At 44.5% G+C, this 144,179-nt stretch overlaps 2 protein-coding genes across 4 annotated transcripts; one reads left to right on the top strand and one right to left on the bottom strand.

Annotated features, from left to right (window-relative positions):
• Window positions 1-572: 572 nt before the first annotated feature.
• RAD23B (RAD23 homolog B, nucleotide excision repair protein) lies at window positions 573-56,845 on the top strand. 2 transcript variants are annotated; one of them, XM_073346004.1, is made up of 10 exons: window positions 573-904; window positions 28,364-28,445; window positions 29,942-30,021; window positions 31,375-31,676; window positions 33,583-33,638; window positions 39,388-39,515; window positions 43,865-43,994; window positions 46,943-47,070; window positions 48,382-48,552; window positions 55,519-56,845. In XM_073346004.1, the coding sequence occupies exons 1-10, from the start codon at window positions 839-841 to the stop codon at window positions 55,630-55,632; spliced, it is 1,257 nt and encodes a 418-aa protein (XP_073202105.1). In that variant the 5' UTR covers window positions 573-838; the 3' UTR covers window positions 55,633-56,845. The 2 variants fall into 2 exon arrangements, with proteins under 2 accessions (XP_073202105.1, XP_073202104.1); XM_073346003.1 differs by having other exon boundaries at window positions 46,943-47,069; window positions 48,363-48,552.
• Window positions 56,846-117,242: 60,397 nt separating this feature from the next.
• KLF4 (KLF transcription factor 4) lies at window positions 117,243-121,885 on the bottom strand. 2 transcript variants are annotated; one of them, XM_073346006.1, is made up of 5 exons: window positions 121,563-121,880; window positions 121,350-121,467; window positions 120,231-121,083; window positions 119,970-120,134; window positions 117,247-118,266 (listed from the first exon to the last, which is right to left on the bottom strand). In XM_073346006.1, the coding sequence occupies exons 1-5, from the start codon at window positions 121,565-121,567 to the stop codon at window positions 118,091-118,093; spliced, it is 1,317 nt and encodes a 438-aa protein (XP_073202107.1). In that variant the 5' UTR covers window positions 121,568-121,880; the 3' UTR covers window positions 117,247-118,090. The 2 variants fall into 2 exon arrangements, with proteins under 2 accessions (XP_073202106.1, XP_073202107.1); XM_073346005.1 differs by having other exon boundaries at window positions 117,243-118,266; window positions 119,970-121,083; window positions 121,563-121,885.
• Window positions 121,886-144,179: the final 22,294 nt, after the last annotated feature.

Below are 144,179 nucleotides of genomic sequence, written 5' to 3' on the forward strand. Positions count from 1 at the left end.
CCTTCCCCCCCAGGAGCCTCCTCCCCCAATCCCAGCCCCCCAGAAGCCCTTGCCCCCCAGCAGCCGTAACCCAGCCCCCCAGAAGCCCCTGCCCCCAATCCCAGCCCCCCAGCAGCCCCTGCCCCCCAGCAACCCGAACCCAGCCCTCTGCAGCCCCTTCTCCCCAATCCCAGCCCCCCGCATCCCCTTCCCCCCCAGGAGCCTCCTCCCCCAATCCCAGCCCCCCAGAAGCCCTTGCCCCCCAGCAGCCGTAACCCAGCCCCCCAGAAGCCCCTTCCCCCAATCCCAGCCCCCCAGCAGCCCCTGCCCCCCCAGGAGCCTCCTCCCCCAATCCCAGCCCCCCAGAAGCCCTTGCCCCCCAGCAGCCGTAACCCAGCCCCCCAGAAGCCCCTGCCCCCAATCCCAGCCCCCAGGTGGACCCTGCCCGCCCCAGCCCAATTTAGCCCCTCCCCCTCCTTCAATCCCCTTCCTGCCCAGCAGCTTCTCCCGCCCCAGCCGAAGCCCTCCCGGCACATGCGCAGCGGCCGCCCCCTCCCGCGCCTGCGCACCGAGCGTCCCTGCCCCGCTCCCCTCCCCCTCCTCCTCGCTTGCGCAGGGGGCTGCGGAGGCGAGTCATGATGGCGGCGGCCAGGCTGTGAGCCGCGAGAGACTCCCGCCCGCCCGCCCGCACGCGCGCCCCCGCCCCTCCCCCGACGCCCCCTCCCCTGCCCTCCCCTCCCCTGCCCTGCCCGCGCGCCCAGCGGCGGGAGCGGCCCCCGGGGCCCCGGCGGCGGGAGCGGGTCCGGGAGGCGCAGGCCGCGAGCGCGGGGCGGCCGAGCCCCGGGGCGGCGCCCTCGCCATGCAGATCACCCTGAAAACCCTGCAGCAGCAGACCTTCAAGATCGACATCGACCCCGAGGAGACGGTGCGCGGGGGGGCGGGGAGGCTGGGGGGGGAGTGGCGCGGAGGGAGGTTGGGGGGGCGATAGAGGTGGGGAGGCTGGGGGGGGTTGGGGGAGTGGCGCGGGGGGAGGTTGGGGGGGCGATAGAGGTGGGAAGGCTGTGGGGGGTTGGGGGAGTGGCGCGGAGGGAGGTTGGGGGGGCGATAGAGGTGGGGAGGCTGGGGGGGGTTGGGGGAGTGGCGCGGAGGGAGGTTGGGGGGGCGATAGAGGTGGGGAGGCTGGGGGGGGTTGGGGGAGTGGCGCGGAGGGAGGTTGGGGGGGCGATAGAGGTGGGAAGGCTGTGGGGGGTTGGGGGAGTGGCGCGGGGGGAGGTTGGGGGGGCGATAGAGGTGGGGAGGCTGTGGGGGGTTGGGGGAGTGGCGCGGAGGGAGGTTGGGGGGGCGATAGAGGTGGGGAGGCTGGGGGGGGTTGGGGGAGTGGCGCGGGGGGAGGTTGGGGGGGCGATAGAGGTGGGGAGGCTGTGGGGGGTTGGGGGAGTGGCGCGGAGGGAGGTTGGGGGGGCGATAGAGGTGGGAAGGCTGTGGGGGGTTGGGGGAGTGGCGCGGAGGGAGGTTGGGGGGGCGATAGAGGTGGGGAGGCTGGGGGGGGTTGGGGGAGTGGCGCGGGGGGAGGTTGGGGGGGCGATAGAGGTGGGGAGGCTGTGGGGGGTTGGGGGAGTGGCGCGGAGGGAGGTTGGGGGGCGATAGAGGTGGGGGGAGTGGCGCGGAGGGAGGTTGGGGGGGCGATAGAGGTGGGGGGAGTGGCGCGGAGGGAGGTTGGGGGGGCGATAGAGGTGGGGGGAGTGGCGCGGAGGGAGGTTGGGGGGCGATAGAGGTGGGGGGAGTGGCGCGGAGGGAGGTTGGGGGGCGATAGAGGTGGGGAGGCTGTGGGGGGTTGGGGGAGTGGCGCGGGGGGAGGTTGGGGGGGCGATAGAGGTGGGGAGGCTGGGGGGGGTTGGGGGAGTGGCGCGGAGGGAGGTTGGGGGGGCGATAGAGGTGGGGAGGCTGTGGGGGGTTGGGGGAGTGGCGCGGAGGGAGGTTGGGGGGGCGATAGAGGTGGGGAGGCTGTGGGGGGTTGGGGGAATGGCGCGGGGGGAGGTTGGGGGGCGATAGAGGTGGGGGGAGTGGCGCGGGGGGAGGTTGGGGGGGCGATAGAGGTGGGGGGAGTGGCGCGGGGGGAGGTTGGGGGGGCGATAGAGGTGGGGGGAGTGGCGCGGGGGGAGGTTGGGGGGGCGATAGAGGTGGGGAGGCTGTGGGGGGTTGGGGGAGTGGCGCGGAGGGAGGTTGGGGGGGCGATAGAGGTGGGGAGGCTGTGGGGGGTTGGGGGAGTGGCGCGGGGGGAGGTTGGGGGGCGATAGAGGTGGGGAGGCTGTGGGGGGTTGGGGGAGTGGCGCGGAGGGAGGTTGGGGGGGCGATAGAGGTGGGGAGGCTGTGGGGGGTTGGGGGAGTGGCGCGGAGGGAGGTTGGGGGGGCGATAGAGGTGGGGAGGCTGTGGGGGGTTGGGGGAGTGGCGCGGAGGGAGGTTGGGGGGGCGATAGAGGTGGGGAGGCTGTGGGGGGTTGGGGGAGTGGCGCGGAGGGAGGTTGGGGGGGCGATAGAGGTGGGGAGGCTGTGGGGGGTTGGGGGAGTGGCGCGGAGGGAGGTTGGGGGGGCGATAGAGGTGGGGAGGCTGTGGGGGGTTGGGGGAGTGGCGCGGAGGGAGGTTGGGGGGGCGATAGAGGTGGGGAGGCTGTGGGGGGTTGGGGGAGTGGCGCGGAGGGAGGTTGGGGGGGCGATAGAGGTGGGGAGGCTGTGGGGGGTTGGGGGAGTGGCGCGGGGGGAGGTTGGGGGGCGATAGAGGTGGGGAGGCTGTGGGGGGTTGGGGGAGTGGCGCGGAGGGAGGTTGGGGGGGCGATAGAGGTGGGGAGGCTGTGGGGGGTTGGGGGAGTGGCGCGGAGGGAGGTTGGGGGGGCGATAGAGGTGGGGAGGCTGTGGGGGGTTGGGGGAGTGGCGCGGAGGGAGGTTGGGGGGGCGATAGAGGTGGGGAGGCTGTGGGGGGTTGGGGGAGTGGCGCGGGGGGAGGTTGGGGGGCGATAGAGGTGGGGAGGCTGTGGGGGGTTGGGGGAGTGGCGCGGAGGGAGGTTGGGGGGGCGATAGAGGTGGGGAGGCTGTGGGGGGTTGGGGGAGTGGCGCGGAGGGAGGTTGGGGGGCGATAGAGGTGGGGGGAGTGGCGCGGGGGAGGTTGGGGGGCGATAGAGGTGGGGGGAGTGGCGCGGAGGGAGGTTGGGGGGGCGATAGAGGTGGGGAGGCTGTGGGGGGTTGGGGGAGTGGCGCGGAGGGAGGTTGGGGGGGCGATAGAGGTGGGGAGGCTGTGGGGGGTTGGGGGAGTGGCGCGGGGGGAGGTTGGGGGGGCGATAGAGGTGGGGAGGCTGTGGGGGTTGGGGGAGTGGCGCGGAGGGAGGTTGGGGGGGGTTGGGGGAGTGGCGCGGAGGGAGGTTGGGGGGGCGATAGAGGTGGGGAGGCTGTGGGGGGTTGGGGGAGTGGCGCGGGGGAGGTTGGGGGGGCGATAGAGGTGGGGAGGCTGTGGGGGGTTGGGGGAGTGGCGCGGAGGGAGGTTGGGGGGGCGATAGAGGTGGGGAGGCTGTGGGGGGTTGGGGGAGTGGCGCGGAGGGAGGTTGGGGGGGCGATAGAGGTGGGGAGGCTGGGGGGGGTTGGGGGAGTGGCGCGGAGGGAGGTTGGGGGGGCGATAGAGGTGGGGAGGCTGGGGGGGGTTGGGGGAGTGGCGCGGAGGGAGGTTGGGGGGGCGATAGAGGTGGGGAGGCTGTGGGGGGGTTGGGGGAGTGGCGCGGGGGGAGGTTGGGGGGGCGATAGAGGTGGGGAGGCTGTGGGGGGTTGGGGGAGTGGCGCGGAGGGAGGTTGGGGGGGCGATAGAGGTGGGGAGGCTGGGGGGGGTTGGGGGAGTGGCGCGGGGGGAGGTTGGGGGGGCGATAGAGGTGGGGAGGCTGTGGGGGGTTGGGGGAGTGGCGCGGAGGGAGGTTGGGGGGGCGATAGAGGTGGGAAGGCTGTGGGGGGTTGGGGGAGTGGCGCGGAGGGAGGTTGGGGGGGCGATAGAGGTGGGGAGGCTGTGGGGGGTTGGGGGAGTGGCGCGGAGGGAGGTTGGGGGGGCGATAGAGGTGGGGAGGCTGTGGGGGGTTGGGGGAGTGGCGTGGAGGGAGGTTGGGGGGGCGATAGAGGTGGGGAGGCTGTGGGGGGTGGTTAGCAGCTGTTCCAGTTTGTGAATAGTGGAGACCTGTTTTGCAGGGCATGTGTCTCCTTAGGGCGCGAGGGAGGACTGGTGCGTCTCTGCTGGGTGAGGCCTGTGTGTGTCTGGTGGGGTTGGTGTATGTGGGGAGACTCATGGCCTGGCCTGGGGTGCAGGTTGCTGTGACTGCACTTCTCCTCGGGGAGGGGGGGTGGCTGTGCTGGGTGTGAATTGAGAGACCCCAGAGGCTTTTGTGTGTGTGTTTGGGGGGCGGGATTCTAGTAGTTCCTTTAGAGTTTCGGTTGCAGTGACAGCTCTGTAGTGGGGGTGCATGCGTGGGGTGACTTCACTGGCAGTCCCTGTGAGTGGTTTCAGAGTAGCCGCCCTGTTACTCTGTATCCACAAAAAGAAAAGGAGGACTTGTGGCACCTTAGAGACTAACTCTGCAAGGTGGTGGGGGACGGGTGTTACTGCAAAATATTGATATTGGGGGGGATGGGAGGGGGGGTTGTATGTGTAACTAAAATGAGGGTTAGGTACTTATACCCTGACCAGCTTTGGAAGTTCACTACGGTGCCCTTTAAACTCGGAGAGGAATGTGGGTGCAAACTCTTACAGCTTGTTCCCCCATGTTACACCCATACGTGCTGCCATCTTTTAACACCCCACTGGGATTTCAGTGGATCTTCCCCAGGCCTTGCCCATTAGGGCTCGGCAGTGAAACTATCGAAAGACCTCTGTGCCTCATCGTTTCCCTAGGTTTGATTGTTTAAACACCTCTGCTCTCCTCTTCTCCCCCCACCCCCAAAAAGAAAAGATAATTGAGTGTTGTGAAGGGTAGCTGCAGCTTGCTCACAGGGGTGCTTGGGTCTAGACAAGTTGGCTGAGAGAGACTGTGAATGTTTAATTGAAATGTACACAGCGGAGTCCTTCACAGGCTTAAAACACTAGCCTTTATAATTAATCCCTACCCAGGGAGTCACTTTCTCTCTTTTTATTCCCCTTCTCATCATATTGAGTGAATTGGAGCAGCTCTGAGGTCCTAGGAAACCTCAGCAAAAGGAGGGGATTAAGGGGGGGGTTTGCCCAGCCACACAAGCCATGCATGTGAGACTGCAAAAAGTATTGGCTAGGTCAGGGGTGGGGAACCTTTTTTCTATCAAGGGCACTGACCCACATAAAAAAATCAGTCACAGGCCACACACAGCCCTGCAGGGGCGTGCAGAGGCTCGGGGCTTCCCCTAGGCTCCGGGTTGGGGCCAGATATGAGGGTTTCAGGGTGCGGTACAGGGCTCTAGGCTCTGACAAGGAGTTTGGGTGCGGGAGGGGGTGAGGGCTTTGGCTGGTGGGTGCAGGCTTTGGGGTGTAGGAGAGGGCTCTGAGCTGGGGCCAAGGAGTTTGGAGTGCAGGAGCAAGCTCATTGCTGGGGTAGGGGATTGGGGTGTGGGAGGAGGTTTGGGGTGCGGGCTCAGGGAGGGAGTTTGTGTGTGGGAGGGGGCACAGGGCTGCGGCAGCCAGTTGGGTGGGGGTGCAGGGTCTGGGAGGAGTTAGGGTGTGAGGGAGGGGGTTCTGACTTAGGGCACGGAGTTTGGGGGGTGGGGGGACTCAGAGCTTCTGGCCCACTCCACGGAAAGCTGCCAGCTAAAATGAAGCAGCGGGCTGGATCTGGCCCATGGGCCGTAGGTTCCCCACCCTTGGGCTAGGTGTTGGAGGATGGGGAAGTAGAATGGCTTCTCCAATTAATAAACATTTGATCACTGTGTAGGTGTACCTGAGCAAAGAACTTGCTCCAGTAAATTAGGGGCTTTGCATACACACAATGTTTCAGTAGAATTATGGCTAAAAATATGAGAAGATTTTTTGGGTATCTTATGTCAAATTATATATCATGAAACCATGATCTTGGTAACTCTGCAGCAATAGGGTTGAAGTATTAAACTAGCAAATTCAGGAGAAACTAGTTGGAAAAAGTATGCCAAACATTAGAACAGCTGATGATACAGTTGTAATGCCAGCTTTATAAAAAAACATGCTCATGAGGCCTGTGTTAAAAACCAAAATCAGTTTAAATCACCAAATCCTTTAAAATAGTCTTGTTAATTTAGGTTTCAAAGCTGTTTTATTGGTTGGATGTTCCCTTTCAGTCTAATTTTGAAAATGGCCCTTTATAGTGAAGTGTACTAGTGCCCAAACCAAATGTTAGACTTGTGTTGAATCAAAACGTGTTAACTCCTGGGAGTTTTTGAAACGTTACATTTAGTCAATTCACTGTTTCTATGTGCTCAATGCCAAAGGTAGGTTTGATTACCTGGAGCACTGCCCTGTACTGTGACATGGCCAAAATTATCTAGTTAAGATAGGCTCAGGAAATTTATGTTTTAAACCTCCTACTATTCTAGCAATTTCTGACCACTTCTTTAACTTTCTTTATATAAGTCAAGCTTAAAAGAACAAAGAAATAACTGATCTTGAGTGCAAAGTAAGAAACACTACAGATTGTCATTAGAAGTATTCAACCATCAGAAGTCAGGAAAATATTTAACTATACTTTCCACTAAGAACATGAAAGAACACACTTAATTTTCATTTTATATTAAAATAACCACAAATTTAGTAACAATTTCAGCATTTTGCATAAACTTCTGACTATATCTCCCTTAATCAAAGAACAGGCTCATATAACCAAGTTATTGAATGTTGTTGCTATGGTCCTAAGTTAGATGTTGGTGTTGCTTTTATTTATTTATTTATTTATTTATTTTTTTAAGTACTAGCATGGTCTGAACTTCCCCTTTTTAATTACTAGACTTGAAGCAGGACCCTGTCTTGTGTCCATGGAAGTACCCTTCTAAATTTATCAGGTAGAAACTGTAGAACATGTCATCTGGTATAATACTTGGTTTAAGAAAGTCTTGGCTAAAGGCCTCATGGTTGGAGAAGTTCTGTGGGGTTTGCATTGGGGGGGAAAATACGTGCCACACTTTGTTCTGGCCTCTGAATTTTTGGGCAGTCAACTTTTGGAACAAGTGTGCAGAGATCATATTTACACCCCTCATTCTCAATGGAAAATCGTTTTGCCAGTTGGAGCAGTTGCAGTGTTTTAAGTTTTGCTGGCTGAATACTTGTAATGCATTCTGTTTGGTTCAGGATGAATAAAAGCACCTGTTTATATAATATCAGGGGATAGCCGTGTTAGTCTGTAATCCACAAAAACAAGGAGTCCTGGCATAATAGTTGGTACTCCTGTTTACTGACAATGTTTGATTGAAATGGTGAATGCAGTAGAGGACCACAGGCTGAAATAATTCCCACTACCTGAGACTTTTGCAATAGTGTCTAGCAAAGGAGTTCTTTCCTGTGCTGAAAGACAGTTATGACAATCCAGAGTTGTAGACTTTGAAAGGTGTTATGTTGTTGGGAATGCCTAGACCAAGATGCAGTTGATGTGGCCCAGAAAAAGCATGCTGCTAAATATACAGCAGTGCTGGGTAAAATGTTTTTAAGCTTCCCTAATATGTTGAATACTGATCTCAATAATTCAACCTGGTTAAGTTATGTTTAACTTAAATTTTACGAGGCTATTGAAGTAAATCTCTCTTTCCAAGCTGAGAGAAATGCCAAAAATGTCACTCTTCTTCAAAAGTGTCTAGTTAACATTGCCTGATTTCTCCTGTGCTAGCACTCTTTAGGGAATGCCTGTTTGAGAAATGTCTTTTTTTAAAAAAGTTGTGGAAGCTATTTTAAAAAACAACTTTTGGACAAATTTTGTGTTCATGTTAATTTTAACAGTAAAATATAAATATAACTAGTATGTACACATCAAAAAGCCCTGTTCATAGCAGATATCTGTTGTGGTGATGAAAGTGTCAGCCTCTCAAATTTTAGCATTATGGAATCTGCTTGGAGGGTGGGGGTCTAACAAAAGGAATCCTGGACATGAAGCAGGTTCCATTGAAGCTGCAATGGGAAGAGGAAGGGGGAAAAGCTACAGTGGGGATGGTGGTGTTGCATGTGGCTTCATTGAGTCAGCGTTCTTAGTGCTCCATCAAAACTGATACTCGGGTCTTGGAGGGTGATAGGAAGAAGTGACTACTCTAGCAGGGAAGGTAAGGGAGACTTTGAGGGGTGGGGAGTAAGGCAGCAGGCTTACAATAAAGGATGTGGGTAAAAACCTGTCAGTCAGAGGAGCACAGAGCCTAGGTAAAATCTGACAAATCTGAAATGCTTTTTCTGGTGATGTAATCACAAACATATATGTGGGGGAAATCCCAAAACTTAACTCTGGTTCTTTTCTGTGGTCCTACTTGTAGTGGTAATGTCAAATTTGTGAATCAGATAATGTTACTAAACCAAATAGTCTTTTGGGTGGTTGAAACTTTACAAATGGATTTATATGCGAGTTTGAGACTGAAAGACATATTGGTCCCATCAGTTTCTAATCTCTTCAGTACTTCAGAAGTTTTGCTAAAGACTGTTTAAAAGCTGTTAATGAAGTGGGAAGGCCACAGCGCTTAAAAGCACAATCCTGCCCTAACTGAAGTCAGTGGTAGTTTTGCCATTGAAATCAACAGGAGTGGCATCTAGCCCTAAACACTTGATTTTTGTGGCAGATAGGACTTTGCATTTGGTCAATATTCAAGAATAAAGTGAGTAATAAATACCCCAAAATGATCTGCTTTACTTGTCTAAATTTTAGACTTGCCCTTAGTTTTAATAGATCACCTTGTGAGCAGATCTACAACTACAAGCACTGCAGTGACACAGATCACCACTGTAGTGTAGACCAGGGGTAGGCAACCTATGGCATGCCTGCCAAAGGTGGCACACGAGCTGATTTTCAGTGGCACTCACACTGCCTGGGTCCTGGCCATCGGTCCCGGGGACTCCGCTGCTGGCCTGGGGTACTGGCTGCCGGCCCCCTGCCAGCTGGGTTTTCGTCTGCCAGTCCCCCTCAGCCCTGAGTCTCTGCCACCTGTCTGGGGGCTATGCTGCTAGCCTGGGGTCCTGGCTGCTGGCCCAGGGCTCTGCAGCTGCCCCCAGCTGTGGCCCACTGGCCCCAGCCTGGGGCAGTGAGGGGTGCAGGTAGGGGCAAGATGGGGCACAGCTCAGCACCCCCACCTTAAGAATTGTTCCAGCGCCACCGTACCGGGATATTTTTAAGTCCTGATTTGCTGCTTATATCACTCTCACGCCACGTGGAACAGCGCGCTGCGTCTGACGTTGAGATTAGAATGTATATGCAAGAACTGGAATCAGAATATTCCGACAGATTTCAACAGTTCTAGCGATTTGGCCCAATGCTTTCTTTTGTAATTAAACCTGAAAAGTTTGATGAAAGCAACTTGGATTTGTCTGTATTTTAGTGGATGGGTGTTGAAGATTTCAAAATGCAGCTCATTCAATAAAAAAAAGCTCAGATTTGTGGGCATTGAAGTTTGGAGATCTGCAGAGTGCACTTGAAGCTACGAAGAGAGATCATGGGGCCTCAATTCTGACCTGCTGGAAATCCCTGCCAGTGAAATTTAACTGTTTGAAGAAAACTGCGTTTGCAATGCTTTCAGCATTTGGATCCACATACCTGTGTGAACAGGTATTTTTCACACATGAAATCTGTCCTCTGTCCCTCTCAGAGCCAGTTAACAAATGATCAAGCTGCACACAGGCTTCTCAGTGAAGTATCCAAATACATGCCAGACATTGGAAAACTCAGCAAGGAAAAGCAAAGGCAAGGATTACACCAAATTTATAAGATCTGCATTTTAATTTAATTTTAAATGAAGCTTCTTAAACATTTAAAAAACCTTATTTACTTTACATATGATAGTTTAGTTATATATTATAGACTTATAGAAAGAGACCTTCTAAAAATGTTAAAATGTATTACTGGCATGCGAAACCTTAAATTAGAGGGAATAAATGAAGACTTGGCACACCACTTCTGAAAGGTTGCCGACCTCTGGTGTAGACACTTAGCGACAGAAGGTGTTAGCTAGGTTGATCTAAATTTTAGGTTTAGGCCAAACCTAAGGTTTGGAAGTATCCCTATTCTTCCATTCATCTACTGTAACTTGTCATTAGCTCTTTCCTAAACATTGTCATCAGCTGCCAATGCCATAGTATGCTTTATGCTTGCTAGCGTGGAAGGGCATGCTTCTTGACTCAACAACCAAGTTGTGGTGTTATGATATAAAAGTAAATACTGCAGTTCTGCTACTTTTATTTCCTATGGTGTGGTAGAAAAATCAAGTATTTTCTTTCCAGTCCAATAAATCTTCAAAGGGAAAAGTTGGCAATTTTAAACCAAAAGGGAATATAATGTGGCATGCTGAAGCTGTGCTTCTGAATAGAGCCTCTTATAGAATCTTAGAATCATAAACTTTAAGGTCAGAAGGGACCATTATGATTGTCTAGTCTGACCTCTTGCACAGTGCAGGCAACAGAATCTCACCCACCCACTTCTGTAACAAACCTTTAACCTATGTCTGAGCTACTGAAGTCCTCAAATCGTGGTTTAAAGACTTTGAGGTGCAGCGAATCCTCCAGCAAGTGACTCGTGCCCCACGTTGCAGAGGAAGGCGAAAAACCGCCAGGGCCTCTGCCAATCTGCCCTGGAGGAAAATTCCTTCCCGACCCCATATATGGCCATCAGCTAAACCCTAAGCTTGTGGGCAAAACTCACCAGCCAGACACCCAGGAAAGAATTCTCTGTAGTAACTCAGATCCCACCCCATCTAACATCCCATCACAGGCCATTGGGCATATCTACCGCTAATAGTTAATCAATTAATTGCCAAAATTAGGCTATCCCATCATATCATCCTTTCCATAAACTTATCAAGCTTCGTCTTAAAGCCAGATAGGTCTTTTGCCCCCACTGCTTCCCTTGGAAGGCTGTTCCAGAACTTCACTCCTCTGATGGTTAGAAACCTTCATCTAATTTCAAGTCTAAATTTTCTGATGGCCAGTTTATATCTATTTGTTCTTGTGTCCACATTGGTACTGAGCTTAGATAATTCTCCTCCCTCCGTGATATTTATCCCTCTGATATATTTATAGAGAGCAATCATATCTCCTCTGTCTTCTTTTGGTTAGGCTAAACAAGCCAAGCTCTTTGAGTGTCCTTTCATAAGACAGGTTTTCCATTCCAAGGATCATCCTAGTAGCCCTTCTCTGTACCTGTTCCAGTTTGAATTCATCCTTCTTAAACATGGGAGACCAGAGCCGCACATAATATTCCAGATGAGGTCTCACCAGTGCCTTGTATAACGGTACTAACACCTCCTTATCTCTACTGGAAATACCTTGCCTGATGCATCCCAAGGCTGCATTAGCTTTTTTCACGGCCATATCACATTGGCGATTCGTAATCATCCTGTGATCAACCAGTACTCAAGGTCCTTCTCCTCCTCTGTTACTTCCAAGTGATGTGTCCCCAGTTTATAACAAAAATTCTTGTTGTTAATCCCTAAATGCATGACCTTGCACTTTTCACTATTACATTTAATCCTATTACTGTTACTCCAGTTTACAAGGTCATCCAGATCTTCCTGTATGATATCCCGGTCCTTCTCTGTATTGGCAATACCTCTCAGCTTCGTGTCATCCACAGACTTTATTAGCACACTCCAACTTTTTGTGCCAAGGTCAGTAATAAAAAGATTGGTCCCAAAATCGATCCCTGAGGAACTCCACTAGTAACCTCCTTCCAGCCTGGCAGTTCACCTTTCAGTATGACCTGTTGTTGTCTCCCCTTTAACCAGTTCCTTATCCACCTTTCAGTTTTCATATTGATCCCCATCTTTTTCCAATTTAGCTAATAATTCCCAATGTGGAACCTTATCAGATGCCTTACTGAAATCAAGGTAAATTAGATCCACTAGGTTTCCTTTGTCTAAAAAAATCTGTTACCTTCTCAAAGAAAGAGATCAGGTTGGTTTGACACAATCTACCTTTTGTAAAACCATGTTGTACTTTGTCCCAGTTACCACTATGTCCTTAACTACTTTCTCCTTCAAAATTTTTTCCAAGACCTTGCATGCTACAGATGTCAAACAAACTGGTCTGTAGTTACCCAGATCACATTTTTCCCCCTTTCTTAAAAATAGGAACTGTTAGCGATTCTCCAGTCATACGGTACAACCCCTAAGGTTACAGATTCATTGACATTTTTTGCTAATGGGCTTGCAATTTCATGTGCCAGTTCCTTTAATCTTCTTGGATGAAGATTATCCGGGCCCCCCGATTTAGTCCCATTAAGCTGTTCAAGTTTGGCATCTACCTCGGATGTGGTAATGTCTACCTCCATATCCTAATTCCCATTTGTCGCCCTATCATTATCCCTAAGCTCCTCATTAAAGACTGAAGCAAAGTATTTAGATATTGGGCCATGCGTAGATTTTCCTTAACCTCCACGCCATCCTCCAGTGTTTAGGGGTCCCACTTCTTTTTTCTTTTCTTCTTATTTATATGGCTATAAAACCTTTTACTATCGCTTTTAATTCCCTTTGCAAGGTCCAACTCTACATGGCTTTTGGCCTTTCTCACTTTATCCCTACCTGTCCTGACCTCAATAAGGTAGCTTTCCTTGCTGATCCCTCCCATCTTCTACGCCTTGTAGGCTGTCTGCTTTTTCTTAATCACCTCTCTAAGGTGCTTGCTCATCCAGCTTGGTTTACAACTCCTGCCGAAGAATTTTTTCCCCTTTCTTGGGATGCAGGCTTCTGATAGTTTCTGCAACTTTGACTTGAAGTAATTCCAGGCCTCCTCTGCCTTTAGATCCACAAGTTCTTCAGTCCAGTCAAATCCACTTCCCTAATTAATTTCTTTAATTTTTTAAAGTTAGCCCCTTTGAAATCAAAAACCCTAGTCACAGATCTATTTTTGTTTATCCTTCCATTTAGTTTGAACTGAATTAGCTCATGATCGCTTGAACCAAGGTTGTCCCCTACAACCATTTCTTCTATGAGGTCCTCACTACTCACCAAAACCAAATCTAAAATGGTATCCTCTCTTGTTGGTTCAGCAACTACTTGATGAAGGAATCCATCAGTTATCGCATCCAGGAAAATCTGAGCCCTATTATTATTACTAACATTTATCCTCCAGTCTATATCTGGGAAGTTAGTTTCCCATGATCACACAATTCCCATTAGTATTTACTTCATTAAAAGCATTAAAGAGGTCTCTATCCATATCCAGATCGGATCCTGGCGGTCCATAGCACACCCTGAGCACTATCCCAGAGGAGGCTCTAGTAGCTCTCTTCCCCAAAGTGATTTTTACCCAGATAGACTCTCTTGTCCATTCTATCACTTCTTATTTCTTTGCATTCTACCTCATCATTGATATACAGTGCTACTCCACTACCTTTGCCTTTATTTCTGTCTTTCCTAAACAGCACATACCCTTCATGTAGTCCAGTCATGACTCCTATTCCACCATGTTTCTGTTATCCCCGTAATATCTGATTTCACTTCCTGTACCGGTAGCTCTAGTTCCTCCATTTTGTTACCTAGGCTCCTCGCATTAGTGTACAAACATCTTAATTTTTGCTCTTTGGCCTCACTCACATTCTTTACCCGATTAGGAGCAGACATTCTACCGCCAGTATCACCTATTAGACTGGTATGTACACTACCCTTCCTCCTTATGTCCATTCTCCTACCCACGGCTGCATCCTTTCTTACTTAGTTTTCTTCCCTCTCAATGTTAAACTCCGGCGTGGAGATTACCTGGATATCTCCCAACCATCTCCCCCAGATTCCTAGTTTAAAGCTCTCTTAATCAGTTGTGCCATCCTAGAAGTCTATTTCCTTCCTTACTCAGGTGAAGTCCATTCCGAGAGAACAGTCCTCTGTCCATGAATGCTTCCCAGTGGCCACACATTCCAAAGCCCTCCTTATAGCACAAGTGCCTTTCCATCTGTTGAGCATCATAATCTTGTCACACCTTTGTTGCCCTTCTCTAGGAACAGGCAGAATCCCACTAAAGATCACCTGAGCCTCGATTTCCTTATGCGACCAATCTGATGTAATGCCAATTTTTAAAAAAGACTTAAGAGGCTATCTTGGCAATTACACGGTAAGAAGCCTAACTTCATTACCTGGTAAATTGGTTGAAACCATAGTAGAGAACAAAATTGTCAGGCATCTAGATAAACACAATGCTCTGAGGAAGAGTTAACATGGTATTTGCAAAGAGAAATCATGCCTCACCAATCTGTTAGAATTCTTTGAGGTTATCAACAAGCTTGTGGACAAGGGTTATCTAGTGCATATAGAGTACCTGGACTTTCAGAAAGCCTTTGACAGGGTCCTACACTAAAGACTCTTAAGCAAAGTAAGCAGTCATGGGATAAGAGGGAAGGTCCACTCATGGATCAGTAACAGATTAAAAACATAGTAATCAAAGGGTAGGAATAAATGGTCAGTTTAAACAATGGAGAGAGTTAAATAGCGGAGTCCTCCAAAGGGCTGGACAAGGACCTGTGCTATTCAACAATAATCTTGAGAAGTGGGTAAACAGGTGGCAAACTTTGCAGGTGACACACAATTACTCAAGATAGATCCAGAGCTGTCTGCAGAGAGTTACAAAGGGATTTTACTAAACTGGATGACAAAATGACCGATAAAATTCAATGTTGATATATGCAAAGTTGTGCATATTGGAAAACATAATCCCAACTATATATACAAAATGATGATATCTAAATTGGTGGTTACCACTCAAGAAAGAGATCTTGAAGTCATTGTGGATAGTTCTCTGAAAATATCTGCTCAATATATAATAGCAGTCAAAAAAGATAAGGTTAGAAACCATTAGAAAAGGGATACATAAGACAGAAAATATCACCATGCCACTGTATAAATCCATGGTACGCTTACACCTTGAGTACTGTTTGCAGTTCTGGTCATCTCTCCTCTCAAAAAAGATAATAGAATTGGAAAAGGTACAGAGAAGGGCAATTAAAGTATTTAAGAGTATGGAACAACTTCCATAGGAGAGATTAAAAAGACTGGGACTCTTCAGTTTAGAAAAAAGAGGACTAAGGAGGGAGATGATAGAGGTCTATTCAATCACAAACAGTGTGGAGAAAGTGAATAAGAAAGTTATTGATCCCTTCATATAACACAAGAAGCAGGGTTCACCAATGAAATTAATATGCAGCAAATTTAAAGTACGGAAGTACTACTTCACACATCTGTGGAACTCGTGAAGGCCAAAATTGTAACTGGGTTAAAAAAAAATTAGAAGGGTTCATGGAGGATAGGTCTATCAATGGCTATTAGCCAAGATAGTCAAGGATGGAAGCCCCTGTCCTGAGTGTCCCATGACCTGTGACTCCCGGAAGCTGGAGACAGGGCATGGATCACTCCATAATTTCCCTGTTTTATTTGATTCCCTCTGAAGCATCTGGCACTGGCCACTGTCAGTGGAAGTCGGGATACTGGGCTAGATGGACCATTGGTCTGACCCAGTGTGGCCATTCTTATGTTCTTATCTAAGTGGATCACTACAACTAAGTCTGCAACATACCTTCTAGTTTCAATTACTTAATTTCATTTTCTAATACCAGCAGGAGCCACTAGGCCCTGAGTTACCTAAGTTCTGAATCTTTAGGTAATATAAATTCATATGGGTTGGCAGACTAGTCATTAGTTTTAAGCCATATGTTGTTTTTGACATTACTGCTTTGGGATTTAACCTCAGTGCTTTTTTTGCCTCTGTCTTCACGAACGATTTTTATCAGCCCTGATATGGCAGTTTGTTTCCCCTCTAAAGGCTAGTTACATTTCTCCTTTAACTGCTACTGCACAAATAGTTGGGGAAGCTGTGAAGTATAAGGGCCTGTACTTTGCTTCTTGATACTCAGTGGATGACTCTGTAAAAATAGTAACTTCAAAATTCTATGCTGTCAGAATAAACATTTAGTAGTATGTATGCGCAAAAAGAACAGGCACTGAATTTAGCTGTATGGAGTGGAAATCTATCAACTTCATGAAAAAACTCGTACCCCACTGTATTTTCCACTGAATGCATCCGATGAAGTGAGCTGTAGCTCACGAAAGCTTATGCTCAAATAAATTGGTTAGTCTCTAAGGTGCCACAAGTCCTCCTGTTTTTTGCGAATACAGACTAACACGGCTGCTACTCTGAAAGGAGTACTTGTGGCACCTTTTTTGTTTCATAATTTGTCGTGCGTTCCTCGAAATTAAGATCTGTGGGCAAGGTTAGACGTCCTTTTGAGAAGTTGAACTGGTATTTTTCTGTAAAGCACATTTTGCTCGTCTTTGGAAATTCTGTTTGCATCCAATCTTGTAGCCACAGTTTGAGTTTTTAGGCTAGAGAAGGGTAAAATCCAGTTCTCTTTGGTTTTCTAATCCTCTTCAGTATTCTGTGGCATTTCTTAATATAAATATATTGTATTCTATAAGCCTTCTTTAAGGGAATGCTAAGACTGCATGAAATGTCAGGTGTGCTCACAACTAATTTTGTTCAGATACATTACAGGATGGCCATATAGGATTGATTATTATATCTGAAGTACTGGGGACTCTCAGCTATTTTATAACCATACATGTTTACACCCTCTCTAATAATTTTTGTATACCTACCCTAATTTATTAAACTATCCATGTGGATTTTTTTTAAAAAATTGTATTTTATATTATACTCCTTTCAGTGATCACACCTTTCCTTGGATAGAGTTCAGAGCATGGGCAATTAACTATCAAGCTAACTTTACTAAAGACTTTTGGGGGCTGTGTTAACAGATAACACAGAAATGTTCAATGAATATTTCTGTTCGTTAGTTGGGGAAAAGTCCAGGTGATGATGCTTTCTATTCTAGTAGTAATTCATGAGGATGTTAAAGAGCTGCTACTAAAGTTAGATATTTATAAATCAGCAGGTCGAGATAAATTTTATCCAGGAGTTTAGAAGAGCTGGCTGAGGAGCTTGCTGGCCCATTACTGTTGATTTTTGTTAAGGTGGAACTCTTAGGAATGTAGACCAGTGCTTTGAAAAGTGTACCAGACCTACCTGTGAGAGGTCTAAACTGTCTGTCAGATACGCTCACGGTGTAGCAGTGAGAAATCCAGTTGCATTTGTTTTTTTTCTGTCCTGCTATGCCACTCCTCCAAAAACTTTCAGGTATTGGGAAGGCAAATAGAATCTTGACAGGAATTTTTGTCTCGTGTATCAGCTTTTGACTAGCAGGTGTCTGAAATATCAAATCTACCCCTGGTTCTTTCTGCTGAAATAGAAATCTTACACCCACTGTAGTCTTGACTACTGGGCAAATAGACCTCTGTTCTACCCAATTTCCTGGGTTCTGGTGGTTTTTGAGCCTTTTCTCTCTCAAATAACTCCAGTGCTTGCCTGTACTGCTCAAAGCTTTCTCCAGTCAGCAGCAAAGTGAAGTTGATGTGACTCTTGTGTGGCTTCATTCCTGCCCATAGGGTTTTTGAAAATGAGGATTGAAATTTAACAGTGTTAATCTCCCCTTGATACTGCTTGAGAAATCTACGGACAGCAATATCACTGCAGCTGACTCTCTGCAAACTGTGAGGGGAGAAATGCATTAGTTTAAATTTGGTACACCTGCAAAAGCATAGCTTCACAAACAGAAGTCTAGAAGCTTTTTAAAGAAAACGATTTGGGTTAGTCCCCCTCCCCCCCAATATGCTTATCAGGGACAGAATCCTATTTGCTACTGGCAAATGGACTTTAAAGTCCTGGTATTGTCTCAGTATTAGTGGTATGAGAGCATGGCAGAAACATCAAAACTAACCAATAAAACTAGTGAACCACGTTGGGTTAATCAAACTTTTGTTCTGTCTCACTAAATTGCCCTGTTTGTAATGCAAGTTGCTATTCTACTCCTGGTCCAGAGGAATAATATAAATTGAGGATAAATAAAACCGTGTCCCATGTAAAAGGCCGTACTGTAAAGTAGGCTCATGTCAACCAAGACGGTTTTTGATATTTCTACTAAAAGTTGGAGCTAGGTATCCCCTTATCAGTGAAGTTGTCTTAGGCTATCTTCATGAGAAATGCTGCAGCTGCTCCTCTGTAGTGCTTGTTACAGTGATGAGAGGGGTTCTCCCATTTTTTGTAGTTAACTCACCTCCCCAAGAGGCGGTAGTTAGGTTGTCTGACTAATTCTTCCATTGACCTAATGCTGTCTACACTAGGGGTAAGGTTGGCTTAACTGTGTCTCTCAGGAGCATAGATTTTTCACACCCTTGAGTGATGTAGCTGGATTGACTTAACTTTTTAGCATAGACCTGACCTTACACTAATACACTGATTATTTTAGTGGTCACTGATATGTTGGTCCTTTGTCTCTTAGTAGTATTGGAGGAGGGTGTAGGGGAATAAAACCTGTTATATTGGTCAGTTTACAACTTCAGGCTATCAGTCAGTTTGTTTCTTGATCTAGCAGTGATAGCATGGGCTGACTTTGAACACACACTATATAGCAATCATCACAATGCAAATATCCCTTTCAAAGGCTAGACTGCAATGCTTGAGAACCAAAAAGTGGACGCTAGTCCACTAGTTTGTGTTCAAAGTGAAACACAAAAAAAAGTATAAGATGCTTTGGTTTAAATGTTTTGTAAGCAACCTGTAGAACTTATAAGATGGGTAAGAACTTTGTATATGCTTTGATGAATCCACTAATAGTGTACTTAACAATCCATTTGAACTGGAAGCTGCTGCTTCAGTCATCGTCACAATGTGCCTCAGGTAGTACATGACCAGGATTCACCACCAAATTTGGTTCGCTGGTTGATCATTAGCTGGACCAGGCCAGGTACTGATAGGGAGTGTGTCGTAAACGCCGATCCATCTATCGCTTCCCCTGCTGCAGTAACTGTGGATCAAATGGTAGAAAAAACAAATGAAGTGAATACTCCCCGCGTATGGAATTAAATAAAACCAGACATCCCTTTTAAATAATTTAACATTTGTAATAGCGAGAGTGATGATTACTTCAAAACAGTCTACCATAGAATCATAGAATATCAGGGTTGGAAGGGACCTCAGGAGGTCATCTAGTCCAACCCCCTGCTCAAAGCAGGACCAATTCCCAATTTTTGCCCCCGATCCCTAAATGGTCCCCTCAAGGATTGAACTCACAACCCTGCGTTTAGCAGGCCAATGCTCAAACCACTGAGCTATCCCTCCCCCCAGCCCCACTTAAGAGCTAGAGTCAGACAGGCCATTAATGTAATTTTTGTCCACATTGGGTATCTTGCACTTATTTAGTTGCAAAGTAAAAACTCAGTGTAATCAAAATCTTAGTTTGAAAATAGATGGTTTCCTGGGACTCTTTGTAGCAGCACTGTAAAATGCAATTTTAAAATCAGTAGTTGGCTTATCATTTGTTACCAGATATGCCTGTTACTTTGGGGTATGCTCATTTATTAGGGTTGCTCTTCTGCGGGGGGAGGGGTTCTGTAATTCTATTAATGTAGTGCTTACGTCACTTGTGTGTCCATATGGAGCTCTACTCCTTCCTTCTGCAAGTCCCCTTCCAATGGAGCTATCTTGCAGGACCTACGTTCCCCAGGACTGGGTTCCTCCAGGGCTAGAATTAGATGAACATGCGCGCGCACACACACTAACAGAGCAAGTCTAAGCGGACCGGGTCAAACCTGGAGTTTCAGCTAGCAAGAGATGTTAAGTAACAAGAAGGGTTTCTTCAGGTATGTTAGCATCAAGAAGAAAGTCAAGGAAACTGTGAGCCCCTTACTGAATGAGGGAGGCAACCTAGTGACAGAGGATGTGGAAAAAGCTAATGTACTCAATGCTATTTTTGGCTTTGTCTTCACGAACAAGGTCAGCTTCCATACTACTGCACTGGGCAGCACAGCATGGGAAGGAGGTGACCAGCCCTCTGTGGAGAAAGAAGTGGTTCGGGACTATTTAGAAAAGCTGGACGAGCACAAGTCCATGGGGCCGATGCGCTGCATCTGAGAGCGCTAAAGGAGTTGGCAGATGTGATTGCAGAGCCATTGGCCATTATCTTTGAAAACTCATGGCGATTGTGGGAGGTCCCAGATGACTGCTAAAAGGCTAATGTAGTGCCCATCTTTAAAGAAGGGAAGGAGGAGGATCCTGGGAACTACAGGCCAGTCAGCCTCACCTCAGTCCCTGGAAAAATCATGGAGCAGGTCCTCAAGGAATCAATTTTGAAGCACTTAGAGGAGAGGAAAGTGATCAGGAACAGTCAGCATGCATTCACCAAGGGCAAGTCATGCCTGACTAATCTAATTACCTTCTATGACGAGATAACTGGCTCTGTGGATGAGGGGAAAGCAGTGGACGTGGTGTTCCTTGACTTTAGCAAAGCTTTTGACACGGTCTCCCACAGTATTCTTGCCAGCAAGTTAAAGAAGTACAGACTGGATTCATGGACTATAAGGTGGATAGAAAGCTGGCTAGGTTGTCGGGCTCAATGGGTAGTGATCAATGGCTCCATGTCTAGTTGGCAGCCGGTATCAAGTGGAGTGCCCCAAGGGTCGGTCTTGGGGCCGGTTTTGTTCAATATCTTCATAAATGATCTGGAGGATGGTGTGGATTGCACCCTTCGCAAGTTTGCAGATGACACTAAACTGGGAGGAGTGGTAGATACGCTGGAGGGCAGGGATAGGATACAGAGGGCCCTAGACAAATTAGAGGATTGGGCCAAAAGCAATCTGATGAGGTTCAACAAGGACAAGTGCAGAGTCTTGCACTTAGGACTGAAGAATCCCATGCACTGCTACAGACTAGGGACCGAATGGCTAGGCAGCAGTTCTGCAGAAAAGGACCAAGGGGTTACAGTGGACGAGAGGCTGGATATGAGTCAACAGTGTGCCCTTGTTGCCAAGAAGGTCAATGGCATTTTGGGCTGTATAAGTAGGGGCATTGCCAGCAGATTGAGGGACGTGATCATTCCCTTCTATTCGACATTGGTGAGTCCTCATCTGGAATACTGTGTCCAGTTTTGGGTCCCGCACTACAAGAAGGATGTGGAAAAATTGGGAAGAGTCCAGCGGAGAGCAACAAAAATGATTAGGGGACTGGAACACATAACTTCTGAGGAGAGGCTGAGGGAACTGGGATTGTTTAGTCTGCGGAAGAGAAGAGTGAGGGGGATTTGATAGCTGCTTTCAACTACCTGAAAGGGAGTTCCAAAGAGGATGGCTCTAGACTGTTCTCAGTGGTAGCAGATGACAGAACAAGGAGTAATGGTCTCAAGATGCAGTGGGGGAGGTTTAGGTTGGATATTAAGAAAAACTTTTTCACTAGGAGAGTGGTGAAACACTGGAATGCGTTACATAGGGAGGTGGTGGAATCTTCTTCCTCAGAAGTTTTTAAGGTCAGGCTTGACAAAGCCCTGGCTGGGATGATTTAGTTGGGGATTGGTCCTGCTTTGAGCAGGGGGTTGGACTAGATGACCTCCTGAGGTCCCTTCGAACCCTGATATTCTATGATTCGAATCAACACTCTCAACGGATCCCCTTATATGTCGCTGTACTCACTGGGATGGGTTAAGCAGCACTTTCAAGCTCTCGCCCTTATGTGCCCCTGGTCTAAATAGACTGGGCTGAGCAGCACTTTCAGCTGCCCTACCCTTATCATAGAATCATATTTGAGGTTGGGAAGGAATTTTCCTCCAGGGCAGATTGGAAGAGGCCCTGGAGGTTTTTCGCATTCCTCTGTAGCATGGGGCATGGGTCACTTGCTGTAGGATTCTCTGCTCCTTGAAGTCTTTAAACCACGATTTGAGGACTTCAGTAGCTCAGACATAGGTGAGAGGTTTTTCGCAGGAGTGGGTTGGTGAGATTCTGTGGCCTGCGTTGTGCAGGTCAGACTAGATGATCATAATGGTCCCTTCTGACCTTAGTATCTATGATGCAGTGTGTCCCTGTTTTTCTGGTCCCAGAGTTCAGTGCGGTTCTCTGTTCTTCATTCTTTATGCTAATCCCTGTCCCATCTTTCATGCAGATGAGGCTAGGGGAGTTGTCTCTGTTCTTCATTCTGTATGCTAATGGAGATGTCTTAATCTTGTCACCCTTGTCAGGAGGGGTCTGGGTGTGTCTCCCAAGGCCCTTCACTGCTCTCTGCAAGTTTTTTTTCTCTGATGGGTTTTGGTTTAAGCAGAGGCTGTGGAGCTAATGTGGAGAATCCTTTGCTTACTCTATAATGAAGTCACTAGACCATTAGAGCTGAGGAAAAGCCAGCCATGCACTAAATATAAGATTTGTTGCAAACTATTACAGTGGTAAGCGGGTGAGGCGCTTCTTTCAAAAGCGTCAAAATCCAGTTTCTCAGGATGTTTAAATTTGCTGATTGGAAGAATTCCCATACTATTACTTCATCCCCAGTTGAGGACTTGAAGGATTCAAGGGCTATTACATGCTATAGGTTCTGTCTTAATCAGTGGTATGTGTGAGGGGAACACCCTCAGTCTGCATGACTCTTCTGTCTAATTGTAAGAGCTATCAGCTGTGGAAGAGGCCAATGGCTACCTTGGCACAGTCCCTTTTAAACTTTCCTAGTTGAATGAAATCAGTTAGCTATGATATATAACTTGTGTAAGGCCTGCCCTACACTTAAAAGTTAAGTTGACACAGCTGCTGCATTCATGGATGTGAAAGTCGTGTCCCCCCCCCCCCCAAAGCTGTAGCTGTAGTGAGCTAACCCCCAGTGTAGATGTGGCTAGGTTGGAGAAACACTTCCTAGTCCTCAGAGTTGATAGCTGTATTTGACTGCTAGGTTGGGTGGAGTCAAGCTTTGCTCTTTGAAAAGGGGTTATATAGAATGCTTACTCAGCAGGTTGGATGTCTGCCTGGTTGGTGTGTGCTTTGAGAACAGTGGTCGTAAGGTTATGGATGTTTCTTTAGTTGTCCTTCTGCCTCTTTAACATTGCTTGCTTTTTCAAATGTACAAGTTTTCACTTTGTCCCCTAATCTGGTGGTACTGCTGAGCAACTGGTCTGTTTGTCTCATCTCTACTCAAAGATTTAATTTTGTAGCTCTTAGTGAAACTTGAGTTGCTTAATATTTTTGTGATCAAATGGCTTAATAAAAAATTGAGTCATAAATAATTAAACATTATTATAGAATCAGTGGCAACCATAACACAGGTCTAGCATTACTCATAAACCCTCTGCAGGTGAGGAGATTCTTGGCTGGATAGTCCAAAAGACCAGAGGAGTTTACAGTTGCAGAAACTAATTATAGCTTGAATGTCTTAAATAATTTACTTCTGTTTCTAGTAGCAGAAGTCTGTTGGTATCTGTACTGAATGCATTTTGTGACAGATTACACCAGTACTGACTTGGTAACAGCAGAAAAACTTCTCATTCTGATTATTTTTCTGAGAAACAACCACTTTAAACTTAAGTAAATGTTTCAGAGAAACAGCCAATGAAGAGAGCTGTAGCTCACGAAAGCTTATGCTCAAATAAATTGGTTAATCTCTAAGGTGCCACAAGTACTCCTTTTCTTTTTAAGTAAATGTGTTTCTTTAGGGTGTGATTGAGATTCTTTAGGTTTATCAAAAATAAGTGTATATTTTTAGAAATTGCTGTTTTGGAAGCAACTTGAGTATTGCATAAAACGGTAATAAATTCAGCTGGTCAATAGAAATTCTCTTAATTTATGGCTTAATTTGACCTTCAGTTACAGCCATGCATCCCCATTGACGTCAGTGGAGTTGCACAAGCATGATTGAGGATAATCTGGCCCACAATGTCACAAATGTTCCAAAGAGGATGGATCTAGACTGTTCTCAGTGGTAGCAGACTATCAACAGAATATCAAACCCTGATATTCTATGAAATGAATATGTGCCTTGTTTTTAAACTGATGGACAACTATAGGCTTGTCTACACAGGGGTGTTCTGGAAGATTAATCTGAATTTGAAGGTGTGAATTTAAAGTGGATTAGTTAAATTGCATTAAATAGTTCAGAATTAGTGGCCTTAATTTGTCTTCGGAAGTAAATTCAGCTAAACCAAATTAAGGCCAATTTTATTCTGAATGAGGGTGTTCACATGTATTTAATGCAGATTAACTAATCCACTTCAAATTCGCGCTTCTAGTTAACTTTGATGAACTTCTTCCTAGATTTCCCTGTGTAGACAAGTCCTAAGTTTGAGACCGTTTGGAAGAGCAGATCAAGACTGGTATTGTACTGTAATGACACATCTCTTATAGCTTTTTTCAATTTACCGTCAATTTGCTTCTTATAAACCAGTTGTGGAACACTTCAATTTTATATCTTCTGGCTCAGTCTAGTCAAAAGTATATCAGTGATCTGGTGTAGAAGAGTGTGGTTTGGCCCTGCATCCTATGTGGTTTTGTTAGGTAGGTAGTTTTTTAGGTATCGCCAATATTTTTTTAAACTCCACCTTTTTGAACTCTAGTAGATTATTTTCAATTCAGTATTCTTCAAGTCATTAGCTGAAATCTATTGCTCTTGTTGGTAACCACAGTTAGCACATTGATCTAGGCTTTGCCTACACTTGAACTTCCATTGTTAAAACTTTTGTTGCTCAGGGGTGTGGAAAACCCCCACCCCCACTGAATACAAAAGTTTTAGTGACGGAAAATCGGTGGGTGTGGATAGTGCTTCATCAGCAGGAGCGACTCTCCCTTCAACAAAGCAACCGTCCCTCAGTGGGGGTGGTTTTATTTTGTCACCCAGAGAGCTGTCTCCCAGTGGCAGAGCAACTGCACTGTGCACCTTACAACAGCCGCACCATTTTAGACTTAGCCTTAGTCTTAAGGCCTAGCTACACTTGCAAGTTAGAGTGTATTAAAGCAGTCCCGGGCGCCCTAACGCATGACCCATCCACACTGGCAAGGTGCCTGGACTCTGCAGCTGGAGCGCTCCTGGTAATCCGCCTCCATCAGAAGCATAACACTTGCTGCACCTCGGCTGAAATGTCCCAGTCTGGGTGAACGAGGTGTTGCATTACTGCGCTCTGATCAGCCTCTGGAAACATCCCATAATCCCCTTAAATCAAGTGGCCACTCTTGTCATTGTTTTGTAATCAGCTGTAGGAATGCAGATATGCCCTTTCAAAGCTCCATTTCTGACAGCCGGCTGCTTATCTGCTCTGGGACAAAGCAAACCATTACTGTGGAATGCTGCTGCTGTGAGTGTGAGAGAGGGAGGGGGATCTGCTGCTGTCTGAACTGACAAGACAGATGTGGACACACTGCAGCGCTTTCCCTGCTGCGCTCTCTGAGGGCTGGGTTAACTCTCAGCACTCTACATCTGCAAGTGTAGCCGTGCCCTTGGTCTCCCAGAGGAAGGGAATAAAATCTATAACACCCTTACGAAAGGGTGTTAAACATGTAAGGGCTAGTGTATGCTGGCAGCACTTTAATGTGCCTTGTCTGGTCGTGGCGCAGCGCTGGGAGAGAGCTCTCCCCATGCTCTAAAAAACCCACCTCAAGAAGGGGCGTAGCTCTCGGCGCTGGGAGTGTGGCTCACAGTGCTGAGGCACTGTTTACACTGGCGCTTTACAGTGCCGCAGCTTGCTGCGCTCAGGGGGTGTTCTTTCACCCCCCCAAGTGAGAAAATTGCAGCGCTGTTAATTGTCAGTGTAGACAAGCCCTAAAGATGAAATAGCATGGTCAAATGAGTGCAACTGAATGTGGTGGCTGAGTTTGAGAGTGACAACGATCAGCCAAGTTCTGATTAGTTCAGCTGCTAATGACAGCTTTTAGTCTTAGCCAGTGAAGTCCCTAAAACTTTATCATACTTGCTTACAGATCACATTTACAGGTTTGTTTGTTGTGGTAACAAATGACACAGACTTAAGGTATGACTAAACTGCCCATGTTACAGCATTGCAACGTGGCCATTGTAGTCATGCTTTATGGCCGGGGGAGAGATCTCCCGGAAATAAAAAATAACCACCCCGAACTAGGGGGGCGATAACGCGCTGTCTATACGAAAACTTTTGTCACTTGGGGGTGTGTTTTTCACACCCCTGAATGACTAAAGTTTTAGTGCCAAAAGTGGCAGTATAGACATAGCTTAGACACTGCCTAAGTTAACATTTCAGAAAGCAAGGTGAATGACCTTCAGCCTCAAGAAGTAGTATAGGAAGAATTCACATCTGAACAGTCATAGTTTTGTAGACTCCATGTAAAGTCTTTTTGGAGTAAACACTGGATAAGACTGGCGTTTTATTATTTAAAGTAAATATAATGCATCTTGCCAGCAAGTCAGTAGTATTGTAGGAAAAATTCAGAGGGGAATAGAGTGCCCTTTATAAACAAAGAAAATCCTGTCCATGGTAAAGCCATGTAGAGGTCGTGGAGTTGTAACAGATCCAAACTCAAGAGCCTGGCTAGTTTTCCAATAGAAATACAACTGATTAGCTAGGAGGCTGATATGAGAGAGCTGCTGATAGGTCCCAGGGCAGCATATCTAATGGGAATATCAGCACAGTCTTCTTCCCAGCTGCTGGAAAAGGAAGAAGATGTGATTCCTCATTTGAGTTTCCTTTGGACAGTGGGTTCTCATTTCTAAGCACTGTGGGGAGAGGCTGATGGGAGAAAGTTAAAATACTGTCAGTGTGTAAAATGTATAATGTAGCGGAAAAAAGATGGAAGAAGCAAAGTCGTTAGGTGCGGGGTAGGGAACTGGAGAGGGAGAAGGATGAACTACATAACAGTGATGCCAGGAAAGATATAAGAAATGTGTAAGAGCAAATATTTGACCAATTTCACCAGTGTTAAGTGACATAACTTGACAGCTTTTTGTAATACCCAAGTTAACAAATCTATCAGATATTGAATAGCAAGCATTTGAGTATATTTCTGCTATTGGGCTCACCTTAGTAAGCTGCATTTTAACATTGAACAATATTGATCATGTAGCAGCTACACAGGGCACAAGTAGTATTGACTTACTTGTATCCTAATATCACAATTTATCTTTTGCTTTGGTTAGTAAGTATAGACTTCTGGGTTAAGTGTCTCATGCACTTTTCAACCTCAGTGTCTGTTTTACTGACCATGCATCAGCTTGTGTTGTATACTTTTGAAAAACAGGTATGGAAATCCTCTAGAAGATAGGTTAGTTTGTGGATGCATGCATGTGACTTTCAGATTGTCTGTTTGAAAGCTGTCACGGTTCTTGTGAACTGTCAAGGGATAAATACAACAAATGTAAAATGCTTCCGGTACACTTCATTTGAGTGTTTATATTTAACATTCTAAGTGCATTAGTATAAAAGCATTTCTTTGATTATGTATTCTGAACAGTCTTTAGTGATCCTTTTGCACATTACTACCAGAATATAGTCCCTTTGGATAGCAGTCGTCTAACTTCAGCAGCAAAACTGGACAACTTGGCCCCCACAGTGGTCTAGCACAGCAGTTCCCAAACTGTGGGTCAGGACCCCAAAGTTTGTTGCAACCCCATTTTAATGGGATTGCCAGAGCTGGAGTTAGACTTGCTGGGGCCCAGGGCCCAAGCCTGAACCCTACCATGCTGGGCCAAAGCCCAAGCCCCACTGCCCAGGGCGGTGGTGTTTAGGTTACAGGTCCCCCAACTGGGGCTTAAGCCCTTGGGCTTTGCCTTTGGCCCCCCATCCTGGGCTTGGGTGGGCTCAGGCTTTGGTCCTTCCTCCTGGGGTCATGTAGTAATTTTTGTTGTCAGAAGGGGATTGCGGTGCTGTGAAGTTTGAGAACCTCTGCTCTAGCAGATCACTTGTGACTACAGTGGTTAAAGACTGTGCAACTGAATTTATAGATAGAGATCATGATTCTGTTGGAAAAAAAACTTTTTTTAAAAAAAAATATCTCTTATCTACTCTGCTTGCCCCATATATTCTGAGCAAGTGCTTTAAGGAAGGGCCACTAGACTTGATACCTCATTTCTTTAATGAGCACTTTGTGTCAAATCTCATCTTCACTTTTCACTGAATTCTAGATCCTTATTTCATATTTGTCAGGGGAGTAATTGTAATGTGACACTGAATTGTAACTCATTTGATTTCGTAGAAAATTCCTTGAACAATATTTCTCCAATCGGGGGCTGGAAGGAAAGCTCTTTGGGAGTTTGACTTTTGTGACATAATGTTCCAAATGTGGGATTGAAATACACTTTATTTTGTATCTGCTGTTCTGTTGAAACAAACACAGTGTTAGCGGGATTTGAAGTGTGAATCTATTTTCCTCTAATAAGAATTATGTGTTTTAGGTGAAGGCGCTGAAAGAGAAGATTGAATCAGAAAAAGGGAAGGATGCATTTCCAGTAGCTGGCCAAAAACTAATTTATGCAGGTAACATCTTCTAAAGTAAAGATTACGTCTGAAACTGACAAACTTTCTGCTTTTCATTGATCTCTTAATCAGTATCACCCTATTCCAAGAATTAGGATTTTGTTTAGCCCTTAAGTACTAAAAACCAAAACAAGCTGTCTCATCAGTAGAGGGAGTTCTTGGTATTTTGGGATCGGCTCTCAGTAGTAGTTTTCCGGGTGCATCACAAACAATCCCGTAGAAACAATAAGTATATACCAATGAGAAAGTGGCCATGGCAGATAGACATTAGGGCTTAAAATCATATTCTTAATACTTGATGCCAGAATCGCTTGGTGAAATCCAATGGCTGTGTAACAACCATCTTCTGACCTCTTGCGTAATGGTCCCTTTTGGCTTTAAAATGTCTGAATCCACTCTCCTCGTAGTTTCATTTCTGAGTTCAGAGGACACTTATCTCAAGGACCAAAATATTCCCACAGATTCCTTCTTCCCCCCCAAAAAGCCTTATTGATATCCTTAACATATGGGAAGCAGCTGTCTTGACCTCTCCCCAACACATCAAGGTGGGATTTCTGGAACTCAGAACAACTGTTCTCCTTCAGAGGCAAAAAAAGTCCTTAAATTGGAGTTAAGGCTGAGTACACATGTCAATAACTTAAGAGAAAAAACACAAGTTTAGCATAAATAAAAAAGGAAATAGAAAATTAAGATTAAACTTGGAAACCCCACATTTGAAACAAGTGGAGAGACAGTTAAGGCAGCTATTCTGGATTCTCTTCACATCTCTGGTCCTGGAGGGTTTAAGTCAGGCAGACCAATAACTAAGTCTGGTCACGACTGTTTTTTGTCTTGTCTCTACCTTCATCTTTTTGCAAGACAGGATGGAAAAAAGGTTAAGCCTGTTTCACATAAAGCCAGTATTTGAGTCTCCTAAGTTTAAATTGGCAAAATTGCAGAGTCACAAGCTTGCCTCATGCAGAAACATTTATGCTGATCAGTTGCTGGCTCTGAAAGTCTAACCAAGTCCCAATCATGCAGTAGGGATATAAAGCATGGAGGATATTGAATTTTTTTCCTTTCTCTTAAGCACAATAGGCAAATTTAAATTATTTGATTGAAATTAATGATTGATACACAGAAGTCTTTCTTCTGCTGTTTGAAAAGATGAATTTTGAGAAAGAGTGAACAAAACCTTTTCCTTGAGATGATGATCCTGTTTTCAATATTATGGAGCATATTGACTCTGCTGGTGTTGTGCTGAAAATGTTCTGTCGGAATAGTCAGAACTGGCTTCAAATAACTTGTGCTATAGAAGGACACAGCAGGAAAATTTTATTTGGGAGCTCTGCAGACAGAGCTTAGGGGTAAAACATTCTTCTTTGGCTTATGCATATTCAAGTGTCTGCATAAAGCTATTTTTTAGGTACTTGAAACTGTTTGCACTAGTGGAATATTAAGATGAGCTAACAAACTGTTAAATGACTGCTCGATAACTTTCATATTGAACTTGCTAGGTAAAATCCTTAATGATGATACTGCTCTTAAAGAATACAAAATCGATGAGAAGAACTTTGTGGTGGTTATGGTAACAAAAGTAAGTTGCAATTTTCTCATCAAAATCACATTCATTTTGTAAAGAGTTCTTACTGTGGTTCTCAGTATTACAGAACCACTAAAGTCTATTTAAGTTATCTGAGAGTTATGTTATTCATGAAGAGTGTGTGAGCGCGCGTGAGAGAGATTCAGAGTTGAAACTTCAACTTCAGAGTTGAAACCTTTATCCACTCCACTGTGCGTAAATCCCAATACTAGAATGCAAAAATCTCCAACAAAATTTTGATGGCTCCTGGCTGATACGTGGAGTCTGAATTTTACCGTTCACCCTTTCTTACAATCTCCCCTTGTTTCATTCTGCCTACTTGGATTACATTCTTGTCCTCCTGTTCATGAGTTCATTCACCAAAGAAGGAAGACCAGTATTAAATCCTCAGGTTCAGAACTTCCAAAGTTTCTAGTGGCTGCCTTTCAGAACTCATGACCTGTGGTCCTTTGTGTCAACTTCAACAGTTTAAACCAGGAAAAAAACATGATTTGTGACATGAGCTGTGAATTTTGACAGCTGTGGCAAATTAGTGGGGACCATATATGAGGACTTAATGAATGTAAATAAGTTTTACATGTTTCAAGTGGTGAGTGGTAGGGAAGAGAGAATTGTAGAAACCATCATGTTTGTAATAGAAAACCTGTCACATATTGCTAACTAATTTATATTGAAGACACTGCATGACTTCTATGGACTTCAGTGGTAACTACATAGCTAAAATGCTCTGCAGTATTTTGAAAATGGTGCTCTAGTACCTAGGCATACTGGTAGTGGGTTAAGCTTAATATTAAGGATTCACGTCTAATCTTAACTCTTGGTACCTTACCTTCCAACAAATTAACAGTTAAATGTCAAATTTTTATTTTATCACCTTTTTTCAAATTTGTGTGGTCAGACCTTGCACTCTCTACACTTGTCAAGAATTTGCTGATGATTATCTTAAAGAATTTCCACTACAAACATTTTTGCGTATAGAATATTTATGAAATGTACATCTTATAAAAATGAGTAGGCATTCTTTTAATATATTTGGATTTGAATGTACTTGGTTATGAAGCAAAACGTGAAGCGTCTAACATAGTACTGGATGTTGTAATTATGTATTCAATAAATCAGTTCTGATTGCAAAATTCTGGCCTTTAAAAATGTGTATCTTTAGACACTTAAGATGTTGTAAATTTAGGTTTTTCAATTATTCACCTTCATATTTTTAAGTGTCTTTTATAAAATCCACTAAATGGAGAGTTTGAGTTGGCAAGTTACTATCTGAACCATAACTGGTCCTTGCGGAGCATACTTAGGGCAGGGATGTGCCATCTTAATTCTCTTTCATTGTTTTTGTAGCCCAAAGCAGCAGCTGCTCCAACACCATCACCAGCTACAACGCAGCAATCAAATGCTACCACTACTACTGTTAGTTCTACTACAACGGCTGCTGCAGCCCCTGCACCAGCCTCTCTACCAGTCCCTGCCCCAGCCCCAGCCCCTGCCCCAGCCCCTGCCCCTGCCCCTGCCCCTGCCCCTGCCCCTCCAACACCAGCTGCAGTGGCTTGTGAACCTGCACCTGTAAGTGCCCCTAAAGAAGAGAAACCAGCAGAGAAGCCCATTGAGGCAACAGCTGCTATCAGCCCAACATCAATTGACAGGTATGAATGGGCCACTTGAACACTGTTGAAACCATTCTATGTGAAATTGGCCATTATTCTTTCCTTTAGCTTTCATTTAAATTAAATCTGCCAGGAAAGTGGGACACGGAAGGAAAAGATGGCTAATTATTTTTCTCCATTACAATAGTGTGTATATGGCTGTCTGGCCAGTGTGAAGCTTTGCAGAGTGCACTACCTTTTTTCAGGGAAAGGACGGTCTTACAATTGAATCCCAGCCCTGTGGGTTTGAGAAATCCAGGTTCTATTTCTGGCTTTGTCACAGACATCTTTGATCTTGTGTGTGTCACAGAATTACTGTGACTCTGTTTTCCCATCTAAGCTCAGCATACTTTCCTGTTTCCTGGGGTATTGTGATCCATAGTGAATTAATGTCTGTAAAGCCATTCTGGACTTAAATGAATTGCCCTCCAGAAGCTCAAAACCGTATTTTGAAACATCTTAGTCAGATGCACTAGACATGTTGTTAAGTTCTTACTCTGACCAGAATCTCACATAGTTTCTGGAAAGAATAATTTTATAAGGAATCTATCGTTCTTACCTTTGCTAAACAGATTCCAAAAGATTGACTTATTCTACCAAAGGGTTAATAAATGAGCTGCATCTTACCACTATTGGAAAATATTCATAATAAAAGCAATCCTTGACCCAGCTGCGAAGGTCTATGGGAGTTGGGTGGGTTGTGACAAATTGCATTTGACATTTGCATTCTGGGGAGTTCAGAGCTCTTGTCTAGCTCTTGTTTGCCCTTCCCTATTCATTTTGAAGATGGTAGTTAACAAATACCTCAAACACACAAACGGGTCTGAAGAGAGAGAGTTCTTGGTTATTGAATGACTTCATATATGGACTGATACAAGTGAGTAAAATGCACTTAGTTAAATACACTTCTGGATTGTAAATATTAAAATTCACTCAAGTGATGTTGTGGACTGGTGGGGGAGCAGGTGATTCAAAGATGGCATAGAAACTGTTGGGAAGAAAAGAGGAAGGCCACAAATAAAACTTCAGGTTGAATATAAAATAAGTCTTTTGTGTAAATGCCCACTCTGAATTAGAGGTAGGAAGAGTGTAGTAATGGAAATAGAATCTTCTTTTTAAAATCTTGCTAGATTGTGGAAGGGGGCTTTACCATCAACCCAAATAACTCAAACTGTTTCTTAAATAACTGTCCTCTGGAGTATGGATGTGGATTTCCCTGGCATTGGCTTGTAAAAACAGACCTCCCCTCACTTCCTAGCATTTCTAGCTCTGGTAAATCTTCTCCATGTCAAATGATAGTGTGGTAGTCTTTCCAGAACATTTTTCTTGATATGTAGAAAAATTCACATCCATTTAAACCATGTTTTCTGAATGGTTGCCTTTTTGGAAGTGGATTCAGACAAACTTCGGGAACAAAGGTCTTCATCTGTCACAGGAATTTTAAAGGGAACGGGTAAACTTTGATCAGTTGTCCTTCAAGGGGCAATACTGAGAGATTTTTAAAAGTGCTCTGCCTTGGCCCAACTCGGCTCCCACTGAATTCAATGTCAGTTTTACTGTTGACTTCTGTGGGAGCAGTTAGGCAAACACTGAGCACTTACGAAAATCCCGTTTTTACCCTTACTTTTCTCCCAGCCCTAAAGGCATTGCTTAGGTAAGCAAGTGTCAGCTCTTGAATGGATAAATGGTATTCCAAATGTAGATATTCTTGATGGGAGTCAGCAAGAGTAAGGGTTAAAAACAGTAGCATTTACGTAGAGTACAGAAGTATGTAAATTCTGGCTTCATACCGGGTCTTAAACACCCTTAACTCCTTTAGGAAATAACATAGAGTTACAGATGCTGCTTCTACTTACCAATTATGCGTTCCAAACTCGTATATTTGAGATCTTGTTTTATCTTGCAGTACATCAGGTGATACTTCTCGATCCAACCTTTTTGAGGATGCTACAAGTGCACTTGGTAAGTGTTTATCTAAACTTTAGCTTGCACTTAAACCTTGTTTCATTGCAGCCAAAATAAATGGTGGGTTAACAGATAAGTTGTTTGCCTTCTCTCCTCTACTATACTTTTTATTCTCAAGATTATAATCAAAACACTGTTCCCAAAGAACAGAAGTAAATGTGGTAAAATCAACCTCATGTAAGCATTCTTCTCCTTTAGTACAGAGGTTATTTTAACTTATATACAAAGATGTGTTGTATAAAGATGGGAAAACAAACTTATAACAGCCTTTCTGGTTTTTCCAGATTTCTTTTACTCTTTCCCAGTGATTCAACTTGAATTGGTTTGGATGGAATGCTGAGTTTGGTGTGTGTTTTCTTTTATGTTGTGGCCAGTAAACACAACCAATGTGTGTACATGCCCTCCTCTGACTTGCACCCTCAGCCATTATGTTCACATAATTGAAACAACCATTTCAACTTTGACAGCACTATATAGCATGTGTACCTAGTGAATTTAGGGTCACTAGTTTGAATGCAGTTCTGGTCACAAAGGGTCTCTGGCAGTAATTATCTCTAGAGACAGTGCAGTGACCTGTGAAGTGAGTTGCTGGTCTTCATTTATAGCACATGCAGCGCTTGTTATCCATAACTCATAAGACTCTTCACAAAGGTGAGTGGGCATAAACTCACATTTTTTTAAATGTGGAAACTGACTTAGAAAAGAAATGACTTGCCCAAGAATCACACATCACATTAGCAGAGTTGGATCTAGAACCCAGGTATCCTGACTCAGTCTTGTCTTTAACTTTTGGCCTCTGGGCTGTAGTACATCCCAGAGAGAATTTTATGGAAGGACATTTTAGTTCCACAGTCTGTCCAGTAAAGAGATTACTTTCTATGGAGAGGTCTGTCTCTCTCCACTTGACTAAACCTGCTGCTCCCCTGTCGTGTGCTACAAGGATGGATGGCACATCTGTCAGTCTTTCTCACTGTGTAAGTTAGCTGACTGTTTACTCCTTTTTCACTGAAGCAGTCCAAGTTTCACTGCAGGTTAGAATATCCACAACTGAATATGAATGAGGATGGATTGTTAAAACAAAAAAGTGGATCCTAGAGTACCAGTCACAAGCCTGCTTTAACACTACTTAGGAGTGACTGGAGAAATCAAATTTGAGTGCATGGATTGCTGTTGACTATAGATGCATAAATTGCCAGTATTCAGATTTATTCCTTCATCTTAACCTGTGCGGACTCCCACAGTATTCGTGCCAGCAAGTTAAAGTAGTATGGGCTGGATGAATGGACTATAAGGTGGATAGTAAGCTGGCTAGATTGTCGGGCTCAATGGGTAGTGATTAATGGCTCCACTTGATACGAGCTGCCAACTAGACATGGAGTGCTCCAAGGGTCGGTCCTGGGGCCAGTTTTGTTCAATATCTCCATAAATGATCTGGAGGATGGTGTGCATTGCACCCTCAGCAAGTTTGTGGATGACACTAAACTGGGAGGAGAGGCAGATACGCTGGAGGGTAGGGATAGGATACAGAGGGACCTAGACAAATTGGAGGATTGGGCCAAAAGAAATCTGATGAAGTTCAACAAGGACAAGTGCAGAGTCCTGCACTTAGGACGGAAGAATCCCATGCACCTCTACAGACTAGGGACCGAATGGCTCGGCAGCAGTTCTGCGGAAAAGGACCTAGGGGTTACAGTGGAAGAGAAGCTGGATACGAGTCAACAGTGTGCCCTTGTTGCCAAGAAGGCCGATGGCATTTTGGGCTGTATAAGTAGGGGCATTGCCAGCAGATGGAGGGACGTGATCGTTCCCCTCTATTCGACATTGGTGAGGCCTCATCTGGAGTACTGTCCAGTTTTGGGGCCCTACACTACAAGAAGGATGTGGAAAAATTGGAAAGAGTCCATTGGAGGGCAACAAAAATGATTAGGGGACTGGAACACGTGACTTCTGAGGAGAGGCTGAGAGAACTGGGATTGTTTAGTCTGCGGAAGAGAAGAATGAGGGGGGATTTGACAGCTGCATTCAACTACCTGAAAGGGGGTTCCAAAGAGGATGGCTGTAGACTGTTCTCAGTGGTAGCAGAAGACAGAACAAGGAGTAATGGTCTCAAGTTGCAGTGGGGGAGATTTAGGTTGGATATTAAGAAAAACTTTTTCACTAGGAGAGTGGTGAAACACTGGAATGCGTTACCTAGGGAGGTGGTGGAATCTCCTTCCTTAGAAGTTTTTAAGGTCAGGCTTGACAAAGCCCTGGCTGGGATGATTTAATTGGGGATAGGTCCTGCTTTGAGCAGGGGGTTGGACTAGATCATAGAATCATAGACTATCAGGGTTGGAAGAGACCTCAGGAGGTCATCTAGTCCACCCCCCTGCTCAAAGCAGGACCAATCCCCAAAATTGCCCCAAATCCCTAAATGGCCCCTTCAAGGATTGAACTCACAACCCTGGGTTTAGCAGGCCAATGCTCAAACCACTGAGCTATCCCTCCCGCCCTCCTGAGGTCCCTTCCAACCCTGATATTCTATGATTCTATGACTGCAGTAGCTAGAATAAATTGACCGTTATCTCTTTCAGATTTCCTTTAGTTTTCCCCATTCATGTATTGGTCTAGTTCACACCTGGATAACATGGGTGGTCACAAAATGCACTTGAAAAAAGTGACCAGTTTAATGTGGTTAGGGACCAGAAGTGATGGTGTTCTTCACTTGCGCTATGGCGTGTTTTTGCCAGTCTTAGTTTGTGATTTGTAGTATGAGTAAATGATTGATGTGTCAGTAGAAAGAATTGCTGATCTTGTAGATTAAGATCACCTCACCTAAGATAATTGTACTTGCACTGGTTTTCTGACACTGTTTCTCAAAACACAAATCAGTTACTTTACAAGTTTGTATTTTAAGAAGTTTCTTTCTGGAAACTTGGAAGGCCAAGGAGAGACCATGGTTAATCCCTTATTGCAGATGCACACACAACCACAATAACTTGAGCATGCACTTCTTTAAACCTGGGCCAAAGTTATTGACCCTGTATTGACCATTTTAGTCAAGTGGTAGTCACTCAGAATTAAACTGATTTTTGTTTAATAGTGAATTGACATTACTAATGCCCTGGGGAGTCCAACTCTGTACGTGGTTTACCAGGTTATTTTGGATAAACCAGTGGTTCTTATGTATGTTATCTCCACTTACCCCCTAAATTCATTGTAGATAATAGAGTATGTCTACACAACAGTGTAAGCCTAGGGTTGGTGGGATTCCAGTCAGCTGATGCATGTCAGGGAATCGTGGAATTGAACATCTACTTTGCATTTTAACAGGTTGAGTTTTCTGACCCATGCTCAAACCTGGGGCTCTGGCATCCACACTGCTGTGCACAAATCTGAGTCAGAGAAAAACCCTATCCCAAAGTCCCTAGTGCGCCCCACCTCCAATTGTCGACACTCTAGCCCTAGGAACACGATGCACTGCAGGTAAACTACTGCCCACCTTGTTTCCTAACTCTGGCAGTGCTGTTGATGTCACTCCAGTGCCCACGAGGGGCCTGTGAGTACATAATCTGCATAATTAGCTCCTTTGGTGACTGTTGCAGTAGAATGCCTTCAGTTTGAGAAGGTTGATGCTGAACTACCATCTAATCTAAGAATTGGGCTCTCCAGCTCTAGACTGAGGATAATTAGGACATCAGTCTCCAGGGCTGTCAAACAATTAGCATGAAACTTTGCAATTCTTAATTTTTAAAATGGGATGTTCAATGAAGGTGTTCTTGGTTGGCTTTTATTTTTGTCTGTTTTTAAGTTAGATATTTAATATAGGGTTTAGAGGAAAAACACAGGCAGCCCAGCCTGCTGGCTCCCGGCTACCTGGATGTTGGGGGTCATCCCTCCCCCAGCTATGCTGAGCCGGGAGCTCTGCTGCTCTCGTCCCTGCATGGCAGCTGCTTGGTCCCACTCTGCTCGCTGTCCTGCTCCCAGGCCGCCCCTGCCTTCCTTGGGGCTGCATGTGCAGCGGCATCCAGGTTGTGTGGTTGGTGAGGGAGGTGAGTGGGAGCCAGCTCTAAAACATGAGATTCTTTTCCATTGTTACTTAGTACTCTTAGAGTACTATTAACAAATTTAGAATATGGATAAATAACAAGAAAACAAAACTGTTAGTTGCTGTAATTGCAATTGTGAATTGTTTTAGCAACCTTGCTTAAGTGACCGGACTGTGTCACTGGTACCTAGAACAGTGATGCACAGTCCCATTGAGTCAGTTAGTACTGATCAGCTCTGCCATACTTAACCGCTCACCACACCATGAAGGTTGTCAGGTTACATTTCAAGGTAGAATCAGCCCTTTACTTGACTTGTGTAACATGCTCTTCTTAAAGAAAGGAAGCAAAGCATTTAGAGTAAAATGACTGATTTTTGCATTTAATAGTAATGTCTCTGAATGTACTTTCGAGGCTCTTACACTGAATTTTTTCCCTTTAAAAAATTCTTAGGTATGCTACATATGATGAGGCAGGGCACATGTGCACCTTTTCCCCTTTACCTTAGTGTTGGGACCTCTGGAGGCAACAGCCTAGTGTAGAAAGCCCTGCCTTGGAGGGCTGTACACCAAGCTGCTGCCTATGTTTTCTGTGATACCCCAGGAGCTCAATCAGTTTTTAATGAAGAGAAGATTAATGGATAACTTGATCAGTCTGTATGTACATACATGGGAAACAGACATTTGATAAAGGGCACTAATCTTATCTCTGCTCTCTAATCTCTCAGACACAGAAAACAAGATCCAATGGCTGGAAGTTTGAAGCTAGGCAAACTCAGACTAGAAATGAAGTGTCCTATTTTAATAGGATAATTAACCATGGAACAATTTACCAAGACTTTTGGTGGTTTTTCCATCTCTGTGATTTTTAAATCAAGATTAGATATTTTTCTAAAAGATATTCTAGTTCATCCAAGAATAAATTTAGAGAAGTCCTGTAGCCCATATCATACAGGAGGACAGATAAGATCAGAATGCCTTGTGGACTTAGAATCTATTAAGTTAGGAGGGTGTCAGTTGATAGGGCTATAATATCTAACACTCAAAATTTTGTTGGACCCAATTCACTATCCACTGACTGTTTGGGGAGGGGGGCGGGAGGGACAAAAAACAAGTTGCATCACTAAACAGCACTTCAAGCCTTCTGTTACTTTTCAGAACTTCCCTTCTCTGCCATCCTGGGTTGATCCATCCAATGCATTACTGTGCTGTCCAGGCAGCCTTCACTGTCTCTCCTTACCATGTTACCAACTGTCAGTTGGTCTATACTTACCATTGGTGACCATTCCAGCTGTTGTGTTAAGCCATTATTTGGTTTTTCAAAGCAATCTGGCACAGATTTTGTTTTATTGGGATTAATTTCCGGTGTTAAACTGCAGGAAGCTTTTTAAATTAGGCCAGGAACTGAATATTAGATAGCTGTGAAGATGCCCTTGACCTTAGTGAAGAGTGAGGAAGAGGAATTATTAGTACAAGGAGTGTCACCAACACACTGAATCTTCCATAGAAGCCTGTATTGTGTTCTGTCCCCAGGAACTCTGCCATCCTGTTGACTGCTTAATACAAAACTTGAACATACTGAAAAATGAAATCAGCAGAATTTGGCAAGTTTAGTGTGACTTTCCTTCACTTCCTCTTGAGTGAATGTCTCAGTTTTGGTATTTCTCAAAATCTGCTTGCACCCTTTTACTGCATTTAAAACTGTTATTTTTGCCCCTCTAGTGACAGGTCAGTCTTATGAGAATATGGTGACTGAGATCATGTCAATGGGCTATGAGCGAGAGCAAGTAATTGCAGCACTGAGAGCCAGCTTCAACAATCCTGACAGAGCAGTGGAATACCTTCTAATGGTGAGCTGTTTTTTCATCTTTTCACTTTCTCCCCATCTTTTGAGAAGAATTTAATCTTTGAATGATTTGATAACCTAAAAGAGATAAGATGAGTAAAAGTCCACAAAGGAACAGCAGCTTTAAGTAGAGGGGCTGGCAGGTTGAGAAATGGATTTTCAAGAGCCTACTGCCTTAAGGGCGATACCTGCGTCTAAATTTTGTGATTGCCATATTTTGTACTCATTTATTTGGCTGCATATGCTAGGTGTGTCTAAAAATTGTGATGCTGATGTGGTGTGGTTAATTAGCTATAACCTGTCTCAATTGGATACTGCCTGTATCAATTAACTAAAAATGGTTCTCTTATTGTGACCAATTGAGGATAATAGTCACTGTTTTTTTGTATTGGCAGTTATAGTATCACAAAACAGACTAAGCCCTTAAAGCTGTTGGTTCATCCTTGGTATGAATCATGCTATAGAGCCTAGGGAGCATATCCTGTATGTATTATAATAACTTAGGGTCTGGACTTCAGTGTTTTTCTTTAAATAGTAGTTAAACTTGGAGAGGAGTTGATTGATCAATCTGCTGAAGAAGATACAACCTATCTGTGGTAAGACTGGCTTTAAAAATGCAGTGCACTTCTATTTGCTTGATTGGAAATGGAAAATGGCTACAAGTCCAAGTGAATCTTGTTATGTTACTTCATGTTAAAATCTTCTTCATTCCATTTTTGTATTGGGTTACATTCAGTTCTGTTTCTCAGCCTGATAGGTTACAAGCAGCTCTGGAAACTAAGAAAAATATGAAAATGGGTATGGAAGCTCAGTGGGACAGATGGTTATTTAATGCATATTTCCAGTGTCTCTAGCTTTGGCTACATTTGAGTTCATTTGAAACTGTCACATCCCAGAAATCAGTTTCCCTTTGCTATTCCCCGTTCATGCTTAATGAACTTAATTTCTGGCTTATTTTGAAGCTGAGAGATACAGATTGTGTGTGAACAGGTCTTCCTATAGACTGAGGAAGGAAAAAAACTCGAACTTTCTAGGAAGCTTTCAAATTGGTAACAGTTTTTCGTAGGCATCGTTCATATGTAAATCCTTCACGTTACTACTTACAGTTTTAAGCCAGTGCTGCACTTGTTACTTATGACTCATTTTCAACATAAATTGTGTATAACTGACTTCAAGCTTTCAACTGTGAGGACTAAACATTGCACTACATAACAGATGTAAAGAGATCTCAGTCCTCCCCATTAATGTTCTAGGTTTCACAGTGTTGGTCTATAATAGAGAAATTTCTTTACATAGCTGTTTAGTAAGCCAGCAGTAAGAGAATTTTTTTTAATGATGTAAACTTCCGCATAGTTCCTGTATGTCTGGGATTGGGACTTGATGAGAGAGAGCTGGCTAATCATAGAAATGTAGGGCTGGAAGGGACCTATAGGCATCGTCCTCTCCAGGGTTTCTCGACCTTTTTGATACCAGGGACCAGCTTGCTGCCTTCATAAACTGTGTCAGGGAAATTTCAGGGACTGGCAAGGAGGTTGCCATGTTTGAGTCATTGAGAAACAACTAGTTCAATCCCCCTCACCCTGTGCCACCACTGAGGTGGAACCAACTAACTGTACCTAGACAGGTGTCTGACTAGACTGTTCTTCAAAACCTCAAGTGATGGGGATTGCACAACCTTCCTTGGTAACCTATTCCAATGCTTAATTAGCCTTATAGTTAGAAATTTTTCCCAGTTTCCAACCTAAATCTGTCTAGAGGCAGAATTAAGCCGATTACTTGTTTGTCCTGCCTTTAGTGGATATGGAGAACAATTGATCACTATTGACTTATCAGGTCCCTCCTAAGTTGTCTTTTCTCAAGACTAAACATGCCCAGTTTTGTAATGTTTCCTTGTAGATCAGGTTTTCTAAACCTTTTACAATTTTTGTTGCTCTCCTCTGGGTTCACTCCAATTTATCCACATTGTTCTTAAACTGTGGCACCCAAAACAGGACAGCTACTTCCTGTGTTTCACATACAATGCTCCTGTTAATACTCCCCAAAATATTAGCCTTTTTTACAGCTACATCATATTGACTTATTAAATTTGTGATCGACTGTAACCCCAAATCCGTTTCTGCAGTACTACCACCTATCCATTTATTCCTTATTTTGTATGTGTGCATTTGATTTTTTTTCCTTCCTAAGTGTAGTACTTTGCACTTGTCTTTATTGAATTTCATCTTGTTGATTTCAGACCAATCCTTCAATTTGTCAAGGTAATTTTGAATTTTAGTCCTGTCCTCCAAAGTGCTTGCAACTCCTCCCAGCTTGGTGTCATCCGCCAACTTTATTAGCACACTTTCCACTCCTTTGTCTGAGTCATTAATGAAAATGTTGAATAATACCAGACCCAGGACAGAACCCTGTTGGGACTCCACTAGATCCCAGTTTGATGCCAAACCATTGCTAATTATTCTTTTGATTAGTTTTTCAACCAGTTGTGAACCCATCATTAGGTAATTTAAATCTAAATCACATTTCCCTAGATTGCTTATGAGAATATTTGTCAAAAGCCTTACTAAAATCAAAATGTCAAGTCTCTTCCCCTCCTGCCCAAAACAGGAGACCAGTAAGCCTGTCAAAGAAGGAAATTAGGGTTGGTTTGGCATGATTTGTTCTTGATAAATTCATGTTGGCTATTACTACTTATCCTCTAGATGCTTACATATTGTTTAATAATTTTGTTCCAGTATTTTTCTAGGTATTAAAGTTAGGCTGATGGACCTATAATTCCCAAGGTCCTATGTTCTCTTTTTAAAGATAGAGGTACTGTATTTTCCCTTCCCTCTTGTACCACATCCGTCTTCCATGAGTTCTCAAAGATAATTGCCAATGGTTCCAAGATTGCTTCGGCTAGTTCCTTAAATACACTAGCATGAATTTCGTTAGGCCCTGCTGCCTTGAATACATCTAACTTACTTGAATGTTCTTTAACATGTTCTTTCCCTATTCTGGCTTGTGTTCCTTCTTCCTTGTTGTAAATATTAACTGTGGTAACAGTTAACCGTTCTGGTCACAATTAACCATTTTAGTGAAGACTGAAGCAAAATAGGCATTAAACACCTTGGCCTTCTTGGTGTCATCCGTTGTTAGCTCTCCTTCCCTGCTAAGTAGTGGACCTACACTTTACATTAGAAGCAAGAGAGAGGATTTATAGAACCTCTTCTTATAGCCTTTCTATCCCTTGTTAGTTGCGACTCATTTTGTGCCTTTTGCCTTTCTGATTTTGTCCCAACATGCTTGTGCTGCTATTTTGTATTCACCTGTAACAATTTGTCCATGTTTCCATTTTTTGTAGGATTCCTCTTTTTTGATTTTTCAAGTTACTAAAGAACTCCTAATGCAGTCATATTGTCCTCTTACTGTTCTTCCTACTTTGCTTTGGATCAGAATAGTTGAGCCTTTAATGTTGTCTCTTTGAGAAACTGTCAGCTCTGCTGAACTCCCAAACCCTTAGATTTTCTTCCCATGGGACCCTATCTACCAGTTCTGAGTTTGTCTGCTTTTTTAAAAGTCTATTGTCCTTATTCAGCTGTTCACTCCTTTCTTTCCTTAGCCAAGAAATGGTTGATTTCATGATTCACTTTCAGCCAAATTACTTTGCACTGTCAGATTCACAACCAATTTCTCTTTAGTCAAAATCAAGTCTAAAATGGGTGCCCCATAGTTATCTCTCCACCTTCTGAAACAAGATGTTATCCTCAAGAAATGTTCCAAGAATTGCTCAGCCCAAATAAGAATATTGAGGGGAGCAATTCAGGAAACTAGATCTGTACCTCTGACAGAGCCCCTTGTAATACAGACTTGCTATTTAAGGGTCCTACATCCTGGTCTACTTCTGAGCTATCGAGTGCTGTAGGCAAGAGTGCTCTTCACCATCCGCCACTGGCAACAAGTGCAATCTTCCCATTTGGATGTGGCCCTTATGACAATTATGTATTGATTTCCTCTATTAAAGTCATACAATGAAGCGCTCATCGTGCAAAAAACATATTAGAACACTGCGCGACTCTGCATTAACTACCAGTAAACTTCCTGGTGCAGTTCAAAATGTTGAGTTTTAACAGAGCACTAAATTGGCGAGACCTCTCTCCCTTTTTTTTCAGTTTATTCAATGCTATATTGAATGATTTGGAGCTGTTTGTAGGTTTTTCAGCAATAGTGTCTGCAAATTTGTAGTGTATTAATGCTTTCTATTTGTAATGAAAGTATTGAGTCTTATTTCTAGGGCAAAGCAAGTGTAGTGAAGCCATTACCGTTGATCTCTACCCGTGAAAATGCTGTAAATTGTAACATGATCCCTGGATTTAGGGTATCCCTGGAGACAGAGAGACTCAAGCCGCAGCGGATCCCCCTCAGGCAGCAAGCACTGGTGCATCTCAATCTTCAGCAGCGGCAGCAGCAGCTGCAACTACAACTACAACTTCTAGCTCTTCGGGAGGTAAGACGGTCTTGGGCGTAAGGGTAGCTGTTACGCAGCCCATCTGTACTAGACGTTTAAGCAGTGGGGTTAAGTTCATGAGGTTTTTCGAAGTGAGAGACAAAAGAGCAGTAGAACTTGCTTGGAAGAAACACTTGTTGTGGGTGGCAAGTTTCAGAGTGGTAGCCATGTTAGTCTGTGTCGGCAAAAACAACGACCTCGCACTTGGTAAGGCAGCTCCCATCCTTTCATGTATTTATACCTGCTCCTGTATTTTCCACTCCATGCATCTGAGGAAGTGGGTTCTAGCCCACGAAAGCTTATGCCCAAATAAATTGGTTAGTCTCTATCGTGCCACAAGGACTCCTCGTTGTTTTTGTTGTGGGTGGGAAGATCTGTAATGTTGGGGCCAAAGTTGGTCAAATTCCCAAATACCACTGTTGGTTTTATACCCACTCTGTGATCCAGTGTGTGTGGTTTTAAGTTTCTGAGATCACAGATATGGACAGCTTCATATTTCCCCAACCTCATCTCTGGCTTCGTATTGTCTAGGATTAGAGTTGTAGCAATACATCACTTCAGAACTTCCCCACTTGTAACCACAGAGAATTAGGTTTAATTTATAAAGGTGTCCATTTTTATATTGCCTACAATAATAGGCAACCCTCCTTGTGCCCACCGAAATTTTTAAACTTACTAGTAAGCTCTTTGGGGCAGGGACTGACTTTTTGTTCTGTGTTTATATAGTGCCTAGCACAACGAGGACCTGGTCCATGACTAGTGCTCCTAGGCACTACTGTAATATAAATAATAATCAGGGTTCTCAAAATGTGGCAAATACTGTTAAGTAGGTGGTCCATGAGAGCCTCCCCTCTCTTGCAACCACAACAATGGTACATGAAAAAGCAATGTTGACAAAATAAAATTAAATATTTCCCGTTTTTTTAATGTAGTAAATGTCCTCTCAGTGCAACTCACTTTTCAATCTTCATCACTGTTTCACTGTTTTTTTCCTTTTTATTGTCCCCTTTCCACCTGTTCTGCATATGTTACTTGACCCTTGGTTGCTTTGCTTCCAGTGATGTGCCTTTCTAGCTAGTGACTCCAGTTTGTCCTGCTGTGTATCCAACCCTAATAGAAGCAGATAGACTGGCTCCACTATTTCTGGCTTCTCCATGCCTCCAGCTGTTTTCAAAGAGGCCTGTAGGAGTAGCTGGAAACAAAGCTAGCACTACATGTCCACCCAGCTCTTAATCCGCTGCCATGAAATGCTCTGTGGGCCATCTCAGTTTGGGCTCTGCTGTACGTAGATCAGTCTTTTGGGTAAGCCTTTGAGGGTGCTTGGGAAGAGGACCTATTCATCAGCATCATACCCCCCTCAAATATAGTACCTCACAGCAGCAGAGAGCTTTTCATTTTTCTGCAGGGGACCCACCAGTTCAGCTACTAAGTTCAGAGGACTCAAACTTGCCTTAACGTAAGCATTTAACAAGTACCTATCCTGTTTATTAAATGCAGTGTGGTTGCTAAGTTACACTACAAAGTATAAAGCTTCAAACATTACTTTTCAAAGGAGCCCCTATAGTTTCTTCTGCATAGTTTTAAAAGTTTGAGGTGGTGTTTGGAGACACTTAAGGGAGTGCACGTGCATCATTGGGAAGGTGGCAAAAGGAGTAACGCTTGGAATTGGCATTCCCAAAATGAAATCTAGTGTGAGGAGGTGGAGAGGGTCAGTGAGCGTGTCAGTTCATTGCTATTGTTAGTCCTTCATATACTAAAAATAAACCAAATTGTCTGCTACATTTTTGTCATTGTAATGACAAGTTTTCTTTAAGTTCTGCCTTTTTTTTGTGTACCAGAATAAAACTACACCCGTGCTGCATATTATAATGCTGCTGCTCTGCATTTTTATCTTTCAGATGTGTATATTTGGGAGGGAGTTGTATGGTGGTCTCCTAGCTATATGGTTCACAGACACCAATTTTTGATCTCCCCTCGGTTAGCAGAAACCTTTGTTTTTCCAGTATGTTGAATCATCCTTCTCTTTATCTAAAAAGCAAAATAAAAAACTGTATGCTTGTTGGAATTAATTAATTCCTCTATAAATTATATAGAATGGAAAACCACCCTTGGAATCTTATGTTCTGCTCTTTAAAAGGTTAGATGTGTGTCTTTATTTGAGGTGATATATTCTCATTACTGTTCATGGGTGGTTGGCAAGTAACTCGCTGAAACAGTTCAATCTGTGAAGGGGTGGGGGGAAAGCCTCTTAAAAGCTGATTTTTTTAGCAGTAAATGCTGGTCCCAAAGAGGCTGAACATTTGTCCACTTTTACTTGATCTCTGCAATTCAGCTGCAGTGGTCTTCAGATTAGATCTCTAGTCACCATCTCATTGGGGTTGGAGACACTTCTTGTAAAGCCACAAGATCCTTTGAACTCGTATATTTTGCTTTATCCCTTTGTATTACATTTTACTTTTTAAATTGAACAGTGTGAAATGTTAGTCCCCAACACAGCCCCACCTTAGGCCTTAAGAGACCAAAGTCTGCTTTTATTTTTTTTTAGTCATTTTCTAAATTCTTGAGCCATGTTGGTTGACATTCTCTTAAACTGAAGTTCTCTGTATAAAGCCACAGAACAGGAGCAGTGTGGTTATTGGTGAGGCAAGCTTTGCTGCCATTTCACTAGTGCACCTCCTCCCTAAGAGAGGAGCCACTTTCATGGGTGAGACAGGTCCTGCTGCCAAGCCCATTCCTTCGTCTGAGCCTGTCCGTAAGAAGGCCATTATGAATACTGTACACTTCAAAGACTTGAGTCACCTTGAAAGGAATTTTACATTACCCTCCAACTCTGAAACTTCAGCTAATTCAGTTTTTTCCTTCCAATATATATTGTTGGTCTCATTTACAGAAGCCTGTTTAGTAACTTGCTTGCTTTTTACTTAAATGTATAACTCTTTATATTGCAGGACATCCACTTGAATTTTTACGAAATCAACCTCAGTTCCAGCAAATGAGACAAATTATTCAGCAGAATCCTAATTTGCTGCCAGCATTGCTACAGCAAATAGGACGGGAAAACCCCCAGCTACTGCAGGTGACTTAAGCACCATGGGATAACGTGTCTAGATCAGGCAAGGGCGCTTTAATACATCAATACTAGCAATGTGCCCTCTTATTTTTGGGGTGTGAAACAATTTCATGACTGGAAAGTACTGGAATGGATGCTTTCTTTCTGCACCTCACCCAATTTGGCCACAAACTGAAGTACTAGATACTGTCGAAGAGTTCATAGAATCCTAGAAGATTAGGGTTGGAAGAGACCTCAGGAGGTCGTCTACTCCAACCCCCTGCTCAAAGCAGGACCAGCACCAACTAAATAATCCCAGCCAGGGCTTTGTCAAGCCAGGCCGTAAAAACTTCTAAGGATGGAGATTCCACCATCTCCCTAGGTAACCCATTCCAGTGCTTCACCACCCTCCTAGTGAAATAGTGTTTCCTAATATCCAGCCTAGACCTCCCCCACTGCAACTTGAGACCATTACTCCTTGTTCTGTCATTTCCCACCACTGGGAACAGCCGAGCTCCATCCTCTTTGGAACCCCCCCTTCAGGTAGTTGAAGGCTGCTATCAAATCCCCCCTCACTCTTCTCTTCTGCAGACTAAACAAGCCCTTAGCCTCTCCTTATAAGTCATGTGCCCCAGCCCCCTGATCATTTTTGTTGCTCTCCGCTGGACTCTCTCCAGTTTGTCCCCATCCTTTCAAAACTGGATGCAATACTCCAGATGTGTCCTTACCAGTGCCGAATAGAGGGGAATAATCACTTCCCTTGATCTGCTGGCAATGCTCTGACTAATGCAGCTCAATATGCTGAGTCACTGTCCTTAAATCCTTAAGATACGCTTGTAAATTCTCCTAGTTTTCATTTTCTTTAGAAGTACCATCTCTCAAATTATAAGTATGGTGAGTGGGTTGGGAAGGAAGAAGTCAGAAGCTTTTTTCCGAAAAGGGGAGCTATTGAGACTCAACTGAATTACGATCAAATGTTAGCAATAGAAGGTAGGTATTCCTTTAGTAATACCTGTGACAAGCTAACCTTCCTCAGTAGCTGTCTTTTTGGCCAGTGAGAATAATGGAGAAACCGCCTTAGTTCCTGCACAGAATGCATGACAGCTTATTTCCTTTACATGGGGTGCAGAGTGTGTAAGGGAGTAAAGAGAGAGCTGCAACTTGACTATGGTAACCATAACAGCTTCTCTTCTCAGTCAGAACCTGCCAAGCATTATTCTCAAAATTAACCAGGCTTCCAAAATATTTCTCTAGACCACTTTTAAAGTTGCCTGTTTGCAGGACTGAACATGCTTTATTTCAGTGTATTGCTTCCTTTTGTTCTCCCATGCACCACAGCAAATCAGCCAACATCAGGAGCATTTTATTCAGATGTTAAATGAGCCAGTTCAAGAGTCTGGTGGCCAAGGAGGAGGTGGCGGTGGTGGGAGTGGAGGAGTAGCAGAAGCTGGAAGTGGTCAGATGAACTACATTCAAGTAACACCTCAGGAGAAAGAAGCTATAGAGAGGGTAAGCTGCCTTTTTTGGGTTTAAAATACTTTACATGCTCTTGCTATCTTTTTTTCTCCCAAGATTAGACATTGTGCAGGTTAAAACATGCACTAAAGCTGTATGTGAAGTTGATACCTTACTGCTATGAATCATCTTAATTTTCCAGTGTCCGATTTGCAGTCTGTTATAGTCTTGGCCTGCTGGAAATCATGTCTTTGCTGATAGGCCATTGCTTCCCAACCTCTTCTGGAACTTGCCTTTTTAGAAGAGAAGCTCGTAAAAGGCCATGCAATTGCAATCACAGCACTGCGATTTGAAGTGGCCAAAGGTCCACTGTGTACATACATAACTGAGTGAGTATAGAGCTCTATTTAGGAAGAGGGTAAAACAAAAGTTCTTCTTCGAGTGATTGCTCATATCTATTCCAATTAGGTGTGCGCATGCCACGTGCACAGTCATCTGAAAGTTTTTTCCCCTAGCAGTACCCGTCAGGTCGGCTGTGGAGCGGCGCCTCCATAGCGCTCTATACAGACCCTGCCGACCCGGCGCCGCCTCTGTTCCTTCTTACTGCCAGTGACGGTCTTTGGAACTGTGGCGTCTTGCTCAGCAAGCTCTCTACGTTTCCCTAGTTCTGTTTACTTAGTGTTTGTTTTCCTTAGTTTGTTCATTTATTAGTGTAGTGTTAATAGTTCGCTGTCGGGAGTGGGGGTTCTCCTTCAACCCGACTGCACTCTCCTTGGGGACTCAGGGCATGCCTAAGTCCCAGGATTCAAACCCTGCAAGTCCTGCAACAAGCGTATGCCAACGGGCAACCCCCATGACGCTTGCTCGACGTGTCTGGGAAAAACACATCAGGTGGATACGCGCAGGATTTGCAAAGGGTTTCACCTGAGAACGAAGAAGGAGCGGGACTTCAGACTGACGCAGCTCCTCATGGAGGCAGCTCTTAGACCGCAACCAGCATCGGCGCGGCAGGACCCGGCACTGAGTGCATCGGTGCGTAGCATCCCGGCAGCAGCGGAGATGACTCTGCGGAAGGGCTCTGGAAGAGACCTGCAGCGTCGCTGCTCTCCGGTGCGGAAACCATCGGAGACGACTTGGCACTGGTCCCATTCTCTGGGTCAGAAGCTGCACCGGAATCAAGGGAGGAGTGGTTCCCTGACTTCGGGACTGAACCCCTTGGAACCGGCCAGTGGGGCGTTTCCCAGGGAGGAGCCCCCAGTGCCGAAAACTTCGGAGCCAGCACTGTAGACTTCAGTCCCGCAAGGGGCGTCGTTGAGTCCGGTGCAATTGTACTCCCTATGTCAGGTAGTGGAGAAGGTACAACTGCCTTCCACCCCAGACACATTTGAGTCCACGAGAGACCTCATAGACATGATGGCACCGCAGTCCCCGGCCCTTCGCACCAAGCCCCCAATGCCACAGCGTGTGATAGCATCCCGCAGAAAGCCTGCAATGCTCCGCCCCTCGGCGCCACCAGGGACAAGACACCACTCTGAGTCCTAACACTTCTCAGAGTCCTAATCCCCAAGGCAAGGGTGGGGGGGTGTGATCCATTCTAGACCTGTGAGGACTCAACGAATTCACGGTGAAGTTAAAGTTCAGTATGGTCTCCCTGAGCATGATTACCCCTTCCCTGGATCCGGGAGACTGATACGCCACCCTCAACATGAAAGACGTGTACTTTCACATAACCATTTGCTTCACGCACAGGCGATTTCTAAAGTTTGTGGTCGACCACAAACACTTTCAGTTCAAGGTCCTTCCATTCGGTCTCTGGACAGCCCCCTGAGTTTTCTCCAAGTGCATGTCCATCGTAGCAGCCTTTCTTCACAAGAGACAGGTGCTGGTATACCCCTACCTCAACGGCTGGCTGCTCAGGGGGCGCACCAGAGAGCAGGTGGAATCTCGGGTCCGGTTCATCAGATCCACTCTCGAGAGACTGGGCCTCCTCCTTAATGTGAACAAGTCAACCTTGTCTCTGACCCAGAGAATAGAGTTCATCGGGGCAGTGGTGGACTCAGTGCAGGCAAGAGCATTTCTGCAGGAGACATAATTCCAAGCCATGTAAAACATCATTCCAGGCCTCAGGCAATTCCCGACCACTACTGTTAGGGGTTGACTACATCTCCTTGGCCACATGTTCGTGGTCCGGCATGCCAGGCTGAGGCTCAGACTTCTGCAAGCATGGCTTGCGTCAGCCTATCGCCTGGGACACGAGAACCTGGAATTAGTAGTGATGGTACCAGAGCACATACTCAAGTCCTTCCAGTGGTGGCTTGACCCTCAGACGGTGTGCAAAGGAGTCCCCTTCCACAGCCCTCCTTGTCCCTGGTAACGGATGCATTGACTCTGGGTTGGGGTGCGCATTTGGGAGATCTACAAACGCAGGGCCTATGGTCTCTGGACGAGCTCTCCCTTCATATCAACATCAAGGAGCTCAGGGTGGTACGCCTAGCATGCCGAACTTTTTGGGCCTGGCTGCAAGGCCAGTGCATGGCAATGAGGACAGACCAACATCGCTACCGTGTTTTACATCAACAAACAGGGAACACCTCCATCCCCAGATTAGACAGCCAGTTCTTGGGTGGGACCTGAACTTGGTCCTCTCCAATCTAATGGGGCCCCTGTTTGAACTGGTGGCGACTTGCTCCTTCCTCTATCTGTCGTACAAGGTAGCTTTTCTGGTCGCCATTACCTCAGTATGAAGGGTGTCTGAGTTGAAGGCCCTCACCTCTGACCCACCTTACACGGTCTTCCACTAAACCATTCAGAAAGTCGAACCAGCTTTCATAGCGGTGGCATCAGCATGTACGAGTTAGCCAAAATCCTAGCTCCAGCAGTTACAGCACACTCTACAAGGGCACAGGCCTCATCAGTGGCTTTCCTGGCCCAAGTCCCAATCCAAGAAATCTGCCGGGCAGCGACTTGGTCCTCGGTGCATATGTTCACCTCTCATTACGCCATCGTCCAGCATGCTAGAGATGAAGCAGCATTCGGCAGAGCAGTGTTCCAATCAGCAATTCCATGACTCCTACCCCACCACCTAGGTCAGGCTTGGGAGTAACCTAATTAGAATTGATATGAGCAATCACTTGAAGAAAGAATGGTTACTCACCTTCTTGTAACTGTTGTTCTACGAGATGTGTTGCTTATCTCCATTCCAAACCCACCTGCCTTCCTCTCTGTCAGAGTAGCCATCAAGAAGGAACTGAGGAGGCGCCAGGTTGGCAGGTTATATGTGGAGCGCTATGGAGGCGCCTCTCCAGGGGGCTCCACAGCCAACCCGACGGGTGCTGCTAGGGGAAAAAACTTTGACAGCTGTGTTTGCGGCACGCACCCACCTAATTGGAATGGAGATGAGCAACACATCTCAAAGAACAACAGTTACAAGAAGGTGAGTAGCTGTTCTTTTTTGCGAAAGCTTCAGATACCAATGCCAGAAGTGTAATAGTGGTTTTAGTAATGTGCAGAGGGAGTGCTTTTGTACCTTTAAAATTGATTCCTAAACTATTCAGACTGGCTCTGAACTTTCATAGGAAGTAGATGAAAGTCACTGTTTGAGTTTTTGCTCTGTAGGTTGCTAAAAATACTAGTAAACATCTATATAAACTTGCAGATCTGCAAGCCCTGGAAACCTAATGCAGTGAATGCATTAAATTCCATTTGCTGCTCAATAAAGGTGACACACATACACATGCAGTAATTTGGAACCAAATGAAACTTGAACAGTTGGGACGACAATTTGTAGAATAGACTGAGGCTGCATTATTTTGCTAACTAGAAGCGTAGCTGTGGAATTTTGAAGTAGTTACACTTGAATGCTCCAATCCAGTAAAATGCATGATGATTTTTACCTCTACATACCAACACTAAGGAAGTAGTTAAGTATCTAAATCTGGATTTGTATGTGTAATGCTTCCATGCAGTTCTTTTAAAACCCAGGTTTTTTTCTATAAATAGTTGTAAAGGAATAATTCCTAGGGCTGTCAGACGATTAAAAAAATTAATAGAATACCATTTATTTAAATATTTTTGGATGTTTTCTACATTTTCAGGTGTATTGATTTCAATTACAACACCGAATGCAAAGTGTACAGGTGTTCACTTTATATTTATTTTTTATTACAAATATTTACACTGTAAAAACAAAAGAAATAGTATTTTTCAGTTCACCTACTACAAATACTGTAGTGCAATCTCTTTATCATGAAAGTTGAACTTACAAATGTAGGTTTCAGAGTAACAGCCGTGTTAGTCTGTATTCGCAAAAAGAAAAGGAGTACTTGTGGCACCTTAGAGACTAACCAATTTATTAGAGCATAAGCTTTCGTGAGCTACAGCTCACTTCATCAGATGCATATCGTGGAAACTGCAGCAGACTTTATATATACACAGAGAATATGAACCAATACCTCCTCCCACCCCACTGTCCTGCTGGTAATAGCTTATCTAAAGTGATCATCAGGTGGGCCATTTCTTTTCTTTTTACAAATGTAGAATTATGTACAATAAAAACCCACATTCAAATATAAAACAACGTAAAACTTTAGAGCCTACAAGTCCTTGTTCAGCCAATCACTCAGACAAACAAGTTTGTTTACATTTGCAGAAGATAATGCTGCCCACTTCTTGTTTACAGGTTTACAATGTCACTTGATAGTGAGAACAGGCGTTTGCATGGCACTGTTGTAGCAAATGTCGCAAAATATTTACATGCCAGGTGTGCTAAAGATTCATATGTCTCTTGATGCTTCAACCACTATTCCAGAGGAATATCTGCTCGATAACGATCCAAAGCAGTGCAGACCGGCGCATTCCATTTTCATCATCTGAGTCAGATGCCACTAGCAGAAAGCTAATTTTCTTTTTTGACGGTTTGGCTTCTGTTGTTTCTACATCAGTGTTGCTTTTTTAAGACTTCTGAAAGCATGCTCCATGCCTCATCCCTCTCAGATTTGGGAAGACACTTCAGATTCTTAAATTTTGAGTTGAGCGTTGTAGCTCTTTTTAGAAATTTCATATTGCTATCTTCTTTGCATTTTGTCAAATTTGCAGTGAAAGTGTTCTTAAAACAATGTGTTGAGTCGTCATTTGAGACTGCAATAACATGAAATATATGTCAGAATGTGGGTAAAACCGAGCAGGAGACCTACAATTCTCACCTAAGGAGTTCAGTCACAAATGTAATTAACATTTTTTTAATGAGCGTCATCAGCATGGCAGCATGTCCTCTGGAATGGTGGCAGAAGCACAAAGGAGCATACGAATATTTAGCATATCTGGCACGTAAATACCTTGCAATGCCAGCTACAAAAGTGGCATGCAAACGCCTGTTCTCACTTTCAGGTGATGTAATTAAGAAGTGGGCAGCGTTATCTTCTGCAAATGTAAACAAACTTTCTCTGAGCGATTGGCTGAACGAGAAGTACGATTGAGTGGACTTGTAGACTCTAAAGTTTTCCATTGTTTTGTTTAAGTGCATTGTTTCATTGTTTTGTTTAACAAAAATACCCTACATTTGTAAGTTGCCCTTAAATGATAGAGATTGCACTACTGTACTTATATGAGGTGAATTGAAAAATACTATCTTTTGTTTATCATTTTTACAGAGCAAATATTTTTAATAAAAAATAATATAAAGTGAGCATTGTACACTTGGTATTCTGTGTTGTAATTGAAATCGATATATTTAAAAATGAAGAAAAACATCCTAAAATATTTAATAAATTTCAATTGGTATTCTGTTTAACATTGTGATTAATCGTAATTAATTTTTTTAATCAATCATGTGAGTTAACTGCGATTGACAGCCCTAATAATTCCCCCTAAAATTGTGGAAATGTTTGTATATTTCATTGAAATTTTGAATTCTTCCAATGGAGCTCCCTGATTCTGCAGCAGCTTTTGGAATAACCATAAGAAAGGTGGGGTAGGTCAGGCAGGGTTGGTGAAGGAAAATTGGTATGCACGAAAATAGCTCATTTTCCTCATGCAGCCTGCACAATAAGACTCCTGTCTCTATCTAGGGTCGCCTCAACCTGCTGTTTTCTCTTCTAAATTCATTTTTATGCAGTAAAGGATTAACTCTAAAACAGCTTCAAAACCTCATAGAGTGTAACATCTTTTCCTAGCAGATGCTCAGCACACTGCAGAGCTCCAATGCCTTATGTGGTGTCACCCCTGCACGCTCCCTAGAGGTGCACCATGATAAGTCTCTAGAGTTAATTAGGGATTGATATCCTCTCCTAGTTAAGAGCACCCAGTGTCTCAGACTAAGCGTTGGTTTTGTATTAATTTAGAATATGTGCAGGTTGCTCTGAGGCTTTTAAGAAAATCTTGTGACAGAAAATACAAATTCCTTAACCTGACTGACATGTAGTTAGCTAAAATGAAGACACAAGCAGAAGTGTAAAGTGGATAAATCCAGCACTCACTTTTATCCACCCAAACCTAATCAAATGGTCAGAGGTTAATGGTCTTCACAGCAGCAATTGCACTTGCCTGCTCGCTCAGTTAAAATCAAACACTCTTTTTGCTATAGTCAGGTTCCCCAGTGTCATTGCACACTAGACCCTGTTTGCTACAATCTATACTTGTTACTAAAGGCACCGAACTATCATACTATTCATATTTAAAATGTGCTTTGTGTTGAATGAATTTTAGCTACAGCAGTGCAACATTCAGATGCTATTTCCTGGTGCCTGTTTTATAACTTATTACAGCAGTGAAAGCAGAGATGTGTCTTAATATACTCAGTCAGACTGACATAGCCACATTTTAAATGAGAACTTAATTTGATCTTACCACAAGAAACCAAATAAAAAATCTCTAGTAAATAAGGGATAGGAAGAGAAGCCTAACTGTGGTCACAATGTTTATTTGAACAAATGGCTTAAATGGTGAAATCCTAATGTAGTAAACATTCCAGGAGCTTTAATATACTTAAATGTAGTGGTTTCTAAATACATGTCTCTTCTTTAGTTAAAGGCATTAGGATTTCCTGAAGGACTTGTGATACAAGCATATTTTGCTTGCGAGAAGAATGAAAACTTGGCTGCCAATTTTCTTCTACAACAGAACTTCGATGAAGATTGAAAGGGAGAGACTTTTTTTATCTCACGCTTCACACCAGTGCATTACACTAACTTTGTTCACTGGATTGTTTGGGGGTATTTGGGCTCATATCCACAATACTTGGTGTATGGCATGGGGGGAGGGAGAAGAAAACATAGGAAACGAAGTAAGAATAAATAAAGCATGTCTGCTTTAAAGTGGCAGATGCAGCAAATCACACAGTGTAAAATACTATACAACCAAAAATCAGCTTCTGCAGGTATTTAGTTCCTTCTGTACACTGTAGGTTACCTTTTTTTCTAGGGTTTCACTTTTACTGTACTAGTTCCAGAAACTTAGTGTAATGCCCTGCTTCATGTTTCTTTTTACTTAACATTGGTATTGGAAAATAGCTTTTGCTACCTAGAATCTACAATCTGTATTTCATGGCAACACTGGATAATGGCTTTGTGAAATCTAAAACAATTGAGCAACTGTAAACCTACATGCCAAAATATAGGTGGTTATTTTGCTGCTTCAGATGTATTAAATTTAGTGCAAGAAGCCCATGATTTCATGTTAAATGCTGGATTTAAAAGAAGAATGCCTTCAAATGAAAACTCATTACTGTTATGTTAAAATTTGTTGATCATTGAATTAAACTCCCTTCTAACATGATCTGGGAAGTTGTATACTACAGGCAAACTTATTTTCCTGTTTACGTCTTTTCTTTTTGGGGGAAAAAGGATAGCTATCTAATTACTGTTTACTTCAATGTTATGTTGCAGTAAAGGTTTTAAAAACAACCGTTGCATGTTTGGTTTTGATGTATCCCTTTTTGTGAATTGAGCACTTTCTTTGGTCAGCAAAAAAAAAATTTAAACTTCACTTCTCTCCATCATAGGGAAATATTATTTATTAAGTCAGATTCCACCGTACTTCCTGTTTTATTAAAGTTGTTTCACCAATGCAGCTGGAAGTATTTCAAAACCAGGTATCTAATGTTTGTAATACCTTTGCTTTATTTTTTTCATCTTCTGTGAGAATGTAGGACCACTTTAAGGCTATTGGCATTGTATTGCTCTTGAAAGGATTGTAATGTTCCAGGAACTTCTTTTCAGGAAGGACATTGTGTCTATAAATTGCTGTGTGGGGGAATTCAGAACCTGAGAATTAGGCGAACAATCAAGTTGTTGCATCCCAAAAGATTATGCACATCTACTTTTCCTTCTATTAAAAGTAAGCTCTAATTGTAGAGTTCTGAGTCTTATTTCTTGGTGCCCCGTTGTCAGTTATTTTGAGTGCTGAGTGGCTAATTCAGTGAACCTCCCTGTTAAATACATTTTGGCTTGGCAGAGACAACTTTAACTCTGGTGCAGTGCTGAGGAGGAAAATTAATTTTACTTCCTTCAAAAATCTCTCGTACAACATTTCCTGAACATGGGCTGAAGAGAAGTCATAACTTTTTAGCTATAAAGCAATAACTCTCTAAACTATGTGTTTAACTTTTGATCTCTTCATCCTTATTCATCTGTCTTTAATGGCACAATTCTGACCGGATGAGGGATTTTATACATGGAATATGTAGTCAGTATGCCGACTGATCTTATTGTTCACTGTCTACAATGAGTCATATACCTTGAAAAAGGGGATGAGGTGGGGGAGAGTAAAACAAATACATAGCTCCCAGGCTGGGATTTCATCTTTGCATTGACTAGCTACACTGTACAAAAACTTTCAGTGCCTAGAATAATGAGCTTCACTGTGCCCTGTGGCTTAACTAAACAGAGTTCTCTGCTCCTCTGTAGCCTTCAATTGTGTTTTAGTTTTCTGATGTTTCTCTTATTCATTAAACTTTCATTGCAACTCCTTAGCGTCTTTCATGGTTACATAATACCCTTGAGTGCTAACACTGCAACAATATGGCATGGTATCATAGCCAGCTCTAGAGACCAGTAAATAGTTCCACACTGATCTTTTAACCTTTGCAGTTTTACAAAATTTAACTTCAGGACTTCAAAAAACAAAAGAACTTCAATACACTTCAGATAATTTAAGCATGAGCATCAGTCCCGTAAGCATGGTTTCACAAAAAGTTGGTCAAGATTAGCCCCTTTTACCTGTAGAACATTGTTATATTCAGCATAAGCGTCACTACTAGATACAGTGACTGTAGACTGGTAATACTATGCACCTGAACTAGTGCTGGGAAAATGAGTAAAACTTTTATCCTGGATGCAGGCTGAGACAAATCCCAGCCACTCCTTAGCGGCAGCTGGAAAGGCACATCTCGTAGAAGTCAAGTTTTTAAGTAGGTAGGAATATGACCTAAACAAGTCACCCTCTTATTATCTCCAGTCTTCCTTCAAGTAAAGGTCCCAGGGCCAGGAACTGTTTATGTGGAGATCGGCTGTTCTGCTTTCGCACGTTGCTAGGTGTGCTGGGCTTCTTGGATGAAAAAGGTTCACTTAAAGTCTCAGCTCTGCTATTTATGTCCCTAGTCCTCTATGCTTCCCCTTTCAAAGAGCAGGGGTGGTTATTCTTGTCCCAATCACAAATCCTCTCCTGGACCTAACTGTAGCTGAAGAGTTTAGAGCAGGGGTGGCTAAACTGCGGTTTGGGTGGTGCCCTCCCCATTCTCTGTCCACCAGGCCCGGGGGAGGGGCAACAGCAGCAGCTAGGGGCTTCCGAGAGATGACTGGTGCCTGCTGAGAGTAAGGGGGCACTATGTAAAGGTTTGTGGTCCTGCCCTCCCCCCAATAGCTTGAGTGTCACACCCTCAGCGGCCCCTCTCTGCAGCTCCCCGAAGTTAGCTCTGTGTGGAGAGGCAGAGACCTCCTGGTCCATGAGGTACTCCCCCTCCCCCTTTTGGGAGGTTAGGTAGGCAAATGTGTGGCCAGTGTCACTTCTGAAGCTTAGTCGGAGGGTGTGACTAAGAGTTTTGAAATGAAATTGTCCATTTGGAAAATGAAAAGTTGGATTGTTATGAAATAAAATAACGGACAATGCCTTTGAATTTACTGAACTATCCAAACTTTTTTTTTTTCATTAGCCCTAGTCATAATCCTTGAGGGGACATTGTACAAAATGGTTACTGAACTAAGCTGTTACAACCGTGGTCAGGCTCTGTTGCTCATGCTTGAAGACCGTAAATAGCAGACAAACAAGAGGACTTGCCAAGGGAGAGAGTGGTTACTAAATGTGGTTTGCAGAGATGCTGGAATGCTGAGTGCAAACAAAATGGATCCTATTCCACTTCGCCCTCTTGATGCCCATTTTGCAAGATGCATGGAAGTGGCCAGTGAAAGAAAAGTTTAAATGGGTAGTGAGGTGCCACCTTTGTAATCGCTGTTAGTCTAGTGCTGTTAGCTAGTTTCTAATTTGTCTAATTAGTGTGTTACATGCATGAGTCTTTTCTTAGTACTAGCTCAGTCAGGAATCGGGATGTTCACTGTGACAAGAACCTTGAGCTTGTACTATAGATAAAATATCAGGGTTGCTCTGAATAGCTTCCCCCTCCTGAAATAAGAAATGAACATTGGTTGGGCAAGAGATTAAAACATGAATAATAAGCAATTTAATGCTGCTTTTAACTCAAAATGCACTTTAGAAAAGAAACTGGTATCCGGGAAGTCTATTGTCCACAAATTTCGTTAGGATCAATCTTCTCCATGCAGATCACTCAATCTTGAGTGGTTTTAGTTGTCAATAAATAGGACCATCTAAAGTCATGTTACTGCTGTTCACCTCCCCCTCAGCCCCCCGCCATCTGCAGAATAACAATCAAACATTATTGGTACTAGGAAATCCAGCAGCAACTGTTGGTGTTCAGGGCCTGGTGTTTTCTGCACCTCCGCCCATGCAGCAATGCTTAGAAGTAGATCATAAAAAGCTTTAAGCCTCTAACTTAAAGGTAATAATGTGTGAGCAAATCCTCAGTGCCCTCGTGGGGGAGCATCTTTGGAATTCCTCTTGGCTGAGATGACAAGGACTCAGACATGATACGTGAGGGATAGTCCTGTACCAAGTAAGTCTTTCAGTGGTTTGTTGTGGTCTCGGTGATGGATTCATTGCTGTTTGTTCATTCATTTGGGTTTTAAAGACCGCAGCCTTGGCTAAGAAAACAGGTGAATTAATCTGTAGTTCATACATGAGAGAATTTTTAGAGCTAGTCATCACTTCTCAAGTTCTGATTTTTTTTCAATGAAAAACTTTGAATGGAAATCCCCTGAAAACTTTTTGTTTGGTCGTCTCTCTCTCCCCCCTCCTCACCTCTCTCTCCCCCCCTCCGCACCTCCCTGCTGTAGTGTTTCTATGTATTGCAGTATGCAGTACCGCCTGCTGCCAGGGTGGCTGGTAGCCCCTAGAGTTGCTGCTACGCTGGGCTGTCATTAGAGGGCTTGAGCCGATTAACTGCAGGCAGCAGAGGGATGAAGCCCTGAGAACAGTGTTCTGGGGAGCTATTTCAGAGCATGTGCTCACTGCTCCTGCTTTTCTAGACCCAGTAGGAATGTTGCAAAAGCTGAATTATTCTAATTGTCTTGAATTTTCTACTGTTATTTGAAAACGAAGGATAAGGGGGGTGGCGGGTGTGTTTGGTAAGAAGAGTACTCAGGCTGGAGGGTTGAGGAAGTTGGATGGGAGCGATACTCAGAGTCTGTTGGATGGCAGAGGTTTCTGAGCTGAGGGGGTTGGTTCTGAGCGGTAAAGATTAAGTAGAAAGAGGGGTCTGGGGCATTAATGATGTGAAGGGAAGGGTCTCTGAGGAGTTAGAGGTTTGGGGAGCTCAGGGGGCCTGAGAAGTTGCCAAGTCAGCCAGGGCACAGGTCAGTTTGGCAAGCTTGAGTGCAGGGGCAAATGGAGTCCACTAACGAATGGGAGTGTGGGTGAAATGGTGGTATCTGCGTGAGGAGGGAGACAGGAGGAGAGGTGGCAGGGAGAGAACAATAAAGGGGTCACAGAAGGATAAAAGCCATATGTTATACACAGACACTCTTCTGAGGTCGTCTCAATATAATTTCACCTGGGCTGCTTGTCTGCCGGTGTGACCCTGCTTGGAGAAAAGGAAGCTGACAGGTAAAACTCTTTCACCATGTGAATGTAGTGGTCAGAAATTTTTTTACTTGCCGCACTTCCATCCACACACATCTTTTTAGCTGCTTTTTCGGCTTCTTTACAATTCCCCCCCCCCCCCCCTTTCCTATTTGAGCTGATTGGAGAGGGAGAACCTGGCTAAACAGCACATTTCGTGGTCATACTATTGCTTGTTTTATTTGTACCTACGGCTAATTTAAGGTCATTCAATTCCCCCCTTGACAATTCAGAGGGTCATGGGTACTATCAAGGGGCTGGTAATGTGGAGTTCATTTTGACAATTCATTCTGTCAGGATTATGGGAAACTGGCATATCTTTAATTCAAGACCTGTTGGCACTTGTCTTGAATTCTAAATAATTGTGACCTACAGAACAGTGCCAAGGAAATTGCTGGAAGTACTTAATCTCAGAAGAGCAGCGGGGTTGAGATAGGAAGTTATCAAAATGCATGAAATGCAGTGCTAAATAAACTAATTTTTGCAATCCCTGTATGATATGACTCAGTGCCAAGTGAGGGCATAGAAATCTGCAGTATGCAAGTTTTTTTCCCCCCATGCCACATGTTTCCAGTGGCCCAGGTAATGTGACAGTTCTCACACATTGGAGGAAATGTGAACCTAAATATGAAGGGATTGCAATATACAGAGAGAAGACTGGCTATTCTGTGCACCTGTTTCCGTTCCATAGGATATAAGGCCTAGATTGCTGTTCAGAATCAAATTAGCTGATTGGCATTCCCAAAATACTTTTCCTTTGCAGTGGGCCGATGCCGTGACTTTGTTACTGCATTGCGTCCTATAGCCTAGGAGAGTGCAAGTTACTCTGTTTACAAACTGCGAGAGCTGAGGAGGAGGATGTGACTCCCTCCATGGAAGAATAAAGCAATCTCTTGGGTGTATGACATGCTGGCCCTGACGTTGGGCGGGGTTGGGTGAACATTCCAGGGTGCAGTCAGCAAGGCAGCTTGCTTCTGAGCTGTTGCCTGCAAGCTTGCTTAGAGGTTCAAGTCAGGTCCGTGCAAAAGTCTCTCCTGCTGCCATCAAAAATCTCTCAAGAGCCACCTCCCTACACCACTTATGGGAGGGGAGGGCTGGTTGGGAGGGAGCTAAGGATGCAAACAAGGGGGATGGGAGATTTACTAGATGAGTGGATGTGACCCCATATTTTCTAACCTTGTTTGGGAAAAGCAGTTTCACGATCGAAGGGGGATACACAAAACGAGGCTGAGTTTGGGAGCTTCTGCACGGTGCACCGCTCTAGCCTCAGAGAAGGCTGCTTGCCTGCCTTGCAGAGTGTCGAATGAGCATTGATGCTGCCTAGGAGAAAACAGGATCTTTGGAAAGAAGGAGTGCAGGATGAGCAAAGTCTTGTGAGCAGGATCAAATACAGTAAGACTAGGTGCATCACCAAGTTGGGAGGAGGGGCGGGATTACTTCCATCCTCTGTGTATTTCAATTTAAAATGAAGGAAATTAAAGATGCATGTTAATTTGTGTCGGGATGATTTTTTTTTTTTTTTTTTAAAGTTGCAGCTTGAAGTTGCTCAGAGTTTGGAATGTTTCACAGTGTCCTAGGGTGAATGGATTAGGAGGAAGAGTGCAGGTGAGGCGGTCAGAGGTGGATGATAAATTGCAGAATCCTACAACATATTTATTTATCACAGGGCAATTACCTCAACATATGTGGGGTGTGGGTGTTAATGCATTTTAAAAGTATCTGAGTTGGACTCGCTTCCTTGTCTATTAAAAGTTGCATATGTTTGCAGTTGGCTGTATTGAGCCAATAGTCTGAATGCGATTTTTAGTATGTAATTGTGTAGGCTGTAATGTTATTCCAAATAGGAGTGTGTAAATCTAAGTACAAATAAAACCCCACATGGAATTTCCTGGGGGACAGCCTGGAACTGGGAATGCAGCATTTCACATCTGGGTGAAAGAGAGAATATTTTATTTCCAGCTTGAGCAAAGGAAATAAGAATGTTATTTAACAGATCTGAACAGGCTAAAGATTACTACAATTCTAATTAACTTCCATTCACATGAGAAGTGGTGATAAGTGATGTTCGCATGACTTGATTATTGGAATATATTTGTCACTATGATGTTAAAGGCAGAGCTGGTAGCATCACGTATATCATTGTTTCCCTTTATGAGATTCTTGTTTTCAGTTGTTTATAACTTTGCAAATTTAAACCATTGGCCTTTGGCTGAATTTTTGAGGAAATTTTCTGCTAAACCAGTTTGGCCATTTCCGAATGAGATTAGGGGAAAACCATTTTTCCAAGTTAGTTTTTTTAAATAACCGTTTTGTTGAGAGGCTCTAGCACATCCACGGTTTTGAGCGAGGGCTTGACAAATGTGGTGGCTGGGATATGACTTTTGCTGTTCCCCTGAAAAACTGCCCAAGTCTGGCCTGTGAAAATCTCTACACATGGCCCTAGAGAGCTGGGGAGCTACATTCACTGAAGGGTCCGTCTGCTCTGACCACGCCCCTCCCCTCACGGTTCCTAGTGCCGACAAGCCCCACCCCCGACAAGGCATGCTCCATCCAGGGGCTGAACGGGATTTCCCCGACGGGTACTGCTCCCCACAGCCAGCCACTGCTGTGGGGCTCAGCACAGGAACTGAGGGCAGGAAGACTCTCTCTCTCCGATGTTCTCAGTGCTCCTCCTGGTTCTTAGCACAGGAGAGGAGGAGAAAACAACCTGATTGAAATGCAGAGGAGAAAAGAGCTGGACAGGCAAAGGGGTTGATTGGGCAAGGAGTTTTGGGGGAGAAGACTAGAGCTGGAAGCCATGGGGATGTTGAGTGAGGAGTTGGGGAGGAGGGTCGGGGGGGGGACCTGAGATTGCACGTGCAGTCCAGGGAGCAAGGAGAGACTGGGACTTGACCAAGGAATCTGGGATGGAGACTGGGACTGCGATGGCGAGCTGGAGGTTGGGAGATGGTAGTATGGAGCTAGGGAGAAGAGACCGGACTGGCACAAGGGCAGGCTGGAGTGGGTAGGGCAGAGGGGGTCAGGTTTTGGGGGAGGCAACCGGGACGGAAAGCTCTGTGGTCACAAGTGTACACTCCACTTCAGAACCTGGACTGAACCAAGGCTGCCTTCGTCACACCGTTCCTCAGCTGTCAGCAAATGTCTGTGACCCCCACTTGCAAAGTGAGTGTCTCATTCTCCTCCAGAGGCTGGCCCCCACAGAGGAGACAACCTACTGCTGCCATCAGTTTACTCCCTTCCCTCAAATGGCAGAGTCTGTCTGGGAAAGCTAAAGGCTGTGGGGTGGGATAGCTCAGTGGTTTGTGCATTGGCCTGCTAAACCCAGGGTTGTCAGTTCAATCCTTGAGGGGGCCGTTTAGTTGATCTGGGGCTAAAAATGGAGATTGGTCCTGCTTTGAGCAGGGGGTTGGACTAGATGATCTTCTGAGGTCCCTTCCAACTCTGTGATTCTGTGAAAGCTTGCTGATGAGCCGCATAGGGGCCAATGTGACTCCACATGATGGAATCTTGGTTTCAGTTTGCAGTGGAAAAACATGATTCTGTAATTAAACAGTGCACTATAATGTCTATGCCCGGGGCGGGCTGAATTAATGTTGCACAGACATTAAAACTGGTGTTTCCTAACTGTTGAGTGCTTGACTTTGTAACCTTATGGCTCTATTGACATAGTGTGTTGTGTGTAATTTATGTAGAGGGTCATCCTAACTTTTCATATATCTTGATTTTGCCAGGGAACAAGACTGACTAGTATGCACTAAAGCCCTGTGCTAAGAATCGTCTTGCTCTTCAGAAGGCCTGCAGAAAATAATGAAACTGTATTCAACTCCCATTCAATATAGAAAGACCCCTCCCTCCAGCTGATGTGTGTTCAAATTGGATTGAGTCCTGATTGTAGGATAATGTACCATTGTGAGGAAAGGTAGCAGAATCAGGCCCCAAATGGTCTGGCAATTCTTCCACAGCACAGCAAGCTGTTCTACTGTAAGGGTCTGGAAGAACTTGGATAACCTACTGAAGTGTGAATGTGATACTACACACGATCCAGCGCCTACAGCCAAGCCTACAACCAGCATTTGCTCCAACCCCTCAGACAGAGACAAACTCCTACAGGATCTCTGTCAAGCATTCTTACAGCTACAATACCCACCTGCGGAAGTGAAGAAACAGATTGATAGAGCCAGAAGAGTTCCCAGAAGTCACCTACTACAGGACAGACCTAACAAAGAAAATAACAGAACGCCACTAGCCGTCACCTTCAGCCCCCAACTAAAACCTCCCCAACGCATCATCAAAGATTTACAACCTATCCTGATAAATGGTCCCTCACTCTCACAAATCTTGGGAGACAGGCCAGTCTTTGCCTACAGACAGCGCCCCCAGCCTGAAGCAAATACTCTCCAGCAACCACACATACCACACAACAGAACCACTGACCCAGGAACCTATCCTTGCCACAAAGCCCGATGCCAACTGTGTCCACATATCTATTCAGGGGACACCATCATAGGGCCTAATCACATCAGCCACACTATCAGAGGCTCATTCACCTGCACATCCACCAATGTGATATATGCCATCATGTGCCAGCAATGCCCCTCTGCCATGTACATTGGTCAAACTGGACAGTCTCTACGTAAATGAATAAATGGACACAAATCAGATGTCAAGAATTATAACATTCATAAACCAGTCGGAGAACACTTCAATCTCTCTGGCCTCTCAGTAAAAGATTTAAGGGTGGCAATTTTGCAACAGAAAAGCTTCAAAAACAGACTCCAACGAGAAACTGCTGAGTTTGAATTAATATGCAAACTAGATCCAATTAACTTGGGTTTGAACAGAGACTGGGAGTGGCTGGGTCATTACACATATTGAATCTATTTCCCTAAGTTAGGTATCCTCACACCTTCTTGTCAACTATCTAAATGGGCCATCTTGATTATCACTACAGAAGTTTTTTTCTCCTGCTGATAATAGCTCATCTTAACTAATTAGCCTCTCACAGTTTGTATGGCAACTTCCACCTTCCCTGTGTGTGTATATGTATATATAATTTATAAATATAATATATATATCTTACTATATGTTCCATTCTATGCATCCGATGAAGTGAGCTGTAGCTCACGAAAGCTCATGCTCAAATAAAATTGTTAGTCTCTAAGGTGCCACAAGTCCTCCTGTTCTTTTTGCGGATACAGACTAACACGGCTGCTACTCTGAAACCTATTCAGAACTGTTGGGGAACTGGAGTGCTAGGGACCATCGGTTCTAAAATGATCTCCATTTTTCTTAACCTAAGACCGAAACAGTTTCCACACTCCCTCCATGCATTTTTCACAGCCTCGCCTTCCCTGATCTCCCCTTAATATAAGCAGCATATTTGATAGAAAGCATATACATTTTTCCTTTTGAAAAATGTTTTGGACAGAAAGGTCCTCTTTTCCTAATATATATTTTTGTGTGAAAAAATTCTGTTTTCTTAATGAAATAATTTTTTGGTTTTTCTTTGTTCTTCCTTCTCCCTGTGCATTTTTCACTGACAAAATGGAAAAAAGGGGGAAAGGAGGAAACGGGGAAAAAAAGAAAAGGGAGCTGGGGAAAGAAAAGAAGGGCGGGATTGTGAAAATAAAATCAGGTAAGTGAAAAATTGTTCATTTTCTAAACCCGTGAAATGAAATGGCCTAAACTGTTTACTATTTTTGACTGGCTAAGCTATGTAATGGTTTTTTTCCTCCCTGTTGGGCCTGGATCAATATATTTAGATAATTTTTCCCCTTAAGATCTGACACAAATTCCAGTAGAGTAGCTCTGGGTTTGCCTGGTGCAGGAAACCAGTTGAGCACCTCTATGAAGTCTTAGAAAGATGGAAGGAGTCACAGAACAGGGCTACCCTAGACTATAACTAGGGCAGGTTGGACATTTTCTGTCAAAACTTTTTGACAGCAATTTGGGTTTTTGACTAAAATTGTTCATGAAATGTGTCTGCTTTCCAGGAAAAGTTGCCTGAAATCATTTCAATTCAGATACTCTGTTGTGGTGTCTTATGCTCTCCTCTCCTCTTGCGGCCAGGGTCCCCGCAGCGAAATTTTATTTCCCAGAATACTCCGTAGCCATGAGTCTCCCATGATGCACTCCCTCCACTCAGGACCAGAGGTGGCCATGGTGCATCATGGGACATGTAGTGCAACCAGGGAGCTCGGCCTATTGAGCAGTCTGGGATCATGAGGCACCTATAAGTCCTATGAAGCACTGCCGCAACATTTCTGAATCAAAATATTTCCATGTTGGTTTGTTTCTTTGCTGAAAAGTCAAAATGTTCAGGGGGAATAAGGAATTCTGACCAGCTCTACTTGTAACAGTGACCCTGTTGAGGCTGTTAAGTCAAGAGATTAAAGCAATCTTTCCCGCATCCCTCCTTCAACACATAGAACCTGATCACCACCTGCCCCCGTGCACATCCTTTCCCTAGTTCCTTATGGCTTGACTTTGAGATGCTGATCTCCCACAGCTCTCGCTGCCTTCACTCAGAAATGCAGGTGCTCCACACCTTTGAAAAGCAGGCCACAAGCCCATAACTCGTGAGAAAGTGTATGGATATGATGAATACTTCAGGGTTGTTAGCAGGCAGAAAGCCAAAGTCTGTCTTCAACCAGATGAGAAGTGTGATTGTTGTTTGGTAAAGTTCTATATAACATTTAACGAGTGTGTCCTGCCCCTTTAAGCATATGCTGAATTGCATTCTTTTCAACACCATTAAAGCACTTAGCAATTAATCTTTGTTAAATGGAAAATGACAGTATGGAAAGGAATTTCATTTGGAAGCTTCTAAGAGAGTTATTAAAGAAACAAAACATTAACTGACAATCTCCTATTAATTAAGAACAGCCTGGGAAAAAAATCCAAATGTTGGAACCAAACACAAAGGCAAAAGAAACTATAAACAGCAATTAAACAGTGAAACATGCCTCTCCAATGTGTCTCAGTTCAAAGGACCTCACTCATTTTAGCCCCAAAATTACCGACAACCCACACAAATGTGGGGTCCATGCTCAATTGCATTAACAGGTAGCTACCGATGCGCCTAGCTCTAGCACCTTGCCTAGCTCTTTTCATCAGTCGATCTCAAAGGTCCAGAGCAGGGGTAGGCAACCGATGGCATGTCTGCCAAAGGCGGCTCGTGAGCTGATTGTCAGGGGCACTCACGCTGTCCGGGTCCTGGCCACCGCTCTGGGGGCTCTGCATTTTAATTGAATTTTAAATAAGCTTATTAAACCTTTTAAAAACCTTATTTACTTTACATACAACAATAGTTTAGGTGATATATTATAGACTTACAGAAAGAGACCTTCTAAAAACATTAAAATGTATGACTGGAACGTGAAACCTTAAATTAGAGTGAATAAATGTGGACTCAGCACACCACTTCTGAAAGGTTGCCGACCCCTGGTCCAGATGCTCAAAGGTACTTACCATTGAAATCAATGGTAGTTCTTGAGGATCTGGGCCCAAGCACTTTACAAAGAAGGCTGGTGTATTATCTCTATTTAACAGATGATGGGGACACAGGCAGGGGGCAAGAAGTGACTTGCCCAAGGTCACTCAGCAAGCCAGTTGCAGGAGCGGAAATTGAACGTAGGTCTTTGCAGGCCCGACACTGCTTTCCCACATACGTAATTGCTGTAGTTACTCCATGGATGTAATATGCTCATGACTGAGAGGGGAGGGTCCATGAACGAGGTGCCCATGAGACAATTTCTCGGTTAAGTTGTACCCTAAGAAAAAGTCTGAGATCCCCTGGCATCTGACAAAGTGGGGATTCACCCACTAAAGCTTATGCTCCAATACGTATGTTAGTCTATAAGGTGCCACATGACTCTTTGCTGCTTTTATAGATCCAGACTACCCCGGCTACCCCTCTGATATCTGAGGTCCCCTGTTGTAAAAGAATAAATTGTTGATTTCTATCAGTTTACTTATTAGCTCATTTCAAAATACTTTTCCGTGCTATAGTAATGGACCCAAATACTATAGCTTACTCTAATATTAGGACAATGTTCCTGACCATTATTTTAGGGTGCTAGCAAGAAATTCCCCCCTCCCCTCCTGTGGGAATACTTGATATACTAATCATTCATTCATAAGGGCTAGATTGTGCCCTGGTGTGTCACAGTTACAATTCCTTCCCAGTACTCCTCCTGCAGCAGCTGAGCTAGGCACCAGCTCAAACTCCGGCTGCAGCTTTATGGCTTAGTCTCATCCTAAAAGAATAAGGGGGAGATTTTCAAAGGCACAAATCACAGTTAAGGGGCCCAACTCCCATTGGCTTTCAATCGACATAGCTGCGGTCCTTCACGCATCCCTGTCTAGGGATATCGATATCCAGAGTTGTTCTTATTTTATTTATTTTTTATGATTTGTATTGCCATAGTACCTAGGAGCCCTAGTCATGGACCAGCAACCCATTGTGCTAGGCGCTGTACAAACCCAGGACAAAAAGCCAGTCCCTGCCCTGAGAGCTCACAACCTAAGTAATTATAACAATAGTTATGGAAAGGGCATAGTTAGAGAGTTGTTAGAGCTCAGGCAGATTATCCCACAACTGGCTACTGTGTGGTTCTTATGCCTTCCTCTGAAGCATCTGGTGGTGGCAAATGCCACAGACCGGGTACTGGACTAGGTGGACCTGGTAGCCTCTTTCTTACTGAATTGATAAGATGCAAGTATTAGCTGAAATAAAATGCCAAGGTGTGGAAATAGCTGGGTGCTATGATTTAAAAACAAACATAAATCACCAACCCTCTGACAGAACTGAATCAATTTCCACCACTTACTGTTTGTTAGTATTTCAACCATTAACTGATCCCCACAAGCTGACCTGCTCAGAGCTATCTTTCTGCCAGGTAGGCATTAATGAGACATGCTGTATTTGGCAATGTACCGTACTTGAGAGAGCTACTTTTCCAGAGCTCCCAGCTTGCCATCCAAATCATTTTAAAAGCTTTACATTTTACAATTATTTTTTTAAGTGTTTGCTAAAGTGATCCAGTGCCTTTCAAGATAAAACATGGAAAGACCTGGGTAACGTAATTACATTTTTCGTTTTTCCAGATCTCACAATAACTTTTCCAGAGCTTTTCTTAGCACACTATAAAATCTTTGTGTTACATCTGTTCCAATATTCTTCACAATGGAATGCTGGATGCTGCAAGAGTTCCAGACGCTCTTGATTTTTTCCAGATTCTCCTCAGAACATGAGAAAAATAAACACGGAAAGGCAAAAAGACTTTGGAGATTCCACTGCTCGGGGTCCACTTAGCTTCCTGCTTAGTGCAAACACTTCATACAGTGGAGCCAGCTTCTCATTTATATTATGATCCCTTTCCACCACAGTGGGCATGTAAAGAGTCCTGATACTGTACATGTTTAAGGCACCTTTGTTTTCTGAGTGATGTAAAGGGGCCTTAGTGTAAATGAGACTCAGAGTGGATTGCTTCTGTATGTATGGAGCCACTCATTTTCCTTTCACGACAGGCCAATGAAGGTCATTGAAATGGCCCAGCCCAACCCTCAACCGGTGTAAATAGACATAACTCCACTGATTTCCGTAGAACTATGTCATTTCATACCAGTGGAGACTCTAGCTCTGAAACCTTAACTTGAATTTTGTGGCATCAATTTAGCACGGAGAAATACAAACAGAACATTAAAGCATCTACTTAGGTAAATACAAGGCATTATAGGCTTGATTTTAAAACTTAGGCATGCCCATTATGTGGCTAATTTACATGTGGAATTAGTGATTGCACATGCAAATGGGGGTAATTAGGCATGCAAATGGGCCAGTTAAATATGTAAGTGGGCATTTGTCTCTGCAGTTAGTGGCTTTGTGTATGTGATTATGATAACCGCATATTCAAATTAGGGCCTTGATCCTACCAACACTTATGCATGTGCTTAACTTTGTGCATGTGAGTAGGTCTACTGACTTCAAAGGGGTTACTCACCTATGGAACATTAAGCAGGAGCGTGTTTTCTGGATTGGAGTCGTAGTAATTGCGACCTGTAATTGCAGGTGCCTACTTTTGAAAAGCAGGCCTTAATTCACAAGAAATGACGTGCATATTCCAAGTGTAAAATTGCGTCATCTGCTAATAAACATCCTTTCTTTTCAGGTTATTATAGACTTTCGTATAGGGCATTTCCTGGGGATTAATGAATGGTTGGAGTTAATAGTTTTTGGCTGCATCTTCAGGACAGTATGTCCTTCCAGCCAGTCATAAGTCATAGATATTTGAACTGGAAAAGACATATTTAGTTCATCCAGGCTATCTTTCTGCTAGTGCAGGATGGTTGCCTAGCACTCTGTATAGTCTCCATTTAAAAATCCAAAGTAATTTAATTACTTCAAGTGCTTGCCCATTCCAAAGTAGGTGTGTGCTCATCCCGGACACTGCTGCCGGGAAGTTTTCACCTCCGTGGTATCCGTTGGGTCGAGTCAGCTCTGCTGCCCCCTGGAGTTGCATGCTCATAAAGGGTTCCGCCGACCTGCAGCCCCCTTCTTATCGCCTGTGATGGTTGCTAGAACATCAGCTTGTCCTTGAGTTTTCTGCACATACTCCTCTCGATGGACTTTGGTTCTTTAATCGTACATCATTATCTTCATCTGTAGTAGTGAAGTTTTAGTTAGATTAGCGAACCCCACTCCGCGGGGCTAGTCTCTCCTGGCACTGGGACATGCCTCAGTCTCTGGGCTTAAAGCCTTGCGCTTCATTTCACAAGCCTATGCCTGTCAGTGGCCTCCGCTCCATCTCCTTTAAGTGCCTGGGGGAAGCTCACATGCAGGCGCACTGCAAAATCTGCGAGAGTTCAGGCCCTGGACCAAAAAAACAAGGACACCAGGCTTAGGTTGCTTCTCATGGAGGCAGCTCTTCGCCCTCCTCGGAGCCAAGTCGCTCTGACTTGGCACCGAGTACTTCAGCCTAGATAAGAAGTGACCCGGCTTCTCTTTGGGAGATTCAGTGCTGTTCCATATCTCCGGCGATGAAAAGGGATGCTTCTTCTGCATCGCGGGACTCCCGGCATCGTCTGTCATCCCTGTTGCCAAAGAAGATCACTCCAGCAAGGGACTCTCGGCGCCGCTCTCCATCGCCGGTGCCGAGAAAGAAGCAGAAGACGATGGATGGGGGCAATCCCCAACTCCAAGGCTCTGTGCAGTAGAGACGCTAGCAGAGCGGGGCCACTCTCAGACCCCTGCAACTTGTCTAGCGCCATTGACTCTGGCCCTGGCCACTGTTGAGTCTGGCACAAATGGACTCTCCACCACACTACAGCCGTCGGAGCTCTGCTACCCTGGCAATACCATCTATATCAAAGGCACTTGAGGCCATGTGAGATTTACTATCTCTCCCGATACCACCATCACCCGCTGTATGGGAGGTGTCAGCGGTGGCAAGAGCTCCCATGGCACTGAGGCCCCAGGAGCTGTCTAACGGGAAACCATCCGTGAAGGCCCAGCCCCGGTCTCCTCTCTCCCAGCACTGTTTGACAGCACCCTTCGGCACCACACCACCCTGGCTGCCTGGAAGGGAAGCCTTGGGGATGGACTCGGAAGAGAGTCGTACGTCTCCTGCAGGAGCCGGCACAGACGCTCCAGCTGACATCACCCGATGGCAGGCCGAGGTGATGCATCCCACCGTCGGTTTGGCCACCAGCACAGTGGTAGGTGACATTCCAATGGCCATTATGGAACCCCTGGGGTTTTTCTCCAGCTCAGGGGTCACAGTCCAGGAGGTCTGAGTCCATTGTATAGGAGTCTAGAATGCCTCCACCGCTCCTCTCCGAGCAGGACCCAGCACCCTGAGATCAGCCCAGTGCTGAGGGCCAAGAGTAGTGCCCCCTGCCTGTGCAACATCCTCTTCCTCCTCTCCAGATGAGGTGGTGTTGGGAATGGACACAGTACCCTCCCAGGACGATTATGGGGCACATCAGGAGAACTTCAAAAGAGTATCTCAAATCCTGGGGATCCAGGTAAAGGAGTCCTCCCATGTCCTGATGGATATTCTGCTGCATTGGGCCCTTTAAGAGTGGCTTTGCCCTTAAATGAGGCTATTATGGACCCCATCGAGGTCTTATGGCAGACCTCAGCATCCCTTCAGCCGACAGCAAAAAGGATGGAGAAAAAGTACTTTGTTTTAGTTAAAGGGTTTGAATTCCTGCACACTCATCCACCGCTGCGCTCATTGGTAGTATCAGCTGCCAAAGAGTGGGAGCAACAGGGTCAGCATGGTCCAACCCCCAAAGCCAAGGATGCCAAAAAACTAGACTTTTTTTTTTTGGCAGAAATGTCTATTCAACTGGCAGCCTCTCGCTCAGGAGCGCAGATCAGCAAGCACTCCTGAGCTGCTATGATTTTAATTCCTGGGACACTGGTAAAATGTAAAGAATTATTACCACAGAAGTCTAGATGTGGATTTGCAGCCCCCATAAAGGAGGGAAAATCTGTGGTCAGGGCATCCCTGCTGGCAGCCTTGGAAGCGGTGGACTTTGCCACCATTGAGGCCATGGATTGTGCTGCAATGTGGAGAAGCTCCTGGCTTCAATCCTCGTGCCTACCCCATGAGGTGCAGCAGACATTGCAGGACCTCCCTGTCGAGGTTACAGTGCTCTTGTCAGAGCAGACTCCAAACTGTACAGCCTGAAGGACTCGAGAGCTGCCCTGAAGTCCCTAGGTCTGCATGCACCGACTCCCTCTAGGAAACCCTTCAAGCCCCAACCAGCTACTCGTTTCTTCCTGGCACCTGCCTGGCAAGACTATAGTAAAAGGAGGAGCAGGGGCTACAGGAGAAGTCCTCCATCCCAGTCCTCATCTGTGTCCATGCCTGCCCCCCAGACACTTGGCAGGGTCTGAGCAGGCCTTTTGTTGGCACTCTTGGGAACAAATTACCTCAGATCTCTGGGTCCTGTGCACAATAGCACTGGGATACACCCTTCAGTTCAGGTCCTCTCCTTCCCATTCCTCCTCCTTAACAGGAGTTAAGGGGTCGGGGGTTCTACTCCCATTATTTCCTAATCCCAAAAGCCAATGGCAGTCTCAGACTGATTCTGGACCTGCGAAACCACAACAGATTCATGAAGAAGCTGAAATTCTGCATGGTCTCTTTGGCTTCCATCATCCTCTCCCTGGATCCAGGAGACTGGTACACTGCCCTCGATTTGAAGGATGCTTACTTTCACATTTCAATCTTTCAGGGACGCAGAAGGTTCATCAGATTCATCGTGAGCCATGTGCACTACCAATTCACAGTGCTCAAGTCTGGCCCATCAGCGGCCCCTTGGGAGTTTGCAAAATGCATGGCAGTTGTCGCAGCTTTCCTGAGGAAACAAGGGGTTCAGGTCTACCCTTACCTCAATGACTGTCTGATCAGCAGTCAGACCAAGGCCCAAGTGGAGTCTGATATAAATTTAATAGTCAACTTTCCAGGACATAGGTCTGCTAATAAATGCGCAGAAGTCTGCCCTCTCCTCAGTTTAAAGGATAGAATTCATCGGGGCAATCCTTGACTCAGTCCAGACCAGAGCCTTCTCCGGGAAGCTTGGTTCCAAGCAATAGGGATGCTTATAGAGAGCCTCAGAAATCACCCCATCACCACAGCGAGAAACTGCCTAAAGCTCCGCGGCCCCCTGGCATCATGCATCTACAGGTGTGGCTGGAGTTTGTATATGCACTGGGCCAACACCACTTAGATACGGTAATCACACTTCCCCTGTCAGTCATCTCCTCCCTTCTTTGGTGGTTGGACCCACTGCTGGTGTGTGCAGGGGTCCCATTTTTCAAGACCCCAACCATCAGTGTCTCTCATCACAGACGCTTCCGCAATGGGCTGGGGAGCTCACCTAGGGTCCCTCCAAACTCAGGGCCTTTGGTCTCCGGAAGACCTCTTGCTACACATCAACATCAAGGAGGTCAGGGCGGTTCACCTGGCTGTTCCAACCCCACATGGCGGGCAAGTGCATGTCATTTCTCACAGACAATACAACAGCGATGTTCTATAACAGGCAGGGTGGAGCGCGCTAGAGGTACCTATGATGAGATAACTGGCTCTGTGGATGAGGGGAAAGTGGTGGACGTGTTGTTCCTTGACTTTAGCAAAGCTTTTGACACTGTCTCCCACAGTATTCTTGCCAGCAAGTTAAAGAAGTATGGGCTGGATGAATGAACTATAAGGTGGATAGAAAGCTGGCTAGATTGTCAGGCTCAATGGGTAGTGATCAATGGCTCCATGTCTAGTTGGCAGGCGGTATCAAGTGGAGTGCCCCAAGGGTCGGTCCTGGGGCTGGTTTTGTTCAATATCTTCATAAATGATCTGGAGGATGGTGTGGATTGCACTCTCAGCAAGTTTGCAGATGACGCTAAACTGGGAGGAGAGGTAGATACACTGGAGAGTAGGGATAGGATACAGAGGGCCCTAGACAAATTAGAGGATTGGGCCAAAAGAAATCTGATGAGGTTCAACAAGGACAAGTGCCGAGTCCTGCATTTAGGACGGAAGAATCCCATGCACCGCTACAGACGAGGGACCAAATGGCTCGGCAGCAGTTCTGCGGAAAAGGACCTAGGGGTTACAGTGGACGAGAAGCTGGATATAAGTCAACAGTGTGCCATTGTTGCCAAGAAGGCCAATGGCATTTTGGGATGTATAAGTAGGGGCATAGCCAGCAGATTGAGGGACGTGATCGTTCCCCTCTATTCGACATTGGTGAGGCCTCATCTGGAGTACTGTGTCCAGTTTTGGGCCCCACACTACAAGAGGGATGTGGAAAAATTGGAAAACGTCCAGCGGAGGGCAACAAAAATGATTAGGGGACTGGAACACATGACTTATGAGGAGAGGCTGAGGGAACTGGGATTGTTTAGTCTGTGGAAGAGAAGAATGAGGGGGGATTTGATAGCTGCTTTCAACTACCTGAAAGGGGGTTCCAAAGAGGATGGATCTAGACTGTTCTCAGTGATAGCAGATGACAGAACAAGGAGTAATGGTCTCAAGTTGCAGTGGGGGAGGTTTAGGTTGGATATTAGGAAAAACCTTTTCACTAGGAGGGTGGTGAAACACTGGAATGCGTTACCTAGGGAGGTGGTGGAATCTCGTTCCTTAGATATTTTTAATGTCAGGCTTGACAAATCCCTGGCTGGGATGATTTAGTTGGGGATTGGTCCTGCTTTGAGCAGGGGGTTGGACTAGATGACCTCCTGAGGTCCCTTCAACCCTGATATTCTATGATTCTACCTGGAGTGCCAGGAAGTACTTCTCTTGTGGGACTTCTACATCGCCTACTCAATCCACCTCAAAGCCTCCTATCTCTGGGGTCACAGAACAAGAGAGCGGATCATCTCAGCAGATCCTTCTCCACCCACCACGAGTGGTCCATCCATCCAGATATCACGAAAGGCATTTTCCAGAAACGGGGGACTCCCCAGATAGATCCATTCACAATGAAGCACAACGGGAAGTGTCTCCTGTTCTGCTCCTTCTTGGGTCATAGCCTGAGGTCACTCACAGACACCTTTCTCCTACCTTGGACGGGCCATCTTTTCCACACCAACATCTCGAACAGTTGTGAAAGGTTAGTTACTGTTTTTTACCTTTTCAGCTCTTAGATTCTACAGCAATAGGCTCTGTAGAAAGCCACAAAATAGATGAGGGTTCTGTGACTTCCCGTGGGAGACTCAGACACAAATTAATACGTTTAATTGTAGGGATGTTTTTTTCTTCAGTCTATAATTTCCCATTGTTCGTATTCATCCTATTATAGTTAATACACCCCCCACCCACACACACACATTTACCACCCTAATAAATCCCTCTTTATTCATGGTGCTGACAATATGTTCATGGATTTACATCAGCCTCATTTGTTGCTTAGCCAGATTAAACATCTGAGCTCCTGGCTTGATCCAACTCCCGTTAAAGTCAACGGGACTCTTTCCATTGACTTTAGTGGAAGTTGGATCAGCCCCTTTTGCATCTTAGGCTATGCCCACACTTACAGTGGCATGTAGTGTACATACACTGCACCCCTCTCCCCCCAGCACAGGTATAAATAGCAGTGTAGATGGTGAGGTGCTACATAGGTGAGTAAAGACATGAATGAACCCTTAGGGGTGTCTCTACTCTCCTCAGCAGTGCCTCCCCTGTTAACAGTGTAGTGTCCTGCTGCCTTGCTCCTGCTGGAGCCTTTCACTGCCTGCCCCCGGCCAGAGCTTCTCACTGCTATGTGTAGCTACACTCGGCAGTGTGGATGCAGCCTGCTTTTCATCGCAGTGCATAGCTACTTGTACCCTACATGCCACCACCAGTGTAGACAAGTCCTTAGAAATTAATGCTATTGGAATTTTCAAAAGAATCTAGGCTCCTATCTGCATCTTTAGGTACCTAAATCCCAGTTCAAAGCTGGCCCTGACTGAGTAAATCCAGGAATTATTTTGGGGAAGTTCTGTGGCTTGTGTTATTCACATTGGTCCCTTCTGGTCTTAAAAATCTTTGAAATCCCAAGGCAGTGCCCTAGCCCCTGTGCCTTTCTTGTTCTTCTCTAAACTGGATGTTTTTTCTGGTTGTGCAGTTTCCAGAATTGAATGCAATATTCCAGGAGGACCACTGCTTGACTGCTCCATGATGTGATACCTTTATGTATACAACTAGGGCTGGCCGTAGCTATCTGGGATGAGTTGGCAAATCATTTTTTTCCCCACCTCCTAGCCAGTTCCTTTTCAATATTGTCACACACCTATGCTCAGGGCTGGTTTAGGGATTTAGGAAGGGGTTAGAGACAGTTATTCCACATAAAGCCCAAATTTAACTGGCTTATTTTGTTCTTACTTCCTTTTTCTGCCACGCTGGCTGCAGCCTCAGATGGTGGGGCTGAGGGAAGCTTTTCCCTCCAGTAAGTTCTTTGGATGTGACGGTGGAAGAGTCTGTTTGTTCGGTGAATGGTGCACGGGCTGGTAGATCCTGTGGCACTGTCTGCTGAGTTTGAGCCTTGTTCCTGTGGTGGGTTGGGGGTTGAGCCCCTTAGGACAAAGGCACTTGTGGGGAAGCTGACTTGAGAACTCTACTGGAGATGGGGGAAGGATCTGGGGGGAAGGGACAGGCAAGAGGAGTACATGTTCAAAAGGAAAAAGAGTTTCACTGTCCCCCTGCAGCTGCCAGAGGGAGCCCCTGTGGTGGAGGGCATGGAGCTAGGCCCCCCTCGCACTGGGAAATGCTTTGCAGGGCCTGTTCCCCAGTTCAAGCTTAGCATGGGGCCTCAAGGAGGGGCAGGACCACTGTGGTGCTTTGCAACAGTTGGGCTGTATCAATAAGGTAGGGGTAAAAGGCAGGTTAGCAGCTGGCCCTGTGGTAGTACTGGGCTCTCCTCTGTTGCAGGAGTTTCTCGAGCTTGGACAGGGGAAGAGAGGAGCCAAGCAGCCTGCTGGGGTGATGATAACTGAAGGTAGAGTAACTCTCCAAACCACACATCATTGTCACAGTTCAAATGGATAACAGGCATTCTGTGTTAGGGGCTGTTGCGGACAAGGGAGAGCAGAGGGAGGACCCTTTGGATGGTTACAAGCACGTTCTTTGGGGGAAAGGGGCACACAGGTTAGCGGGCTGGAACAACTTCAGAAAGACCTATGAGAGTTGGGATTGGGAGCTGGGGACTCAGGAGGCCCCCAGTTGTGAGTAATGAACCAGTTAACAAAGAAAAAGTGGCTAGAGAGAAGGATAAATCAAGCAGTTTAGTAGCAGCGACAAAGCAGTTAACTAGATGCTGTTCGCTAGTACCTGTGCGGGCGTAAGTCTTTGTCTAGAAGGTTCTACACATCGCAAGGTGGAACGTGCATTCCACCCTGAGCGTGTGCTGGAGGCAGAGGACCTCTCCGTTTAAGGCGGGATTTGGATCTAGCAGGAATCCAGGAAGCAAGACTAGGTTCTAGGCGTGACACTGAGGGACTGGCAGAGGGGGCCAATCTTTTTGGTCCACAGGGCCTGATGTTTATGGTGGTATGGGGGTGCAGTTTTATACTTGTGTGGCATCACTGTGGAGGGTAGCAGAACTGCAGTCAGGAAGGGGTTTGTTGGTTGATGTCTGTTGTTTGGCTGTGAGGTATTGTTTTGTCACCATCTGTGGTGAAGCCAAGAAAAGATTTTTTTCTGGAGGTTGCTCCTTTTTATTGCAGTTGTTTTTTTCTGGGGGATTTTAATTGTGTGGTTGAGGGATGACAGAACAAAGAAACCTCAATGGTTATGAGCTGATGAAACTTACAAGCAGCGTGTGATGCTGCTGGGTTAAAAGATGTTTTTGGCCATCCTGATTTAAGGAAAGAGGGGATGTTTGCAGTTTTGTTTTTTGGGGGGGAGGGGGGGAATTGGATAGTTGATTGGGCAAGGTATATATGAGAGCTACGTCAGTGATTGGCCGAGATATGGAGTGCCGCCTGCAGGTTTCTGACCGCGTGGTCGAAGTTTAGCTTGAGGAGTATGGAACAGTGACCTTTGGCCGCAGTTACTGGAAATTAAATATTGAAATAAGTGAAATTAATTATTCACTTAATAATGCAGTAGCGATTAGAAAGTTTAAAGGCATGTTTATGGCATGAGAAACGCTTCTGGAGTTTTATGCAACCCAGATGGAATGGAGGGAACTGAAAAAGGAGTTCGGTGACTGCTTCCTGTACCTTTTCAGGACGTCTGTATACATCTGATTAAACGTGTTCTGCAGCATTGCAGAGCTGTTTGAGAGAGCTTTACAGTCAACTGCAAACTGGGGGACAGAGAGAAATAAGGGTCTTAGAGGATGTTAAGAAGCAAATGGTTCAGCACCAAAAGGGAAAGCTGGAAACTGCTACTTTTGCAAAGGACTTTAGGACAAAAGGTGGGACAGCTGCCTCTGATATATTTGCAAGATGTAAGGAAAAGAAACTACACTGGGATTATGGGATCCTAGCACAGGCCTGGTCCACAGGGGTCTTGCTGGTATGTTGAGGATAGTGCAGGAATATTATAGTGAGTGTTTCAAGGGACAAAACATTCTTCCTTTCCAGCTGCAGTTTTTGGGTAGTAACGCAGGTTTTCCAGCACTGGCAGGATTTGCTTGTGATGAGGTCAATCGAGGAGATGGAGGTTAGTGCAACTATCTTATCACTGAAGGAGGGAACTTCCCTGGGGGCTGATGGCTTGACCGCAGCCTTTCATTAGATCTTGGTAGTTCCTGTCTCTGTGGGGCTCTCATGTTCTTTCAATGATGCCTTGACTAGCGGGGGATTTGTAAGATATCGGGAGTTGGAGGTGAATTGCCCTTTGGAACACAGATTACAAATTTTGGCTTCCATTTTAGCCAAGAGACTGGGGAAAATAACAGGGAAATGATTGCATCTTAGTCAATCTAATGCACTTAAAGTCAGACTCATTTGTAGGAAATATTTGCAATGGGGCAAATCGGGAGGGTTATGTTGTGGCGTTGGATCAGGCCAAAATTTTGATAGAGTGAACCTGCCTTACTTATGGTTGGTCCTTTCTCAGTATGGTATTTCTCCACAGTTTATTAGCTGGCTGCACCTTTTCTACGTTCATTCAGTATGCGTTCCACTAATAAATGAGTGAAGGGGAGAGGCTGTACAGATGCATTCTGGGGTAAGACAAGGTTTTCCCTGGAGTCCATTGCTGTATTGTTTTTCATAGAATCATAGAAGATTAGGGTTGGAAGAGACCTCAGGAGGTCATCTAGTCCAACCCCCTGAAGAAGGACCAACCCCCTGAAGAAGGACCATTTCCCATTGGCAAATTCAAGCAACAGCATTCCGGCATGGTGGCTCGCAGTTTACGAGAGCGCTACACCAGAGGGTGCGTAAGGAATATTTTTCAGAGCTCCATTTAGCAGTACTGAATTGCTCAGAAGATTGTCTCATTGGGGCATTGCTGTACCATTGAAATCACAGCGTTTCCTTCAAGTACAGAGGTATACGGTGGTGAGTATTTCATGGTAAACTGTATGTCAGAGGTAACCTGCAAAGGAAGATAAAGGCTGTCCCCAGGAACCCTGCTCTGAATCAGAGGAGACTATGAAACACTTTTTATTACTTTCATTACTCTTATGTGGTGAGATTTATGGACAATTGGCTTTTGAACTTTTGCAGACAGCAGAGGACTCATCATCTGTCTCCCTAAGGAAGGACAAAGATTTGCCATTTATTTTTATTATTTCTTGAGACTTTGGCAGTTGTGAACGCAGTGGTTTTATACTACCTATGGCAGAGCCCCTGCTTGGCCTGGTTCCAGCACAGAACAAGAAACCCGAAACTCTATTTGCTATTTGATGCTATTTGTGCAGTTATTGGTTGCTGGCAATGGTGGAGAAAAAACGAATGAATTTGGCAGAATGGGGTGCAACACGGGGGCCTAAGATACTGTACTGGCCTTCTAGTTTTCAGGATAGAGTCTCAGGTGGGAGGGTTTGAATGGCTTCCTTTTGTCATTCTCATTGTGACTGTAATTTCTGGGTTTTGTTTTGAAGCTTTGATTTCAGTAAACACAGAGAAAATCACTGAAAATGTGGTATTCGAGGGTTTTTTTTGTTGGAGGGGGGCTTTTTAATTTTTTTATTTCCCTAGGCTTGCTGTGAATTTTCTAGTAGCTCAGACCCTGCTACAAAGATCTTAATTATACTGAACAGTTGTAAGTGGTGGAAACTATCAGGCGCTGAGAGACAGCACCTGTTACTTGGGTATTGGAGTCTGAATCTCAAATGTACAGCGAATGACACAGCACTTCTTCACATGCTGGCTGTTTGAAAATCCTGACATGATTAGAAATGTTTGTAAATGCCTTGCAAACACAAATATTCTTATGCCAGGATATCCCTTATGTTGCAAATGTCCTCGAATCAACTACTAAAGCTAGTCCCTCTGTTAATCCAGCAGCACAGCAGGAGATTCCAAGGAAGGGGATTCATTCAGACACATCATCAGCTGTTCCTTAAATGTGTTCCTTAGTGGTTCCACTTCTGTGAAAGGGAGTTCCTCCTTTTTTAGGATCACCATTTAAACATTCCACAGCTCTGAAGTGCTCCACTCTGGGTCCTGGGGATGGCTGGCAGGGTCATGTGGGTAATTTTAGGGTGCAGCTGAAGAATCAGCCCATAATTATGAAGAATCTTAGGGGTTCTCACCGTTGTGTTACAGTTTTGCTGTCTAGACACTGCAGATGCCACCAGGTTTTAAACCAGCATTGGAAACACAGACTTTGTATGCTTATGGTAAAAATGTAGATTACTATTAGTTATTTTCTGTTTCTTCTCAGAGACTAGTATTCACTTTTTCCTTCTAGAATAGAATAAAAATAGTTAAATGTCACTCATCCCCTACTATTAACACACACACACTCACATATATATATATATATATATATACACCATGCATAGAATAAGACAAACTACAGAGGGAAGATTATGCATAATATAAGCTAACACTGTATATAGAATTCCTTACTAGTAATATTTCCAGCAGTCAAGGATACATTGGGAAACAGACACATAGTCCCAAGTAATTCAGCGCTTAGTCTGGAAGCTGTTTGGGGCAGGAGCTGTCTCTTTGTTTTGTGTTTTTTACAGTGCCTAGTCCCTGCCTGGGATTGCTGGGTGCTACACTAATAAATAATATTATTTAAGGGAACAGGTTGGTGGAGAAGTTCAAGTCCTAGATCCTAATTCAGTTATACTGGTATAATTCTGGAGAAACTTCTATGACTTCTAATCTTCAGCTGAGATCAGAACCTAGCCTTCAGTTTAAGGATGCTTTATACCACATGGCACCAAACTCTTCTCTCACTCTCCCATTGACTTCAATGGAGTTACATCAGCGTATCTGAAAGGAGAACGTGGACCAGTGTCTCAGATCTGATCCCAATATAGCATTCAACTGTTGAATCATTCATAGATGGGTCAATTCAAGATCAGAAGAGACTGTTCTGTTCATGGATGAGTCCCGGATCTCAAGCTCCAACCTTGTGGGTGCTTCTCCTTCTGTTATTGTCTTTGTTCTGCTTCTCTCTGGTGTAGATAACTTTTAGGTGGGATTTTTCAAAAGCACTCGTTACTGGCCCAGCTCCACACACATTGAAGTCTCAATAGGCGCTTTACTGTTGTCTTCAGTGGGAGCAGAGTTAGGCCAACACTGAGTGCTTTGCCAGATCCTGCCTTTAAAATCCAGCTAAACCCCTGGCCATTTCAAAATCTTTAGTATAATCACAAATCTGAAGAAATTATCCATTGATTCGTAGTAGTTGCTGCCGTGGACAGGAACTGCTAGGAGCCCAGCCCTTTTGACAATCGGGCTCCTTATTCAGGGGCTCACTCGTCTTTGAAAACATTGGCTTACAGTAATTGGTGCCTTAGAAATACCTATGATAAACCATAACAACATGTTAAACCTCTCACGTACCAGAAAGTGGGTTAAAATATATGGGGCCCCTTCTCAATATGCACAATTGACCCGGAAATAGGTGAAACAGTAACCTGAAGCAGTGTCTCCGACCTTCATTGAAACAAGTTCTGTTGTTCAGAAAAATATATAAAGGAAGCCCTTTGGAGCAGGGACCATATGTTGTTCTGTTTGTACAGCACCTAGCGCAATGGGGTCCATGACTGGGGCTTCTATGTGTTACCTCCGTATAAATACTACTACTACAGCATACGGTCACTCTCCAGTTCCGGGATGCAGTTTGGTGTCATTGGAGTTCAAGGATTACACTGAAAGTTAGTTATTCAGTGTACACGCCACCCTTTTACTCGCACTGTGACAGCCATGTTGGAATTCCGCCCAGGCTGCGTGTTCAAACTCCCATTCACTTACCTGAGACTGGGATGTAATGTGCAGACATCAGAAGGGATAGCTTTCCATGCCATACCATGGCTTACCATGTAAGATGACTGTTACGATGGAAATATTCTTACTCTAGGAGGTGGCTAGTTTCTTCTCGGTCGCACCCACTGTAAGTAGGGACACACTCGTGTGACTGAAAGTTGGGATCTGCTCTCGTGCATAAAACCACAGGTCAGCAACATTTTCTATAGTCAGGGAAGAGATGAGGAATTAGGCGACCTGAGTGCTTTCTGTTCCCAAACCTGTTACTAACTTGCTGTGTGAAACTAGTTATGAAGTAAAAGGAAAAGGAGGACTTGTGGCACCTTAGAGATTAACAAATTTCTTTTTGCAGATACAGACTAACACGGCTGCTACTCTGAAACCTGTTTATGTAGTGACCGTTATGAAATGGTGGTAATATATGACTATCTCCATCAAGTCTCTGGCACCTAGCAGCTCTCGAACCATAGCCGTAGGAACTTGGTACAGAGAGGAATTGTCAGACTAGGGCAGAGCAGGGGTCTGTCTTGTCCCGTATCCTGCCTCCAACAGAGGGCAGTACCAGTTGCTTCAGAGGAAGATACAAGAAACCCTGTAGTAGGCAGTGATTGGATAACCTGCTCCCAGGGAAAATGTCTGATTCCTTGATGCACAAGGGTTTATAACCCTTCCAAAACTCATAATATTTTTGAATCCTTACTATTATAACTCCAGATGTTCTCATCATCCAGCTATATAAAGTCTGACTTTTTTAAAACCCTGTTAAGCTCTTGGCCTTAATGATGCAGTATGTAAGGGCTCCATTATGGCCCCTGTATTGTTATCTGATACATTAGCTTGAGATTTGCTTCTGTCCCTTTGCTCTCTCACACTCAAAATATCATGCCATTGCTTTGGTACAACACCTGCACCTATTACTTTGCAATGTTCAAAGCACCATTTTGCACACTCAAGCAACAAATCAGCTTTGGAAACAATAACGAGACATTTCTACTGTGTTCTGCAAATGTTTGCTAATGCTAGAAACTGGGGGCATTATCTGAAGAACGTCTGGCAGGTTAGTCTCAGGGATGGTAGCTTGAATCTTGCTTCTGTGACGATCCAAAAGCTGGAAGGCAACTAAATGTTGCGTCTTTCATATGCTGTCTGTAAATCTAACACCAGCTTATCCCAGTTCCCAAAATAAAACGCATTACTGTTGATCTGAATGTTCTTATGTCTCTCTATTTAGAGACATTAGAATCAGGTCAGCTAGATGCAGTCACCGCGCCCAGAATTAGCACATTGCTACTATTATTATTTCTCTGATAGCAGCATCTAGGGGCTCAGCCAAGATTAGGGCATCTAGCATCTAGCCAAGATTAGGGCGCTGTGCTAGGTGATGTACAACACAGAGAGAGAGAGTCTCAGCATCTAAGAGCTTACAGTGTAAACACACAAGGCAGACAAAGGGTGGGAGAAAGGAAGTATGGTTCCCATTATGCAGATGGGGAATTGAGGCGCAGGGAGATTAAGTGACTTGCCCAAGGTCACACACAAAGCCTGTGGCAAAGTCAGGTAATGAACTCTCATCTCCTGAATGCTCAACCCAATGACCATTCTTACCCCCTTTTAAATGTCATGCTGATTTTATTTAGCATATCTTTTCAGGCACGTTTCAGAATGGGCTTTGGTTAAGGAACCCCAGCAAACAAGCTTCTCTTTTGTTTTGATTGCAACTACCCTCCACCAGCTGTGAGAGAAGGCAAGTATTTTAGTTGAGCAGTGTGCTTCTTCTGGCTGGGACACCCATCTTTCCTTGATCGGTGGTAGCAAACCAAATGAGTAAGGAAGGAACGCAATGCTAGTCTGCTTTGCTTTCCACGTTGGGCTAAAAAGCCACCTTGTGCACGTTGCCATTATTACTGGCCATCACAAATGCTGCTGAGCAGGAAATGTTCGGTCACAAGCCCTGTGGCTGTTAATAACCCAGACGATGTGCGGAGCAGTCACATTGCTCAACACCTAATAAGCTCAAAGCCCATAAAAAGTCATCCTTTAAAACAAAATTTATTGTTTGTATTACAGTGCAGCTAGAGAACCGCATCACGATCAGGGCCCAAGGACTGCTCATACCCATAGTCATAGACTGTGCCTGCCCCAAAGAGCTTGCAATCCAAGTAGAGATGACAGACATGGTTGAAGAGACAACAGAGATTATGTCTTGCATCAGGGCAAACAGAAGAACAGTGGCAGAGCTGGAGATAAGATGCCTGATTATTCAGCTCACAGCTGAACTGAGGCCTATAATCACTTGCTCGTCAATTCAAGTCAGCTAATTTGCTTGACATATTAGCTTTGCAATTCCTCTAATGCCCAAGTACCCCAACATGGTTTCCAATAGACAGTCATGAAGGGAGAGAACTCCTTAAGCCTCTGTGCCAAAAGCTACAGAACAAGATACATGGTGCATCCATGTCATTGTGCTGTTTCCATGGAAGTTTTGTAATATGGTCTTCATGTTCCCTGATGCCCCCTCCCTACTACGGGCATTTCCGGTCTTGGAGGGAAGTTGCTGGTTCCAGACTCTCCAAAAATCTTCATTCTTCAATAGCACAAAGGCAGCCCCTGGCAGCTGTCATCTGCTGATCTGCACATGCTTGGTAACTTGCTTTGCCGGGTGACATGTTGGCTAGCTGCTAGTTTGAAGTTAAGATGGACTAGAGATTGCTGAGAAGCAGCTACAGAGAAGGGAAAGCTGCTTATTTCATGGTGTGGAGATTGCAAGCAAATGAGAAATGCTGTTACAGTGAAGAGCAAAAACGATGTCAACAGGCCAAATTCCCTGTTGGTGCAAATACATGAAACTCCATTCATGTTCGTGGAGCTGTGCACAATTACACCATCAGATAATTTGGCCCCCAAAGGTCAGAACACATGCCACTGACTACATCTGGAAAACTCAATAACCATCTTCTTGTGTTTGAGTTAAAGAAGTATGGGCTGGATGAATGGACTATAATGTGGATAGAAAGCTGGCTAGATTGTCAGGCTCAATGGGTAGTGATCAATGGCTCCATGTCTAGTTGGCAGCCGGTATCAAGCGGAGTTCCCCCAAGGGTCAGTCCTGGGCCTGGTTTTGTTTAATATCTTCATAAATGATCTGGAGGATGGTGTGGATTGCACCCTCAGCAAGTTTGCAGATGACACTAAACTGGGAAGAGAGGTAGATACGCTGGAGGGTAGGGATAGGATACAGAGGGACCTAGACAAATTAGAGAATTGGGCCAAAAGAAATCTGATGAGGTTCAACAAGGACAAGTGCCGAGTCCTGCACTTAGGACGGAAGAATCCCATGCACCGCTACAGACTAGGGACCGAATGGCTCGGCAGCAGTTCTGCGGAAAAGGACCTAGGGGTTACAGTGGACGAGAAGCTGGATATGCGTCAACAGTGTGCCCTTGTTGCCAAGAAGGCTAACGGCATTTTGGGCTGTATAAGTAGGGGCATTGCCAGCAGATCGAGGGACGTGATCATTCCCCTCTATTCGACGACATTGGTGAGGCCTCATCTGGAGTACTGTGTCCAGTTTTGGGCCGCACACTACAAGAAGGATGTGGAAAAATTGGAAAGCATACAGCGGAGGGCAACAAAAATGATCAGGGGGCTGGAGCTCATGAGTTCTGAGGAGAGGCTGAGGGAACTGGGATTGTTTAGTCTGTGGAAGAGAAGAATGAGGGGGGATTTGATAGCTGCTTTCAATTACCTGAAGGGCGGTTCCAAAAAGGATGGAGCTCGGCTGTTCTCAGTGGTGGCAGATGACAGAACAAGGAGCAATGGTCTCAAGTTGCAGTGGGGGAGGTCTAGGCTGGATATTAGGAAACACTATTTCACTAGGAGGGTGGTGAAGCACTGGAATTGGTTACCTAGGGAGGCGGTGGAATCTCCATCTTTAGAGGTTTTTAAGGCCCAGCTTGACAAAGCCCTGGCTGGGATGATTTAGTTGGGGATGGGTCCTGCTTTGAGCAGGGGGTTAGACTAGATGACCTCCTGAGGTCCCTTCCAACCCTGGTATTCTATGATTTAATTTGAGGGGCACAGGGACATCAGCTCTACTTAAACATTTTTTTTCTTTCCATCATTTTGTTGCTGAGAGTTCACCCCAGATAAATTCTTCTGGGGTTGGTAAGGTTTTTACACGCTTGCTTTGTAGTACAAAGCTGCCAAAGGGTAACTTAAAACACATCCTACCTTTCCATATAGGGTTGGTTGCCTCCGACTGGATTGTAGCAATTTTATGTGCCTTGTGTACGCCAAGTGTAACAATTTCCAACACCCGAGACCCGCACGAGAACACAAACTGGCCTGGGGCCTGGGCATTCAGCTTTCCCTGCTCGTGTCCTACAAGGGACTGCAGCATAAGCAGTGCCAGGTAGGTATAAAAGCTGTAGTATCTGTATACAGTCTCTGCTAGGCCATAGATTTAGCATTCAGGGGTGGGGGGAGATTATGTGCATTGAACTTGAATGCTTTTTTTTATAGCTTCTTAGATTTTTAAGGCCAGAGGAACCATTAGATCCTCTAGTCTGACTTTCTATCTATCACAAAAATTTCCCTGATACTGAGCCCAGTAACTTGTGTTCGACTAAAGCATCTGTTCCAGAAAGTCTTGATTGGAAGACAGAAAGAGATGGAGAATCCATAACTTCCCTTAGTAGTTTGTTTCAATGTTTAATCACCCTCCACATTAAAAATATGTGCCTTGTTTCTAATCTGAATGTGTCTGATGTTTGCTGTCAGCCATGCGTGCTTATGCTTTGCTGCTATATTGAAAAGCCCTTTAGTACCCTGTATTTTATCCTTCTTAAAGAACTTTTAAGGGGAGTAAGTGTGATTGAGTTGTTACACTAGGGGGCTAGGAGGCACCAAATTTACAATTGCTTCAAGGAAATACACCCTCTCCCTCCCACACTGCATAATTAACATGTGGAACTCACTGCCACAAGATATCCCTGAAGCCAAGAATTTAGTAAGATTCATATATGCACTGGCCATTCATATAGATAAGACATCCACAGTTACATTACATTTGATTATAAAAAATACCCCCAAGCCACATGGAAATATGGCAGGAATGTAAACTTTCATGCTTTGTAGTACAAGCCAGACTGATTAATGGGGGTTAGGCAGAAGCTGCCTCTATAAATAGGTTATTTCATAACTCCCCATGTGAGATGCAAACCACTGTGGGAGACAAGAAAATGGTCTAGGTCGGTCATTGGGCTGATCTATGATTTTTCAGTCTTTTTCCCCAGTGTAGTCTTTGCCGGTGTCTCCCGTCTGTAAAACTGGTCACAGTAATACCTGCCCACGTGATAGGGGTGTTGGGACATTAATTAATGTTTATAACATGTTTTGCAAGTTGTTTATGAAAGGTGCTATGTAAAATAACCTATCATCAAACCAATAAGAATGTGAAGCTCTTTATACTTCTGTCCTAAGTGACCATTGTGGCACTTGAGGCTACATCTTGGACCTTCATTCAGACACACTTGGCCTGATTCTCTTCTCCCTTATACCAGTTTTTACACCAGTATAACTCCACTGAATTCAGTGGAATTATTCCTTTTTTGCACTAGTGTGAATGGAGAATCAAGTCCTTTCACTGCAACCTCACCATGAACTGGTGTGACAGAGCCGCAGTTTGACAACTAGAGCATCCCTCCAGTCTTGTTTCAAAAACGGAAGGGGAGGCTAGGTTTTGTTAATTGAAGTGACTGCAGCTGCTGTCACTTCAGCATTGTTCTGCACTGTGATGCACCCCGCAATGGCCTCCCCGTTCCACACTGAGCACTTGGGATGTGTTTTCTTGGGAAGTCCCATCACAGTGCATTAAATAAATCAAAGCATCTTTCCAGAGTTGGGAGGAAGCATATGGAGGACTCTCCAGGCCCTAGTGAAAGAATGTCTTGCTGTTACAGTTTGTCCTTAGCAGGAGAAGCAGGGTGGTGGTTTTAGGATTAAGCCATTAGCTTGTATACAGGAGATCTGCGTGTGATTGCCAGCCTGGCCAAAGGTTTTTTTGTTGGACCTTGGGCAAGTCACAGACAGTGTATACATCCGAGGAAGTGAGCTGTAGCTCACGAAAGCTTATGCTCTAATAAATTTTAGTGTCTAAGGTGCCACAAGTCCTCTTCTTTTTTTTGGATTTTCTAAAGCACTTGCCACTGAAATCACGGGAGCCACTGGCTTCTGTTGGATCAGAGTTAGGCCTTTTAAACGGCTCCCTTAATCTCTCTGGGCCTCAAGTCCCCAGCTGTAACATGGGGCTGACCATACTTTGTTTCTCCTTCTAGTTCTGTGTCTGCTCTATTGAAGTCCCAATTCAGAAAGGCATCCCTACTCAGGACACCACTTAAGGATGTGCTGAGCCTTAGCTGTGTGTGTAAGTCCCGTTGAAATCCATTGACCTTAAGCATGCACCTAAGTAAAGTCTGTGTAGGGCTTCTGTTTTGGGAGTGTATTAATTTGGGGGTCTTGTTTTTGAGTTTTATGTAGAAGTCCAAAATGTGGGGTTCTTTCGGTGCTTTCGCTTTGGACGCACGGTCATAAATAGCGTATGTTACATACGTTACTCACTGCAGTGGTGTATACAGTAACGTGTAATCTCTTTGTGATGTGCCCTTTAACATATTACTGGCACAACCAACGTTAGTTAAAGTGGGAACCTTTTGTGTGCACCACCAGGGGTTACGCAGACCAACCAGCGCACAGCACATTAGAACTCACCCCCCCGCATCACTGCGCTGTGTAGACAAGCCCATAAACACACGTAACCATTTCAGGTGTTTTTCCAGTATTGGTTGAATAAACACCATTTTTTTAATTGGAGGTGCTTTATCGGTAAACTACAAGCTCTAGGCGTGTACTTGAGTGCTGGTCTGAATGTGGATGATATAGATATGTATGGTTTCAGAGTAACAGCCGTGTTAGTCTGTATTCGCAAAAAGAAAAGGAGGACTTGTGGCACCTTAGAGACTAACCAATTTATTAGAGCATAAGCTTTCGTGAGCTACAGCTCACTGAAGAAGTGAGCTGTAGCTCACGAAAGCTTATGCTCTAATAAATTGGTTAGTCTCTAAGGTGCCACAAGTCCTCCTTTTCTTTTTATAGATATGTATGTAAGTGCTTTTCTGAATTTGACCCTTAGTGTCCAGGGCAGGAACTGTCTCTTGATGTTTGTATGTACAGCACCTAGCACAATGGGACCCTGAGCTTGGTTGAGGCTTCTACTGGCTATGATAATATAAATAGTAAATAAGAAGAAGACTAAATTTTGGGAACAATGGCTACAGAAAAGCACTCTGGCAAATACAACACTGTGGCATGGTTCCTGCAGAGAAGTTGAAATATTTAACCAGAGCTATGAAGTTAAATGGGAATTCTTCTGTCAGAAAATGTCAGATATCTCTTCCCTGCCCCCCCTCCCTTTAGTTTTGTTTTCAGGCCAGCTAGGCTAAAAAGTTAATGCAAGGCCTGGATGAGAAAGTAAGGCTGGACAAACTCCTCCCACAAAGTCCTGTGGGTTGGGGCTCTGGGGAAGGAATTATCCATGAGGATTTTCTCACAGAGTTCATTCCTCCAGAATCATAGAATCATAGAATATCAGGGTTGGAAGGGACCCCAGAAGGTCATCTAGTCCAACCCCCTGCTCAAAGCAGGACCACTTCCCAGTTAAATCATCCCAGCCAGGGCTTTGTCAAGCCTGAAGGTGTGGTGTGTTCCCTGACCTCACGAACAGGCCATGGGCCCTGCCCTCACAAACCCCACGTGTTTCCAGAGATTCCTGGGAAGCCAAGGCTAGAGGGAGGCCCCATGCCTTTTGCCCTTAGGCTGCCCCGGACTTAGGGGAACACAATCTCCTCCTGGCAGCAGCAGCTCCCGGGAGGAGCTGGGAGAAGTGAGCTCAGTGGAAAAAATAATAAAGGCCCAGGCCTGAGCTCCCTGAAGACAGAGGAGAACAAGATGCATCCTCCTTCCTCCCATTGGCCCTTCAAGCCCCCTCTACCCACGTGGTCCCTGGATCCGCCATGGAGCTTGGAGAGGGTTTTCCAACATGGGTGGACCTGGGAGTGGGAGGGGGGATGTATGAGCCCACCCTGAGGACCTCAGGATTTTGACCCAATGTATTAAAACAAACAAACAAACAAAAAAGAACACAGTAGTAAAGCAGACAAGTAATGCTGTGGTTTTCAACCTGCAGCCCAATCAGCCCAGAGCCGCAGCCCACGTGACATCCTCAGGGCCATACAGGTAGCATTGGATGCGGCCCACAATGGTAAATAGGTTAAGAACCACTGAATTAACGGTTCCTCGCCTCAAGCGGCCCTATTCAAACATGGGTCAGAGGCAAAGTGGGGTGTGATTACTGGAAAGATTGAAGCAATTAATATTTCAATTCCGTTTATTTACATATATTTCAAATTCTGTGCACAGTGATTTATACACGCTACTACTTAATCAGTATGTGAATTATAATGGAATAGAGACAAAGAGAGCAAGTTTGCACTGCTCCGTGTTTACCATTTGTTATCTCTCTGTGTTTATTTATATCCATCCATACACACACACTTGTGTCTGCATGCATATTATCCTCCACCTCGTGCTGGTTAAATAATGGTCTGTCAGCCCCTACCTTATTATGATAATACCTGGAGACCAAGCTCCTATGAATGTATGCAGTGGTTCATGATGGAGCAGTTTTTCACATTCACACATGCTAATTACCAAGCTCAGCTAAGTGTTACAAGACACCTGATCTTGGTTTTTGCCGTATATTAAATACCATATTGCGATCTGTTATGACTCAGCTGCCCACTCTAAATGGACCCAGGGGGGAGGGATTTGGAGCCAAATCAAATATGGATCCTGTCTCATTTAAAAATGAGGCATTCTGGTTTATAAGTGATCCCTGAAGACAGTTTGGCTCCACTTTAGATCCAAATGCTGAATCAAAATCTTACAAAGCACATGGAAAACAAATACAAAAGGGTAATGGCTGAAGCAAAGTCATTTATAAATGCAAAGGCATATTCATAGAGCATGTTTTACTTGATTTCTCTAGCTCTAGGAAGTCAGCATAGTCTAGAGAATAAGGTACTGGACTGGGATCAGGTGAGCAGGCTTCTGTTCCCAGCTCTGCTACAGACTTGCAACATGACCTCAGGCACATCACTTCACCTCTGTTTCTCCTCCCACCCTTTGTCTGTCTTGTCTATTTAATTTGTATGCTGTTTGAGGCAGGGGCTTTGTATCTGTGCCTAGCAGAGTGGAACCCCAATCTATGTTGAGGCTTGTAGGTGCTACTGTAATTATAATTGTGCCACACGAGTCTCCCTGGATATAACAACAATGCACCAATTCTGTACACCAAATGGTATGTGACTACAATAGTCTCCAGACAGTGAATTTACACACTGGTAACATTTATCTTTCTGTGACCATGCAGGTTGACCTGCATCAAGGTTGATTCCCCACTCTGGCACTTCGAGTGCAGAAGGTGGGGGCCCACAAGGATTCTAAAAATTAATACTGGCCACTCCAGACTGGTATTAAACTCCCAAGGTTACAGTTTCTCTTTGACCTTGGATGGGTAGATGCTGCCACCACCAAGTGAAAAAACTCTTTTGGAACCCAGGAAGGCGCACTTGGGAATTCCACCCTGTGAGGTACCCTCAAGCCCTTTCACCCCCCCTCTGGGGAAGAGCTGAGAAAGAAAAACAAAGGAAATCAGCTGTTGCCACCAGCTAATTCAACAACATCAGCACAAACCTCTTAGGACACAAAAATCCAATCCTGTTCTTAAAGGTAAATTTTATTAAAAACAAAAAGAAAGAAAATACATCTGGAACATAGTCTATTGCTAGATTTAAAAAGAGTAAATACAATAAAGCATCAAGAATGGTTTTCTTGAGGTCCAGCTTAATGGTTACAAGTGAAACAAAAGCATTTGGGGGTTAGCACAGAGGAGTCCACAAGCCTTACAGAAATAAGAGATAAACCTAATCGCGTCTCCTAGACATTTCCTAATCTACTTACATATCTGGGGTTTCAAAGGAGTAGTTTCTAGGTATGATTTGATGATTTTTCATACCTGGCGCAAGCTCTTACAGCATAGCTCTGCCCTGTCCCTGCTCTGCAGCAGAACAACCCAGACAGACAAAAGGGGAGTCTTGTTTCAATTTTAAAAAGTTCTAGCCTTTCCATTGGCTCTTTTGGTCAGATGCCCACTCCCTTCCTTTTACCTATGGACTTTTTAACTCTTTACAGGTACAGCAAGAAGAGAACAGCTACTAACAGGGACTTTATAGCTGGTTGGCTGGCTACGTATCCATAAAAGATAGCTACTTCCCACCCTTCATTTATCACAATCTGTATGCCCATTTTGAGTATACTTTTGTTTGCCTACTTTCTTACAACACAAATAGCAGGACAGGGGCGGGAACCACCAATGCACTGTGCTTTCAATCCTGAGCTCAGACGACAACCAAGCAAGATGTTTAATACTGAAGCAAGAAATGGGCTCCCTTTTGGAGCTGAATGACTTTATGACAGCACAGTTGAAAATATTGAGAGGCACATGTCTCTACTTGTCATGGCCCAGATTGGGACACAGTGTGTGACACAGACCCCAAGTGAAGGACACCTGAATCATAGAATCTCAGGGTTGGAAGGGACCTCAGGAGGTCATCTAGTCCAACCCCCTGCTCAAAGCAGGACCAATCCCTAACTAAATCATCCCAGCCAGGGCTTTGTCAAGCCAGGCCTTAAAGACCTCTAAAGATGGAGATTCCACCACCTCCCTAAGTAACGCATTCCAGTGCTTCACCACCCTCCTAGTGAAATAGTGTTTCCTAATATCCAACCTAGACTTGAGACCATTGCTGCTTCTTCTGTCATCCGCTACCACTGAGAACAGTCTAGATCCATCCTCTTTGGAACCCCCTTTCAGGTAGTTGAATGCAGCTATCAAATCCCGCCTCATTCTTCTCTGCTGCAGACTAAACAATCCCAGTTCCCTCAGCCTCTCCTCATAAATCACATGTTACAGTCCCCTAATCATTTTTGTTGCCCTCCCCTGGATGCTTTCCAATTTTCCCACATCCTTCTTGTAGTGTGGGGCCCAACACTGGACACAGTACTCCAGATGAGGCCTCACCAATGTCGTCGAATAGAGGGGAACGATCAAGTCCCTCGATCTGCTGGCAATGCCCCTACTTATACAGCCCAAAATGCCTTTAGCATTCTTGGCAACAAGGGCATGCTGTTGACTCATATCCAGCTTCTCGTCCACTGTAACCCCTAGGTCCTTTTCTGCAGAACTGCTGCCGAGCCATTCGGTCCCTAGTCTGTAGCGGTGCATGGGATTCTTCCATTCTAAGTGCAGGACTCTGCACTTGTCCTTGTTGAACCTCATCAGATTTCTTTTGGCCCAGTCCTCTAATTTGTCTAGGTCGCTTTATAGCCTATCTCTACCCTCCAGTGTATCTACCACTCCTTCCAGTTTAGTGTCATCTGCAAACTTGCTGGGGGTGCAATCCACACCATCCTCCAGATCATTTATGAAGATATTAAACAAAACCAGGCCCAGGACTGACCCTTGGGGGAACTCCGCTTTATACCTGCTGCCAACTAGACATGGAGCCATTGATCACTATCCGTTGAGCCTGACGATCTAGCCAGCTTTCTATCCACCTTATAGTCCTTTCATTCAATCCGTACTTCTTTAACTTGCTGGCAAGAATACTGTGGGAGACAGTGTCAAAAGCTTTGCTAAAGTCAAGGAATAACATGTCCACTGCTTTCCCCTCATCCACAGAGCCAGTTATCTTGTCATAGAAAGCAATTAGATTAGTCAGACATGACTTGTCCTTGGTGAATCCATGCTGACTCTTCTGATCACTTTCCTCTCCTCTAAGTGCTTCAGAACTGATTCCTTGAGGACCTGCTCCATGATTTTTCCAGGGACTGAGGTGAGGCTGGCTGGCCTGAAGTTCCCAGGATCCTCCTCCTTCCCTTTTTTAAAGATGGGCACTACATTAGCCTTTTTCCAGTTGTCCAGGACTTCCCTGGATTGCCATGAGTTTTCAAAGATAATGGCCAATGGCTCTGCAATCACATCCGCCAACTCCTTTAGCACTCTCGGATGCAACGCATCCGGCCCCATGGACTTTTGCTTGTCCAGCTTTTCTAAATAGTCCCGAACCACTTCTTTCTCCACAGAGGGCTGGTCACCTCCTCCCCATGCTGTGCTGCCCAGTGCAGTAGTCTGGGAGCTGACCTTGTTCGTGAAGACAGAGGCAAAAAAAGCATTGAGTACATTAGCTTTTTCCACATCCTCTGTCACTAGGTTGCCTCCCTCATTCAGTAAGGGGCCCACACTTTCCTTGACTTTCTTCTTGACGCTAACATACCTGAAGAAACCCTTCTTGTTACTCTTAACATCTCTTGCTAGCTGCAACTCCAAGTGTGATTTGGCCTTCCTAATTTCACTCCTGCACCCCCGAGCAATATTTTTATACTTCTCCCTGGTCATTTGTCCAATCTTCCACTTCTTGTAAGCTTCTTTTTTGTGTTTAAGATCAGCAAGGATTTCACTGTTGAATGTGTCTCATGCAGGGACAGATGCAGAGGCTCTGTGCTATACCCCAGCTTTTAAACAGTCCCTTGGAGGTACCCCTTCAACGCACCAGACCCACCAAAGGATCCCACTCGTCCCCAAGGATAGCCTTCACAATCTCAATGCCTCCTAAGCTCCAGCATTCCTGCTGCTCACCATGAGCTCTTCCTGATAAGTCCCACTGAGACTGACTCGTATTCGAAGGCTTTCACCCTCTCCAGAGATCAGTGCACCTCAGCAAGTAATTGCAGTGACACCAGCCAGCTTCTTCAAATGAGAGCAGGATTTCTGAGTCAACTGGAATACAGCTCCGGGAAGACCTTAAGTTAACATAGAGAAGCAAAGTTAAGACATAGTCCCTACTGGCTAATGCTTGGTCTCCCATAAGCCAAGCCACTGTGGGAACCAGCTTGATTTTCTGGCTCTGTCTCTTTGTCAGTCTCAGGTGAGAACTTCCTGTTCTTTGTGAGCTCAGCTCTTAACACACAGACACCTGCTAGCCACCATTTGGCCCTGCAGAGTCCTGCTGAGTTCACACTGGAGCTTCCCACTGTTCAGTGTTAGCCATTCGTGTTCCCATTGGCTTTCTGGATCAGCCATTGAGATGGGTTGGTTCTAGCTAACCCTGAACAACCCATTGATACAGAACATCCCCATTTTTGTCTCACAGGGAGGTTAAAATGCTGTGGGATTCCCTCCCCCCCCCCCGCAGTGTAAACAACCTTTCTTCTAGCCCCTACTGACAGCAGAAACAAAGAATCATTATTCAGTAAAAACAGGGACACCAAGTTTGTGTGCAGCACCGGGCACTTTGGCCCAGAAGCCCCCAGGTATTGAGATGCCTGGCTCCCTTTGATGTCAATGGGAGTGATGTGCTTATATGCCTCTCAGGGTCTGGGCTTTTGGGACTCAGATGAGTGACCATCTGAACTGCAGTGCCCATTTCAGACTCACTCAGCTGAGCCATGCAAATGTCCTCTCTGCTTCTTAAGCAGAACACAGCTGTGACCCATCCAGCCCTGGACACCCCCCGGTCATAACTGGTTTTTAATGGACTGCATTTGTTTCAGTGTTGGAGGCCATATGGTACGAACAATGCCCCATTAAACATACATTTACTGGCTTTCATCAGCCTGTGTCACAGCTTCAGCAGTTGTTTAATATCAGTTTCTGCGTGTGACCAAAGGTTTATGATGTGCATTAAAATACGTTACACGCAGCACAAGACACAAATTTCATCATAAATTTGGGGGAAATAAAAGCTAATGCTACCTTTAGTCAGGGCACTAACGTTGCACTTTGTTCTCTGTTTGGCTGCAGTCTAGAGAGACTAAATTCTCTTTCAACTTTAAGAGGTGTGTGCTGCACATATGCAAGAGGAAAATGTATTTTATTTAAAAAAGTGGGTGGAAGCCAGACTTCACAGTCCTGGGCTATTCTGTGTATGAATGTGGGAGTGAGAAAAGAGAAGGGAGTAAGGAGGACTAAGAACACCTGCTCCCCTTCCTCTTTGGGCAGGGGAGGAAGGCTAGGTGGAGCTTCAGTCCAGGTGTGCTCTAGTAATTAGGTGCTGCATGCTTGCTTGCTGTCAACCCAGAGCATATGCGTAGGGAATGGGCAGACCTTAGGCTCCACCCCATACTTGCTGGGCCACACAGGTGTTGTGAGCAGCAATCGCCTGCCCATGAGGAGGAAGCAGGGAGGGAGCTGTGCCTTAGAGGGGGTGCCCCCCAGCTAACGTTATGTTTACTGACATAGACAGGAACTTTTTGAAGTGTGTCTTTGAGGTCAGGCTGGGGTTGCTGTGACAGCTCATATGATGGGACAAGGTCAATGGTGGGAAGTCACATGGAATCTCTCCAGCCAGGGTCTCTGGTTGGTTGGATCTAGCCCATGTGACCAGCCAGGTTCACTCAGCAATTCTATTTTCACTTCATTCCTCAGAGTCGGAGCTGATCCCGCTGTGAGTGTGGCTGGGGGAGGGAATCATTTTCTCCTTCCTTAGGTCTCTGCCTAATTCTGGCAGACAGTGGCCAAGTACTTTACATTACGGCCGACTCTGAGTCCTCCAGGGAAGAGGAATTGTTATATTCTTAGTTTATAAGAAGTTCATCCCATTTTCCAAGGAGGCCTTCATTTTGTTTAGTTCAAAGTTCTGCTTGAACCCTAGTCCCAGTTCTGGTTCTGGAGACCCTGGGATCACGTGCAAGCACCTGTAACGAGACGTGGCCCCAGGCGGCATGACTCTTCCCTAGGCAAGCACAATGGAGTTCGAGCAGGGGACAAACAGCTCCACTGAACTGAATCCTTTTTAAAATCTGCAAGGCCTGTATACTAGCAGGCATCTACAGGACTAAAGTAGCGGAATGACCCACATTGTGGAAGGAAAAGTAGAGTAATTTAATGACAGGGGAATGCCAGCTCACCCTCATCTCATAACTATTGCATCAGGGCTCAGAAATAGCTGGTATGTGCCCATATGCTGTCCCAGCTCCATTCTGAAGCTACCATCTTATTACTGGCTTTCATTTAAAAAGAAAAAGTACATCACTAGCTGGTACTGGTGTGAAGGAAACCTCCACAATCTGAATGAGGGTAACTGATGCCGAGATGAGAACAGTAGCTCAGAACAATAGATGGAACAATAGCTCAGAGCGTGCAAACTGCTCCATTCGTCTGACAGGTTTCAGAGTCGCAGCCGTGTTGGTCTGTATTCGCAAAAAGAACAGGAGTACTTGTGGCACCTTAGAGACTAACCCATTTATTTGAGCATGAGCTTTCCGATGAAGTGAGCTGTAGCTCATGAAAGCTCATGCTCAAATAAATGGGTTAGTCTCTAAGGTGCCACAAGTCCTCCATTCGTCTGAGTGAGGGGCCAATGCAGATGCCCAGTGATGTATACATTAATTATTTCCTCCTTCCTGTAAGAAAAGAGAGGGCAGCTCTCAGATCTGCACAGGCCACTGTGAGCAATGTGAGAAAGTTTGGTGCCACAGGGTGGCAACATGTGGGAGCTACCACTATTTATATTTTTCCCCCAGTCAAGAAGGAGCCAAACCCCAGGAGCGCAAAAGTCCTGGGGCATGTTCAAAGGCCAGTGAGGGGCCCAGTGCAACATGTGCATATTTTAAATATCTGCACAATCTACTGTGAGCAGCAGCAGCTCATTTTGGCAACTCAAGTGTTACGAGCTACGGGAAAAGTAGCACTACTTTCCCCCCCTCCCCGCTCCCCCCCACACCTGTATTGCAGTGTACTTCCGGTAGGTGACTCTTGATAGGCGTGTGAGAGCCCATTCTCCTTTCAATCTTAACATGTCACATGCAATGACTTTGGCATCAGTGTTGTCAATGGCTGACCATTGTTGTGCATCCCTGTTCCGCCGGAATTGCTTGCTCCTGAGAGCCAACGGCATTGTCCTCTACGACTCCCTAGCACAGCTCTGATGGTACCTTGGGGACAAATGTGTTACCCATCCCAGGTCTATTAGTGAGTCTTCTATTGTTTATTTAATACTTTTTTAAGAACCATCCTTAGTTTGTACCTTACTAGGTGCTCGGATATAATTTAATAGCTTTTTAAAACCATCACGGACCATTATGATCATCTAATCTGACCTCCTGCATTACAATAAGATGAGGGGTACAGTATAAAAACCTGGATAAATAAAGAGTGTTCTTATTTACCTGCCAGGAAAGGAAGGAAAATCAAAACTGGGATTTAGCTTTACTGCATTGACACTAAGGCCCCGATCCTCAAAGGTGTTTAGGCTCCTATATTCTACTGAAATCAGTGGAAGTTAGACCCAGATCTTCAAATGTATTTAGGCTCCTAAGTGAAGGTCTAGATAGCCTGAGGATTATGTTCTTGGAACAATAACCTAATCATGGAAGTCTTTTCCAGCTTTAATTTTTGTGATTTCAATGAATATGAGAATCTGGTATTTCCCCCTCCTCAGATTTACTGACTAAACGCTGCTTTATTTGGCATAAAACATAATGTTTGCCCTCATGTTTTATTAAGAATAATCTCTCTGAGAAGAGTTCTATATACCATATGGATCAATATTAACAATATTTTTTTAAAGACTTCACCAAGCTTTGATTTTTCAGTGGGGAAGAAACCAACCACCTCTGTCTGTCAAGTCACACAGAGATCATAAATGTGTTACTATGTACCTGAATATAATTCCCTCTGTGACATTAGTCATGAAATAATAGCAAAAATCACACAGTTAGCTCAGCTTTATCAACAGAATCCTTACTCCTCTAGGGGGCACTGCAGTACAGGGTTTAAAGGAATGGAAATAAATTACTCTATTTAAGGCCCTGTCGGTGCCCGCCTTTTTCTATAGGAACATACAATGAGGCTGGAAAAACAGACATTTGGCAATACGGCACCAAGGTAGGTCCTTTTCTCCTCCTACAGATGTTAAATCCAAGCAGGTTGAGAGAGGTAATAGCTGAGAGGTGAGGAAAGGGAAACCGTTTCATTGCAGATGCCAGGGGTGGGCGCTAATCGGGGCACCACCAGCGTGCTTTGGCACATGCCTGCTGGGGCAACAGGCTGTCAATACACAGCTATCTTTTCTGAGATACACCGACTGAAAAAGTAGGAAATTAATTCTGCTTCCACCTCAACCAACTTCTGTTTAAGTATGAAATGATTTTTTGCTGCTGGATGAAAATTGTTTTTCTATTAGTGTTTGTATAAACAAATCACGGCTCTCCCAGATGCCACATACAAAACCACGGTGGGCTGCCCCTTTCAACAATGACTAGTGGTTTTGAGTAGCCCAATTTTTGGGTGCTAGTGTTGACACACCTGAAAGGGGGGCCCAATTTTCAGAAAGGACTGTTGTGTCCCTTTGAAAATCAGGTCCTTTTAAAGTGTCTCAAGTTGAACATCAAATACTGAGGCCTCTCAAATCATTAGTCACTTTTGAAAATCTTGGTCTATGATAAGTTGAAATTTGGTTTCTAATATGCAAAGATGTTCATTAATATTTTGTTACTATTTTCTCAGCAGTAGAAATGCTTCAATAAATGGATAATTTAATATCAGTCTGTCAATTTGATTTGAAAAAAAAAACACACACACAAGGGAAAAAGGCTTCAGAGTAACAGCCGTGTTAGTCTGTATTCGCAAAAAGAACAGGAGGACTTGTGGCACCTTAGAGACTAACCAATTTATTAGAGCATAAGCTTTCGTGAGCTACAGCTCACTTCCTCAGATGCATATCGTGGAAACTGCAGCAGGCTTTATATATACACAGAGAATACGAAACAATACCTCCTCCCACCTCACTGTCCTGCTGGTAATAGCTTATCTAAAGTGATCATCAGGTGGGCCATTTCCAGCACAAATCCAGGTTTTCTCACCCTCCACCCCCCCACACAAATTCACTCTCCTGCTGGTGATAGCCCATCCAAAGTGACAACTCTTTACACAATGTGCATGACAATCAAGTTGGGTTATTTCCTGCACAAATCCAGGTTTTCTCACATCCCCCCCACCCCCATACACACACAAACTCACTCTCCTGCTGGTAATAGCTTATCCAAACTGATCAGTTTGGATGAGCTATTACCAGCAGGAGAGTGAATTTGTGTGGGGGGGTGGAGGGTGAGAAAACCTGGATTTGTGCTGGAAATGGCCCACCTGATGATCACTTTAGATAAGCTATTACCAGCAGGACAGTGGGGTGGGAGGAGGTATTGTTTCATATTCTCTGTGTATATATAAAGCCTGCTGCAGTTTCCACGATATGCATCTGAGGAAGTGAGCTGTAGCTCACGAAAGCTTATGCTCTAATAAATTGGTTAGTCTCTAAGGTGCCACAAGTACTCCTTTTCTTTTTACAAGGGAAAAAGTTTGTTAAGCTTTCTAGCTACACTGGAAATGAAACATACTACCACCAGCATGTTGGCAAGCTAATACATTGATCCAACATGAAAATAAACATGATGTTGGCATATCCAGATCCTCAAAGATATTTAAATGGCAACCTCCCATTGAAATCAATAGCAGGTAGACACCTAAATACCTTTTAGGATATGGCCCACAGTAGTGTAGCCAGGTTTTGTAACTATGGAGAAGTGGGGTTGGTGAGGAGTCACCGGTGGCCGTTTTTCACTGAAAAATAGGCTTAAAAATGCATCACGTTTAGATCTAGAGGCCACGGGAGGGCACCACCTCTGCCCCCCCATTGGCTTTGCCACTGCTGGACCATAAAGTGTCCATTGAAGAAATAGATTCAGCAGGAGACAACAGTTAGAGCTAATCATGTTCAAGAAGCAAAGAATTAGAAATTACATCACGGTCAGAGCGATTTCGATTATCACCAGTGAGATCTGCCTGCCAAGAGGTTTAAACAGAGACAGATAAACGGGTTCCAAAAACATATGAAACTACCTCACCCAAACTTTTTGCCCATTCCTAGAACTGATCTCAAATTACATGTTTTCAAAGGCTCTGAAATGCTTGTTTTTTATTTATATTTGGATAGTGCTTAGAGGCACCAACCGAGATCCGGGCCTCCATTGTGCACTGTACAAAGTCTTTTCCCTGAAGAGCTTACACTCTAAGTAGTCAGGGGCCTAATTTTTCAAATGTACTGAGCTTCCAGTAGTTCCCCTTTACTTTTATGGGAGTTGATGGTGCTCGGCATCTCTGGAAACCAGGCCACTGATTTCGCAGGTTCAAGATGGATCTAAGAGCCTAACTTTAGGCAACCAGTGTGAGCTCCTAACTCTCTCTCCATTCCATTTATATTGCCTCTTATGTTAAAGGGAGCCTAAAAGCCCTGCATCCAGCCAGGCAAGGATTCCCTGGGCACAGACATGGCAGAAGACAGCCACCCTCCCAAGGAACCCCTTATAGGTTCCAGCATTGGGACATTCTGGGGGGGTCTGGCAGCACTGCATTCATAGGGCAGCCTAGGGAGGCTGCTGTAGTTTAGACAGGCTCCTGGAGCTATCTAAGTTTTATGCTGAGGGGCTCTCCAGCCCCCACAACAGCCCAGGGTTGTGAAGGTGTATGGATGGCTTATACCAGGTTAGCCCCTCCTTCCCCTGGGCTGCAAGTACTGTGTTCTGCCTCTTAGAGATGCAGCAGAGTGTCTCACGCCTTGCTGGTTTGTGTCTAGACTGGACTTGGGGTATTAGTGCAAACCATTATTTGGAAGTGAATTTCAGTTCACATGTATCATAGAATCATAGAATATCAGGGTTGGAAGGGACCTCAGGAGGTCATCTAGTCCCACCCCCTGCTCAAAGCAGGACCCATCCCCAACTAAATCATCCCAGCCAGGGCTTTGTCAAGCCTGACCTTAAAAACCTCTAAGGAAGGAGATTCCATCACCTCCCTAGGTAACGCATTCCAGTGTTTCACCACTCTCCTAGTGAAAAAGTTTTTCCTAATATCCAACCTAGACCTCCCCCACGGCAACTTGAGACCATTACTCCTCGTTCTGTCATCTGCCACCACTGAGAACAGTCTAGAGCAGTGGTTCCCAAACTCGTTCTGTCGCTTGTGCAGGGAAAGCCCCTGGCAGGCCGGGCCAGTTTGTTTACCTGCCGCGTCCCTCGCGGGCCGAGGGACGTACTGGCCACCGCTTCCAGCAGCTCCTTGTAGTGTGGGGCCCAACACTGGACACAGTGCTCCATGTAGCTGTGGGCCTTTTGTGTACGTTGTTACATGAATATTTGAGTTTTCATGTTCTACTTGCACAAATATTTGTAAAAAATGGTTTTTTCACTAGCATGCTGTGAAACATTAGCCAATGAAATTTCAAATTGTGCAACTAACAAAAACCTTTGTAAATGTCAATTTGCAATTTTCCAGATATGCAATTCAGCAGCTGCACTGTTCTTGGTTAGTTACATAAGCTATCCAACCCGGAAACAGAAGCAGGACGATGTGATGAACATAACTAACCAATACATCGTATATGTCAAATCTGGATTCTTTGCAATTCATAAATGAGCTCCAGACCACGACTATTTCAGTGAAGAAATTCACAAATAATTTGAATTCATCAATACATATGAGAATTTGGCAGACATTTCTGGACATTTCATCAACAGAAAAAGAGGTAAATTTGTTAAATGATTAGTTTCAAATTATTCTCCTGGCTCCAGTCTTGGCCTGAAGTTATTTTACCACAGCTATTTATCCTGTATGCATTGCTACTTACAATTCACTTTGGTGGATCTCATCATGTAAGTGAAACCAATTTGTTCAAATTGCCTAAAAACCAACATCCAGTCAAACATCCAAAATCTACGAACTGCTGACATCTCACTTGCCTTTCTAGTAAACAGTCACATCATGGAGGCTCACTTAACTGCACTGGCTACTTGCTTTCTACCTCCCCTGTGGGCAGTTTCACTTTCTCCTCAGAAAAGCTAAATGAACTGCTTAGATTGAATATTTAATGATGAAAAGAGAAACCCTACTCCAGAGAACACATGTCCTTGTCATGGTTTTCTTAGCACTGAGCAGTAACTGAGAAGGCTGGGTAATGCCTATAGTGTTACTGCTGACGGTAAGGGCGGGTCGAGACTAGGAACTCACACTGGTATAGCCACTTGTCTCAGGGGTGTGAAAAACCCACACTCCTGCGAGACGTTGCTACACCGGGGCAGACAGTGCTAGGTCGACGGAAGAATTCTCCCGTCAACCTAGCTCCTGCCACTCAGGGCGGTGTCTTGCCTACGGCCCTGGGCGAACCCCTTCCAGCAGGGTGGGTGGTGTCTATACGGAGGGCATGCCGACCTATACAGCGTTGCAGCGGCACAGCTGGTGAAGGCGCCCTAGGCCGTTGGGAGAGAGCTCGCCCGTCCGCATAACGAAACCACCTCCCTGAGCGGCGGTGCTCTCCTGCCGATATAGGGCTGTGCACACGGGCGCGTCTGTCGGTGTAACTTACGTCACTCGGGTGGGGGGTTTATTCACACCCCTGAGCGACATAAATTATGCTGCCATAAGCTGTAGTGTAGACCTAGCCTGAATCACGATAGCAGTCTGGGTGCAGCGCCACGACTGCAGCCTTCTAAGTGTAGACACACTTTAGATTTAAAGGGTCTGATTTTCACTTACACTTAGGCTCCTTTGCACTAGCCTCTGAGTGTAATGGGGTCTTTAAGTATCACGTACATTGCCAGAGTGATGTACACAGGCCTTAGTATAAATGAGAATCAGGCCCTATTATCAATCACTTCAAACAATTCTCAAAAACTTGAAAGACAATTTAAAAAAAAAAAGAAAGGAAAAACAGAGCGACAATGTCTGCTTGTGACAGCTGGAAAGTAACTGATCAAGATAGTAAACAAAACGGAGACAGAGCATTCCAGACTTCTCGTTCAGTTGAAAAACGAGCAGAATGAGAACGATCAAGACCTTGAAATATCAAAACATGCTTTTGTACAACATGTGTAACTCCAAGATATCTGTGTAAATGGCAAGGTCTAGCCTCCATACTTCCTAGTCGATAGAGATTCTCTTCCCCCCCCCACCCCCCTTCAGTTATCAGTATGCTTCCTTGTTTGTACTTGTCAAGGGCTGCAGAAACATAGAAATGTTGTGTTAAGTAAATATGGTGTCTCTTTGCCAACAGGAATATCCTGTTTAGGGGAGCTTTCTTTTACAAGGTGCCAACTATAAAAAACACTGTGTTGTCCTATCAGGAGATTCCACAGATAAGCAAAAGCTATTTCTAGCTATACCACATTTTAATACCAAAAGGGATTCCTGGTTTTTAAATACACTTAGGGGGGCAAATTTTCTAAATCTGCTTCTGATTTTTGTATTCACCCTATTAATGGCAGGGGCAAATTATTTCTTATCTGTTAAGCACTGACAACATTTGATTTTCTAAAGACAAACAGCATTTGTGAGCCACAAAAACGATACACTTTGCAAGTGCAAATGAATGCACTGTCAAAATGAGGGGCTGCATTGAGATCTCTGAGAATCTGGAGTTCTCTTTATAAACATGGGTTGGTTTTGCAGGAAAGCAAGTCAACTCATTCCCTAGAAAAAGCAATCTGGCCCTTAGCACGTTCGCATAGGGACTGTGTGTAACCATCTAAATAGGCAAATCAGCCACAGGCTGGGAGAAAGGCAGTATTATTGTACCCATTTTACAAATAGGGAACTGAGACTCAGAAGGATTATGGTGTGGGCTCAGCAAGATGCTTATACACATTTACCTGTTGAAGAACATTACCAGCACTGTTCCCTCTAAGCTGTGCGTGCACACAGGTCCCAAACCCCACGCACACGGTGAAACACCACGCGCACAAACATTTACACAGAAGAAAATTTTTGCACACATGGTTTGTCAAAAATTAGAGGGAACATTGATTACCAGTCCCTCTGAAATCAATGGATGAAATCCTGGCCCCACTGAAGTCAATGGCAAACCTCCCATGGGGCCATAGGTGGCAGCCCCTACATATCTATCAGCCCTGCTCACCAACTGCCCTCACCCATGCGCATGTCCAGCTGGAGGCGAAGCCCTAATGGGTGCCATGTGACGCTGTGGTAAGCTCCCCCAAGTAGTGGGAGCCAATGGGCTGGACCAGAAAGTTGGGCCCAGGCCAACCCCATAGGGCAGTTGCTGCGGCCGCCCAGGATGAGTGCTGGTCTGGTTTGGTTCATGTCTGGGCCCAGCCCTGCGGCTGCAAAAAAGGAGCCACGGCTGCTCAGGGTGAGGGCTGGGTGGGCTCGCCTCCCCTTTTCACCGGGGCTGGGATAGAGCCAGGCCCAGCCCTGTGGGACAGGAGCTGCTGCTGCCCCCTGCCTTCCCCTGGAGCTCCGGGTGACAGGCTCGCTCATGACCCATGCAGTCTTTGGCCTCTCTGCTCAGAATGCCATGTAGCGCCTTTGGAATGCCCCTTTGCTGCTGGGGTTGAGCTGCGGTGCTCTGGAATAAACCTGTAAATATTTGTATAAGGCCTGGGTATTTGCTCAGTAGGAAGGGAACTGAGACCCCCAAACTCATCACACAAGCCTCCACAGGACAGTGACAGGGGCTCTAACAATGCCATAGGGCGATTTGGCAGCCACCCGATAAGGCCACTATGTTGTGGGGGCACTCAGGGCTCCACCCTGTAACCCTGCCCCTGCACTCTGACCCCACCATCCTTTTGGAGTGTTGGTGGGAAGGGCCATCTCCCCCTCTACCTCCCGTGAGGTTGGGACAGTGGCATGGAGCTCCTTGTCCTCCCAGGAATGGGAGTAGGGGCTCCACTCCCCTCAAGAGCAGAAAGGGCCCACTCTCTTCTGCAGAGATGCAACAGTGGGGGACCCCAGTACTTACACTACTGGGTCCAGGGCGGGTTTGCTCTCCAACCCCCCCCGCGTGCCCCCCACCCCCCACACACCCCGGGATAGGCACCCCGAACAATATTTTCACTGTGCATGGGCCAGGATTTCACCCACCGTGACTACTCATGTGCTTTGATGAAGAGGAGTAAAAATCAAGCAGGAGGCTCTGAGGCTTCTTCCCCCTTGTCTCTCTGGAGTTTGCTGTGCCTTACAACCATTGACTTAAACTAAACTTAAAATAATAATCCAGCCATCCTTGGTTAAGCAGAAAGGTCCTCTGCCAGGGATTCTCTCGCTGCTCAAAGCTCCTGCCTGGCCAGTTATTTTGTGTGCTTAAGAAAGCAAATTGTTGGCCCTTGGTGCGCGGAGAGATATGTGCAGGACATGCAGGAGTACACTGCATGCTGGCTGGTAGTCCTCACGGGGACACTACAAATCAATTCATCACTGGCTTGGCAAGCAGGGCTGTAGCTGCTTAGCTCTTTAGTATAAACACATGGTTTGAGTCTCCCTTACACTAGGGTCACTTTTTATTGCTCTCTCGGCCTGAGACCTTAAAGGGCAGGTTACTCCCACTTTTGAAGTTCCCTTACACTGCCTCAGGCCTGAACTGCAACTAAAGCTTAGGCCGACCTAGCTACATCGCTCAGTGATCAACATTCCCCAAAGGAGAATTCACAGGAGCGTGAATTCATTGTTTCATTTACTACAGTACTATATATTCATATTTAAACAGTGTGACGGGGAAAATAGAATTCTCACAGCAAAAGGACTGACCAGGCAACTCCAACTGGTTAATACCATCGTAACAGCCTCCTGAGGGGTTAATAATTCAATCACACCGTGTTTTAATAGCATGTGCTGCAAAGAGACGCAGGAGACGCACTGAAGAGCCCCTTGGGGCTTGTGAGCCTCAGGCAGAATATCCCTGGTTTGCTGGACCTTATATGAAGCCCAGTTCTCCTCTCAGAGCCTTCAGAAACCACTGGGAGTGGTGTGCCTGTCAGCCCCGATTCACCGAGATATCAGAATACGTGAGCAGTCCCGCTGGCTTCGTGAAGATTTGCATGAACAAGTCTTTGGTCACATGGAGGCATACAAAAAAAAAAAGGTGGGGGTCATGATTTTCCAGTGTGACGAATGATTTTGGCTGCTTCAATATTTGGGTGCCCAGCTTAAGACACTTTAAAAGGGGCCTGATTTCTGATTTTTAGAGGACGGTCAGGTGTTCATTACTTTCTGAAAACCAGGTCCTTATGAGGCAGGTCAAGTTGGGTGCCCGCACATCACAGAAAGCCTTAGCCTTGCTACCTGCAAGCATTGATATGGCAGTGCAAATAACACACCACCACTGAAATATAAGGGGTCTGATTCGCCTCAGCATGTAGGAGCATATAACACTTTCATCTTGGTTTAAATTCACTCTGGGTGCCACACAACAAGACACTGTTCCCCACTAAATCCCCACTGAAGTGGTGCATAGGTCCTTAGCAAGCCATCTGCACTAGGGTGCATTTCACTCAAGATTCTCTCTCTCATTCATAAAAATGAGATCTGTTTTGTCTGTGTATGAACACAGGCCACAAGGAGTTGCCATACACCACTGGTCCACCTAATCCAGTTGCTTGTCTCTGAGAGTGACCAGCTGCAGGATTGCCCCCCTTCACTGATGCAAACCAAACTGGAGTATGCCTCAAAAAAGCACGGTGGAACAATCTTAAAGTGAAGTTGGGTGGAATTTTCAAAAATACATCAGTGATTTAGGAGCACAAGTCCTATTGCCTTTTGGAGTGCTTAGGTGCTTCTAAAAATCCCATCCATCATCTTTCTTCTTCCCCCACGCCCACAGAACAGCTTCACACGGAACAGACATTCGTTATAAGCCTGATCCTGCATCGCGGATGTCAATGGGAGTTTTACAATGGATTTCCGTGAGAGCAGGAGCACAAGAAGCTTGCAAAACTGCATATTGAACATGGACCAAAACAACTGGGGCTTCTCTGTCTACTCCATCGTACATGGAGTTTCACAAGGTCAATGGGGGTAAAAATCAGCGAGGGCTGAGCAACAAGACGACGTAACAAATAGCCCGCTTCATTTCAAAGAGCTTCACAAAAGAGATGAGCAGCATTAACTTCATTTTACAGCTGGCAAACCAGCACCGCGAGGTGAGGTGACTCACCCAGGGTCATGCAGCCGGCTCACAGAATGCCACTGAATTCCCAGCACTTCATCGGTGTCAGTTAAATTACACTTGTTAGCCACTTAGGGCTCAAACCCACTGCCACTGAAAACAGATGGGCAAAATTCCCATTGATTTCAATGAAGCTAGGATTTCACCAGGAGAGCTTTGCTTTGGGAGCAGGAGCAGACTCCTACATTGGGTTTAAGTGATGAGTCAGTATACGACTCTTTGCACTGGGGGCAGGGACATGTGGTTAGAACCAACCACGTGCAAAAATAGAACCTACTCCAGGATTCTGCTCACGTTTGTGGGCTTCGGGGGGAGTTCTGCCTGACTAAGCAGTTCAAGATTACATGCTCATGATGGTCCCTGGTGGCTTTAAAGTCTATGAGATTAGACCATAAATAGCTACAGCACATATGGTGTCTCACAGCCCACCAGAATACAGAATTATCCATTGAAAAATAGCCATGGATCTACCCTAGGGTTCTTGTACTTCCCTGTTTCACTCTTTGTCAACCTTTCAGTACGTGCAAGTAGCAGCATGCAGAATTAGGGAGAGCAATGCAGGCTGATGAACTATTCATGGCATAAAACTCAGGACCAAATCCTACAAACTCTGAAGTCAATTGCAAAACTCCCATTGACCTCAGTAGCAGCAGAATAAGGCCACCAATCATGGGGACGGGAGGGGGGGAGTGTGTGGGTTGGAAATACTAACTAGACTAAAAATATTTTTTTCTCAACTGAACGTGAAATGAACTGTGGTGTCATGATACAGCGCAAGAAACAGACACCAGTAAACAGTGAATTGCAGGACGCAAATTCCTTCCAAAAGGAGTGCTTGATTTTTTCCCTGACAAGAATTTATGTATTTTACATAGATTTCATTACATGATATGAGAAAGGAGAGGAGAATTGCCTAGACACTATGGTGATGAGTGCCATAGAAATGCCTGTATGTAAATAAATACACAGAGCAAAACCAGATATTGTAAATGGAGATGAAAAGCAGTAATAATTGCAGCCTGGAGTTTTCTTCAGTGTCTGTCATCTTAGAGACACACAAAAGCTCAGCATGGCCTTGTCTGCACTGGGATTTTAACCACTGGTGGAGTGAGGTGTTGTCAACCTCGCATTTCACAAATCATACATCAACCCCCCCACCCAATAATGAGATTGGCTTAAAAAACAATACATTTTCACATAGGCACTGACTTTCTAATGTGCTGGGGCGTGCCCCACAGCTCTGCCTCAGGCCCAGCCCCACTCCACCCCTTCCCCCAAGCCTCACCCCCTGCCTCTTCCCACCCCTGCTCCGCCTCTTCCCGCCTCCGCTCTTTCCATTCCCCCCTGAGCATGCCCTGCCCTTGCTCCTCCCCCTTCTCCCCCAGCGCCTCCTGCATGCCATGGAACAGCTGATCCACGGCAGGCAGGAGATGCTGGGATGGAGGGGGAGGTGCTGACCTGCGGGGCCACGGGGAGGCGCTGGGGGGAGGGGGAGGTGCTGCTAGGGAGGCTGCCAGTGGGTTCTCAGTACCCATCATTCTTTCCCATGGGTACTGAGAACCCATTTATTTACTGAACAAAAGGACTACCCAGAGTTATAATAGTAAACATTATAAAATAAACAAGATATTTGGAAGGGATATACATCCTCAAATTTGAGAGCCTAAGTGAACCTCCAATTACTGGGGGAGATTACCCAATAACTACCTATTACTGCCTGGTTAGCTATAAGCTTGATCCAACAGCCAATAAAGTCAACTGGAGTCTTGCACTTTCCTCCGAAGCATACTCATACAAAGGCACAATACTGGACTACATGGACTACTAGGCTGATCTGTATTCCTATCTTCCTAAACAAAAAGAGTTAAAAGGACGACTAATTGTCTGAACCATAACAACCAATTAGACAGTTTCTTTGAATACAAAGCTTCTTTAGTAGGTTTTACATTACCTACATGGGAGCGTTGTCAAAGCAAATGTTAGTGAAAACTGTTTACCAAAGGAAAGGTAGTTAAATATCTTGTGCAGACGACAGCATTGTTATAGCAATCAATAAGGAAATACATGTGTGGAAAGGCAGCTGTAAATACCCAGGCATGAACAATAACTGAGAAGGATAACATTTTTGCTATTTAGATGAGCAAACTTTTTGATATTCCACTTTTAAAAAAATTATTTCTTAGCAGACTCTCCCAGCTATTCTTTCCTGAGCAGTGGAAACCTGCTATTAAAATATACAAATGCAAGAATTTAGATGGGCTGCTTAAGCTCAGTTCACTCCAGTGCAGGAAAATATGGGAATGTTGCGGGTTTTTGCTTTTGGTAGCCCACAAGATTACTGAGTCAATATGTTTGCGGAGTAAGTATGGCATAAAACCTTGACAGTTTAGAAACTAAATTCTGTTAGACTTCCTTAATCAATGCAAACATTCAGCACAGGAGTTTAGTCATTTAGTAACATACAATATCAATTATACCAGACCATGAATATAAAGGTGATGAACTATATAAGCCTTGATGAGGTCATGCTTTTTTACATGATGCAAATTGAGAACCAGACATCGAACAAGAGAGATCTGCTAAAGACCCAGATTGCAAATCAGACTCCCATGTCATGGTGGCTTTAGTCTACAATATGGGGCTTATTGGGGCAACCCCCCCCCGCCAGTATTTCTTCCAACCCTGGAAGTAAAATCCTAGACCCATTTAAGTCAACAGCAAAACTCACTTTGATGTTAGGATGTTACCCTGGGTAGCTGTGGGCCTGATCTAAAGGCCAGGGAAGTCAATGGGAGTAATTTCAATGAACTACAGATCAGATCTTGTATTAGGACCTACTCATGGTAACACTGTTGACTGCACTGGGTGCAGGATCAGCCATTAAGTGATACATAATTAATTTCAAGTAGATAATATCATGCTTTGGTGGTGCAGAGTTACATATCAGACCACCAACCCCATCAGTAGCAAATTATGGCAGGGGAGGTTTGCTTTGAAGAGCTGCCTAATGCCTGTTGCTATAATTGTTTAAAGATATTTAATCAGCCAATAAGGAGAAGCTGCATCATTTTTGTTGAATGAGACTGAAACCTTAATAGCACAGAACTTGAATTACAAGATTGAGCAAGCCCTAGCTTGTACCACATAAACAAGCCTACTGTACCCAAAACAAAATTATGCAAAAATATTTTGAGTTGCAGTTAGATAGCTGTGTTGATAAGACATTTATAATCCTTTTCTAACCTGATACAAATTCCTAGGTGAAATGAGCTTAGCATGTTAACTTTAATTGATTAGTAACCATTCACATTGCCAAACCTCACTGCATACGTTCACTTAAGTCCAGTCTCTACTATGGAGAAAGTTAGAGGCGGGGGGCTGAGAGCCATTGAACCAAACGGTAAACACTGTAGATGATGGAAACTACTTCAAGCCTGTGGGTGCAGCAGCAGCGCCCTTAGTTGCAGCACCCGTGAGTCAGAGCTTCAGAAATGAGGGCAGCATCACCTTAGGAAATCTAACTCATGTGGGAGACACCTGCTGTGATCAGCTGCTAGTATCATTAGCCTTCTGGATCACTTACAACACTCACACTCCAACCACAGAGGAGATGCTAGTAAAACAAGACTTTCTTTTTCCTTTGCAACAGCGAGCATGGTTCATACATAGGGTTTCTGTTATGAGGGTTCCTATGCAAGGGTGAAATGCAGCCTAGAAGACGTTTATCTGAAGTATAGCGAGAACAAAAGCAGTAGAAACACCGCCTCGGGCATGCGTGCCCCAGAGAGTACCTCCACAGCTATAATAAACTTCACAGCTATAATTCGCCACCAGAGCTAACAACAGTGGAAGTTCAAGTCACCCCAGGTCACTGCAGAGGGGGAAATGTTCCCAGATGCAGCCAACCCATGCAGGTTCCCTGAGTTAAGGCTCAGGCTTCTGTCATTCAGTTTTGTGGGAGGTTCACATACCCGAGGCTGTGCTCGGTCTCAGAACGATGCTCAGACTTTCCGGTCTTCTGTAGCAGAACATTCCAGCATGACAAGTTATGATTTTATAATGCACTCAAGGTCCCCAGTTACGCAAAAACAACTGAATTTATGCATAACAAGAAGGAGCATTAAGGCACCCAACAAATACAGTTGAGTTATTTGACTATTTTAGCCTCTTTATTTGAAATGCCTGATAAATGCATAAAAACCAAAGTACATGTTCTTGATCCCATTGCTGCCAATAGAAGTTTTGTCCCTGCCCCCAATGGAAGCAGGAGGGTCCCAAGGTCCAGGATACATTTATAGGACTATGTGGTAAACGTATTCAACAGAGCATTAAAACACTAGGGGTGATTATCTACACTTTCTCTGACCTCACCTTCTTAAAGCGAAGGGGAAGAGATTGATTTCAATTAAGGTGCTGTAGATCAGGCAATGTGAGTCCAGAGTTGACTTCAGTGGAAGCAGGACTTGGTCCCCAAGGGAGTAGTAAATCCACTAAAAGAGAAATTCTTATTAAAGTAAGACTGTCTGATAGGGAAGAGATGGAAGTATTTGCATGAGATTACAAGTAATGAAATAATTTGAAGTAGACAAGTTTCCACTCCAAATGCCACAACAGACAGAAACAAAGGATTAATGAGCAATAATCCCATCTATCGCCTTGAGTATTTTTGTATGCAAACAACACTGCTGAAAACTTGGCACCTTGAAGACAGACATGTGTCATCCTGTAAACGGCTCATCTTCACACACCAAGCATGCTTACAGGGGATGGTTAGGGCTATGGTAGATAAGGATTGATAATGGCTGTAGTTTGTATTTGACTGTGCACAGCCTTCTTGAACTTGGGGGCTTTCTCTAGGAATCTGTAAGAGTGGCCTTGAGTGAATGGTAACTATTGGGTACTCAGCTCCCTTTGGAAATGAGGCCATTTCTAAGATGTCTTCTTTTAAGGTGCCTAAAAACATAAGTATCCCAGGCTGTAAACATTAGTAAATTGCATATGGTTTTTCAAGGTACTGTATAACAAAATGGTTTGGTTTTTTTTGCATGCCCTTTATAGGAGGTATCTATCATGATCTATATTGTGCCTCCAGATGCCTTTGTATTCCCTCAACTAAATGCACCTCCAGGAGGCAAGACATAACAGAATAGGTGGCTAACTCAGCATGCTATTTTTAGTTATACCTGCCAACTAGTAGAATTGCTTGTTTCAGTATTTCCCAGGAGCCCTCCTAAAGAACAAGGAGGAGAGATTTGGGCTTTGCCCCTGTCAGTGACGAAGGGTTGAGCCAGCACTATCTCCATAAGTACATGGATGTTGGATCTGTTTAAAAGTGTTTTTTAAAATACTTCATTGCGCTGCTTCCATCTGTATTTAGCTTTTGAATGAAAGTCATAATGTAAATGCGAGGCAGCCTGGGGTAGGAAACCATTTTGAATGGAGGAGGGAAGAGAACAAAGCCTCTTTTTGGAATGTTATTGTTTCAGCAACTATAGAGTTCAGGCCTGTGAAAGCATCAAAGGAAAAAGAGTTTGCTTTAATAACTATGTGTCTCCAAAGGTTAGGGAACCTTTGTTATTTTTTATAAAGTGCTTAGACATTGTCATGACAGTGCTTCTGAAGCTCAAAACTGGTATAAGATTTATCCAATGAGAGTGTTTTTCTAGAGCTAGATTTTAATAGAGCCTGACGGAGGATATATGTGATTCTGAAGATGAACAGGGTCTCTGATTCACAGTCAAGTTATCTGTACACACATGTTCTCTACGGAGTTGCAAATAGGCTTCGGCTACATTGGGAAGTGCCTAGGACAAAAACCCAGGAAAGCTTGGCAGGTTCACAATGTGTTAAACAGGTTTCCACTTTTGACATTTGATAATCCCTCCATGACAGGATCAATATTTGAGGCAAGGCAACATGAAAGGTCAAAAGCAATTACTGTAAATATTTTAAACTTTAAAAATCCTGATGATCAAAAAGTGACTCCTAACTCTACCCGATAGACAAAGCTAAATTAATTGCAAATCTAAAAGGATACTCTCCTTCACTTCCATTACCTGTATGTCAAACAAGTCAAGGCACCTTTCAACTGAACAAGAATGCATATAATCAGTAAGGCATGGACTTAGTAAGAGATGTGACCAGTTATCACAAAGAAAGAACACATCAAAATGTGAAATCCAATAGCATTCTTGAGACAGATTTGAAAAAAGAAAATCAAGTCAGTATTACCACTTGTTTTTACAGAAACTGCAAAATATAAACTGACCCTATCAGTAATAATTTTCCATGTTCTACTTTATTCATTCTGATCAACTTGTATAGGCAAAATACCTAGATGACATTTTTAAACCAGTGGACGACCATTTGTTTCTTTTTACAAAAAGTCCCAGTTTTGGCCTGATCTTGCTAACACTGATCACCAGTCAGTCTTGTTATGTATTTATATCACATCAACCACAAAGGGGGCCTTGAGCCATCATGGGCCCTTACATGCTACTGCAATAAATGACTACCTTATTCATGCAACTAGTTCCATTTACTTCAATAAAGTGAGAAAGGTATAAGGGTATGTTGAAGTGTTTGCAGGATCAAGCACTTTAGTTGTAACCACTGACTTTGTAGCTCCTAAACAAATCTTTAATATTAATGCATAGCATTCACAGCTTGTTGAATTCAGTGCAGAAGAATCAATACGGCTTAACTGAGGTTCTTGGAAGCAACTTGGGCCATGCACACCTGTATTCCCTGAACACTCAAAATTCACAAGTCATGGGGAATTTTCAGTGCACATGAAATTATACTACTCTATGTAATGCCAAGAAATTACATTCACAATGCCCCAAGTTTATTACTAGCCTATAGTTGATTTTTTTCAAGATATTACATGAATTTCTCAGCAGTATGAAAAGATAAACAGTGTAAACCTAACAGCTTATGTATGTGACTTTACAGGAACAGAAGCTAAAAACTCAAACTGTAAAAACTTCAGGTCGGGTAGTCATATGGGTGTTGCACTCAAGACACACAAAGTTTGTTCAATACAAAACCATGGAAAGACTTCCAGTTTCTGAAGATTAAGGGTTTTTTATTTTAATGCTCTTAAGTCTCAGACAGACCTTTTAGTTGGTTACACTCTAACCGTGAGTAATTCAAAAGACCTTAGTTTAAAACTGAGAAGTATGCTTCTCTGGTGCAGAGGAGAGAGGTGAGCAAGGGCTCGCTAATCAGAATATCCAGTTTTCAGTGCATTTTTCCTAAAGACAAAGCTTTATAGCAGACCTGGAAATGCATGAGCCTAATCTTGTGTTCTTTGCCCTATGAGCTTTGTCTGAGTAAGGGACTGTGGTACTGAGACATTCATGAGTATTTAAAAGCAAGGTTTCTTTAGACACAAATGCATAGAAGAAAAAAGTGGGAAAGCCATTCAGATAAAATATTATAGGTTTATTTAAAACTTATTTTCAACTGGAATATGCAAAATACGAACTTCGACAAAATGTTCATTTTTACTTTGTAGTTTACAAATATACAAAATAGACGTTTGTTTAAATTTATATTACATATTTATTATGTAAAGAACTATATAGAAAACATTTGTTCTGCTTAAGGCATATTTGGGAATAAACCATTGTACAAATTATTGCACATTGAAACCACAGTGCATTACAGACTGTCTGCATAAAATTTTTTTCTTAAGAAAAAAAGAAATAAATCAGGTTTATTTACCTGACTTAGGTCATAATTGTAGATCGGAAGACAAAAATATTTCCTTGTCAGATATGCAGCAGTTTGAGAACTTTGGCTTCCTGTCTTTGGTACCTTTAGAACCAACAGTCACTAAGCACCATGAAATAGGCTATTAAACAATTCTGTACCTGAATTTCTTCCTCCTCTTTTAACATAGTAATGGCTTTTAGAAGGAAAAAAAGACAAGATGACATTTACATCTCATATTGCATTGAAACAAGATTTAAGGGAATGTAATCTCCCTGTATAATCTCCCCTCCCCACCCAACAGTCTATTTAACCCTGATATCCTTGACTTCCAGTCACTCCTTGGCGTTTTGTAGTCCAGAGATATTCAAGTTGGCTTTAGAAATGGAATGATAGAAGATCCAGTCATTGACCCCAATGTTTTTTCTTTAATTTATAATTAAAAAAAGAAGAGTTCCAACATTTGCATTTGATTATTTATTTCCACTCTTTGGAAGACTTCACCATGATTCCTTGTAGTGCTTTAGCTGGGCTCCTCCCTCTTGTGGAAGACAGTCTGTGCTGTAAATACTGAATCTCTTATGGCAGTATGGGAAAGATCCACTGCTTCTGATTAAAAGTGCCTCTTCATATGTAAGGCTAGGTGATCTGACCTGGAAAATGCTCTGTCACATCTCTGACACTGGAAAGGGCGGTGGCCGGTGTGTTTCCTGTAGTGACGGGTAAGTTCATCGGAGCGGGCAAATTTCCATCCACAGCCCTCCCAGTCACAGTGATATGGTTTTTCTCCTTTAAAAAAAAATCACATCAATTAAATCCATATTTGTCTGCAGACATGCACATACTTTCGTATGTTCCATTAAGGATAATATTCCAGCCTTCTATTAACATCTTCACTCAAGAAGTTTGATTAATGTTTGATAACATACAGGAAAATTAATGTTTTCATTAAAGAAAATAAGATCAATAAGGCTTTTTGTGGTAATTTATATATATCTAGCTACAAAGATGCTAAAATCAGACAAAGGGCAAAATACATCTAGTCTTTGCATGACAGTATGATTTAATGTCTCTTATAAGAGAGTTCCTTTTATTGAAACCTTAACTACAACACTTATTATTTCCAGTCTTTATCTTGTATGCAGGAATTTAGAATACAAAGCTCAGATAATAGTATCAATACAGAAACAGCTCAGATGAAATGGATTTAGATTATAGTAGATTTAGGGAATAAAGAACCTGCTTGAAACTTCATTAGAACAACTTTATTATGAAATTAGAGCGCTCAATCTCATGGCCTTTTAAGCAAAGCTTCTATTGACTTCAGTGGGAACTTAAAGATTATAGACTCGGCTCATTAGCATTCTGGAAAGTATCCATCCAATCTGAAAATACCGAAAAACTGTTAGCCATTTATCTCTGGAGAAATTCAGAACCCAATCCTGCTTGCATTGACATTAGCTGGGACATGATAAGTACCATAGTTTGCACTCTAAACCCTGAGATGTCCCTTATCTCTTTCCTACCTTCTCCACTCACAGAATAAATTTTGATTCCAATTCCTACCACTTCATTCAGGGATCCTCAATAATTCAAATCTAAGTTATACCATGCTTTTAGAGAATGTCAAAAGTAGTGAATATTATTTAACAGAAATACTTTCACCAACTTCATTACTGCAGTAAGCATTCTTCAGTGGCAAAGTTAAACCATACCTGTGAGATCAAGCTCAAATACCAATATTAATGTATTTACTATTTTACTTTTATTCCAATAGTCGAACCTTAAACTAGATTTCTTGCTGTGATAATAAAGCTGAAGAATAACTTAAAAGTAGACTACAAATTTTATCATGTCATCAATACAAAATTATAAAAGTGTTCTGGGAGTATCTTGCTTCGCCTGCAAGCAACATTATCTTCCATTGATTTCAGAACTGCGACGGAAATGCCAGTAATAGACTCTCTCCAGTTAGAGGAGCAAACCAGGACAACAGAAAAAGTTGTAAACCACGAGCAAAGAAAGTAAAATCTAAGGAGGTAACTGCATAGACTCCTATCACACAGCTGAGCCAGTGCTATCTAGATCAACAAATTCAGCTTGACTTCCAACTACTGTACCTGCCAATTAACTAGCCACATAGCAATAGACATGCAGACAAATCTTTTCATTTGCAAAAACACCCTGCCATGTCAGTCATTTTGAGCCATGAAGTAACCTCCAATCCAGTAGGTAAAGCCATAAATTGCATGTTTTTTTTTTTTTTTTAAAAACTGAGTGAAAAAGCAGGATTATTTTTCCCCACAAAAATGCAATCTTTTATCTGATCAAACATTTTGGAGATTCAACATTTTTGGATCAGCTGTATTTAATTACCTGAGCAGACTATACCTCCCTAAAGAGAGCCCAGAAAGGGGTCCGTCTCTCTCATACACTTTGGTAACACTTATATAGTTTGCCATGCCAATAAAGCCTTACTGAATGGACCTTACCTGTGTGGGTCCTAAGATGTGCCTTGAGATGAGAGCTCTTGGTATAAGTTTTGCCGCAACCTGCATAGTCGCAGGTGTGCGTGGCGGTCCTTTTCCTGGGCCACGACCTACGTCCCCTCTTTGGCTTGGTTTCTTCTGGCAGACAGCTCCCAGGTGGCATCAGCTCTAAAGGTGAAGAGGGTGGAGTCAGCATCATCACCCCTTGTACCAAGGGAGGCACGTTTAAAGGCTCTCCTGAAACATTTAGATACTTAGACTGACCTTGATACTGTAGTGCACTTGGCGGTAGCTGCTCTGGCAGGAAAGGAGGGTAGCCTGGGGCAGCATGGTAGCCTGGGGGTAGTGGCAGGTGACTGAGCCCCTGGGAGGAAGGATGGCAGTCTCTGCTGTTCATCATCTCCTCTGGAGCCAAGGAGGGGTTAGTCCTGCTGGGCAGCGGCCTCCCCAAGGGGAACTCGTGCTGCTGGGCTGGAGGAGGAGGCGGCGGCTGGCCAATGGTGCAAGCAGGGGCTGCCTCCTGCTTGATTTTTTGGCACATCCTGGGCAGGGAGCCGTAAGGGGCTCCGGGGCTGTCCGTGCAGGCAGCAGCCGGGTTGCCTTTGCCGCTAACACTGATGTGGTTGTATTCCCCCATGTTCACCGTGGCTTTCACAACAAATTTCCCGTGCAGGCTGCCCAGAGGCGACTGCTGCTGCATGTAAACCGGGTCCAAATCCGGCCTCATCAGCTCGGCTACAAATCCACCGGACGGGGACACGTCGTTGATGTCGGCCAGGTCGAAGGGGGCGGCGGGGGCGGGCTCCCGGGCGGCGCCGTACAGGAGGCCGGGCTCCCCCCTCTGCAGCGGGTAGGCGAAGGGGCCGGCGCTGGCCGGGGGCGAGGCGGCGGAGACCACCACGGCCGCCGGCTCCTGGTGGATGAGCGAGTTGGAGAGGATGAAGTCGAAGTCCAGCAGCTCGTTGAGCTCCTCCGCCTCCCTGCGGGCCATGAGCGCCGGGCTGGCCCCGCGGCTGCCGCCGCTCGCCTGGCTCTCCAGCTCGGCCGGCAGCTCGTAGGGCCGCCCCGGGAGCGCGGGCGGCAGCCGCTTGAGATGGGACAGCTCCTCCCTCCAGCGCTGCGGGCAGGATCAGACACAGGCACCGATCAGCCCCGGCGGGCTCGTCCCGGCCCCCGAGCCCCCCCCGCCCGTCCCGGCCCCCGAGCCCCCCGCGCCCGTCCCGGCCCCCGAGCCCCCCGCGCCCGTCCCGGCCCCCGAGCCCGTCCCGGCCCCCGAGCCCCCCGCGCCCGTCCCGGCCGCCGCCCGCCCGCCTCCCAGCCGCCGCCCGCCCGCCCGCCGCCCTTGGGCCCCGCCGCGGAGCGCCGGGCGAGGCCGGTACTCACGTTGCCGGCCCCGGCCGGTCTCAGCGCTTTCTCCCGGGCCGCCGGGCCCGCGGCGAAGGTGGCGATGGAGGGGAGCAGCGTGCCGCTGAGAGCCATGTCGAATTCGCCGGGCGGCTGCCTGCGGACAAGGCGGGAGAGAAACGGGCGCAGGGGTGAGGCCGGGGCCGGGCCCGGGGCGGGCGAGGGCGGTCGGGGCGGACACGCGCCACCCACCTCATGAAGGTGCCCGGGCCGCTGCTGGCGCCGGGAGCCCGGCCGAGAGCCCAGCCCCGGGAGAGGCTCGGACGCCGCGGGGGGGGGGGGGCCGCAAAGCTGCGCCAAAAACAGGGAAAAAAAAACCCCCCGGCGAGACCGACGCCCTCTAGCTACAGCGCCCGCGGGGCGGCCCCCGCCGCGCCAAATCCCCGCCGGCGGCTCCGGCCGGAGCAGCCGCCGCCGCGAGAGGCGCGAGGCGGTTCCCGGGGACCCCCTGCTCGCGCCGCGGCCATGGGGGAGCCGCCGCCGCTGCCGCGAGGTGGGGCGCTGCGGGCGGGGTGCGGGGCGCTGCGGGCGGGGCGCGGTGCGGGGCGCTGCGGGGCGGGTGCGGGGCTCGCGCCCAGAGCGCCGGCCCGGTCGGTTCGGAGCTGTCAGGCCGCGCGGCCGGGCCGCCCCGCTTATAACGCCCTCGCCCTCGGCCCCCGCCCCGCCCCGCGCGCGTGGCCACCGGGGCTCCGCCCACCGTCGCCGCGGCAACCGCAAAAACAAACCTTCTGGGAGCACGTGGGGGAGGGCCGGGCCGGGCCGGGCCGTGACGCCAGCACCGCAGCTGGCCGGCGGCGCGCGCGGCCTGGGCGCCAGCCCCCGGGGAGGCGTCCGCGAGCCAGCCCCAGCGCCGCGCGCACCTGAGCCGGGTGGGGCGGGCGGAGTGGGGGATGCAGGGGAGGGGGGAAGGATGGAGAGCGGGGGAGGGGGAGGGATGCAGGGGGGGGAGGGAGGGGGGAAGGATGGAGAGCGGGGGAGGGGGGGATGCAGGGGGGGGAGGGAGGGGAAGAAGGGGGCAGGGGGGGGAGGGAGGGGGGAAGGATGGAGAGCGGGGGAGGGGAAGAAGGGGACAGGGATGGAGAGCGGGGGAGGGGGGGATGCAGGGGGGGGAGGGAGGGGAAGAAGGGGGCAGGGGTGGAGGGAGGGGGAAAGGATGGAGAGCGGGGGAGGGGAAGAAGGGGGCAGGGATGGAGAGCGGGGGAGGGGGGATGCAGGGGGGGAGGGAGGGGAAGAAGGGGGCAGGGGTGGAGGGAGGGAGGGAGGGGGGAAGGATGGAGAGCGGGGGAGGGGGGATGCAGGGGGGAGGGAGGGAGGGGAAGAAGGGGGCAGGAATGGAGAGCGGGGAAGGGGGAGGGATGCAGGGGAGGGAGTGATGGGGGGAGGGAGGGGAAGAAGGGGTCAGGGATGGAGAGCGGGGGAGGGGGAGGGATGCAGGGGAGGGAGTGATGGGGGGAGGGGAAGAAGGGGGCAGGGATGGAGGGAAGGGTGAAGGATGGAGAGCAGGGGAGGGGGAGGGATGCAGGGGAGGGAGGGAGGGAGGGGAAGAAGGGGGCAGGGATGGAGAGCGGGGAAGGGGGAGGGATGCAGGGGAGGGAGGGAGGGAGGAGAAGAAGGGGGCAGGGATGGAGGGAAGGTGAAGGTGAAGGATGGAGAGCGGGTAAGGGGGAGAGATGCAGGGGTGGGAGGGAGGGAGGGAGGGGAAGAAGGGGGCAGGGATGGAGGGAAGGGGAAGGTGAAGGATGGAGAGCGGGTAAGGGGGAGGGATGCAGGGAAGGGAGTGATGGAGGGAGGGGAAGACAAATCTGATTTTTTTCACCCCTTTTGAAAACATTGCCTCCTGTTGTTTCACTCTTGTTTTTTCAAGACCCAAAGGGAGAAATCACCTCCCTCCTCCCACTCCATGGGAGGCGGGGGGAGGGGGGGATTGAACTTCTCTGTGAATAGGTCCAGTGCCTGATTCGGCTTGAACTTAGAGTTCTCCTGAGCAGCCTGAAAGTGGCACCATGTTTCTCAGTTTTACTGTCACCCTTGAGGTTCTGAATAACAGCGGAAACTGATGAAAGCCTTGTTAACTTCATGCTGCTTGGCAGAATTGTGAGGAGGAATAGAAGCACTGGAACTGCCAGTCTGCAGACTCAGGAAGACAGCTCTGCATTGGTTTACTTTTGAAAGATTATCTTCAGATAATGAAAGCTGGGCATGTGCTTTTTTCAATCCCTGACAATGCATGGCAGAGAATACAATTATTAAAGAAAGAAAAACAGTTTTAGCTACTTTTTGCACTGTTACCTGCACTTATATAGGTCACAACCTCATAGTCCTTGCACAATCTACAAGTTTTGGTGAATGGATAATACCAAATAATAATAATGCATCCGATGAAGTGAGCTGTAGCTCACGAAAGCTTATGCTCAAATAAATTGGTTAGTCTCCAAGGTGCCACTAGTCCTCCTTTTCTTTTTGCGAATACAGACTAACACGGCTGCTACTCTGAAACCGGTCATTATGCAAGGCACTGCATTTAGCCATATGGAGTGGAAATCTATCAACTTCATGAAAAAACTCATACAGATACAGACAGACATCATCTTCCTTTCCAAATGCAAACAGATGGACATCGTACCAAAAGGACTGAAGGTAAAAAATCCATTACAATCTACATACCACACAGACTATGCTGACAGCTTGTGCCACACGCTCTCAAAGAAACTGCGGAACCACCTGATCAACATCCTCTACAGCAAGGAATGCATCCGATGCAGTGAGCTGTAGCTCACGAAAGCTTATGCGCATATAAATTGGTTAGTCTCTAATGTGCCACAAGTCCTCCTTTTCTTTTTGCAAATACAGACTAACATGGCTGCTACTCTGAAACCCTAATTGTATAACCATTGCACCGTGATTTTGCTTGGTTCTTCTTAACTAGGGCGAAGTATACCTAGAAAATAGGTGATGAGTGCCCACAAACATTTGGATTTGTAACAGTAATGTAAATACTGTAATAAAGTCAGAGCCCCTTGCTTTCCATGATTTCACAATCATAGAAATGGCACTGGAATTTACTTCTGTCTTCAGAATTCTTCTCCCCTCCACCTGCAGATCACCACAGGAACTTCAGGAGGGGCATTTGAAATAACACATAAAAGTGATTCCATGCACAAATATAGAGTGTTTTCTGTTTCTCTGGAATTTGGCAGTCTATGGTGCTTAATATGGGCATATGTTTAATTATTACAGAATTTTTACAGATCCTGTAAAAAAAGTCTACCTTCACAGAATCCTCTCATCATTGGTACAGAAAGTAAAACAGAAGTACTGCAGTATTTTAGGATTTCTGGATTCATTTTTCTCCAAGAAACAATTTTGTTGCTTTTATTATGCCAGATAATTACAAAAAATGTACTATCTTAAAAATATTGGTGATTGGCAGCAGTAGCCCTGGAAACGAAAATGCGTGAGATTTGCAAAAGAGAGTAAGTGATTTAGGAATATAATCTCATTAACTTTTAATGGGACTGGCATTTCTAAGTCATGCAGTTTTCAATATCTCACCCAACATGTAAAATAGGGCTTGAATTTTCTGTGATTTAGGTGACCACTGGTATGTACTTTTAGTATTTCAAAAAGCATATACCAAATGGTAAATTAGAGCATGCTATTATTACATGGCTAGTGCTGAAATTATCAGACAAGTAGTTTCAAAACTTCCAGTTTTTTATGCAGTATGTAGCTATTTATTTGTTCTAAAATCCATACTCTTACTGGCAGACTATTCTCAGACCTTGTAACCTTGTATGACTCTTACATAAACAAAGTTGTAGCTTGTAGTTGGACTTACTGAGTTGCTCTGCTCTTTGTGTTACAGAGGAAAATCTTGTTCTCAGATGCAGATTCTTGAAATGATGAGGGTTTGTCGATCCCATAAATCACCTTCTTTCAAGGCTGGGTCAGATATTCAAACAAGGTTATGAACCTCCTCACTTGTACAGTCATAATTCCGAAACAGGTAGATCAAGAGGCATTAAGTCCCTGCCCTGTATAATTTATAAACATGAAGCTGAGTAACCTTTGATGACTAAATTAAACTCTAAAATAATAATAAAAAGCTTAGCTTTATTTTAGCAAACTGGTATTACAAGTTTCATGATATAAATGTTAATTATTAATATAGAAAATGGATTTTTCTCTGCACAAAGTCCATTTCTTGGCACAAGATGCATTGGGAACTATCAATATAAAAAGGATTAATGTGGAGACATGAAGAATAACAAAACATTCAGGATGTTTTCTAAATATTTCACATAGAGAGAGAGAGGTACATGTCTACCTATAATACTAGTTTTAGGATCAGCAGGCTCAGTTGTTTACAGACTCTGAATGATGCTTTGTTTTGGTTCTCGTGAAAGATTCCTTATTTATGTTCGTGGCCCAGGGTCCTCTCCCACGTATCCCTGACTCTATATTATATAATAAGCATCTTAATCAAGGGTGATCATATTAGGTTCTTTTCATCCATGGTTTAAAACAATTAGAGAAACTCTTTCTTTTTTCCCCCTTAGCTTAGTCTGCAGAAAAATTCATGAGATGAAATAAGCTCTGTGTGGGTCTTTGACATGTAGAGCAGTGAAATTGCCCTATTCGTTTTTTTTTTAATTCATATTTCTGTACATGTTAATTTATTTTTATTCCTAAACCATTCCATAAATTCCCATATTTAAATATAATTTGAAATTCAGAGTCACTCCAGGCAAAAATTAGAATTAAATCCTTTATTAGATGTACAACATTAAGCATATGTCAAATATAGGAAGTGACCTGATCCTGCTCCCTTTGAAGTCCATGGCAAAACTCCATGGATTTCAGGAGCAGCAGGATTGGTCCCATGAATAGCACAGTTTGAAATAATATAGATTCTTTTACCAATTTTAAATTTGCCCCCAATGGGAATGGGAGTTTTCTGCCATTGGCATCAATGACAGAAAAAGATAGGCCAATGATGAATACTTCTGAAAAGGCCACCCATAAAGACCAAGGGCAGCTTTTCCACAAATTAAACCCAATAAAAAAAGTTACTGTTTTTTTTAAAAAAGAATGCCAGCCTGCAGTGTTTGCCACCTCAATGAGAACTTGAAATGAAATTGGCTATAAACACAAGTGAAAATGATTTCATTGTCTAATGCAAAAGAGAAATGCTAAAATTAAACAAGTAACTTAATTAGTGACTGGTAAGCTGAATGTTTACAGTTCTTTTGCTTCTAATAATCGAAGTTGTTCGTCATTTACATAGGGAAAGACATTTGTTTGCAACTTGGTGTTGAAGCCGACACTGATTCTTTTCTTAATTCAGTTTTATATGTCTCAGGCCATTTTAGCATTTCCCTAAAACGCTCCTCCCACTCCTCAGCAAATCAGAGCGCCGTATGCATCTGCAAACCTTGAGTCGGTTCAACATTGACTTTGGGATTGCTTAAATAAGACAGAAAATTGCACAGACTCTGTCCCTCTGGTGCCTCAGAAGATGGAATAATGGCACCTGTCCAGAGACCCCGTTAGAACCCCGCTCGATCACAAAGGGGGTGGGAACAGCGTCGAGGCAGCGCATTCACCTTTCTGGGAGAAAATCAGCGTGCCTGCAGTCAGTCATTTTATGGGTATCGCTCTAAGTCGTTTCCAGAACAATATTGGTAGACTTTGACGTGAGACTTTCTCACCCATCTTAGGCCTACACGACCCTGGATTCTAGGGAAATTACTTGTTGCTGACAGTTGGTATCAGCAACACATTCAGCAGTGGTTCAGCTGCACATGGTTTAACTGCAAGTGTAGATCAGGGTAAAACACCTTTCAGAAACCAGTGGCCTATTCTGTGGTTAAACCAGTTTTCTGAAACGATTCTGAACACAGTTTATCCCGCTCTTCTCTTGCAGTTAAACCACATGGAGCTGATTTGGTGCTGAGCTCACTGTAGCGACGGGTAATTTTTCTAGCGTAAACCCACCAGGCCTTAGCTTGCAGGAACGGACATAGCTCTGGGAAGGCAAAAAGGGAAAGGGCATTGGTGGAAATGAAAAAGTGCAGGCATGTGAAGAGGGATTTCATTGGAGAGAGGATGAGGCTTGGAGATGGTAGCACACATTTAAAAAAACCCTACCTTGTGCTTCAGGCAACGATTATACATTTATTTACCTTTAAAATACTTTTTTAACTGGATTTTCAAAACAATTGCTCTCAGAAACCACTGTGTGACTTAACCCCCTTACTTTAATTGTCTAGTAATTGATAGAATTAGAAACCACAAACATTAAGAAAGATTACATCAGGGGTTATCAAGGTAATTAACTGGGCTGCATTTCTGGCATCTTTTGGATGCTGCTGCAGAATATTTGGGGCGGGGGGGGGGGCATCATTTTGTTATATAGTGCCTAGAACAATGAGGCCCCGAATCCTGATTGGTACAAATCATAACAGAAAGAACTGGGTGGAAATTGCTGGAGGGCCCAATCTTGCTCTAAGTGAAGTCAATGAAAAAATTTCCATTGATTTCAATGGTGTAGAATCGAACCCCAAAGGAGGCAGCTGGGTGACATAACAAAGTGAACATGTGCAAGCCCTGGGACCAGAATATATTGTCTCCTGAATACCTTAAACAGGATCATTACATGTTGAAGTAGATGAGATTATTGCTAGAGTTATGAATGCAAAATTGTCCTGTTAGATTGCACCTGGGGAAATCTGGGTTTTGTTTTATCTCTTGGTTTTACGGTCACTGTATATTTTGTTCCTGTCCTCTTTATAAAGTGCTGCTCAATTTTTTATATTGTTCCTCATTCGTTTGATGCCAGGGCTTTATTATATCCCGTTGTTGTTTTTAGGCTACTCTTGTGGAGCATTAAATGTAATTAAAAGGCCACATTTTCAAAGGACCCTCCTCTATTCAAGCATGTAGACGTTTTCATGCAAATGGCAGCACGTGCATGTTTCAGGCAACAGCGGATGCATGCACAGGTGATAGATTCAGACTCACAGCGCTCAAAAAGTGTGCATACAGATATTGGCATGTAATTAAATAGAGGCCATTTTTTGAAAACATGTCAAAAAATTAGCAATAGCCTAAGTTAGGCCACCTTAAAACTAGGTTACATTTAAATCGGTACATAAGTGGGATCAAGGAGATCTACTTTGTCGTGAGCTGTTACAACTGAAAAGTGCTGGGTCACTTTAATAATTTCAAACCCTGATAAAGAACCCCTTGTTATGGCCGGAGTCTTGTAGGTGATGTATGTGATGATGAATACGCCAGAAAAATTCCAAGATATCTTATGCAATTGAGCAAAACCCCAGGTTTAATGGAATTATACCAAAGACTACTTGTGTCACAGACCTAGGCAATTACTGTTCTTAAAGGGGCACCCGCAACTTGAAAGTCATTTCAATCAGAAAATGCTGTATTTACTGTTGTTCCAATTAGCCACGAAGGTTGCTGTCACTGAAAGGGATTAAAAGGAAAAAGTAACATTTTCATCTCTTGATTTTATTCGTTTGCTGTGTGCATTTGACAGATCTCTGGGTAATAGTCCTTGTGTACTGGTGCCTCCCCTTCCCTATGTTACTGAAGAATGTGCTGATCAGTACTGTGGTAGCAGAACTGAAGCTGAAAAGGTAGCAGGCAGGAGTAGGCACAAAGAGAAAAGGGATGTGGACCTGCCCTTTGTACCCTGCAATGCCTGTGTCACAGGCCCTTCCTAATTTGGAGGGAACCAAGGAATACGAAAGGCAATCTCTTGAAAATTGAACCAGTGGTTTCTGATCGCTAGAGTTGGAACCTTGACACTGATTTTCCCCAATGATTGTGGGTTATTTACAGTCACCTGGTTGGTCTTTGAGGACTGACGCATCACAGCCAGGAGCTCTTTGATTTTTGTGAAGGCCGCAGATCATTCTGCAGCTGGAATGGGCAGCGCCACTCAGGCTATCGTTGGTGCACTAGGGCCATCACAAGTTCCTCTGCGGAGCATCCAGCATGACGTTTGACCACGCAAAGGGGCAGACGAATAGGAGAGGCAACGTGGTACGTAGCGGCCTGAGGGATGAGAACAAGGGACTAATCCTAGCACTGACAATGGCTCCCACTGTGGCCCTGGTCAAGTCACATAGGCCAAAATTTCAATACTTGAGTGCCTATAGTTATGTACCTAAATCATTGACTTTAATAGGGTATTAGAGTGGTGGAAGCTACTCCATCCATTGGTCTTTTCCCATTTTGCACACTGAGGAGGGAGGGTGCTTCCTTGTGCCCCCCCGCAAGGATTCCCAGTACCCATGAGTTACTCATGAGGGTACTGAACATAAGATTTTCCCCATGCAAAAATACATTTTGTTTTCAAACAATCCAAGGACTTAGCTGACATGGAAACGGTTTTTTTAGAAAAAGGGCAAAATAGCTTGACATTTCAAAAGAAATCACTATATAATTTTCTTTATAGTTCAAACATTATTTTAAAGGAGTTGAACTCAGATGTTCCTGCCTTTGAACTCAGATGTTCCTGGGCTTTAACAATGACTTGTATACATAGCTCCCAAAATGGAACCTGTGCAAACAAAAAATAAACAATAATATTGTCTTTTAAATTCACTGTATTTTTAAAGACACAGAGGAGAATCAGCCAGGCTGATTCATTGTATTTTCCCTGTGCTGATGGCAGAATTAGAGAAAATAACAGAGCTTTTTGCCAGGCTGATTCACTGTATTTTCCCTGTGCTGATGGAGGAATTAGAGAAAATAACAGAGCTTGACAAAACCAGCTAAAGCCAATAAACCAGCTGGAGGGTTAAATCTATCAATCAGCAGTAAATATGAAATATAAGGGGATGGGATCAGAGCGATGCCCTGGGGAGAAGCCCAGAGAATGCCTCTTCCCCAAATGTCAGAAGAGGGAAGGTGCTGGGATTTTTATCAGAATGCTCTCCCTGAGTCCTATTTAGAGATTCAGGTTCTTTAACTGTTAGGTGTCCGAAATGTTTAAAACATTGCCCTCCTGTAGCTGCTGGAAGAAAAACGGAGCTGTCTCTTCTCCCCCTGCAGAACCTGCTGTTTGCTGTGTGAGGGGGTTTCCAATACTCTTTCACTCTCCCAGACCCCTTGGTTGTTATGAAGAGGGTGGTGGAAGAGATCTGTCTTCCCCCCAACCTCTCCTTTTTCAGTCCTCCTCCCCGTTTCAGAACTCTAGTGCCTGCTTTTGAGGCCTCTCATAGCTTTCCCCAGCAGCAGCATGAAATCTAAATGTTTCACTGTTGTCCACAACGTTCTGAATAGGAACTATGAGGCTGACCAATCTTGTTAATTTCCGTTTCCTGGCAAAATTGTGTGCAGCAGAAGCTGAGGCACTGGAGCTGCCTGCAGGCTCAGGTTCTTTGCATCACTTTACATTTAGGTCACAGATTGAAGGTTCTTTGCATACACAAGAGTTAAAGACCGTTTTTAAAATATAATCTTAAATTCTGCAGAAATTGTTGCTTTAAGTCCTCACACTCAGCCTGGAAAACTTCCCACTCATTGGTCGGGAATATCTGAGTGGGCTTTTCATGTTCTATTTGGATCAGGTCTGATGTTTTTATTTTTTAAATGACAGCGATGTTTTTAAGGAACACAATTTATATTAATTCAATATTTTGAGAAAACAACCAACCAAACAACATGATAGGTGCAAGTTTGCATAGTGCAATGCTTGAATTTACATGAAGAGAAAGTAAAGTGTAAGTAGTAAAGTTCTTTTAATTTTAAACCGGATGTATACTACATTAAATCTGTGCTAATTAGTCAGATGCATAAAGAGCATTTAAGACAACATCTCAGCCCCTCTCATCCACCATCTCCACAGCACCATTATCAACTTTCTCTGCACATGCTTTTATGGATAAACTGATCTGACTGGCTGAATCAAACAATATGTTGGATCTAAACGAATGACGATGCTGCAGGTCAATAACTGGGGAACATCTGTTACTTTACTGCTCCAACATCCAGCTGAGAAAATTATTAGATATATATTCTGATAATTTGAACAGAAACAAAGCCATTGTAAGAGAACATTGAGATAGGATCAATGCCTTCTGCTTTGAAAATAAATATCACACGTCAACATTTTTTCCATAAATGCCTCGGCAGCGGGAGACCATTATCCTAAGATAACATTCTCCAGCAGAGACATGATCTCTTAATTAGAGCAATATGGAAACTACTTTAGGATGCTTGACATAAATCCTACATACTGATTCATTGATACTTTTACTAAAGATGAATTTTGACATCATGGGGTGAAATCCTGGCCCTATTGTAGTATATGGGATTTTTGCCATTGACCGTAATGGGGGCAAGATTTCTCCCATGATGTCGAGTAGGCAGGACACTTGAGAATGCAAATCCTCTTATCCAGAAATGCTCCCTGAAAAATCAGGCCTTAGATATCTTAAGTTTGCACCCAGAATTTGTGCACACCTTTGACTGTAATTTCTGTTAAATAAATTCACCTCACCTCACCAGGGTGTTGTGACAATACATTCATTAACGGTTGTGAAGCATTCAGATACTATAGTGATGAGAGTCATAGAAACACCCCTGAGGAAATTAATAATTTTGTCTTCAGAGTGGGTTTGAACAGTGTGTAGTAAATAAGACTCGGGGTCACACATTGAATAATGAGGAGAAAACAAAACATTGAATCACTGCTCATTAAGTGAACACTGTCCATCATGTGCACTGAAAGAGGCAGGGGTTTGTGGAAGCCATCATATGTGATCATGTAATTAAAGACTGTAGCATGATGCATATGCACAACGGGGCCAAATTACGGTTGCACAGGATTGACTTTTGCAATGGAACATTGAGAACTTTTGAGTACTTGACCTTTCAACTATAATTTTTTTTGACATAGGTTTTTAAGTGTATACACATATAGTGAGTTTGTATAGATATATACACATGAACTTTAAAAGGTATTAATCTGTTACTAAATTCTTTGAAAATAGTCTGATATAAGTTACCTTGCTCAGCTCTGTAGCACATATGGTTGCAAGGACCTATCCAACCAAGGCTTTAAAAAAACACTGGGACACTCACATCAGTTAATAATTTCAGAAGCCAATCAGACTCCCATGAGCAAACAAACACTCATTGTCAGCTGAATCTGTGACTTTATCCTCAGGCTGAATCTTGATTGCCAAAGAATGCCTCCATCCATAGATAAATTCTTCTGCATTATGTGACAATCTGTTGCGTTGCACAATGTGTCAACTTGTCAGTACGTCACAACATGTCACAAAATTGTCAGCTCTTGTATTTTGGTCAAGAAGTCTGTTTAAGTGATTAAAGTTTTACTGGGACTGAAAAACTTCAAAGTGTATTTATCATCAGAAAATGGCGCCTTCTTACACCACAGATCTGCTCCTTAGATGTATTCAATCAGAGTTGTATCGGCTGACTTCTTTGGCAAAAATAAGTTTGTACTACTTTTTACTTCTGTTAGCATGGGAGAGTGAGGGTAGTCTTTTCAGTCTCATGCATCATCATCATCCTCATCAGAATTGTTTAAGTTCCTGTCCTGGAAACTTTATTGTTGGCGATGCACAATCCAGAAAGATACAGCTAAGAATTTGAAGTCTGGAAAACCTGTCTAAGACCAGATTGTAAACCTAAAAATTAGGACGACCTAACCTCCACGGTAGACACAGCTATCTGTGCTGCTGTAGCACCTGTAGACATATCCTTAGTGAGAGATTAAAGAAGCTCAATCTATTTAGTTTATTAACAAAGAGGATGTTAAGAGGTGACTTGATCACAGTCTCTAAATACCTACAAAAGGAGGTTCCTGATAGCAGAGGATTCTTTACTCTCGCAGACAAAGGGCTCATAACATCCTGTGGCTGGAACCTAAAGCTAGGCACATTCAGGCTAGCAATAAGACACGTTTTTAACAGTGAGGGTAATGAATCATTGGAACAATTTATCTAGGGGTGTGGTGGAGTCTCCATTACTAAGTATTTAAAGCAAGTTTGGGTGTCTTTCTAAAAGAGATGCTGTAGCTGAACCAGAAGCTATGGGCAAGCTATGGGCTTGCAGAGACACTTGGTTCAAGTTTATGGCCAGTGTTATGCAGGAAGTCAGTCTCAATGATCAGAATGGTCCCTTCTGGCCTTAAACTCTAAACTGTCAGGTTCCAGGCTGGGCTTGCAGTGCTAGCAGATAGGAACCAGGTTTTTATACTTGTACACCGATCATATGTGATAGGGAAATCACTGAGAGGCAGCAAGCACAGTACCCTCATTGCATCTGAAGAAGTGGGTTTTTTACCCTAGAAAGCTTATGCCCAAATAAATCTGTTAGTCTTTAAGGTGCCACCGGACTCCTTGTTGTTTTTGTGGATACAGACTAAAACGGCTACCCCCTGATACTTAGCACCCTCATTACCACCTTAGAACACCTCCCTTTAAATAAGGGTGGGTCGTGGTTAATCTGTGTAATCTCATCAAGGGAAACCTTTCTGTTTCAAATAATGCTTTTTCTTTGGACTGCATCTCAAATCTCCTTTTCCGACTCTCTGTACCATTTCTACGCAGCCTTTTCTGTGCCAATGTCATTTCAGTTTTCTTCTTCTCTGGCTGTCCCAGTTTCTTTTTTATTCATTCTTTTCTTTTTAAGACTAAATATTTCTTCGGAGAGAACTTTTCCTCTCTTATCTGTTCGTTCTCATTCTTTGTGCCTAAGCAGCCATCTTTATTGATTGATGGAGCTGGGACTCAAGCAGGGTCCGGATAAACTGTCTCTCAGATGATCTGAGAGGGGATGCTGATAGGATATGCCAATATCAGGGGGCCCTGTCCCTTCTTTCATTGTGAAATGATTGGCAAGTGGCCAGCTCTTCACAAGCAAGGTTAAGCAGAGCACATGGTAATGTCACGGCATCAAAAGCTGTGTCCATCATCAGTGTCTAGAGGCAATGTTTGAATGGTTTCAGGATAATTGGGACCAATCTGTTCTGTTTCAGCCTCCCAGCAAGGCACCTCTGTCACCTGTTATGTCATATAATCTTAAGAGCCAGTCATGAATTCCAGTACTTGGGCAAAGTTCCCAAAGTTTTAGCTAAGGACTGTAGGGTCACGCCCGTAAAAAAACTAAAATAAATAAAGACCCACGGTCAGCATGTTCATTCCCCTGCCAGTGCTGGATTGTTCCCAAAAGCATATTCTCCAGTACTTTGTTCTATCTAGCTTTAAATGACTCAGAAGATGGGATTTCCACCTAGAGCTGGGCTAAAAATTGATTTTTTGGTTTGTGATGATTTCAAAGATGTAATTAAAAACAAGTTTCAGGCTGGACCAAAACCAATTAAAAAACATTTTTATTTTTATTTTGCAAATTGAAAAGTCAAAGAAATGTTCTTTCAAGTCGAGTGAAACATTTAGTTCCAATGTCAAGTATTTAAATGGTTTTGAATCTTTTAAAAACAAAATTAAAGGAATTTTTAGAAATGAATAGTTATTTCAAATAGAAAAATCAAAGTGTTTTGCTTTGAAATGGTCCAAATTGGCAGGTTTTGCTTTTTTTTCTTCAGAATATTTTCAAAGTTTTTTTTTTAAACAAAACCTTAGGTGAAATCAATGTGTATTCAAAAATGTTTTGATGTCACCAAATCTGCATTTTTCACTGAAAAAAAAAAGTTTTGTGCAAAAAATTTCACCCAGCTCTATTTCCAGCAGTTGGGAGACTTGCACAATCTAGTAAAATTTACTGTAAGGAAACATTTTCAGTCATTCATTCTAAAGTTTCCTTGACTCAGTTTCCCTTCATTTCAGCAATTACACCCCATGTACCACCCTAATAAAATCCTTTCCCTCCTTGATAAATTTACACCTTTCGCGCTAGTATAGCTTGTTTTCATGTCCTCCCCTTTACCATAATTTAACAAGTAAGGCTGCTCTGTATTCAGTTAGTGGCTTCATCTCCAACATAGCAGGTCATTTTTACAGGTGGGATGTTGAAAGTGCCTAAGGGAGTTAGGCACTCAACTCTTCCAAACTCCCTTAAGCCTTTTTGAAGATCTACCTCCAACACACAAAGATTCCACAAGGTTCGACGCATCTGACTATGCTAACATGGCTATTTTCTGCAGTACCCAAACGTCCCAGGAGGATAATTAGAGCTGCTGCTCCCACCAAATCATAAGAAACTTTTGAAGGCCCAGTTTGGGTGATGTGGTTCCTTTGTCTTCCACAATAGTGAGCCCAGTTCCTTGACTGAAAACAAGTCTAATGCAGCCATGAAGGAAGTTACAGTAAAGGAGATTCAGTGAGCGAAGAATGAAGGAATCTCTTGTGCAGCACATCCCCCCCACTCAAAGAACAGGATGAGCTCCGGGAGTACTGATTGAAAACAGTTCCCAAGGGAGGAACATGTGGCTTCTGGCCAGACATGTGCCAATATCAGAGCCCTGCTGTGGCAAAAGCACCTGAAATTATATCCTCACTGGTTTATAAAGGTCAAATAAGAAATATAAATGCTCAGTCCAGGCCTACAGAAATGTTTGCCAGTGTAGCAATGTCAATGAGGGGTGTGATTTTCTGGCACCATTTTCATACTGGCAAAAGCCCTAGTGTTGACGTAGTTACACCGGCTTACAAGTTCTTTTATGGGTCTAGCTTATGTTGCTGGGGGAACCAGTAGGAGGGTGTGCTGGAATGGAGATAACGGTATAGCTCATTGCTTAGAACAGTGGTATAGCTATACCAGTGAACCTGTCCTAGTGGAGATGCAGCTTATACTGGAATAAAAGTGTTTTGCTGATACAGCTTATACTGGTTCCCTTAGCAAAATATACCAGGAAGCTTTTTCTGGTGCAGACCTAATCTAAACAAGATTTCTGGGACCCCATGTGTTAGATGTACCCTAAGAACAACCACACTGGGTCAGACCAATGGTCCATCTAGCCCAGTATCCTGTCTTCTGACAGTGGTCAATGCCAGGTGTGTCAGTGGGAATGAACAGAACAGGGCAATCATTGAGTGATCCATCCCCTGTCATCTGCTCTGGCAGTCAGAATCTAGGGACATCCAGAGCATGGGGATCACCCCTGACCATCTTGGCTAATAACCGTTGAGGGACCTACCAGTCTGAGAGACGGAATAAAATCTTTTGCTTGACAGGTAAGTAGTTATTTGGTGCATACAGTAGGAATGGCTTGTACAGTGGGGTTCTGCTATATGACTGGGGCTCAGGGGCACTTTGGTAATATGAGTAAGTATATATAATAATATGAATAACCTTTAGCAGACTTAAATGCAGCATATACAAGAGTGAAGTAAGTCAAGAGGTACGGCTAGCGTTATGGTTCACAAGATTAAGCATTTATACGAGCATTAAACATTGTTCCATAAGACTTGGGGAAAAGAGACAACTTTGCAGTGTAGCACATAGCAGTCAAGTCACCACGTTGACTTGTGACTCACAATCATCTCCATGTCAATAGACAGATGGAGTAAGCCCTGTACTATGACTTCACTGCAGCATCGAGCCGTATGGGAGAGAGCAATCTTACTCAGACCCCACTCTTGGCAATAGCTGAGGAAAGACTGGAAAATGACCTAAAAAAAGCAGCGGACAAGTGTTTTCTTTTGCCACCCATGTTTGCCCTGCTGTGAAAGTCCCTCTGAACTTCATACCTCAGAGCCTCAGCCGGAAATCTCTCAATGGGGCTTTGACAGACAGCGCGGGGAAGTCTGTAAACTGACACAGCTCCATTTAAGTCAGTAGAGCTGCACTGATTTGCCTGGCATGTCTTCACTAGCAACGTTAAAGCTCTCCCAGTGCTATAAAAACCCACCTCCAAGAGCGCTGGGGCACTGTCTACGCTGGCATGATACATGCAGTACTCATGGGGGGCTGGTTTTTCACATCCCTGAGCAGGAAGTTGCAGCGCTGTAATGTGACAGTGTAGACAAGCCCTGCTGAGGACCTGGCCCATTGCTTGGCCCTATTATTTTTCTGCTGGGGAAAAAACAGAGAAGAGAAAGAGAAGAGCTGTTGCTTCTCTTCTGTGTCCCTCTCCCCAGGTCATTGGCTGTTGCTCCTCTCCATGGACTTCACTGATGCTCCGCCCTCTGGAATGCGTGTGGAGCCACGGGTTTATCTGGTTCTTTGCCCAACAGCCTTCTCAGGGAAGTGGCCTGTGTAAAAGCGCACATGGGTTTACTGACAGGTAAGTTCACTGCTGCTTCCAGTTCCCTGGAGTATTGTGGAAACAAAGCATTGCTTCTGTCCAGGCCCCACACACGTACTTCTTAGCACTTCGTAGAATCATGGAAGATTAGGGTTGGAAGAGACCTCAGGAGGTCGTCTAGTCCAACCCCACTTATTGGTCACAAAGTGATGAATGCTTAAAATTAAAAAAAAAAAAAGACTTGACTCCTTAATTTTCAAAGACTCCCACAGATTTTAATGACATAAATTCCATTGAAGTCCATGGTGCAGATCTTCAGCTGGTGGAAGGCACCATAGCTCCATTGACTCCAATGTGGTTTTGGTGGCTAAATCTTCACATGACTGAAAATGGCACAGCTCGCTTTGCGAGATAGTGTGGTCTGGAAGAATGGGTACAGGGGTAGGAGTCAGGAGGGCCTGAATATTAAACTTACCTCCACCCCTGACTCAGTATGTGCCATTTGGGAAACTACTCCTTTCTATCTCGATGTGCTCATCTGTAAAATGGGGATATTAATACTAACTCATCTACATCACAGGGGGATTCTAACTATAATTAGTTAATTTCTGTGCTAGTGCTCTATAAATGCTGACTATTACCAATATGAGGATCTTCTCTGCTACAGTGTAACTATAGGTAAATTGGAGATACAATGCTTTGAACCAATTCCAAAGTTCAGGCACGTGCAAATCCTGGGTTTGTGTCTCACCTATTATAGAGAGAGGAGCAAACTCAGAAAGTTTGGGGTTGGACTCTCCCAGAGTAGAGGAGTGTTTTGACTTGGGGTTTCTGCTCAGTTTTGTATCTAATTTTAACCTTTTGAAAATCAGGTCAGACATTTAAATTACTCAGAAGTGCCCTCTTATAATTACTGTAGTTCAATTGGAATTTCCTGCCCACTAGAGAGCAATTGATGAAATGCAGGACCTACGCTTTTCATCTCCCAGAATTCTGTTTAAAATTTCCCTGTTGTTCTAGTTATCTGAATGGTACACACATGAAATGTTCAGGTCTGATTCCCAGTATCTCAGGTAGCATGGTCAACTTTCTTTCTTTCGTTAGGATTTTCAAAGGAGCCCTCATCTGTTGTTATCTATCTACAGCTTCTATGCTGTGCTCAGCCCTGTGGTATCGGAGAACTTTTCACTGTTTAAAAAACTATTTTATAACTATAAGTTTCTTTTCTTCCCCCATCACATGTTTTTACTGACGAGGATGGAGGATGATGATTGGAAGGCTAAGTCAAATACAGGAGGAAGGCTGGTTCGTGGGATGCAGACATTAGACTGGGACTCAGGAGATCTGGAATCAGTTCCTGGCTCTGCTAAAAATTTCCTTTGTCACCCTGGGCAAGTCACTGAATTTCTTTGTGTGCAATTCCCCACCTGTAAAATGAGGCTAATAATCCTTCCTATGCCTGTCTGGTTTATTTAGGGCCAAACTATGGCTCACCTTGCATAGCTGCCAAGGGACTCTGGGGATGAAAGTCACCCCCTTACTCTTCTCTATAGGCTGTCTATTCTGTGGGTAGCTATGACTGTACTTGGGAGTGGAAAAGAGCAACCTCCATGGAGCTGCTACATCCCATCCACATCCCATCCACCATGCAAGGGTCAGAATGGAAAAAATGCGAGTTGCTAATCTTCCACTAATCTGCACCCACAAAATAAGCTTCATCCATGTGATTCGCCAGAATGAGAGACTGCTCACAGGAGATTGTCCAGATGTTCAGAATATACTCATGTTGCCACTTGGCTCCACTGAGCTTCCCCTCTCTGGGGCTTGAATATTTCCCTGGGCTTTGGGATTCAGTTCCTTCTTGACTGGGGGGAAATACAAATAGTGGTATCTCCCAAACGCTACCCTTTGTGGCACCAAGGGAGGCATCTCTCACTATGACCTGTGTGGATCTGTGACCCTCCCTCTCTTTCCTATCCAGAGGTGTGGAATAGTTAACAGTGTTGATGTCTAAATGATCATCACTGGACATCTGAGTTAACCCCTCTAGGCAGTTCACACCTCTATGAGCTATTGTTCCAGGCACTCTACAGCCTCTCTGCACGGGTTATGTTTGGTCCACTTTTTGAGGTTTTCTTCCTAACACGAAAACTCATGGCTGTGCACCACTGGCTGAACTCCCCCGTGTAGACAAGCATGTGATATCAGGACAGTAAGTGAATGGGTCATTGCTGAATGCAGAGCTCACCAGCATGGAGTTAATGTATTTAATTGCATAGCATGATCCTATTTACTAACTGTCTATGAAGTTGTTTAGGGTTTGCCTCATCCTAAAAAAACACAGGCTAGGATTTTCAAAGGTGTCTAAGGGAGTCAGGTGCCCAAATGCCATAAAAAGAATCAATGGGACTGAGGCATCTAAGTCCCTTACAGGCTTATGAAAAACCCAGCTGTACAATATTCTTCTGATATCACGGCACTCACCCAGCTAGAGTGGAACATTAAGGAGTTTGATACAAAACGTTACTGTGTGCAATGCCACTAAAGTAGTGACTCCTCCCTCTAAAAAGACTAAAATAAATGGTTTGGCTTCAAGTGAAGATAAACATCCAAACTATGTAGATAAGCATTGCATTTGTAGATTCGTCTAGGAATTATGAGAGCAAACAGGATTATGTGGAACTAGACAGAAAGAGAGTTAACTTCCTGGCTAACGTTATGCAATCAGGGAAAAAGAAAAACCACCCTAACTAATGAAGCCTGGGGGACAAAATGTCCTAGAAGAAATTCTATGCAACACAAAAGAATGCAACATACTAACCAGGAAGAAGAGCAAAGATTTAAAAGTTCTTTAATGCCTGCATGCAACAATTTTTCAATTAGTTGTAAGGATCCACATGTGAAATAGACACCTAATTCCATGAGATTTGACCGGCTGCCTCAGTAGCAAGTCAAGTAGGATAGTAAGCATTTGTTTCCCCCCCCAAAAAAAATCAACATTCTTATTTGAGATACAACCAAACTAAAACGATGGTCTGAAACGTTCTTTGGGAGCGCTTAGTTCTAGAACCAAACATCCCTTTTGGCCTCTGTTTTGTTATCGGTTGTATAAAATCCTGAATCTGAATATCTCTGAACAACTGAGACAATTTAGCTCTAGATTTGGATCAGAATTTTGTGATTTGGGCTCATCTCTAATTATTACAGAAACAGGCTTAAAAACGAACTTTGCTACAGTAAAGTGAATGGATTTATTGAGATAAGCAATGGTTGGAATTACAAATCAAACATTTCCGTCTATAGATCATTGCATTCAGTAATGTAGCTCATAGTTAAAATGATGTTTGCTATGTTTAATTACAGGTCTCTGTAAATTCAGTCTTACCTTCAAGCACAAGGCATAAACTACTGGGGTCCGACAACATTATATCCCTCTCTGAAGAGAATTTCAAAGAAAAATTTGCCATACGTTGCAAGATTAATGAGACAATTCTGATTTCCACAGGTCGGTCCCATGTCCTTTAAACCTATAGTGGTTTCCAGGACAATTAAACTGTCCTGTGTTTACTTCAAGAGTCATGATGGAGCATCACAATATGACAACACTGCAGCTTTGTTTTATGGTATTGTGTCAATGTGTGACGATATTGCTTCATGGCTTAATGACACAGCATCATCAGGCACAGTTACCATATTATGATGTAAAGTTCGTGAGTACTGCTAATGTTGCTGTGGGATTATTTTGTACCACAGAGCAAACACTGGTAGGAAACCTCTCTCCAAGAGCATATTTCATCATTGGGCAGGGTAGAAGAGAGGCTATGCAACGGGTTTACTCCTACTACAGAATGCTCTTCCACTGCTCTTTTGAGTGGTTATTGGTATTTATGCTGGGATTAACAAGGGCTTCAGAAGTTTATTGGACAAAAATCTCCACTCAAAAGCTCTGTAAACACTTTGGGCCTCCCCCCCCGCAAATTAGATGTGTTCAGTTGTACCTGCAAAAAAATGATGTGTAGCTGAACACCTGCTTGCACATGCAGATGGGCAGCTAGATGTGTAGCAGTGTGTAGATGTGTAGCAGTGTGTAGATGTGTAGCAGTGTGTAGATATGTAGCTAGATGTGTAGCTGAACACCTGCTTGCACATGTAGATGGGCAGCTAGATGCATAAATGGCTATTTCCATACACAAATACCTGATTTGCATATTCACTGCAGTAATTCCATGCACAACCTACGTGCACATTTGTGTGTGTGTGTAACTGCATGATCCTATTTTTGAAGATTGGGCCTTAAATTCTCAACCAGCCTAAGTTCAGAGGATGGACCTTCTTAAAGACGTTCAAACATTTTCAACTAGGATAACTCAACGTAACTCCTCCGACGTTAAAGTCATGCCATTGCACTCCATGGACCATGGACATGGGCCTGTGCAAAACCCTGATAGCTTGGTAAAATTTGCAAACAGCTGCAGATTTCCCTGAAGTTATCTGACCATCCTGAGAAAATGATCAAAATGCGCTCACAAGCTTGCTGCTGAGAAATGGAGTGATGTCTAGAGTGTCTGCAGACCAAATAGGTAAAGGCCCAAAGAAAATTAGAATGCATGGCATGAAGATTCTTATGGGAGTGAAAGGGAGCCTTAGGAAGGTTAAGCTGCATGAGCACCAGAAGTTTAAACAGCATCAGGGATCAGCAGAAAGGCAGCTGGAGATGTTGGGACCCAACACCAGATTTTAAAGGCAGGTAGATAAAAAGGCAGCCGTGGAGGCTGCTAGTGGAGTTCGAGCAGCTGACGTAGGCAGAGATGAAGAAAGAGGAGGGTTTGGTTTAAAGCGTAGCTAGGAGGCAGCAGTAGGTTAAGGGAGTTCAGATGAGACCTGCTAGCTAAGTGGACTCATCAGTGAGGAGATGCCAGCGAGATGACCTTTGTTACAGACTCACCATCCCCGAGTGCCCCCTCGTGGCACTTCCGCCTAATTTTCCCCTCCACAATCTTCAGCCAAGCCATTTTAAAGAGTTCCACCCCTTCCAGTTATCAGTGTCACAAAACAAATGCTACCATGTCTTTATCCCAGTCTCCAGCTGGGCCCAGCCCTGCTTCCTCGTGTTTGTCGTCTTGCCTCAGCCTCTCTTGGGCTCCTTTGAGTTGCTCCCAGCTCTCTCTCGAGCGGGCCACTCCCAGGCCTTTCCACCTACAAAGGCCTCTGCCTGCCTGGTTCTCCTTCCTTCCAGTACTCAGCAACCTTCAATTTCCCCCACAGCCAGCCCTCAGCTTTCTTTTTCTTTCTTTGTGGCAAAGCAGGCTTGACTGCATAGCGTATGGCTGCCACCAACCATAATTCATAGAGTCTCAGGGTTGGAAGGGACCTCAGGAGGTCATCTAGTCCAACCCCCTGCTCAAAAAGCAGGACCAATCCCCAATTTCTGCCCAAGATCCCTAAATGGCCCCCTCAAGAAGTGAACTCACAACGCTTGGTTTAGCAGGCCAATGCTCAAACCACTGAGCTATCCCTCCCCCGTTTAAAAAAAGTTCCTAAATGCCTAGCAGTGTATAGTCTCTGGTTCTGCCCCATGTCTTTCAGGTCATGTAATCATATCCCATGTCTAATAGTCCCCCGTTTCCCTGGTATTTTTACTAAATAATGTAGTATAACTTTTGTTACTTTATACCATTTAAATTCTTCGAAGAACTTTCCCTTTTCTTCACCGAAGCCTGTACATGCCCATAAAAAGCAACTTATTGTTTCTTCTACCTTACAGTGTGCACATAGTTCATCTTTGTGTTTGTTTATTCAAAAACGATTTTTGTTTAAACCACAATGGCCAGTTAGTACTCGAAACTAAATCACTTCATTTTTTCCTATCCGGGCCCTTGAGTATGTCATTATCCTCGATGCTAGGGCACAATTCAGAGAAACCTCTTATTCCTCTTTTGTTCTTGATCCAAATTTTTTGCTGTTCCTCTTTTAATTTTTTCTGTAGTAGGCTTTTGAATTTCTGTTTACTCAAGGATATTTCTATGCCAGTCTTCCATTTCTTACACTGCTTTCAGCTGCTTCATCCGACGTTTAGTTATCCTGATATACACTGGGATCGTGGCTCATGCTACGTGTATCCTGATATGTAATAAACTCTGCTATTAGCAATATAATTTCATTGATTAAATCACTTCTACATACTGCAGCCCTCAACTGCTGGACTTTCTTCCTATCAAGGCCCATACCCTGCACAGGGGCGGGGTTAATTGAATGGGGTTGATTGGTCCAAGGCCCAGTGCAGATACCCTCTTACAATCTTATTTTAGATTTCTTAAACAACAACAAGAATAATCCACTTTTATTGACTGCACATAGAAAACAATAAACCAACATCAAATACCTAACTTGTCCAAAACATTATTTTACCAGCTTACTTCTTTCTTGGAATAAATATTATTATTAGAGAAGGACCTAGAAGCCCCAACCAATATCAAGGCTCCATGGTGCCGGGTGCTGTACAAACACACAGTTCCTTCCCCGAAGAGTAACAATTCAAATAGATATGATAGATAAAGGGTGGAAAGAGATTAGAGAAGCACAAAGAGGTGAAGTGACTTGCC

The sequence above is a fragment of the Lepidochelys kempii genome, chromosome 5 (assembly GCF_965140265.1).
Source record: "Lepidochelys kempii isolate rLepKem1 chromosome 5, rLepKem1.hap2, whole genome shotgun sequence".
Taxonomy (NCBI): Eukaryota; Metazoa; Chordata; order Testudines; family Cheloniidae; genus Lepidochelys; species Lepidochelys kempii.

Coding starts and splice junctions, on each gene's coding strand:
- RAD23B (XM_073346003.1), top strand. CDS start 839: ATGCAGATCACCCTGAAAACCCTGCAGCAGCAGACCTTCAAGATCGAC. Junction 905..28,363: donor ACATCGACCCCGAGGAGACG/GTGCGCGGGGGG, acceptor TATGTGTTTTAG/GTGAAGGCGCTGAAAGAGAA. Junction 43,995..46,942: donor AACTTCTAGCTCTTCGGGAG/GTAAGACGGTCT, acceptor TTTATATTGCAG/GACATCCACTTGAATTTTTA.
- KLF4 (XM_073346005.1), bottom strand. Junction 121,084..121,349: donor GACCGGCCGGGGCCGGCAAC/GTGAGTACCGGC, acceptor TCCTGCCCGCAG/CGCTGGAGGGAGGAGCTGTC. Junction 118,267..119,969: donor ACATCTTAGGACCCACACAG/GTAAGGTCCATT, acceptor TTTTTTTTAAAG/GAGAAAAACCATATCACTGT.